Below are 144,179 nucleotides of genomic sequence, written 5' to 3'. Positions count from 1 at the left end.
CTCCTTGCTATCTGGGCTTATTAGGGTCCTAGCATGAAGACTATATAACATGGATTTTTGTTTGTGGTTGCTTTATTATGGGCTGGGCTTTGTTTAGGGCTATTTAGTCCTCATGAGCCTGGGAATAGGGAGGTATACTGTTATAGTGTCGCTGGATTATATGCTCACATTATATGTACTTATACGTATGACATTTTTGTATTGATATGCAATTTAGGTACCATGGATGCCATAGTTTTGTGATTTTTATCATGTTTTTATTGTGTATAACTCTTTTGTATCAATAAAAATTACTTATTTCAGTCGTCACTTTAAATGGTGCAGTGTGCGCTTTTTTTGCAGTGGTGCTTTTTCTTTTCCTTTTCTATTGTCATTATTCCTCTGCAGTGGCACCTGGCCATATCACTGATGTTGCTATCATGCACAGCTGAGTGCGCCCACAATTGTGTCTTGTATTTCTCACAGACCCCTGTGACAGACTGACTCAATCCTAATGATCTCCCGCTCACTTGTGCAGACTAAGCTCCACCCACCTCCCAGCACTCTTCGTGTTCCAAGCAGGGAGCCACCAAAGGCTGCTTTCCTACACTACTATATTGTGTGGGATGCAGGTGTTGGAGTGTGGTCAGGTGTCTCCACCTTACCTGGATAGTGGGGTACCACACATCAGGAGGAGGTTCAGTACCTCTGTGGCGACTGAACCCTCAGGTGCACCAGAGAAATTAAATGGAAAATCAGACTTTTTTATTTTTTGAGGCCCCATTATACCGTTAATAACGGCGATCGCAACAACGTTAACGGCGATCGCAACACCGGAGTCAGCAGAAACCGACCCAAATCATGTTCTCTGGGGACTCAGCTTCCCTCGGTAGCCGAGACCCCGGAGAGATTTCGCTGACAGCGTTTGATCTGTGGGGGTGCTGAGCAGTGAGAATGTATTTTGCTTATTATTTTAAAATGATTCAAGCCTAGGAAGCCGTTTTTCAAATGTATGGGGCTGGGAAATTTTTTTATAAATATACTTTCATCTCTGGTCATTACCATATGTAGACAATGCAAGTTTGCAATCTTTGCATGTATAGTATTGAAATGCTGAATAAAACATAAACTGTTGAAGTGAATTATCCTCAGAATATTTGGTAAAGGTTTTTTACATCATACTTTATATTCCAAATTTAGTATTCTATATTCTGCTTTCCAAAATTGAAAGTAATAAAATGTTCTTTTCTTTTTATATTTAATTTAGAAACTACCACTGGTAAGTAATAAGAAATTTACACAGTGTAAAGGTATTTTTAACCCATTGAGGACTTTTGCCCCATCACGACATATCACATGCTATTGTGTGATATATCAGTTTCCCGTTTTTCAATGAGAGGTAGGGGTTATAGGTGAGGTTTTTTTTTATGTTAGGACCATCAAGAGCCAGTTTTTACACCTGAGGTTTACAACCGCTTTTAGGGGGCAGTTTCTCAAATAATTTTGATTCCAAATCCTCCTAAAAAAAATTTGGTGCATCTTGAGTTGTCCATGTGCTAGAAATGTGCACCATTTATTAGCTACCTGTCAATGTCAGCTTTGCTTTACACCAATTTATGTTGTATGATATCTGTGGTTAGCTATTCATACTTCAACTATGTCTCAACATCTTTTCTGAAAAATTGGTTTCGTTGGCATGAAAAACAAAATATCACAACAGGTTTGTGCAGAAGCAGGTGGCGCAAACATTTGTAACTTTTTGAAGTCCTAAAGAAAATTGAGAAATTCCCCTCCAAGGTTAAAAATTAATTTGGGATCTTCATGCTAAAAGAGAGAATTCACAGTGGTCATTGTGTTTCCTTCATGTAACTGATAGATACAAGGACATCTAAACAGCAAAAATGCTTTATATTGTCGTATTCCTTAGCCTACTTGGAAGGAAGAATATTGTGACTAGCACATTTGAACACGCAAGTTTTTCATTCAATAGACATTTTCCATGGTGATTTGAACACTGATTAAATCATTGCCTCTACCCCAAAATAGTATCAATACAAACGTCAGCTCGCCACACAAAAAAACAAGCTCTCACACAGCTTCATCAATTGAAAAATAAATATTTTTTATGAATGTCTGAATTTTTTTTCACTGCTAAAATTAAAAAAAAAAAATCTATACAGGTTTGGTATGGGACCAAATTTTACTGACTTGCAGAATCATGTTAACAAGTTAATTTTTACCAAACATTGAGCACAGTGTAAAAGTAACAAATACAATGACAGCAGTTCCTCTCAATAACACCTACTAAGAGTGTGTGCATGTACAGTTACGCCAGTGTTCCTCAACTCTGGTCCTCAAGAGCCACCAACAGGTCATGCTTTCAGGATTTCCTTAGTATTGTCCAGATGATCCTCGCATTACCTGGACAGGCAATAATTCCATCACCTGGGCAATACTAAGGAAATCTTGAAAACATGACCTGTTGACGCTGGAGGACCGGAGTTGGGGAGCATTGATGTATGCCATCTTGAAGCTCTTAGGGAGTGCTGATCTCTCCAATGCAGGGCTTCCTTAAGTCCTTAACCCCTTCACGACATGTGTCATACTATTACAGCATATGCCTTGTCTCCCCCTTTGATGTGGGCTCTGACGGTGAGGTCACATCTTTTCTGGCATATGTCAGCTGTTATGAACAGAAACAAAAAGAAACACTATTGTAATTTAATGTGCTGTGAAATTTACAGCTGTTCCTATCAGTTCATTTATTTTCTTCTTTTGCTGGACATTGTTTAGATTGCCGGTGGTCTACGACCAGTGGCCATAAATATGCAGCACTGACAATCCCATCTCTTTTATATAGAGCTTGCTGGGATTATTGCAGTGCACTGTAAGCTCCCCACTCTGGCTTTATTAAGTGTCACTTGTAGTGCAGCGGTAGCACACTTATGCAGTGAAGAGGCAGTGACCCACAAAGTTCCAACACAAAATCTCGTTAATGCATTACTTCACAGCATTAAATGTCCAATTCACACAAGTGTATATAATATTAGTGTCTATTTCAAAGCACTACATACTACATGGCATCCTTTAGCTTACAGTCACTAAACATGCTGGACTTCCCTTTGACTAGTAGCCATGGGCGACTGCACCGCCATGTTAATGTCTCTCTGCTCACAGCCGTACACAGTCCATGATATCCTCCGGATTGCAGCTGCGAACCTTATCCTCCTGTTTTCAGTCGTTAAACAAGCCAGTCCACCTCTGACTAGTTACCATGAACGACAGCAGCGCTGTGTTAATGTCTCTCTACTCACAGCCGTACACAATCCATGATATCTTCCAAATAGCAGCCAGGAACCATATCCTCCTGATTTCTGTCGTTAAACAAGCCAGTCCACCTCTGACTAGTTACCATGGACGACAGCAGCGCTGTGTACACTGTGGGTGCCAGGCTTTCCACCTGCCTCCTGCTCTATACTCCCGCCAAACACCAGACTCACACTGATACTAAATCTGTCACACCCAAACCCCTTCCTGCAGGGCTTTTAACAAAGGAACCTGTGGCCATCAGCCACATGGAAAACCCAGGCCTGGAATAAAGCGGACTGCACGACCACCATCCTGCAGTCTGTTTCACAACACAACATCCCAGTGCAGATTTTCCCTACATCTGTCTTGGACACTAGCATGTCCAAGGCTAACACTTATTTTATTTTTAGTCTGCATTGATATCACTGCTACACCTGTGACTGCCATGCACTCCTATGGCCTTCATATGCCTCCGTGCACATCCTGGAGAGAACAAACAGTGACCTCTACCTGTGACACCGGTCACTGCTTCACTATTGCAATCACAGCTATGCCCGCGACTGCAATGGTCCCCCATTTTCTCAACAAGCCTCCGTGCGCATTCTGGTGAGATCAAACAGTGACCCCTAACTATGACACCGGTCACTGCCTCACATACCCCCGTTCAAACCTGTGGGGTCGAACACTTGTCACCTCACATGGGCATGTGACAGGGCATCCACTTGACCTGTGACATCCCCGCCCGACACGGTATTGAGAAACCAAAGTAGGGGCTGGAACCTTCGGTCGACGCATGCATCTCTCCCCTTTGCATTTCTCTTCCATACTTCGTTATGGAACCACTCACCACCCTGTTCTGTTAACTGTAGATTTGGGTCAATTTTGGGTGGTCTCAACCTTGTTTACTTGGGTTTCCCTACCCCCGCAGCTCATCCTGTCACCTAAGGACCTGCCTTCGGGCCCTTGGTACCATTTGATCTGTACCCTTACCTGAGCCTCGGTGACTATGTCATGCTGAAACACCGTGGTCCTTTTCCGGCAACTTCGGACATACATCCTTATTACATTGCACTCGACCCGAGCTTCCCGACACTGCTGTCTAGCAAGAGCTCTATTTTATCATGACCAGAGCCATATCCTTTGCCGATGCCAAGGGGTTCCCCATGCGTACATCCCCAGTTGCCTCTGTGACCACACACTCCCGGTTCTTCCCGGCGTTCTTTTTATATTTGCGGTTTTTATTCCTGTGTCTCTGCGTGGGACCCTGGAACTGAGCTGTCCTGAACCTACCAGGGGACATTTCCAGCTTGGGGTTCAGTGGGGTCTCCATGACCTCTCCTGCCATAACCTCTAGGAGGAACCTATCGGGGTTACACTCTGTCCCTAGGTTGGCAACCCCTATGGCAGGCATCCCTGACTAGGGATCCTCAGGTTCTGCGTCCAGAACATTTACCTTGAGAGGGTTAACCTTGGTCTCCCACAGGGACCAGAACAGGGGCAAATCTCTTCCCAACACAGCCCCAGCCCCATAAGGAAAGGGTCTTCACCACTATCACCACATGTTTAATGTCCCCACATGATGTAAAAAAATTAACCTCCGCGGTTGGGTACTCCCGGATTTCCCCATGGATACCCATCACCTCCACTTTCCGTCCTTTGGGGTTGTCCCCGGCAAAAAAGTAACTATGGACCGAAGTCATTACGCTCCCCGAGTCCAGGAGAGCCTCTGTTTGGCATCCATTCATGAGTACCTGGTACAGCTAGGGTTCACTGTCAGCAGAACAGACTGGCTGTTCATACATAGACACATGGCATACTTGCAGTCCGTGGGTTCAGATATCAGAGGGCAGTTAATAGGCACATGTCTGTTCCCTTGACACCACCAACACTTAATAAACACCCGCTGATAGCCCCTCACACCCAGACCCCTTCCTGCAGGGCTTTTAACAAAGGAACCTGTGGCCATCAGCCACATGGAAAACCCAGGCCTGGAATGAAACGGACTGCACAACTACCATCCTGCAGTCTTTCACAACACAGCATCTCAGAGCATGTATTCCCTACATCTGCCTTGGACACTAGCATGTCCAGGGCTAACACTTATTTTATTGTTAGTCTGCATTGCAGTCACAGCTACACCCATGACTTCCATGCACTCCTATGGAATTCATATGCCTCCGTGCACATCCTGGGAAGAAAAAACAGCGACCCCTACCTGTGCCACCGGTCACTGCTTCACCATTGCAATCACAGCTACGCCCACAGCTGGAATGACCCCCCCCATGGCCTCACACCTCTGTGCACATCTTGGGGAGAGCAAACAGCAACTCCTACCTGTGATACCGGTCACTGCCTCACACACTGTGTAGCTATGACGCTACAGATACAAAGCTGCCTCATAGTGCAGCACTGGAGAGCATATCGTTTGGGCCAGTGGTGCAACTATGTCACTGTTCCATGCTGTTAATCGAGCAGGAGAGCACTACTGCCCTAGCAAGCAGGAAGCTGGATGGAACAGTGCACTCTTATTTTGCAACATTATCTAACCCCTTGAAATATTTCTGCTGACTGCATTTCTCTCTTTTTATTCTAGAATTTGATTGTGTGTTTACACTGACTGAACCATTAGATTATATATTCAGTAGTTGGCTTTCAAGTTTTTGTATCTGGACAATTGAGGTCCCATATGGTTATATTGGATTATACTTCTATTATATCAAGTAAGTAATGTTTATGCGTACACTAACTTTTACCTCTACAAACCCCACTCAAGTCTTTCTCTTAGGCCGGGGTCACACTTGCAAGAAACTAGCACAAGTCTAACACCTTATTACCCGGCACTGCCGTCGGCACTCAGGACCAGAGTGTGTGGCTGCATGTATTTCTATGCAGCTGAACGCTCTGGTCCGAGTGTTCAAGTCTTTGGGATTCCAGAAATTAATTTAAAGTTATCCATACATTAATGGAATTTCTCTTCTCTTACTAAACAGCATGGAAACTAATGGTGAAGGTTGTAATTCTCACTATCTGAAAATATATGATGGATATCCCTCAGATTCAATTGTACTTGGAATCATTTGTCAGTATCCAAGTGATTGGTTTTATTCATCATCCAATGTCATGACCGTGGAAATTTTTAATCCGAACCACACTGGAGAGTTTTCAGCTTGGTATCAATCATTCATTTGGACCTCTGTAGGTAATATGCTATATAATATATTACAAGGATTGTTTAAAGTTATTTTATCAGGCATGGATTGTTATAAATTATATCTATCAGAGAAATATCCAGCCACACAATGCTCCAGTCACCTGATAGCTGCAGCCAATCACAGGTTTCAGCAGTCCTGTGACATTTGGATGGCATATACATTGCATCCAAAGCCAGTGCCAATAACAGGAGATGCTTGTAGAGGGTCCATAAGGGTGTCAGTAGTTGGGTATGCCTTCACTGCTTACTTTTTATACAACCCATACCATAGGGAAAAAATACTAGAAAAATCATGATGACAGACACAGATTCTTTACTGTAAGAGCAGTGAGACTATGGAACTCTCTGATACATGATGTTGTAATAGTTGATTCACTGCTAAAATTCAAGATAGGTCTGAAAGCCTTTCTTGATAAATATGGACACTAAATTCTATAATGGGACGTTGATCCAGGGAACTAGTCTGATTGCTGTATGGAGTTAGAAAGGAATTTTACCTTTAATATAGAGCTAATAATTAGAGATGAGAGAATACTTCAAAGTTTGGTTAAGTTCCGATCAGTGAATGTCCCAATGTTCGCGGAATGGTTCAACACGCATACTGAAACCCATTGACTTCAATGGGAGGTAGAACCAAACACATAGACTACACCTTTGGAGGGGCAAAAAAACTGCCAAAAAACTAAAATTAGGGGCTGACACCAGGAAGTGGCATCAATTGACCCATCATTTGTGCTATAAATAAATAATTTAAAATTTTTTGACATGGGTTCCCCTGCATTTTTGATAACCAGCCAGGCAAAACTGACGGCTGTGGACTGTAAATCTCAGCTGTTCGCGTTAGCAAGGCTGGTTTTCAAGAATAGAGGGGTCCCCACGCTGTTTTTTTCAATTATTTAAATAAATAATTAAACGTTGTGGGTTCCCCACCATTTTTGACAAACAGCCAAGCTAAAGCTGACAACTGAGGCTTGTATTTTCAGGGTGGTAGGGTCACCTGAGCTCATAGCAGAAGTTTCTCTCTCTCAGTAAACTGATGAATGGCCATAAGTCCGGCACTCAGCACTCTGACACTCAACAGTCCGCCACTGGAGCTACCGTGAGACCCGATGGCTTGAATTCAGGTAACCTTTCATGTTAAGAAAGATGATCCTGCTTCCAAGCTTGCAAAAATTTACTGGATTAAAAAATATTAATAGATTCTATCAATAGTGTAAACACAGCTGTGTCTACACTCTTGATGTAATCTATTAATCTGTTTTAATCCAATAAATTTTTGCAAGCTTGGAAGCAGGATCATCTTCTTTTTTCATTTCCACAAGTGGTTTCTTGCAGATCTGTGCCTCCTGAGACTCCTAGCTGGGGTTAGCTAGTTAATCTTTTTCTATTTGTACTGAGCCTTTCATGTTACCAGAGTTCACAGCCACCAGGTTACCGCAGCAGCAAAGCCCTGAAACCTCATATAAAACATTTTAATGGATATTTTAAGGTTACTGAAGTCTCCAGCTGCTGGAACACCTGAAGGTTGTACATTAAGATTACCTTTGCTGTGTATTTTACTGTACTAGTAAATAAATAAAACAATAAATGAAAAAAGATTATGGGATCCCCATAATTTTCATAAACTGCTGAGGGAAAGCCAATGGCTGGGGACTGATATTAATATTCTGAGAAAGAGACAATATTCACAAAGGTTCGCAAGCTATTAATATCAGTTCACAGCTGTATACTTATCTGTTTATTAAAATGGCAGACCCCCCAAAAAAATGACATGGTGTTCCTTTGTATTTTTGATAACCAGCCAGGCAAAACTGACATTTACGGGCTGCAACCTTCAGCGAGGTTGGTTATCAAGAATAGAAGGGTCTTAATGTTGTTTTTTTAATTATTTAAATGAATGGTCCTCCCCATTTTGACAACCAGCCAAGCTAAAGCAGACACCTTGAGGCTGCTGTTCTCAGGCTGATAAGGGGCCATGGATATTGCCCCCCAGCTTAAAATTAGCAACCCCAGCTTCCCCAGAAAAGGCACATCTATTAGATGCACCAATTCAGGTACTTTGCCCAGCTCTTCCCACTTGCCCTGTGATGGTATCAAGTGGGGTTCATGTTTATGGGGTTGGTGTCACCTTTGTATTGTCTGATGACATCAAGCGCATGGCTTTGTGATTTAGAGGCATCTATGCCACTTATCTATTACTAATCCTTTAGTTACATTGTAAATAATCACACAGCCAGAATAAAGTCCTTTATTTGAAATATAAACAAAACACACTTTTCCTTTTTTATTTCAAAACTAGCTGAAGAGCACAGCATTGCCGGAACATAGTAACTAAAGGCCCCGTCACACACAGCGAGATCGCCAGTGAGATCGCTGATTTTGTGACGCCACAGCGATCTTGCCAGCGATATCGCTGTGTGTTATGTATCAGCGACCGGCCCCCCCCGCTGGGTATCGCTGATCGTGCTCGACCGTCCTAGGCCATTTTTTTATCATTGGTCTCCCACTGGCCAGCGTGCATCGCTGCGTGTGACAGCGAGAGACCAATGATCAGCGACGCTGTGAGCTGGTTTCCAATGTATACAGTGGGTATCCAAGACCCGCGCGGCTCTTAGTTACCCGCTGTTTACCTTAGAAACCAGCATGCTCGCTGGTCCTGATCGGTGGTGAGTCTGTCTATGTGACAGGTTAAGTATGTCCCAGCGATCCCATAAATGGCAGATCGTTGGTGGGATCGCTGGGACATTGATATGTGTAATGGGGCCTTAACTGTGGTTAGTTATAACAAATTATAATGATTATCCTCTATCCCATAGTCCAGTGCCCATATACCCATCATACATAGCCTCCATCCCATAGTCCCATGCCCATATACCCATCACACATATCTACTATCCCATAGGCCCATGCCCATATCCATCCCATAGTCCAGTGCCCATATACCCATCATACATATCCACCATCCCATAGTCCTGTTCCTATATCCATCCCATAGTCCAGTGCCCATATATCCATCATTCATATCTGCCATTCCATAGTCCCATGCCCATATACACATCATACATATCCACCAACCCATAGTCCCATGCCCATATACACATCATACATATCCACCAACCCATAGTCCCGTGCCCATATATCCATCATACATATCCTCCATCCCATAGTCCCATGCCTATATACCCATCATACACATCCTCCATCCCATAGTCCCGTGCCCATATACCTATCATACATATCCTCCATCACATAGTCCTGTGCCCATATACCCATCATACATATCCTCCATCCCACAGTCCAGTACCCATATACCCATCACACATCCTCCATCCCATAGTCCAGTGCCCATATACCCATTATACATATCCTCATCCCATATTCCCGTGCCCATATATCTATCATATATCCGCCATCTCATAGTCCCGTGCCTATATATCCATCATGCATATTCTTCATCCCATATTCCCATACCATGGTGACTATGAAGTCATAATAGGTTGCAACCATTCTGACATCATCATTTTCATGGCAACCTTTATGACATCATCTTTGCCATGGCATCCTTTATGACATCATAGTCACCACCATCACCATGGCAACCTATTTTGACATCATCGTCACCATGACAACCATTATGACATCATCATCAATACACACACACATACACTACATAGAAGATAACAAACACAGATATACCTACCTAATGCCTATTCCATGGAAGCCTTCATCTCCTGTAATAAAGCAAAAATATAAAACAACCATATTCATCACCTGTCCATCGTTCTGTCCGATGCCATTATCCATGTCTGGGGATAAAAAGATTTCAATCTGGATGGTGCCAAGATACAGCCATCCATGCTGGAAACCACTGAGGAATGAGCAGCCTCAGTGACTAATGGTAATGCCATTGAGGTTACCGCAGGCACTGAAGCTGCATTTCCAGCCGGGCCCCTGAACTGCAATGACCTCGGTAAGTTCACCGCTAGCAAAGTGAGAAAAAGTGGTGCAGACTTGAGCTCACTATGGTCACAGCAGTTCAGGAGCCCAGATGGGCATGCAGCCTGAGTGCCTGCAGTAACCACAATGAAGTCACTGCTAGTCACTTAGGCTGCATTCCTAACAGCTGCATTCCTAACAGCTTATTCCTCTCCACCTGGACAGTCGCATTTTGGCACCATCCAGGTTGAAAGCTCTTTATCCCCAGACATGGATTATGGCATGGGACAGAACGAAGAACAGGTGAGAGATATGGTTGATTTTTATTTTTGTTTTATTACAGGTAACAATGGCTTCAGTGGACTGGACGATGCCGTGAGTATGGGTTAATTTAGATTCATTAAAGTTGTCTGTCATTCTTTCAATTAAAGTACTTTATTCTGGCAGTGTGCTTATTTACAATATTCCTATAGGATTAAAAATGCCTAGTTGTATTATAGACGCCTCTCCACTACTAAGCCATGGGCTTGATGTCATCAGACAATACAAATGTGACATTAAATCTACAAATATGAGCCCCACTTGCGACCGCCACATTGCAAGTGGAAAGAACCGGGCAAAGTGCCAGAATTGGTGCATTTAATAGAGGCGACTTTTCTGGGCTGGCTGTGGGCTGCTATTTGTGGGCTGGAGGGGGCAAAAATCCATGTCCTCTTATCAGCCTGGGAATACTAGCACCCAGCTGTCTGCTTTAGCTTGGGGCCCCTCTATTCTTGATAACCAGCCTTGCTGAATCTGACATATGAGGGTTGCTGCCCACAACTGTCAGTTTTGCCTGGCTGGTTATCAAAATACAGGGGAACCCCACATCATTTTTTTGTTATTTATTTATCTATAGCGCAGCCGGTGGCTGATGAATACTCTTGGTGTTAACAGTTGACTGCAACTCTCAACATTGTCCATTGCTAATGCTGATTGCAGTGCGAGCAGAGAACCGTGATGTGAGTTGACTTTATTGCAGCATCTGGCGCCGGGGAATAGCATTAACAATACTGCTGATTCCCAAGCACCAGTATATGTCACATTGATGACACAGGGATGCATCCCTGTGTCATCAGTATGCACGTGTACAGGACATTTTGCGGCCCGTGCTGCCACCGGAAACACTGACATCTGAAAGAGCTTTTAGTGAACTCAGTCAAATTTTTATAGAACAACTTTGAAAGATGAATCTAAATCCAATGTCCAGAAATACCCATCATTCATATATCTTTCCTCTCTGTTATCACAAATCTGTATTATCTTATCCCAAGCGCAATTCTTTTTTTCACTCTCTTTTTCAGATATTTAAGTTCTATTTTACATTCTGTTCACAAGTTCATTTTTACAATTTCTTTCAAAGCTCTGGGTATTTTTCATGGCAAGAAGAACACAGTCTAACTTTTCAGGAACACCATAAGCCTGATAGAGTCTATTACAAGTTAGTGGGATTCATAGTGAACAATTCAGAAAAAAGATAGGGCCTAGCAATCATGAGGCCTATATAAAAGAAACCAATTATGCCAATGTGAACAGGGCCTTTTATAAAAGCACTAATATTTCAGAAAAAAGCTGCTCACACATCTGTCAATGCTGTCTATCTAATTTAAAACTAAAGATCACAGGGTGTTGAGTTAAGAAGAGGCTGCTCACACCGATGTCCACCGTGTCTATCTGATGTAAAAATGGAAATCCCAGCAGTGGTGAGGTCAAAAGAGGTTGCTCACAACACTGCTGCCCACGCTGTTTATCCCATCTAATATTGTTGATATACCAGGAATGATGATAAAAGAACAGGATGCCCACATTGAGCTCCACTCTTTTTTCTGATCTAAAACTGGAGACACCAGGGTGCTGAGATAAGAAGAGCTTACTCACACTGCTGTCCTCCCTGTCTATCTGATCTAATACTGGAGATAACAGGGGTGATGAGGTAAGAAGAGGTGGTTCACATTGATATCCAACCTTTCCATCTGATGTCATATTAGAGATACCAGGGGCGCTGAGGTAATAAGAGGTTGCTCACAACACTGCTAAACACTCTGTGTATCTGATCTAATACTGTTGAGATACCAGCAGTGTTGAGATTGGAAGAATCTGCTCACACTACTGTATACCATCTGTACAGTATATGATCTAATACTGGAGATATCAGGGATGCTGAGGTAAAAGGCTGCTCATACTGCTATGCATACTGTTTATCTGATCTAATACTGGAATTGCTGAGGTAAGGAGAGGCTGCTCACACTGCTGCCCACTCTGTCTATCTGACTTAATACTGAAGATACCAAAGGTGCTGAGGTAAGAACAGGATGCTCACACTGATGTCTACCCTGCTTTTTTAATATAAAACTGCAAATACCAAGGTTGCTGAGGTAAGAGGCTGTTCACACTGTTATTCACCTTAGCGGATCTAATACTGAAGATACCTGGAGTGCTCAGCTAATAAGAAGAAACTGTACACATTGCTGTCCACCCTTATCTTTCTAAATGCATTGTCATGCAAGTGCCATCTTTATGGCACAATAATATATCTTGCTACTGGAATTATTATGGGCACCTTACTAACATTGTACGATAGGTTTCTGTTACTGTAAAAAGCCATTTTTATGTACTTTAGTGACTGATTTCCTAGATGAAATGGGAATCTTTTACTAATTAAAGTTATTTAAAATGTTACTTATATATTTTTGTCACGTTCTTCTTTATTTTTTCTGTTCTCGGAGGACTCCTTTAAACTATGAAATTATAGACTCTATAGTGTGGGTAATGAGAGCTAGCAACTACTGAGCACAATTTGTCACAATTTTTTCTCATATATCTCATTGTATCATGATTGGTTAATAGTGATGAGCGAGCACTAAAATGCTCGGTTGCTCATTGCTTCAGTCGACCAAATTGGAATGCTGGGGTGCTGGACCCAAGCAACGAGCCCAATGTAAGTCTATGGGAAAACCGAGCATTTTTGCAGCTATCCCCAACCTTTTAGGATCTAAAACCATCTGAAATTGATGGAAACAGTGCTCAAATGACATGGGAACATCATGGGGAATACCCCTGGAATCATTTCTGACTCCCAGGTCACAGCTGTGAACAATGTTGTCTTACGCCACTTTTACAGGCGCACAATAAAACGTACAAAAATGAAACCAAAATGGATTTTCCTGGAAAATATGTTAAGGCGCATCCTTTCCAGGGTAGTGATTTGTATGTAAGGCAAAATAAATATCACAAATCAAAAATGTTCCTCCACCACTTGGGCTTTGTCCACACATAGCGGTTTTGATGCGTTTTTCAACTTTAGTATTGCTTTCAACCAAGACAAATGCATTCACTGGGAAATGTCATTTTAACATATTACAACCTTATTTGGCCATGTGGTGTGTGACACATCATCAGACACTTCCTGTTTCATTTATGAAGGAGGAACTCTGAAAGTCACAGAGTCTATTTCTATAGGCCAGCAGTCGGCCCTCACTTTTCTCAGAGAGCCATCAACTGGCTATGCTTTGTTGTTCCCATTATTAAACAGTGGGTCGCTTATACTGTTATTGCGTATGCAATGAGTGACAGGGCTGCCCAAAATTTGGATGCACCACAACAACCCATTGAACAGACGTCATGGATGACCACATGCAACCAAAGTTACAAGTATTCATTTGGCACTCTGATACTGTTTGCTTATGCATTGAATGCAAGGCCTGCCCTGTCCCCAAATTACATGCACCCCACTAAGCCTTTGAACCCACGTAATGGATGGCAACAGGAAAACTAAGTTCACATTTTTTATTTGGTACTCCTATACTGTTTGCTTATGCATTGAATGCAAGGCCTGCCCTGCACCAAAGTTACAAGCACCCTAATATGCCTTTGAACTCACTTACTGGAAGGCCATAGGCAACTAACGTTCCCATTATTATGATTTTTTTTTAAGTCACCTAAAGTTTGCCCATGAAGTGAGTAAAAGGCATGCCCAAAATTTGCACGCCCTCCAATCCCCCAAGGAAGAAATGTGGAGGATTGCCTCAGATAAATGTTTAAAGGAGCGGATCTCCAATACTTGTAAGGCTCATTCACCAGCTGTATGGCCTGACAAACATTTCACCCTGGGAGTTACGCATCAACCTACTGTGTCAACTTTTTTTATAGGCATCATAAACACCCTTGCAAAAAACTATAGTGGCTATTGCATCACGGAACATGTTCACCCTCGTATTCTAGTGGTTGTGTTTGAAGAGACGTGGAGGATGGCCTCAGAAAAATGTCTTCCCAGTTTAAAGGACGGGGTTTCCTATACTTGTAATGCCCATACACTAAATATGTGGGCTGACAAACATTTCATGCTGGGGGTCAACATTTGTCAACATTTTGGTTAGGGGAATCATAAACACCCTTGAAAAGAATAGTGGAGCTGTTGCATCAAGGAACACGTTCGTCCTAGTGATCTAGTGGTGGTGGATGATGAGGAGAAGGAGGGGGATAACAGCAAATAGCCAAAATCAGGAAGCATATACTCATGTGTGGGTGTGAAGAGGTGTATGGAAGTATACCTCTCAAAAAAAGACTCTGGATTTGAGGTTAGGTTTCACTGTTATCATGCGGTGGTGTACTGAAGTCTGCCCAAATCCAGCCCTTCTTCATTTTTATAAGAGTCAGCCTGTCAGCATTTTCAGTTGACAGGTGGATGCGCTCATCAGTTATAATTCCACCAGCGGCACTAAGAACGCGCTCTGACAAAGCGCTAGCAGCAGGACAGGCCAGGACCTCCAAGGCATAGATAGACAGTTCATGCCACATATCCAGCTTAGAGACCCAAGAACTACCCGTACCCCGCGCCTCAGGGCCACTGCGATGAGAGGGTCTGAGAAAACTCTCCCAGAAATTTTCCAGTGTTCCCCTGCCTCTGCTGGATTGGAGTTGTATCTCTCTAGCCCGTACTCTTTGGTTGTCCAATGAACTGTGACCTCTGCCACCAGCATTTTCAGATCAGAGTTTTTTTTAATAATTCCACAACAAGGGTCTTCTGGTAGTGCACCATTTTATTTCACCTGTCTGCCTCTGGAAGAAGAGATTGAAAGCTATCCTGGTAGCATGGGTCTAGAAGTGTCACCAACCAGTAATGACTGTCACCCAAAATTTGACAATACTAGGGTCACAGGAAAAACAGTGCAACATAAAGTTAGCCATGCATGGCAGACTGCTAACAGGCAAGACTTCCGGGTCCTCATCAAGAGGATGACTGACTCTGCTCTCCTCCTCCTCACTGTCCTCAGGCCATCCACGCTGAACAGATGATATGACAGTTGTGCTTGTAGTACCATCTATAGCGCATGAAATTAGCTCCTGTTCTTCCTCCTCTTCCTCTTCCTCATTGTCAACCAATCCACGTTGGGATGAGATGAGGCTGGGCTGTGTGTAATCACCCTGTATGCTTCCTTGCTCCATCTCATTGTGCTCAGCCTGTAATGCATCCTCATTTTTTGTGAGCAGAGAGAGTTTCAGAAGACAGAGAAGCGGGATAGTGATGCTAGTTATGGCGTCATCGTCAATCACATCTCAGTGGACTCCTCAAAGTTTTGTAGGATGGTACATATGTCTGACATCCATGTCCACTCCTGAGGTCTTATGTGTGGAGTCTGAACTGAATACAGGTGGCCTTGTTGATGCTGGTAGTCAACAACTGCCTTCTGCGCACAAATCCTTTCCAACATGTGCAAGGTTGAGTTCCAACGCGTGAGGACATCACACACCAGTCGGTGAGCTGGAAACTGCAAACACTGTTGAAGCTGGGCAAGGGCAGCTGAAGCTATAGCTGACTTTCTAAAATGGGCACACAGGCGGCGTACTTTGACAAGCAGATCTAGCAGCTCTGGGTAGCTTTTGAAAAACGATTGAACAACGAGGTTAAGCACATGGAAAAGGCATGGTACGTGTGTGAACCCACCTCGCCTCATAGCTACCACCTGGTTCTGGCCATTGTCACACACGACCATGCCTGGCTGTAGGTTAAGCAGTTTCAGCCACACATCTGCCTGCTCTTTCACAGCTGTCCAAATCTCTTCTGCATTGTGCGGTTTGTCACCTAAGCATATTAGCTTCAGTACAGACTGTTGACTTGGCTGAGGCAGTGTTACAGTGCTTCCAGCTTGTGACTGATGTGGTCATTTTGGAGAAGGAGGCTGAAGAGGAGAAGGTGCAGGAGCTGTACACTGTGGGGCAACCCTGATTGACGTAGGGTCCACATTCCTCAGCCAAGGTATGTCTGGGTCACGGCTTCCACTTTGTTTAAACCAGTGTGCCATCAGCGAGATGTAGCATCCATCCCTGCTGCCCAAAAGTACTTGTCCATGTGTCCATGGATAGGTGGATTTTCCCAGTAAGAGCATTGTTCAGGGCACAGGTAATGTTGTGGGACATGTGATTGTGTAATGCTGGGACTGCACACTGGGAGGAATAGTGGCAGCTGGGGACAGAGTACCTTGGGATGGCCGCCACCATCAGGTTGTGGAAAGCATCCATCTCCACGAGCCTAAAAGACAACATTTTTAGCGCAAGCAGATGAGAACTGTGTGAATTTAGTAATGTGGCATGTGGGGCGTTGGCTGTGTATTTACGCTTGCGTTCCATTGACTGGGGTATGGACAATTGAAGGCTGTGCTGGGACAAGGACATGGACGTGCTTGATGATGGTGGTAGTTGAGTGTGGGCAATGACAGGTGCAGGGCAGGAGGCATCTTCGCATGCACTGTGGACAGGGGATTGGCTTGCACACACAACAGTGGAAGAAGCAGTGTTTTCACCCACAGACATTGTTCCTGGAGCCTGGGGGTCAGCCCACCAAGTCAGGTGCTTTGCTGCCATGTGCCTGATCATGCTGGTGGTGGTCAGTCTGTTATTTTTGCTACCCCTGCTGGTGCGGGCATGGCAGGTGATGCAAATGGCCTGTTTAAGGTTATCGGCAGAGTCTTTAAAAAACAACCAGACTCGGGTAGACCTAACAGTTGTACTGCCAACTTCAGTCGTATTGGTGTTACGAGGAGCGGTTGCCCGCCTTCTGTCTGCGGCCAACACACTGCTTCTTCCTGCCTGTTGGGGTGCTATGCCTCCCTCCCCCTGTGTGCTGCTGTCCTCGCTCTGCATGTCCTCCTGCCAGGTTGGGTCAGTTACTGTTTCATCCACCACCTCATCTTCCACTTCGTCACCCTGGTCCTCCTCCTGACTTTCTGGCAATTGTGTCTCATCATCATCCACCTCTTGTGACACTTTCCCACCATCGCATTTGTGTGACCATGGCTTCTCAAATATTTGGGCATCGCCACATGCCATCTCCTCTTGCCCTGCTTCAAGTGGACCAGTCGAGGGCCCTAATCTATAAATGGAATAGTGAGCACCTCTTTGGAGTGTCCAAGTGTGGGATTAGTTGTCTCCAGGCACTTGGCATGGTGGGAAGAAGGAGGATCAGGGTGAGGAATATGCGGTCCAGACTCATGGCTACTGAGACTTGACCATGGTGGTGGTGGCTAAGTGACTGGAGGCATTATCCGCTATCAAGCCAGCAACCTTTTGACACTGCTCTGGGTTCAATAGTGGTGTGATGCTGCGGTCCCTTAGTAATTGGGACAGCAAGGTTAGGCGACAAGATGTAGGTGTTTGTTGTGGCACAATTTCAGCTTGCCCACAGCCTCATCCTCGGCCTTTGCATGCACCATCACATCACTTCCCTGTCCCTTGCCACGCGCCTTGCCCATTTTAAATGGACTACAATATTCTCCACATTCACTACTAAAGGCTTAATTTGGAGCAAACTTATATGTGATCCGTAAGTGGGAGACCACAGTTTAAAATTTCTTGCCTGTGCAATTTTTTTCAGCAAAATGGTGTCAATAAATAGGCTAAGCCACAAGAAAAACAGTTGAATGGAGGCCTCAAATGCCCCAGTTTGTAGCCCACAGACAGAGGAGGCATGTGACAGAGTTAATAGACTGTAAAATAAGTGGCCTGAATTTTTATTTTTTTGCAGCAAAATTGTGTAAATAATTGGAATAACACACAACAAAAACAGTTGAATGGAGGCCTCAATTGGCACAATTTGTAGCCCAAAGATAGATGAAGCATCTGACAGAGATACCACACTATTCAATATGTGGCCTGTATTTTTTGATTTTTTAAGGCAAAATAGTATGTAGAACTAGGGGAACAAACAGCCAAAACAGTGGAATGGAGGTCTCAAATGCCACAATTGTAGCCAACAGATAGATGAGGTGTCTTACAGAGATACTACACTGTTCAATATGTGGCCTTTAGTTTTTGTTTTTTAATGCAAAATATTGTATGAAACTAGGGGAACAGACAGCCAAAAGAGTTGAATGGAGGTCTCAAATGCCACAATTGTAGCCCACAGATAGATGAGGCGTCTGACGGAGATATCACACTGTTCAATATGTGGCCTGTATTTTTTTTGCTTTTACCACAAAATATTGTATAGAACTAGGGTAACAGACAGCAAAAACAGTTGAATGGAGTCCTGTAATGCCACAATTTGTAGCCCACAGATAGATGAGGCATCTGACGGAGATACCACACTGTTCAATATGTGGCCTGTATTTTTGGCTTTTTAACGCAAAATATTGTATAGAACTAGGGTAACAGACAGCCAAAACAGTTGAATGGAGGCAATTTGTAGCCTACAGATCAAGATCTCCTTCTCTACTCTCCCATTATCTCTTTTTCCCACAACCGCATACAAGACTTCTCCCGTGCTTCCCCCATACTCTGGAACTCTCTGCCGCAACACATCAGACTCTCACCATCAACGGAAAGCTTCAAGAAGAACCTGAAGACCCACCTGTTCCGACAAGCCTACAGCCTGCAATGATCCTCGGTCTACTGAACCACCGTCCGACCTGCACTACCCTCTCCAACTGTATCCTCACCCATCCCTGTAGACTGTGCGCCCTTGCGGGCAGGGTCCCCTCTCCTTATGTACTTGTGTGTCCCCTTTCTTCTGGTGACTCAACGATGTAGCCCATTTTTCTTCAAGTGCCTCCTTATTGTGCATCTTGAAACAAACACATCACAAGTTTTCAGAGAGTCCAGTATTTCAGCTGTTACTTGTGGATTTTTCTTTGCATCTCAAACAATTTTCCTGGCATTTGTCACAGGTCACAGGCGAGGATTTTACCTTTGGTAACCATTCAAACCCATTTATTTCCACTTCTGTGCATGTTATCAGGTCAAAATCACCAAGGTATGTTAACTTGTGATCAGGGTCATTTGGTTGTTTTGGGTTGTCATTATGATTTTAATCACTAACCATGAGTGGAGAAGAAGTTTTGGTACTATCATTCATATTCTCTGAAAAGGCCAAGAAAGCAAAAATTCTGCTGGGATATGCAAATGTTTGAGCACAACTGTATATATACACTCACTGGCCACTTTATTAGGTACACCTGTCCAACTGTGTGTTAAGACTTAATTTCTAATCAGCCAATCACATGGCGGCAACTCAGTGCATTTAGGCATGTAGACATGGTCAAGACAATCTCCTGCAGTTCAAACCGAGCATCAGTATGGGGAAGAAAGGTGATTTGAGTGCCTTTGAACGTGGCATGATTGTTGGTGCCAGAAGGGCTGGTCTGAGTATTTCAGAAACTGCTGATCTACTGGGATTTTCACGCACAACCATCTCTAGGGTTTACAGAGAATGGTCCGAAAAAGAAAAAAAATCCAGTGAGCGGCAGTTATGTGGCCGGAAATGCCTTGTTGATGCCAGAGGTCAGAGGTGAATGGGCAGACTGGTTCGAGCTGATAGAAAGGCAACAGTGACTCAAATTGCCCCCCGTTACAACCAAGGTAGGCAGAAGAGCATCTCTGAACGCACAGTGCGTCGAACTTTGAGGCAGATGGGCTACAGCAGCAGAAGACCACACTGGGTACCACTCCTCTCAGCTAAGAACAGGAAACTGAGGCTACAATTTGCACAAGCTCATCGAAATTGGCCAGTAGAAGATTGGAAAAACGTTGCCTGGTCTGATGAGTCTCGATTTCTGCTGCGACATTCGGATGGTAGGGTCAGAATTTGGCGTAAACAACATGAAAGCATGGATCCATCCTGCCTTGTATCAACGGTTCAGGCTGGTGGTGGTGTCATGGTGTGGGGAATTTTTTCTTGGCACTCTTTGGGCCCCTTGGTACCAATTGAGCATCGTTGCAACGCCACAGCCTACCTGAGTATTGTTGCTGACCATGTCCATCCCTTTATGACCACAATGTACCCAACATCTGATGGCTACTTTCAGCAGGATAATGCGCCATGTCATAAAGCTCGAATCATCTCAGATTGGTTTCTTGAACATGACAATGAGTTCACTGTACTCAAATGGCCTCCTCAGTCACCAGATCTCAATCCAATAGAGCATCTTTGGGATGTGGTGGAACGGGAGATTCGCATCAGGGATGTGCAGCCGACAAATCTGCGCCAACTGTGTGATGCCATCATGTCAATATGGTCCAAAATCTCTGAGGAATGCTTCCAGCACCTTGTTGAATCTCTGCCACGAAGAATTGAGGCAGTTCTGAAGGCAAAAGGTGGTCCAACCCGTTACTAGCATGGTGTACCTAATAAAGTGGCCAGTGAGTGTATATATATGTAATAAACTGCAGGTACTGAGGATGTCGCCACGGATCCGAGACAGACCAAGAGTTAAAGGATTATTTACAGGGATTTTCTCTCCATGCAGGGAGGAGCAGAAGGGGGTTAAATGTGACAGTGTAAAACAGTAAAGCAGCGCAATGGAACTGAAGAAAGCAATAAGACAGTAATGCAGCGTTGAATCGGTTAAACTAAGATAATTATAACTTATCAGTCTGGGGAAAGTTTGATTGAAGAGTCTACTTCTCCCACGTTGGCACCAACAACAGCGGCGCTTGCAGTCTCTAAAGTCTCTATTATGAATGAAGTTGGGGCATCCAGGAGTTAAAGCAAGAAGCAGGGAGATGATGCGAACCTGAGTCTCCCCTGCTCTGAGTCTCTGTATGATACCATGCCTGTCTCTCTGCAGGAACGATGCTATGCACACTGTGAAGTCTCTTTACCACACTCAGGGGCTCTGGCTTGTCACTGTGGTCCTTGGGACTGCGCGCTCGTGTCACTGTCTCTGCACTGTCAGTGAGAAGTATCCTCTAGTCATGGAGGCTACTGAGTCCAGGTACTCACATACGGTGCTCTCAATGCCTTGTCCTTCAGTCTCAGTCCCTTGATGGGGGGTTCTCACTCTTTGGGAGTGCAGTGCTGTGACCTGCTCTCTGTCTGGTGTGCCCTGCTTTCACGCCCTCACACTGCACAGCTTCCTGTCCACCACCCTTTTCCTTTGGTCACTGCCCCCCAAGGTCACATGGTTCAGTCGGTCCGGCCAGAAAGCCTTCCTCCTGGCAACCCTGCTGTCTGGTTAGGTGGTTCCAGACACAGAGTAGGAGAGGTAACCCCTTTTAGGCTCTTCCTCTTCACCGCCTTACATTCCCCCTCTCTTTTTGCTCACCATTCCATGGGCGAGATTTTCTGTAGTTCCTGTTGACAGTCTTCCAATCCCTGAACAATTTGTTGCCAGACGAATTCGTCTTGGTTATAACGAATGGGGAGTACACCGGCAGTTGAACTCTCATAGTGTCGCAAATCAGAAGGAGCAGCCGTATCAGCTGTAACAGGAGGAACGGTAGCCTGAGTTGCAGTTTCAGGCACCAGCCTCCCTTCTATGCCCCTTGGGGGATATTGGGAGTCTAACTTGTCCTCAAAATCAATGTCGGTCAATGGAACTGCCTGTGGGGCAGTAGGTACTTCTCGTTCTCGGTTAGGATCCCGAGACAAACATGGCTGTAACATATTTTGGTGCAACATATGAGTGGGGGCTCCCTCTTCTGTTTCTGGCTGGACCTCATAGATGGGGCCTTTGGCATTGACTCGACGTTTCGCCCTGTATGGGCCCTTGTCTCAACGGTACTCTAATTTGTTATGAGGGTGCTTTTCTCTCACTAAAACTCAGTCTCCGGCCTATAGAGTTGTCCTCAGTAGAGGAGTAACTTGAGAATGCTCCAGCTCCTGTAGCCTGTTCCATACTAGTAGATGGAGAGTCTGTAGCCGATGACGGTGTTCTCGAACCCAGGAGAACACCCCGTCTATGGGTAGTCCCCCTCAGGCTCTAAATTCAATTCATTCATCTCTTTTCCAGGCCGCCTGAAGAGCAGAGAGTAGGGTGTGTAGCCGGTGGTGCTGTGCTTATGATTGTTATACACCCATACCAATTCAGGGACACATTCGGACCATCGTGCCTTCTTCTCCTCCAGCGTTCTTAGCATTTGGATCAGGGTACGGTTAACTCTCTCACAAGCTCCGTTCCCCTGTGGACGATAAGGTGATGTCCCAGATTTACAGATCTTATACAACTGGTGTAACTCCTCCATCACCCTTCTAAGAAAACAGGCTTTCTGATCGGAGTGGATATGCTTAAGACACCCATACACCAGGATGAAATACTTGCAGATGGCATGAGCAGCCGATTCGGCAGTCTGATCCCGTCTTGACGTCACGACGGCAAACTTCATGAAGTGGTGCACCATTACCAAGCAGTGCTCATATTCTTGATGCACTGGCCCGATCATCAGATAGTCTATCGTCAGCAGATCCAGAGGGCTGGATGACATCATCGTTTGCGTGGGAGCCCGCTGTTTGGGTGGTTTGACTAGTTCACAGCTCCGGCACTGCTGACAGACTTTCAGATTGGGATGATAAAACAGGCGCTGCAGCCATTGGAAGGTCTTTTCGGGGCCAATGTGGGCTCCTTTCTCATGAGCCTCCATAGCCACCCAGAACATCATGGATGAGGGAATCACTGTCTGCCAGATGACACTGAGTTCTGACCGCAGAAACATCTTATGATAAAGGATGCCGTCCCTCAGTTGGAGCCTTTCCCATTGCTGTAACCTTCGCAGCATTTCAGATGATGCAGTCCTCCTCTCATGAAGGCTGGGCATCTTTTAGATGTGACCCATCGTCTCATTCGGGCTATCTCCTGATCCTCCTGCTGCACTCTGACCCACTCATCGTGGTGTTGTTCCATTAGACTTGCAGGAGTCTCCTCCTGTTCTATCTCCCGTGTAGCTGCCACCGCCCTGGCAGTTCCTCCAAACTCCGGGACTTCCACAGCCTCCAGCTCTTCATCACGATTAGGCGATGGCCTATGATAATTTACTCGGGAAAGGGCATCAGCATTGTTATTCTCTGCTCCTCTTTTATAGGTGATCTTGTACCGGAATATCGCCATCCGAACTAGCCAGCGTTGTTCTAGCGCCCTGAGCTTCGCTTTCTCAAGATTAGCTAACAGATTGTTATCCATGTGCATGTGAACTTCAGAGCCAGCCAGGTACTCTGCAAATTTCTATGTCATTGCCCATACTAACGCTAACAACTCCAGCTGGAGGGAACTGTAGTTATCTGGGTTCTGAGTCATGCAAAGGCCAACTCGCGTATGCTATGACGCATTCTTTCCCATCCTGTATCTGTGACAGTACTGCTGCAAGCCCCTGCAGACTCCCATCAGTATGCAAAATGAACGGTTGGTTGAAGTCAGCATAGGCTAGTACGGGGGCTTCTGTCAAAGCTGTCTTCAAGGCTAGGAACGCTTCTTACTGGTGCTCTCCCCACTTTACATTCCTGTTTTTAGCACAGGAGGGCACCCCTTTCAGTAGCTCGAGAAGAGGATTTGCGATGCAGTTAAAGTCATTTACGAAGCGTCGGAAGTATCCTGTGAGCCCCAAGAATGCGCGCATATCCTTCATGATTTTTGGGGTAGGCCACTTCTGTACCGCAACAATCTTCTCTTGGGAAGGCCTCACTCCTTCGGCTGAGACAGTGTGTCCCAAATTCTCAATCTGTGTATGGAAGAGATGACACTTTTGAGGCTTCACTTTCAGCCCATGCTTTTGAACCCGACTCAGAACCTGCTCCAATCTCTGTAGATGTTCGTCGAAGGTGGGGGCAAAGATAATGATGTCATCCAGATAGATCAGGGTAGCTTCAAAGTTCAGATCCCCTAAACATCTTTCCATGAGACATTGAAACGTTCCTTGGGCAATGGCCAGACCGAATGGCATGCGGTCGAACTCATACAATCCCATCGGAAGAATGAAAGCCATCTTGGCTCGGTCTTGCTCAGACATTGGTACCTGCCAATAACCGCTGGACAGGTCTAGCGTAGAAAAGTATCTGGCATTTCCTAACACAGACAGGGACTTCTCTATTCTCAGCAACGGATATGAAACCCGCACTCTACAGGCATTGAGCCGACGATAGTCCACACAAGGACAATGGGGGTGGCCCACGGACTCTGGTTCTCACGTATTACCCCCTTCTTCAACATTTGTGACAGCATCCCTTCACCTCCTGGTACATTTGTGGGGGTATCTGACGGCATCATTCCCTGATAGGCGTCGCCCCTTTTCGGTGGGTATCTCGTGTGTTATTGCAGTGGTGCGCCCAAAATCGTCTTCATATTTTGTAAACACGTCCTGGTATTTTCCTAGCAGGCACTCCACCCGGGGAACCTGTTGGGGGACAGTTCCGAGAGTTCTACCAACATGTGTTGCAGTATCCGTCGCCCTCCCTCAGCAATCGGGGGTCCGGGGTCACTTCAGCATCTACAGTCCGGCTTCACAGTCAGCTGTACTGCTTCAGATGGTACCAATTCATCAGGAATGCCTAGGATGTGGGTCACTTCACTCCTGGGGGGCAAGGTCAGGTCATCTTCTCCCAAATTTACACAGCGCACAAGGACAGTTCCATTCTGCACTGTAGCCAGTGTCCGTGAGACTAATATTCCTGACGGTAGCTGGTCAGCCTTGCTGGGTTCAACTTGTACTTCAACCCCCTCCAGAGGGATACCAGCCCGGATGGGCAAGGGAAGCACGGTCTGTCCAGGGGGCAACACTCGATTGACAGAAGCGGGCATGATTACTTTGCGAGCACCTTCCCATCAATGTAGGTTTCCTGGGCCTGAGCTGTCTGTATCAGTTGCTGGAAGACCCTTCTTTGAGGGATATGGATGCTCCATTATTGCAGGAACTGGTCTGGGGACTCGTTGATAAGAAGGTTCCCGAGATCTTTAAGCACATTCATGCCCAAGGTTATGGTATGGTCTTTGGCCGCTTCTCCATCCACCAGCACTACTCCTCTTCTCCCAACATCCTTACCGCAGACCACTATGTTCATCCATACCACCCCTGCGACCTCTTCTCCCTACATCCTTACCGCAGACCACTATGTTCATCCATACCACCCCATTCTGGCTGCAGCACCTCAGTGAAGCGTCGGCGGAAATATCCTTCAGGCATGGTGGTAACCTGAGAGCCAGTGTCTACTAGGCAATGTACTGCTCGTCCATTCATCTCAGCCCAGACCAGGGGACACATGGAAACGAGGCTGGTGGGACGTTTGGTACTCCTTCTCAAATTTTCAGGCTCAAGGCAGCGTCCCCATGCTCGGAGCCCTCTAGTTTAATGGATGATGCTGGCAAGGTCAGCTCCGCCGAGTGCACCACCTAGCAATATGACCAGGTTCTCCGCATTTGTAACATTTGGGTGGTCCTCTTTGCCAGGTGACACTAGTCTCACATTGGGGGGCGGTCTCTCTGTCTCGCACCGGTGGACTGGACTCTACAGCAGGGATTCTCTTGGATTCATCCATTTCTTCATGCATTTGCTTAATCTCCTTCAAGTCTTCCACCCATTGGGGAGCAACGGCCGTGGTGGCAGCTACCTCCCCGCTCCGTACCTTCCCCACCGGCATTATCACTCCGTGCTCCTGCTCGATTGTGCCTGCCTCAATCCCAGCCTCAGAGAAAGTCATGCCTGGCTTTATCCGCATGCGGTCTCACAGGGCATGCTTCATCATCACATCACTCAAGACCATCACCAGCTGGTCTCGTAGCATGACGTCAATCGGCCCTACGCCTATGCCATCCTTCCGGGCAATGGCAGTGTGGAGTTCCTGCAGGGCATTCATAAACTGCATCACGGTCTCTCCCTCTATTTGAACCCAGTGAAAGTCGCATGCACAGCTCCCCTAAGTAAGTTGGGTCCCCATGCGTCTCCTCAAGTATAAGTTGAACTTTGTCCAGGCTATCTCTCACCTGGGGGGGTCTAAGTATAACAGAGTCCTCTGCCTCCCCCTCCAGGGCCATTACTGCTATCTCTACTGCCAGGGCTGGCATCATGGGATGCATCTGCATCATCCCTCGGATGCCCTCTGTCCAACTCCACATCATAACATTGTTCCCAGAGAATTTTGGCAAATTATTTAACATGGCTCCCAGGGAGATGGTAGTCCTGGGGCCTACCCCAACTGCTTGGTCTGCCCGCTCCGCGCCATTGTGTGACAACCTGCCGACAACGCTACTTGTAATAAACTGCAGGTACTGAGGATGTCGCCACGGATACGAGACAGACCAAGAGTTAAAGGATTATTTACAGAGATTTTCACTCCACGCAGGGAGGAGCAGAAGGCGGTTAAATGTGACAGTGTAAAACAGTAAAGTAGCACAATGGAACTGAAGAAAGCAATAAAACAGTAAAGCAGAGTTGAATCAGTTAAACTAAGATAATTATAACTTATAAGTCTGGGGAAAGCTTGATTGAAGAGTCTACTTCTCCCACGTTGACACCGACAACAGTGGCACTTGCAGTCGCTAAAGTCTCTACTCTGAATGAAGTTGGGGGCCTCCAGGGGTTAACGCAAGGCAGGGAGATGATGTGAACCTGATTCTCCCCTGCTCTGAGTCTCTTTATGATACCACACCTGTCTCTCCACAGGAACGATGCTACGCACACTGTGAAGTCTCTTTACCACACTCAGGGGCTCCGGCTTGTCACTGCGGTCCTTGGGACTGTGCGCTCGTGTCACTGTCTCTACACTGTCAGGGGGGAAGTCTCCTCTATTCACGGAGGCTCCCAAGTCCATGTCCTCACATATGGTGCTCTCAATGCCTCGTCCTTCAGTCTCAGTCCCTTGAAGAGGGATTCTCTCTCTTTGGGAGTGCAGTGCTGCAGCCTGCTCTATGTCCCGAGCACTGCTCTCTGTATGGCTCTCTTTGCTTTTGCGCCCTCACCCTGTACAACTTCCTGTCCACCATCCCTTTCCTTTGGTCACTGCCCCCCACGGTCACAAGTCTTCCCCCCTGGCAACCCTGCTGTCTAGCTAGGTGATTCTGGACACGGAGCAGGAGAGGTAGCCCCTTTTTATCCTATTCTTCCTCTTCACCTCCTTACATATATACCCACAGACACTCCCTGCCTACCTAGCACTGCAATCTATATACCCCATAATTAGTCCTTAGAAGGACTGTTGATTAAGCTGGATTTGTGTGTTCTATTATGGTATACCCACACTAACTTATAAACCCCCAAATCGGACCCTATCTCGGCAGCAACTCTCCCTACACTGTATGTTTCCGGAAGTGACTGTGACGGGCAGGACAGCGCATGTCTCATATAGACCTGATGACGCTGTGCGGCCAGCCAATCACTGTAATGCCACAACCAACATACCTGTGGCATTACAGTGCATGGCAGACAATCCCTACATGTTGATTGGAGCTCTAAAGAGCACCAAACATGCAGGGCGGGGACCCGAGCTCCCGTCGAATATTCCCGGAAATGCTCGGCGCTTGCCGAGTACAGCGATGATCGGGCGAGTAACAAGCGTTACTAAGTATGCTCGCTCATCACTATTGGTTAAACCCAAGACAAAAAAAATAGAAAAAAAAATCAGCAAGTAAATAGTAATAGTTCACATAAATAGCATAAGGTACTTAGTTAACACTAATTTGACTGAAAAAAAAGCATAAAAACCATCCCACCATGTCAAGGTGTACCCTTCATTGTATTATGATTAGTTATCTATCCATAGAGCAAATCCATGTTTCTTTTCTCTTTACCCTGTGAAATCACTCGCAGTACAACCCTCACAGTGTATAACAAAGGTTTAATTTGTTATGGTGCAGTTTCTATCATTGTTAATTTTTTGTGTTTTCCAAAATTAAATGTTATTTAAATTTTCCTTTTTTTCTGCTCTATTTTGCTCCTGTTTTGTCCAGAACCTCCTCCCACTGGTAAGTTTTAATGAACCAAGACCCTCTAACTGTATTTGTTTTAAGTCATCTATACAATTTATAGGAGTGAGTGGACCTGTGGAAGTTTGGGATCTGGTACCCAAATTTTAGTCCAAAGTCAGTTTGGGTACCAGAACTGTACCTGAACCCAAACCCCATTAAAAACAATGGAGACTCAAACTTTGGATCTGGAAAAAAAATATTCTTCCAGGAGAAAACTGTCATGATCACGTGTGTCTGGACGCAGATGTTTCCGCAAGGCGAACCCATGTGACACACGTGACCCTGGATACACCGCCTCCAGTGGGGCGCATTTAAATAATAAAACGTGCAGGTGGATACGCCGCCTCCACCTGGCGAATTTGGGAATTACACGTTATACATAAAATCTGGAAACCCCGCCTCCAGTACGGCGAATTTAAATAATAAGGGGGGAACCTGGGAAACTTTAACAATGGTGGGACCTGCGATAGGGAATGGGGGATGTGGAGACCTCCTAAGCTCCCCTGAGCCAGTGTCCCTGCACTCCTTACATTCCCTATACAGGCTCCGCACCTGTCGCCGCATGCGTACCTTAACGCCCTTGCTCACCCTGACCCTAAACCCTCACTAGGGAATGGGTCGGTGCGGAGACTAATCCCACCACTGCACTAACAACACACATGAGGAAAGAGACAATACAGGGGAAACACCACTTAGCTTTTCTCTGTTGCGTGCGCTCCTAGCAACAGAGCCCACCACCTGCGTGCGTCTTCTCCTCCACCCGGATCCATCACCATAACAGGATCCTTCACCTTAGTGCAGCCTTGGAGCAGAGTCCACCACCATTTGCAGCTGCTTAGTAAACAGAGTCCCAAGGATGAGTTCAGCTTCTGACACGAAGTCGAGCATGCTTGAGTCCAGCTCAGCAGCCAAGTCCCACATGGTGAGTGCCACTCTCCATAGTCGCCACTCCACCAGCCCATGCAGACACTTCCCGCTGACACCATCACTGCGACCCCACCACGCCATGCCAGCCCTTCGTCCAGACACCATAGCTGAAACACGTCCCCCCTGGCTAAGCTGCGCAGGACTCCTCACCAGCTCCATCCTTCCTCCAGGCTCTCCAACTCAGAGTGAACACAAACTCACAATATCACAGGCAGTGATTGCACACCCCTAGCACACCTTTATAGGGTGTCACACCTGATACATAATTAAGTGCACAAAAACCTAAAGTGCAATACCACTAACCACCACCGGGGACAGTCAAGACACCTTGGAACTTTCCAAAGTAAAAAAAGTTCACCCAGTGCAATTTAAAACTGTCAGATCATGACAAAAACCATGTTCGGAATTCAGCACTGGACTCTAAGTGTCCGTTACAAACCCCAAACTTTTAAGTTCAGGTTTGCTTATCTCTAATAATGTACTGTATTTTATTAAAGTAAAAGTTATACTTTCCAAATTCAATGTAACAAAGTTTATTATTTTCTTCCTGTTTTTCTCTAGATCCAGCTACAACTAATAAGTTTTATGCATACTATTATACAATTGAGTGATTTAATTTTTTTTTAACCTAAAGGGTTATTTTCTAAATGGCAAGTTATCTTCTATCCTTTGCTAGGACTCACCAGCAATCCCAAGTATTGGGCTCTTGATCTCAGAGAGTGTATTCAATGTAGCAGAGGTGTGCATACTTGACCTTCACGCTATTCAGTGTCGAGAAATAGCCCAGCACTGAGCTTGTTTTTCCTTACAACCCTATAGACAATGAATGAATGAAGCAAAGTTTGAACATGAGCACCTTTACTCGATTCTTAACAAGGCTGCAAAGTACACTACTTTGGATCACTGGAAGGTTAATTGGTCAGAATCCAGAAATTAGCAAGATATTCCTTATTTTATGGATACAGGATAGCTTACTTTTTGGTATTAACTAGTGATGAGCGAGCACTAAAATGCTTGAGTCAAGCAAATCTTAATGCTCGGGTGCTCGACTCGAATAACGAGTATAATGGAAGTCAATGGGAAACTCGAGCATTTTTCTGGCAGTGTCCTACCCACCGGACATCTGCAATGGGTCTAAAAATTGCTGAAAACTAGGGAAACAGCACTGACATGGCATGGGAACAGCATGGGGAAGACCCCTGGAAGCACCTCCGGATCCTGGGAACAATTTTGTCAGAGTATTATGCCACTTTTATGGACTTGGAATAAAACATAGAAAACCAAAGATAAAATGGATTTTACTGGAAAAAATGTTAAAAAACATTGTTTCCAGGATAATTACTTGTATTTAGGGCTGTACAATACAAAATAATATTGTGGTACAGTGTTAGCCAGAAAAATCTATGTAAATACTTAGGTCTAGAGTTGAGCGACTTTTGGTTTTTTAGGGTCGCGTTTCGTTTCGTGAAACTCGACTTTTCCAAAAGTCGGGTCGAGCAAGATCGTCCGATTATAGGGAAAAGTCGGGGTCGTCCCGAAACACGAAACCCAATGTAAGTCAATGGGGAATAAAAGTCGGCAGTGAGAGGAGGACAGGAAACACACCAACAGTGCCCATTTGAATGCCAAAAGCATCAATTCTTCTTACTTAAGCTTGTCAACCTTAATTAACTTCATAATACAAGTTACGCACTGAAAAATGGGGGTTATTTGGCTACAGACTGTGGGGGGGGAGGGCTGGCTCCAGGTTTTCATGTGCCCTGGGCGAAAGAGCGCCCCTTTAACACATACCACAACTCATCATGCTCCGATACGGCAGAGAAATAGCGGTATAGTACAATGAAAAATACCTCACTTTTTACATCTCATGACGAGGCCCATCTATTTCTCCATACAGAATCATTGGTCCCATATAATGTTTGAAACAGTATATGATGAGCTCCACATAATGCTACAGTATATGTTGGTCCCCATGGATGAAGCTCCACTGTCTTATGGGCCCAAATAATGCTCCAAACATAATGGGCCCCATTTCTAATGCTCTAGTGTATAATGGTTCCTGTAAATGCTGCTCCAGTGTCTGATGTCCACCTTTGGAATGTTCCAGTGTATGGTGGGCCCCATCTATCATTCTCCAGAGTAGAGTGCTCCCCAAAAATTGCTGTCCCAACATTGAAAATAAGTCTCCTCGCTAGGGAATCCCTGTACTTGTCTGGACTCCTCGTCGTCCCCATCTTCCATCTCACTGCACAGTATTTCAACTTTGCAAGTGCTGTGATCCTGGGCAAGCAGGGGGGGCCCACTCATTGGCGACAGCACTGGCACAGGGCCCCTGATAGTACGGTGGTGTGTCTGATGGCGGGTGGGCCGAACCTGCACTTTCATCTGCAGCTTCCTCTTTGTCACCGTGTAAGATGGAACTGTATATGGGAAGGGTAACCTGAGTTTCATCAGGGTCAGATTCAGGTCGTGTAGCGTGCGAGGGGAATGTAGTGGTCTGGGTCAATGTACCAGCAGATTCATCGAGCAGTGGCTGGGCATCAGTGCACTTGTGTCGCCCCCAGGAGTACGGTCGCCACAGTGGCATTACCTTCTTCCTAGGGAGTGTGATGTCATGCTTGGGAGCAACGAAGGATCTCTCTAGCAGGTTAACTGATTGGGCGGCGTTATTCCCACGAGTCATGACCCTCCAAACAGCGTTCATGAAGGCAAAGTGTTTGTTTTACGTGGGCAGTATGGTTGCAAAGCTGAACCTTAAAGGAATGTCCAGAAGGGCACCACCAGGAGTGGAGCCTACGGTTAAATTCGACTCCACCTGGGAAACCTCAACCATGCCAGCTACAGAACAGATGCACACATTGCAAGCTTAATTCCGTTAACGAACGAGACTCCGTCATGCCCCGCGGTCCGAGTCTGGCTTACTAGAGGGACACGTGAGGCTCAGGCACATGAGATTGACCAATAACTGGTGTGTCATGCCCGTACATGTCCGTGGCTGCATGTGCGCTACACTGAAAAGGCCAGCGTTTGTCGCTTACAGGTGCAGATAACCCGCTGAACAACGTTAGTGATGGGGATCACTGATTACAATTATTACCCGCGAACAATGATTTCCCAGTAAGTGCAGGTCAACCGCAGTTCCGGAATTAGGCCTAACCGTCATTCCTGAAAAAATGAAAAACTTACGTGTGCAAACCACAGGTGCTGTAGCTTGCTTAACAGCTCGCCAGCCGTTCTCACGCCCACTATGGATTACACGTGATTGCACAAAGGTTAGAAAGGGTACCGTATCCCAGGATAACATGTATGGATAGCGTACACATTCAAAATATATGTCTCAGGAGGCAGGCTCAGACGGTGTCAGGCACAGTATGGATTTGACGGCCCAGATTACACAGCGGAGGAGTAGGGAGAGGTAAAGATTGCAAATGCTGGGGCCCTGCCCAAGCAAGGGGGCCCACTCGTGGGCGTCGGTACTGGCACTGGGCCCCTCATAGTACAGGGGTGAGTCTGACGGCGGGTGTGCACCACCACCGTCAGAGACACTTGATTGCACTATGAGGGACCCTGTGCCAGTGCCCGCGCCCAAGAGTCGGCCTACCCACCTGTCCAGGGCAACGGCACTCGCACGGTGTCGTGCGCTAGGTGGTGACCCCGGCCATGGGGGGGGAGGCAGCACAGTTAGGGAGTTTTAGAAAGTGGCATATGTTGATGTTGGACATTCAGCTGATGCAAAAGGCGAAATAGGTGAAGTACCAGGAAGAGGTGGACCAAAGCAAGCCATTTTTCTGTCACCCTATGTGTCATCAGGGGAAGGTGGGACAAAATCCTTGGAAACCCATGCGTGGTTCATTTTAATGAAGGTTAGATCATCCACATTTTGGGTTGACAGACGGGTCCTTTTTTCTGTCAGGATTGATCCAGCTGCACTGAAGACTCTTTCCGATAGCACACTTGCAGCTGGGCAAGCGAGCTCCTGTAAGGCATATTGGGCCAATTCAGGCCAGGTGTCCAGTTTAGCGGCCCAATAGTCAAAGGGGAATGACCTGTGTGGGAGAACATCGATATGGGAGGAAAAGTAGTTTGTAATCATAGTTGACAACTGCTGTCTCCTGTCACTTTCCATCGATGCAGTATTACCAGTTGTGTGAGCGGTATTTGAAAAATCAGTCCACAACATTGTCATGAAACCCCTGTCTCCAACGCCACTTCTGCTGTGTGCACCACGAACACCTCTGCCAAGCTGCCCCCGGCCCGTACGGCTCGTGTGAGAACCATCACCGCTGCTGTGTGCTGGGAATGCCTCAAGCAACCGATTTACCAGAGTTGCTTGTTTATTAGCCAATATTAGGTCAAGGTTCTCCTGTGGCATGATGTTTTGTAATTTGCCTTTATAGCGTGGATCCAGGATGCTGGCCAACCAGTAGTCGTCATCGTTCATCATTTTGGCAATGCGGGGGTCCCTTTTTAGGATCCGCAAGGCATAATCTGACATGTGGGCCAATGTTCCCGGTGTCAATGATGCACTGCGAGTGCTGGGTGGAGGAGCACTTTCTGGCAAATCCACATCCCTCCAGTCACGCACAAACCCTGTACCAGACCTTGCCACGCCAACATTTTCACTTGCCCCACGAGATGCATCCTCCTCCCCTAAGTAATCATCCCCATCATCATCCTCCTCCTCCTCTTCTTCCTCAACCTCGTCCAGGAGAGGTCCCTGAGCAGACAATGGCTGAATGTCATCAAGAATTCCCTCCTCCTCTTCCTCCTCATCAACATTGGCTGCAGACGCCTGCTCCTTAAGGTGCGTCAAAGTTTGCATGAGCAGACGCATAAGTGGGATGCTCATGCTTAGGATGGCGTCGTCTGCGCTTACCAGCCGTGTGCATTCCTCAAAACACTGAAGGACTTTACAAAGGTCTTTCAGCTTCGACCACTGCACACCTGTCAACTCCATGTCTGCTCTCAAAGTGCCTGGCCGTGTATCCTCCCACAAATGCATTATGGCCTGCCTCTGCTCGCACAGCCGCTCCACCATGTGCAGGGTGGAGTTCCACCTTGTTGCAATGTCGATAATGAGGCGGTGGTTGGGAAGGTGTAGCAATGGCTGCAGCTTCTGCATACGAACGGAGTGTACAGGCGACCGGCGGATGTGCGCGCACAGTCTTCGCACCTTCTGGAGCAGGGCTGTTAACTCCGGATAATTTTTGAGGAAGCACTGCACCACCAGGTTCAAGGTGTGAGCCAAGCAAGGTATGTGGCTGAGTTTTGAAAGGGCTATGGCTGCCACAAAATTACGGCCGTTATCACTAACTACCTTGCCTGCCTCAAGATGTACACTGCCCAGCCATGACTCAGTTTGTCTGTCTCCCAAACACATCATCTGCAACACAGCCTGCTGACGCTTTCCACTAGCTGCTCGATAGGGGGACACATCGTGTGCAACAGTGGCAGCTGCAGATGGAGTGCTCGTACGACTGCGCTCTGTGGACGAGCTTTCGCTTCTGGAGGAGGAGGAGGGTCGAACGCCTACAGCCAACTGTTTCCTATACCGTGGGCTAGGCAGCACTGTCCCACCACCGCTGTCCCCTGTGGACCCTGCATCCACCACATTAACCCAGTGCGCAGTGATGGACACGTAACGGCCCTGGCCATGCCGACTGGACCATGCATCAGTTGTGAGGTGCACCTTTCCGCTCACTGACTGCTTGAGTGCATGGACAATGCGGTCTTTCACATGATGGTGGAGGGCTGGGATGGCTTTACGAGAGAAGAAGTGGCGACTGGGTAGGTCATAGCGTGGTACTGCATAGGCCATGAGTTCGCGGAAAGTTGTGCTTTCCACCAACCGAAAGGGCATCATCTCAAACAAGATTAGTTTGGCAATGTGGGCGTTCAAACCCAGTGTACGCAGATGAGAGACTGAGTACTTTCTTGACCTACTCATAGTGTCTGGGAGGGTGAGCTGGACTTGAGAGCTGCATATGGTGGAAGTAGCGGTGGACAGGGCGGACTGAGAGAGGGTTGATGATGGTGATGGAGTTGGTGTTCTTTCTGATGGCCTAGAATCAGTCTTTCGTTGATATAACCGTGGGATTCCCTGACTGCTGTGGTCTTGCAACGACACCTCAGCATTTGCTGCTGTGCTAACCGGTGGGCTTACAGTGGGGGAAACAATGTAGCGTTGCTGACTACCTTCGTTGTGATCAGTTGCACATGTGGCACTTGAGGTTTGGTGTTGTGTCCACGCTTGCAAGTGCATGCTGGTTAAATGTCTAAGCATGCAACTGGTATTCAAATTTTTCAGATTTTTCCCTCGGCTAAAGGTCTTTGCGTACTTCTTACAGATAACCTTGGCCTGATCATGAGGATTTTGGTCAAAAAATGCCACACTGCACTCTTCCTACTTTGGCAGACATTTTGTGGCCTAGCACGCTGTGATCTTTTGACCCTCTGGACAAGCTGTCCAGCAACTCTTTTGATGTTTGGAACCTGTCTTTGGAGTGCTCCGGGCCTGCCAGATAACAGCTGTTGCGATGTCGATGTCTGCTGTGGATGCTCCTCATCTGAGCTATTGGAAGCAGCACCCTCTTCCCCCAATGGATGCCAATCTGGGTCAACAACTGGGTCATCCATCACCTCCTCTTCTATGTCATGTGCACCTTCCTCTGTGTCACCGTGTATGGTGGTATAGTGTGCGGGAAGGGGCACCTGAGTCTCATCAGGGTCAGAATCTGGCTCTGTACACTGCGAGGACAATGTAGTGCTCTGAGTGAATGTACCAGCAGAATCATCCATCAGCGGCTGTGCATCAGTGCACTCCATGTCAGATTCATCTTGGCCTGGGTAATTCACCATTTCACTTGATAATCCAGGCATGGTATGTGAAAACAGCTCCATGGAGTAATCAGTAGTATGGCCTGCGTCATCCTTCAATCTTGGTTGGGGTGAAGGACACAAGGAAAGGTGTGGTTCATGAACATGAGCCTCCAATGACGACTCAGTGCTTTTACTTTTTACAACTGAAGAAGAGGAGGCGATAGAGCTGGAGGCTGAGTCAGCAATGTAAGACAAAACTTTTTCCTGATGCTCTGGCTTTAAAAGCAGTTTGCCAACTCCTAGAAAACTAAGCGTTCGAGGCCTTATGTAGCCAGACGATGACGCAGGGTCAGCACCTCCTGCATTCGGTCCTATTTTGCTCTTGCCACTACCATCAGATCCACCACCAACACCATCATTACCAGCTGCCAACCCCCGCCCAATTCCACGGCCTCTTCCACCAGCCTTCCTCATTTTTGGTAGAAATGTAGACAAAATCCAACAAACTATATAGTAATGTAAAACAAGGTACAAGGTGTCTATAGGACAGGGGAGATTTTGAATTTCTGCAGACACTTGTGGACACTGGACACTTTTGGATTGTGTGAGGCCCACTGATATCTGAGCGCTATGTGACATGCTCGATGGCACAGCTGTGACCAAAGTGACTAGAGGATAAGGGAGATTTTGAATCTCTGAACACACTTTTGGACACTGGACACTTTTGGATTGTGTGAGGCCCAATGAATATCTGAGCGCTATGTGACAGGCTCGATGGCACAGCTGTGACCGAAGTGACTAGAGGATAAGGGAGATTTTGAATCTCTGCACACACTTTTGGACACTGGACACTTTTGGATTGTGTGAGGCCCACTGATATCTGAGCGCTATGTGACAGGCTCGATGGCACAGCTGTGACCAAAGTGACTAGAGGATAAGGGAGATTTTGAATCTCTGCACACACTTTTGGACACTGGACACTTTTGGATTGTGTGAGGCCCAATGAATATCTGAGCGCTATGTGACAGGCTCGATGGCACAGCTGTGACCAAAGTGACTAGAGGATAAGGGAGATTTTGAATCTCTGCACACACTTTTGGACACTGGACACTTTTGGATTGTGTGAGGCCCACTGATATCTGAGCGCTATGTGACAGGCTCGATGGCACAGCTGTGACCAAAGTGACTAGAGGATAAGGGAGATTTTGAATCTCTGCACACACTTTTGGACACTGGACACTTTTGGATTGTGTGAGGCCCAATGAATATCTGAGCGCTATGTGACAGGCTCGATGGCACAGCTGTGACCAAAGTGACTAGAGGATAAGGGAGATTTTGAATCTCTGCACATACTTTTGGACACTGGACACTTTTGGATTGTGTGAGGCCCACTGATATCTGAGTGCTATGTGACAGGCTCGATGGCACAGCTGTGACCAAAGTGACTAGAGGATAAGGGAGATTTTGAATCTCTGCACACACTTTTGGACACTGGATGGACACTTTTGGATTGTGTGAGGCCCACTGATATCTGAGCGCTATGTGACAGGCTCGATGGCACAGCTGTGACCAAAGTGACTAGAGGATAAGGGAGATTTTGAATCTCTGCACACACTTTTGGACACTGGACACTTTTGGATTGTGTGAGGCCCAATGAATATCTGAGCGCTATGTGACAGGCTCGATGGCACAGCTGTGACAAAAGTGACTAGAGGATAAGGGAGATTGGATTGCTTTTAAAAAAGCAGTTTGCGGAGCAGTGGGTAAACAGCAATGCAGGAATGTCAGGAAGCCTTAGAAGGCAGCCCAACAACCAACACCACTGATACACCACTATATAGCCTCCCCTTGCACTGCACACACAGTGACTGGTGTGTTGTGCAGGCCAAATTGCTAGCAGCAGAAGCAGTTTTTTTTTCTTCTCAGCAGGACAAAAAAAAAAATTGGGATTGCTTTTAAAAAAGCAGTTTGCGGAGCAGTGGGTAAACAGCAATGCAGGAATGTCAGGAAGCCTTAGAAGGCAGCCCAACAACCAACACCACTGATACACCACTATATAGCCTCCCCTTGCACTGCACACACAGTGACTGGTGTGTTGTGCAGGCCAAATCGCTAGCAGCAGAAGCAGTTTTTTTGTCTTCTTCCCTGCCTAACTCTCTCCCTACAGAATCAGCAGCAACCTCTCCCTATACTAAGATCGGCAGAAGTAAGATGGCGGTCGGCGTGCACGCCCTTTTATACCCCCTGTGACGCCCACCAAAGCAAGCCAATCACTTGCATGCCCTTCTGAAAGATGGTGGTGACCCGTGCCTATGTCATCACGTTGCCCACAGTGTCCGTGGATCCTGATTGGCTGAAAAAGAGCGCAAAACAAACTTTTGAAACGCGACTTTGGCGCGTAAGTCGCCGACCTCGTGGCCGACCTCATCCTAGGGTCGGGTTTCGTTTCATGAAACCCGACTTTGCCAAAAGTCGGCGACTTTTGAATTTTTTCGACCCGTTTCGCTCAACTCTACTTAGGTCCCAAAAAAATGAGAAAGGTATTCAAGGAGTGATACCTTTATTGGCTAACCAGAGAAATTATATTTGCAATCTTTCAGGTCTCAGAAGGCCCCTTCATCAGGCTTCATTACAAGTGAATTACTGAGAAGAGACGGCAACATTTAAAAAGGAAGTACAATAGGACATGAGTAGGGATGAGTGAGTACTGAAGTATTCGGACTCGCTATACTCATACCGAGTATACCCTAATACTCGGTTTTTCGGTACGAATAGCAAGTCCAATGATAGTCAATGGAAAATGTGAGTAATTGTCTGCTGGACCCTACAAAGCAGTCTGGGGACTGAGGAAAAGGCTAAAAAATGTGCAAATGTTAAAAAATGGATACTGTAAACAAAAGTATATAACATGGGGGCACCTGGTCAGGGGCTGCACTATTGTTTTTACACCACTGCTTCACTAGAATGTACAAACACTATTTGAAATCCTAAGGTTTTTTGCCAGAAGAGCGGGACTCATACGCCACTTACGCAGTGGCAGTGATATATCAGAAGTGCCGTAAGAGCGAGTTATGATGGAGGCAATCTTCTGACAGCTAAGTGTGTAAGTGGTGTAAGGACAGCAATCTGCCCTAGGGGCTATGTTATGGTTAACACAGGAAGAAGCCACCCATCATCATCATCACAAGGGATTCACAATTATAAAGCTTGGACTACTGTCCTTGTTGTGCCACTACCCAATGTGTAGGCATAGATATAGTGTCTCCAAAAATTAGCCCAAGGGGCTGTATCATAGTTGATGAAAGAAGCAAGACAGGTCTGAAGGGCCAAACAATTATGATGAAGCTAGGACTACTAGCATAGAGGTGGCAGTGCCCAGTGTCCAGGCATAGCCATAGTGTCTCCAAAAATTAGCCCAAGGGGCTGTATCATAGTTGATGAAGGAAGCAAGACAGGTCTGAAGGGCCAAACAGTTATGATGAAGCTAGGACTACTGGCATAGAGGTGGCAGTTCCCAGTGTTCAGGCATAGCCATAGTGCCTCCAAAAATTAGCCCAAGGGGCTGTATCATAATTGATGAAGAAAGAAGGGTCTCATTCTCATTACAAGTGCCTCTGATGGGAAATATTAATTAACGTAACATTGTTTTTAGCTTATTGTCCATGAGGTACATGTGTCAGAAGTAGATTTTGAAAACATGTGTAAGAAGAAGAAAAGGGGCTTGTATGGGAAGGGATGGATGTGATCACTAGAGTTGAGTGAAATGGGTCGGTCAATTTCAAAAGTCGCCGACTTTCGCAAAAGTCTGGTTTCATGAAACGAAACCCGACCATAGCGTGAGGTCGGCCACGAGGTCGGCAACCAGAGCGCCAAAGTCGAGTTTCAAAAGATTCTTCCAGCACCCTTTTTCAGCCAATGATGGAGGACGCACACTGTGGGCAACGCGATGACATAGGCAGCGGCCACCACCATCTTTGAGAAGGGCATGCAAGTGATTGGCTTGCTTTGTGTGGCGTCACAGGAGCTATAAAAGGGCATGCACGCCGACCGCCATCTTACTTCTGCTGATCTCAGAATAGGGAGAGCTGCTGATGATGATGATTCTGTAGGGAGAGCGTTAGGCAGGGAAGAAGATACAAAAAACTGCTTCTGCTGCTAGTGATTTTGCCTGTACAACACACCAGTTAGTGTGAAGTGCAAGGGGAGGCTATATTTTGGTGCATCAGCTCTGTTGGTTATTAGGCTGCCTTATAAGGCTCCCTGATAGCTGCATTGCTGTTTTCACACTGCTGTGCAAACTGCTTTTTTAAAAGCAAAAATACTTTTCATCCTCTTTTTTGCCCAGTTACCAAGCGTTCATTTTTCCACACTTTTGTGTGCAGCAGTCCTGCTTATTAGGCTGCCTGCTGCCATACTTGGGACTGAGAGCATCATTGTCAGCTTGCTAAAATCTCTAGGGAGATTCAAATTCTCCCCGGTCCTATATAGACATTTTGTACACCTTCCAATTTCAGCCTGTTATATTGAGGTGTAATCTACACTGGGCCTGACATAATAGTTCAGTGTCCTCAAGTCTGTAGGGAGATTCAAATTCTCCCCAGTCCTATATAGATATTTTATACACCATCCAATTTCAGCCTGTTATATTGAGGTGCAATCTACACTGGGCCTGAGATAATAGTTCAGTGTCCTCAAGTCTGTAGGGAGATTCAAATTGTCCCCAGTCCTATATAGACATTTTATACACCATCCAATTTCAGCCTGTTATATTGAGGTGCAATCTACACTGGGCCTGAGATAATAGTTCAGTGTCCTCAAGTCTGTAGGGAGATTCAAATTATCCCCAGTCCTATATAGACATTTTATACACCATTCAATTTCAGCCTGTTATATTGAGGTGTAATCCACACTGGGCCTGAGATAATAGTTCAGTGTCAGGTGCCCCTTCCCGCATACTATACCACCTTACATGGTGACACAGAGGAAGGTGCACATGACATTGAAGAGGAGGTGATGGATGACCCAGTTGTTGACCCAGATTGGCATCCATTGGGGGAAGATGGTGCCGCTGCCAATAGCTCAGAAGAGGAGGAGGAGCATCCGCAGCAGGCACCGACATTGCAACAGCTGTTATCTGGCAGGCCCGGAGCAGTCCAAAAACGGGTTACAAAAACCAAAAGAGTTGCAGGACAGCTAGGCCAGACGGTCAAATTAGCACAGCGTGCAAGTCCTCAAAATGTCTTCCATAGTAGGAAGAGTGCAGTGTGGCACTTTTTTGAACAAAATCCTAATGATCAGGCAAAGGTTATCTGTAAGAGTGCGCAAAGACCTTTAGCCGAGTGAAATATCTGAGAAATTTGAATACCAGTTGCATGCTTAGACATTTAACCACCATGCACTTGCAAGCGTGGACAGACTACCAAACCATACGTACGACGTGCAACTGCTCCCAATGAAGGTAGTCAGCAACGCTACATCGTTCTCCCCACTGTAAGCCCACCGGTTAGCACACCACCAGCAGCAAATGTTGAGGTGTCATCGCAAGGCCAAAGCAGTCAGGGAAACACAATGTTATTGCTACGAAAGACTGAATCTAGGCCATCAGAAAGAACACCAACTCCATCACCATTATCAACCCTCTCTCAGTCCGCCATGTCCACCGCTAGTTACACCATAAGCAACTCTCAAGTCCAGCTCACCCTACCAGAGACTATGAGTATGACAAGAAAGTACTCATCTTCTCATCCGCGCACACTGGGTTTGAACGCCCACATTGCCAAACTAATCTCGTTAGAGATGATGCCCTACCGGTTGGTTGAAAGTGAAGCTTTCCGCGAACTCATGGTCCTCGCAGTACCACGCTATGACCTACCCAGCCGGCACTTCTTTTCTCGCAAAGCCATCCCAGCCCTCCACATTCATGTGAAAGACCGCATTGTCCATGCACTCAAGCAATCAGTGAGTGGAAAGGTGCACCTCACAACAGATGCATGGTCCAGTAGGCTTGGCCAGGGCCGTTACATGTCCATCACTGCGCACTGTGGTGGATGCAGGGTCCACAGGGGACAGCAGTGGTGGGACAGTGCTGCCTAGCCCACGGTATAGGAAACAGTTGGCTGTAGGTGTTCAACCCTCCTCCTCCTCCAGAAGTGAAAGCTCATCCACAGAGCGCAGTCGCACGAGCACTCCATCCGCATCTGCCAGTGTTGCACACAAGGTGTCCCACTATCGAACAGCTAGTGGTAAGCGTCAGCAGGCTGTGTTGAAGATGATGTGTTTGAGTGACAGACACACCGCGGAGGTACTGGCCGACAACTTGCATCGACAAAATGAGTCATGGCTGGGCAGTCTACATCTTGAGGCAAGCAAGGTAGTTAGTGATAACGGCTGGGATTTTGTGGCAGCCATAGCCCTTCCAAAACTCAGACACATACCTTGCCTGGCTCACACCTTGAACCTGGTGGTGCAGTGCTTCCTCAATAATTATCCGGAGTTAATAGGCCCGCTCCATAAGGTCCGAAGACTGTGCTTGCACATCTGCCCGTCGCCCGTACACTCCAGTCGTATGTAGAAGCTGCAGCGATTGCTCCACCTTCCTAAGCACCGCCTAATTATCAATGTTGCAAGAAGGTGGAACTCCACCCTGCACATGGTTGAGAGGCTGTGCGAACAGAGGCAGGCTGTAATGCATTTGTGGGAGGATACACGGGCAGGCACTTTTAGGGCAGACATGGAGTTGTCAGGCGTGCAGTGGTCGAAGCTGAAAGACCTCTGCAAAGTCCTTCAGTGTTTTGGGGAAAGCACACGACTGGTAAGCATTGTCGACGCCATCATAAGCTTGTGCATCCCACTAATGCGTCTGCTCATGCAAACTTTGACGCACATTAAGGAGCAGGAGTCTGCAGCCGAGGTTGATGAGGAGGAAGAGGAGGAGGGAAGCCTTGATGACAGTCAGCCATTGTCTGATCCGGGACCTCTCCTGGACGAGGTGGAGGAAGAAGAGGAAGAGGAGGAGGAGGATGATAATGGGGATGATTATTTAGGGGAGAAGGATGCTTCTCGTGGGGCAAGAGAAAATGTTCGCCTGGCAAGGTCTGGTACAGGGATTGTGCGTGATTGGAGGGATGTGGATTTGCCAGAAAGTGCTCCTCCACCCAGCACTCGCAGTGCATCATTGACACTTGGAACATTGGCCCACATGTCAGATTATGCCTTGCAGATCCTAGAAAGGGACCCCCGCATTGCCAAAATGATGAACGATGATGACAACTGGTTGGCCAGCATCCTGGATCCACGCTATAAAGGCAAATTCCAAAACATCATGCCACAGGAGAACCTTGACCTAATATTGGCTAACAAACAAGCAACTCTGGTAAACTGTTTGAGGCATTCCCAGCTCACAGCAGCGGTGATGGTTCTGCAGCGAGCCGTAGGGGGCAACATGGAAGAGGTGTTCGTGGTGCACACAGCCGAAGTGGCGTTGGACACAGGGGTTTCATGACCATGTTGTGGACTGATTTTTCAAGTCCCACTTACACGACTGGTAATACTGCATCAACTGAAAGTGACAGGAGACAGCAGTTCTCAACTATGGTTGCAAACTACTTCTCACCCCATATCGATGTTCTCCCTCACAGGTCATTCCCCTTTGACTATTGGGCCTCTAAACTGGACGCCTGGCCTGAATTGGCACAATATGCCATACAGGAGCTCGCTTGCCCTGCTACTAGTGTGCTATCCGAAAGAGTCTTCAGTGCTGCTGGATCAATCCTGACAGAGAAAAGGACCCGTCTGTCGACCCAAAATGTTGATGATCTAACCTTCATTAAAATGAACCATGCATGGGTTTCAAAGGATTTTGTCCCACCTTCCCCTGATGATACATAGCTTGCCAGAAAAATGGCTTGCTTTTGTCCTCCTCTTCCTCGGACTTCTCCAATTCCTCCATTTGCAGCTGCTGAATGTCCAACATCAACATATGCCATTTTTTAAACCTCCCTAAGTGGGCTGCCTCCCCCCCATTGCCGAGGTCACCACCTAGCGCACGCAACCGTGCAAGTGGCGTTGCCCTGGACAGGTGGGTGGCCCGACTCTTGGGTGCCGGCACTGACACATGGTCCCTCATAGTGCAATCAATTGTCTCTAACTGTGGGGGTGCAGACCCGCCATCACACACACCAGCGTACTATGAGGGGCCCAGTGCCAGTACCGACACCCACGAGTGGGCCCCCCTTGCTTGGGCAGGATCCCAGCATTTGCAATATTTACCTCTCCCTGCTCCTCCGCTGTGTAGTCTGGGCTGTCAAATCCTTCCCTGGGACTGCCACTACAAATTTGGTGAACTGATAGATGATGGTTAAAACGTAGCTATGCCCTGTCCTTCTGGCCGCGCTCTAGCTTCAGATGATCAATGGCTTCCATTTCTTATGGACGTCGACTCACAATGAGATGCAGTGGTGGTTTATCATCAGCTTTCACAGTTTTCCTACTCACAGACGTGTGACATTCCTGCCCACATTTTTAAATGTGCCCTCTCATGCCAATCCAATAGAATCACCTACAGCCTGTGGCTTCTGTCTTTTGCACTCCAAAGTTACCTGACAGATCATGATAGGCAGTGATGTCTACATCTCTCCCTGTGATCAAAATTTGATGGAGATGAGTAACGGTGATGGGATCAACGGTACTGCGATACAGCAACCCTTTCTTCACAAAGAACTGTTTTCGCTGTCTCCACACAAAAAGTAATTGAGGGTCAGCATCGCCTCTGAGAATTCTCCCGGGAGTTATTCCCCTGATTAGTAATTCCTAAATTTCTGCAATCACTCGACTTTATGTCTGTACTTTTATCCATCTCGTTTCCTCTTGCGGAGAGTCTGGACTGTCTTACTGAGACAGAAATATGAAGATTTTAAAATAACCCAACAGTGTATACTGGTGTACGCTTCAAAAAGAATTCCTTTTTTCTACTTTTTAGATTGTTGTCTAATCCATACTGAGGCTGTGAGTGTCTTTGTCGGACTACGAAAATAAACACGGAGATTTTAAATGTTTAAACTATGCTATATATACCTGTTATCTGATGATACTTCTTGTCGAATACATACTGTGCCTGAGGCCATCTGAGTCTGCCTCCTGATTACAGATGAGTGGTGTTTGAGTGGAACTGTTGGCCAAGTTCAAATTCTAGCTGTTTTGGGCGGTGTTAGATCCGTTCGTCGAACTACACTTTGATTAAAATTCGGCTGTTCGAGTTTCCGTTCGAGAATGTTTCGTTAAACAAAAGCGTATCTTTTTTTTCACATTAATAATGGTTTTCAATGATAATAGACAGTTTTAGAGCATAGTAGCAGTGTCTGGTAGCCAGCGGTGTAGTACACCTGTGAAGGAGCTACACCGTGTGTGTTTCGAATAATTTTTTACCGCATATTGTCCTGAAAATCCTTTTGGGCCTAGTAACTGTGTCTGCTACTCAGAAAAGGAGTCCACCCGTGAACCGAGCTATGCCGCCTGTTTATGAAAGAACCAGTTTTTGACTGCATTTACACCACTTAATACTTTGGGCCTAGTAACTGTGCATGCTACTCAGCATAGTTGGCCACCCGTGAACCAAGCTATGCCGCCTGTTTATGTAAGAACTGTGTGCTACTCAGCAGAGGAGCCCAACTGTTAAGCAAGCTACCGCACCTGTAGTTTGGACACTTAATTTTTTCACATTCTTTCTGGAATGCCATTTAGGCCTAATTCCGGAATTACGGTTGACCTGCACTTACTGGGAAATGCTTGTTCGCAGGGAAGAATTGTAATCCCAGATCCCCATCACTAACGGGGTTCAGCGTGTTATCCGCACCTGTAAGCGATACACACTGGTCCTTTCATTGTAGCACGCATGCAGCCCCGGACATTTAAGGGCATGACAGACCTGTTATTGGCCGATCTCGCGTGCCAGAGCCTCGCGTGTCCCTCTAGTAAGCTGGACGCGGACCGCGGGTGCATGCCTGGGTCTCTTTTGGTAAGCTTGCAATCTGTGCAGCTTTTTTGTGGATGGCATGGTTGAGGTTGCCCGTGTTGAGTCCAATTAAGCCGCAGGCTCCACTCCCGGTGGTGCCCTTCTGGACATTCCTTTAAGGTTCAGCTTTGCAACCATACTGCCCCCAGAACCAAACACTTTTCCTGACAGTAACATTCTGGTCAAAAAGCGCGATGTCATCACATCTGTACGCCCTCTGCCTAAACAGTCCAAGTGCAGAGAGATGGAAGATGGGGACGACGAAGAGTCCAGACTAGTTCAGGGATTCCCTAGCGAGGAGACTTATTTAATTGTTTTAAAGGTTGGGAGCAATTTTTGGGGAGCACGATACTCTGGAGAATGATATCTGGGGCCCACCATACACTGGAGCATTCCAAAGGTGGACATCAGTCACTGGAGCAGCATTTACAGGGCTCATTATACACTGGCGCATTAGAAATGGGGCCCATTATATATGGAGCATTATTTGGGCCCATAAGACACTGGAGCTTCATCCATGGTGAACAACATATACTGTAGCATTATGTGGAGCTCATCATATACTGTATCGAACATTACATGGGACCAATGATTCTGTATGGAGAAATATATGGGTCTCATTACTCTGTATAGCTCACTATAATACTGTATGGAGGAATATACTGTCTGTTTTTGGAGCTATTGGAGAATTTAAAATGGATATCAGTCATGTGATGTAAGAATTGAAGTATTTTTCATTGTACTGTACCGCTATTTCTCTGCCGTATCAAAGGATCATGAGTTGTGACATGTGTTAAAGGAGCCCAGTGACACTCTTTGGCCCTGGGCCCATGAAAATCTGGAGACAGCCCTACCCCCCACAACTTTAGCCAAATAACCCCCAGTTTTCAATGCCTAACTATTATTATAAAGTAAATTAAGGTTGACAAGCTTAAGGAATAAGAATTGATGTTTTTGGCATTAAAATGGGCACTGTAGGTGTGTTTCCTGTCCTCCACTCACTGCCGACTTTTCTTCCCCATTGACTTGTATTGGGTTTCGTGTTTCAGTCGGCCTTCGACTTTTCACCATAATTGGCCGATTTCGTTTGACCCGACTTTTGAGAAAGTCGGGTTTCATGACACCCGACTCGACCCGAAAATATGCAAAGTCGCTCATCTCTAGTGTTCACTACTACTGGCAGACACCAGAAAATTTCACCACAGTGTAGATTGTTTTTGCCATTAAAATGGGCACTCTAGGTGTGTTTCCTGTCCTCCACTCACTGCCGACTTTTCTTCCCCATTGACTTACATTGGGTTTCGTGTTTCAGTCGGCCTTCGACTTTTCACGATAATCGGCCGATTTCGTTCGACCCGACTTTTGTGAAAGTCGGGTTTCGTGAAACCCGAATCGACATGAAAAAAGGCAAAGTCGCTCATCTGTAGTGATCACCAATTTAAAAAAAAAACGTGTTGGGTGACTTTAGGTTGGGATACTGCCATCTGGAGGGCTTAAACACTGTTGCAAAATCCAGTCCTTGTTAAATTTTCTCAGATTCAGCCTGTCTACATTCTCTGTTGTCAACCGTGTGCGTGTATCTGTGATGATTGCTCCAGCGGCACATAAAACACGCTCTGACATCACAATAGCAGTAGGGCAGGCCAGCACCTCTAAGGCATAGAAGGAGAGGTTGGGCTAACTATGCAGCTTGGATACCCAGAAATTAAACGGTACAGAAGCATCAGGAAAGACGCAGGTATAGTCACTTAGATAGTCGTTGACCATCTTGTTCACCTTCACCCTCCTTGACATTGCTACTGTTCCAGCTAGTCCTTGGTGATGAGCCAGTTTATTGAAGATGGCCCAGTTTGTGGACATTTTACCACCACCTCATTTGGACCTGCTTGGCGTAGCTCTCCCCATTAATGCATGCTGTTGCACAGAGCTGGCATCTCTGCTAGCAGTGGTGTCTGAGGGTGCTGTTGCCATCAAATGATCGACAACGGCCTTCTTGAAGGATTCCATTGTGAAACCCCTTGGTGACTGCAACAGTAGCAAAGGAAATTTGTCCATGTACCGTAAGTCTAGAAAGGTGGCCAACCAGTATAGGTTGCTATTGAAAATGTGGATTACGCGAGGGTCTTGGCACAGACAGTCAGATATGAAGTGTGCCATGTGTGCCAAGCTGCAAAGAGGCAAATGTTCTGTGACCCCTGATGGAAGAACAATACCCACCCTCTCCTCACACTGACTCTCCTCCTCCACCTCCCCCTCTTCAGCCCAGCCATGCTGGACAGACATGAAGCTGGGGTTGGGATTCCCCTCTGTAGCATGAGGTGTCCCCTTCGTACCACTGAAAAAGAAGTCCTCTCCCTCCTCATTTTCCTCATCTTCATCCCCCAATGTTACCTGATGATATTGGATGGGCTGGGTAGGATTTCACATTGTGACATCTTGCTCCATACCCAGCTGCTGGGCACGCAAAGATTCAATTTTTTGATTCAGCAGCGATTTTTTTCAGCAGACATAGCATAGGGATGGTTACGCTGATAATAGCCTGATCACCGCTCACAAGCTTGGTGCAGTACTCAAAGTTATCAAGCACCTCACAAATATCAGCGATCCACACCCACTCGACAGTTGTTATGTGGCTTGGCTTAGTCTCAGTGTGACGGGCATGTTTAAGCTGGTATTCAGAAAGTGCCCTCTGCTGCTCACTTACCATTGCCAACATATAATATGTTGAGTTCCACCGTGTTGGCAGGTCGCAAATGAGTCTGTGGTTTGGCAAATTAAATTGCTTTTGAAGCGCTGCAAGACCGGCAACAGCGGTTGAGGAGTAGCGGAAATGGGCGCAAATATGGTGAACCTTCTCAAGTAGGTACGGCAAGTCAGGGTATGTTTTTATAAATTTCTGCACCACCAGGTTCAGCACGTGAGACATGCATGGCACGTCTCCCAACTTGGGAGTGATGTGGAGGGTAGTTCAGTGTAGTGCTGAGAAAAACTATGTCAGAGAGTGGACCCTCTGGATCGCGGATCCGGAGCCCCTGGGTCGAGCACGCCAGGTGAAGACCGACCCCTATACAGGGACCGTTTGGGGCAGGACCACAGAGGACGGAGGCGCGACAGCCGGAACCAAGAGGGATGGCTCCACGGACAAAAGGGGCTGGGGAGGCAGCGGACAGATATACTAGCAGGGACAGGTGGCTCAGGGAAGGACTCAATACGAAATGGCAAGAGGAGGAATCAAGGCGAACTGGAGACAGGGGACGGCACATGGAATGGAAGAAAAGGAGAGCCAGGACAGACTGAGGAGAGCGGGGAGAACGACACTGAGGAAGGCAGGAAGGATAAGGCAGAGATAGGACTAAGTACAGGCGAACTGTAGGGGCCAGATTGCTACACAATCATCAGGCGTCCTCCTAACAGCGAGGACGCCTGAAATATACCAGCCCCCGGAAGTGCGTGTGCCAGGCCAGCCCCTCAGCGCCGCCCACAGCTGGAGAGAGAGGACGGGAGGGGGCGAGCGCGTGACAGAGAGCGGAAGCCAGGAGCCGCAGTGAGGGAGTGTGGACGACGGGCGCGAGGCCGGACGGGAGCGCGCAGGTAGGGAATCGCTGCGGTGCGCGCCGCTCTAGAAGGGACATCGGCGGGCATAGCCGCCGATGTCACAGTACCCCTCTCCTTACGTCCTCCCTTACTGAGATTGGCAAAAAACTTTTTCAGAATCCGGGGAGCATTGACATTCTCCCGGGGTTCCCAGGACCGTTCCTCGGGACCAAAACCCACCCAATCGATAAGAAAAAGGGTCTTACCCCGGACTCTTTTCATTGCCAAGATGTCTTTGACCTCGAAGACGTTGTCCGAGATAACAGGTGAAGGAGGGACGATGGAAACTGGTTGGAACCGATTCAGGACTACGGGTTTCAAGAGCGAGACATGGAAAGTGTTGGGAACCCGGAGCGAAGCAGGCAACCTCAGTTTGTAAGCCACTTCATTAATGCGTCCAATTACTTCAAACGGCCCAATGTACCGAGGGCTCAGCTTATAAGAGGGAACTCTCAGACGGATATGTCGAGTTGAAAGCCAGACTTTGTCACCTGGATGGTACGGAGGCACGTCCTTCCGTCTTTTGTCTGCATGCTTCTTGATTCGGTTGTTGGCACCCTTGAGCGCGTCCCTGGTCTCTCTCCAAATCTGCGAGAATTCTTTAGCAAGAGAATCGGCTGCGGGTACTCCTGTAGACGTGGAGAAGGGTAACGGAATACCTGGGTTTTGACCGGTTACCACAAAAAAAGGTGACCTGGTGGTAGATTCGCTGGGATGATTGTTGTGCGAGAATTCAGCCCAAGGTAAGAGCGCGACCCAATTGTCCTGATGGGCGTTGGCGAAATGACGTAGATAGGTGGTTAACACCTGATTAATTCGCTCCACTTGCCCGTTGGTCTGAGGATGGTATGCGGAGGAGAAGTCGAGAGATGTACCCATAAGCCGGCAGAGAGCCCTCCAGAAGCGGGAGGTGAACTGGACCCCCCGATCAGACAGAATCCGCTGAGGAAGACCATGCAGCCTGAAGACCTGGTGGATGAAGATCTCGGCCAACTTCGGGGCGGATGGTAGTCCCGGTAAAGGAATGAAGTGGGCCATTTTGGAAAAACGATCTGCTACGACTAAGATGGTGGTACATCCGGCTGAGCGGGGTAAATCAGTTACAAAATCCATGGCGATCTGCTGCCAGGGGGCCACAGGAACTGGCAATGGGTGAAGAAGACCGGCAGGCAAGGTCCTAGCCACCTTGTTCTGGGCACAGATTGTGCATGAGGCAACATAGTCCATCACATCCTGGCGAAGCGTGGGCCACCAGTAATACCGAGACAGCAGTAGGAGAGTCTTTTTAGTCCCAACATGTCCTGCAATTTTGGAGGAATGCCCCCAGCCCAACACCTCTGTACGTCTGTTTTGAGGGACGAAAGTCTTACCGGGCGGAGGAATAGCAAAATTCACAGGGGCCACGGTGATCATTTTGGTAGGCTCGATAATATGGGATGGGACTTCATCCTTCTCCGATGACTGTAATGACCTGGAAAGGGCATCGGCCTTGATGTTCCTATTACCAGGACAGAAATGAAGTTGGAAGTCAAAGCGGGAGAAGTACAGGGCCCACCTGGCCTGCCGGGCATTGAGTCTTTGGGCAGACTGCAGGTAAGCCAGGTTCTTGTGGTCAGTGAGGATGGTAAAGGGATGTACAGCCCCCTCGAGTAAATACCGCCATTCAGCCAAGGCCATCTTAATGGCCAGTAATTCTCGGTCTCCAATGGAGTAGTTGCACTCCGCAGGTGAGAAGACTTTAGAAAAGAAGCCGCAAGGAACCAACCGTCCGGATGAAGCCTGCTGGGACAGGACCGCTCCAGCTCCAGTGGAGGAGGCATCCACTTCCAGGACGAAGGGCCTGCTGGTCACAGGCCGATGCAAAATGGGTGCTGACGCAAAGGAGCGTTTCAGGGCTTGGAAAGCGTTTTCAGCTTCAGGGGACCAGCTGTTGGGCTTCATTCCCTTGCGGGTCAAGGCCGTGATGGGTTTGGTAACCGTAGAAAAATGAGGCACAAACTGACGGTAATAATTTGCGAACCCAAGAAACCGCTGGATGGCCTTAATTCCCACTGGACGGGGCCACTTGAGTACCGCACTGAGTTTTTCGGGATCCATCTTTAGGCCGGAATCGGTGACTACATATCCCAAGAAGGGCAGTGACGACTGCTCAAAAAGGCATTTCTCAATCTTGGCGTAGAGTTGGTTCTCTCGAAGGCGGTGCAAGACCAAGCGTACGCTTTTGCGATGGGAGGACAAGTCGGGCGAGAAAACGAGAATGTCGTCAAGATAGATGACCACACAGGAATAGAGTAGGTCCCGGAATACCTCGTTGATAAATTCTTGAAATACAGCGGGAGCATTGCAGAGGCCGAAGGGCATAACCAGGTATTCATAATGCCCGTCACGGGTATTGAAGGCCGTTTTCCACTCATCCCCTGCACGGATCCGGACCAAATTGTAAGCTCCCCGCAGATCCAACTTCGTGAAGATCCGGGCTCCTCTCAGACGGTCAAAGAGCTCCGGAATCAACGGAAGGGGGTAACGATTTTTAACGGTGATATTGTTTAGACCCCGGTAATCAATGCAAGGCCGCAGTGATCCGTCTTTCTTCCGGACGAAGAAGAAACCTGCGCCCGCAGGAGAGGAGGATTTCCGGATAAACCCCTTGGACAGGTTTTCTTGGATATATTCCGTCATGGCAGAGGTTTCGGCAGGAGAAAGAGGGTAAGTTCTACCTCTGGGAGGAACCGCTCCAGGAATCAGGTCGATGGGGCAGTCATAGGACCGGTGCGGAGGCAGGGAATCCGCCTCCTTTTTGCAGAAAACATCAGCGTAGGCGTGGTATGGAGCAGGAAGGCCGGGGAGGTCCGTTGGCCTAAGCTGAGGATGGGAACGAACCAGGGTACGTAAACAGCTAGCATGGCAGGTGTGCCCCCAGCGTAGGATCTCTCCGGAGCGCCAGTCGATGACTGGCTCATGCCGCCTAAGCCAAGGAAGTCCTAAGAGAATGGCATGGGATAATTGAGGCAGGACATAGAAGGCAATCTTCTCAGAATGAAGTGCGCCAATTTGTAGCTTTACTTCAATGGTAACCGTGGTGATGAGCCCAGGAAGAGGTTTGCCATTGACGGAGGTGATTGCTCGAGGGTTACTTAAGACGACCACGGGAATCTGGAGTTTGTCGACCTCCTCCTGGCGAATGAAGTTGCCTGCTGCGCCCGAGTCCAAATACGCCTCCACAGAGCCACGCCCCTGACCTGTAATAAGTAGAGCTAAAAGAGTAAGTGGGAGAGAGGGGGTAAGATCACCTAGGGGGCCCTCTCCTACCTGGCCTAGGCGGATGCGTTTCCCGGTCTCTCAGGACAAGTGCGCAAGAAGTGATTGGCCCCTCCACAATATAGGCAGAGTCCCTTAGTCATCCTCTCCTTACGCCGTTGTTCGGACAGCTTGATGCGATCCACCTGCATAGGCTCGGGGACAGTGTTACTAGGAAGGGCAACGGTGCGCGGAATGGGAGCTTGGTATAACCTAAAGGACCTCCTCTCCCTGGCTGACTCTCTAGCGCGTTCCTGAAAACGCAGGTCAATACGGGTAGCCAGGGAGATGAGATCCTCCAGAGTGGTAGGAAGGTCACGCCCGGCCAACTCGTCTTTGATTTTACAAGAAAGGCCTCTCCAAAAAGCACCAACCAGGGCTTCGTTATTCCACCCCAGCTCCGAGGACAAGGTCCGGAAACGGATGGCGTATTGCCCTACAGTAAGGGACCCCTGGCAGAGGTTAAAAAGGGCCTCTGTAGAGGAAGCAAGGCGTCCGGGTTCATCGAAAACCTTACGGAATGTTTCCAAAAAACTCTGGATGTTAGTCACCACCGGGTCATCCCTCTCCCACAACGGATTCACCCAAGCCAGCGCCTCCCCCTCCAGATGGGAGATTATAAAGGCCACCTTAGCACGGTCCGTGGGGTATTGTTGGGGCAGAAGATCAAAGTGCAATCTGCACTGATTTAAAAATCCCCTACACAACTTTGGGTCCCCACAGTACCTAGGCGGCTTACCAAGACGGGGAGGAGGGAAAGAGACAGCGTCCCGGGCTTGGTTAGAAGCGGCCGCAGAGGACTGCAAAGAAAGCAGCCGATCATCCACGGACGCCATATACCTCAAAATGTGAGATTGCGCATCGCGCTGCTGTGCGAGCTCCTGCTGGAGACTGACTAAGAGAGGTGCATGCGCTGGGTCAGCGGTTTGCAAGGCAGAGAGCCGGGTGTCCATGGACTTCATGAATGACATGATACGGGTCTGATTTTCCCTTAGGAAAAGCAGTTCCTTTTGAGTGGCCGCCGCGGCACCGGCGGGGTCCATGGCCTGATGATACTGTAGTGCTGAGAAAAACTATGTCAGAGAGTGGACCCTCTGGATCGCGGATCCGGAGCCCCTGGGTCGAGCACGCCAGGTGAAGACCGACCCCTATACAGGGACCGTTTGGGGCAGGACCACAGAGGACGGAGGCGCGACAGCCGGAACCAAGAGGGACGGCTCCACGGACAAAAGGGGCTGGGGAGGCAGCGGACAGATATACTAGCAGGGACAGGTGGCTCAGGGAAGGACTCAATACGAAATGGCAAGAGGAGGAATCAAGGCGAACTGGAGACAGGGGACGGCACATGGAATGGAAGAAAAGGAGAGCCAGGACAGACTGAGGAGAGCGGGGAGAACGACACTGAGGAAGGCAGGAAGGATAAGGCAGAGATAGGACTAAGTACAGGCGAACTGTAGGGGCCAGATTGCTACACAATCATCAGGCGTCCTCCTAACAGCGAGGACGCCTGAAATATACCAGCCCCCGGAAGTGCGTGCGCCAGGCCAGCCCCTCAGCGCCGCCCACAGCTGGAGAGAGAGGACGGGAGGGGGCGAGCGCGTGACAGAGAGCGGAAGCCAGGAGCCGCCGTGAGGGAGTGTGGACGACGGGCGCGAGGCCGGACGGGAGCGCGCAGGTAGGGAATCGCTGCGGTGCGCGCCGCTCTAGAAGGGACATCGGCGGGCATAGCCGCCGATGTCACATTCAGCATAGGATGACGAGGCGGAGGAGGAGGAAGAGGGGAGACTGGACGTATATGATGAGGCATAAACCCTGATTGAGGTTGGGCCCACTATTCGTGACGTGGGTAGGATATGTGTTGATGGTCCAGTTTGAGACTTTGTCCCACCCTCCACCAGGTTGAGCCAGTGTGCCGTGACAGAGATGTATCGTCCCTGGTCACAAGTACTTGTCCACTTGTCTGTTGTAGGATGGACCTTCCCGGTTACGGCGTTGGTGAGAGCACACTTTAGATTGTTTAAGACATGCTGGTGTAATGCGGGGATGGCACAACGAGAAAAATACTGCCGGCTGGGAACCGAGTATCATGGGGCAGCCATAGCCAAAAGATCATGGAAAGACTGTGTCCCCACAAGCCTAAATGGCAACATCTCCATGGCTAGCAACTTGGCAATGTGCGCGTTCAGTATTTGTGCTAGTGGGTGTGTGGCTTGGTATTTCCGCATCCTTTCATACATCTGGGGCACGGACGATTGGATGCTTTCCTGGGACAAGTGGATGAGCTTGTTGTGGCCTGTGTCTGTGCAACCGCAGTTTGTGAGCAAGAGGTATGATGATCGCCTGCTTCCTGCCCAGCAGATTGGAAAGGACGTATCACAGGCAACATGGCAGTGGTTTGAACCGCAGTCGCAGACATTGATTTGGTACCCTGTTGTTCAGCCCACCGACTAGGGTGCTTGGCTGCCATGTGTTTCCACATACTGGTGGTGCTTTGGTTGCCTTTGCCCTGGCCTCTGCTCAGCTTCCTATGGCAGATGCTACAGATGACAACATTTGGTTCAGAAGGACTATCGGAAAAAAATTTCCAGACAGCGGCTGAACGCACCCTTGCCTTGAATTGGGGCACAGAGGGATTGCTCTTGGCAACAGTTGACACAGTTCTCACTCTGCTCAAACCAGTAGCCCTTGGTGCCTTTGTTGGTGCTACATATCCACCTTCATCCTCTGTGCTGCTGTGCTGGCTATGCGTGCCAACGTTCCAGGTCGGATCAGTGGTCTCATCATCGACCACCTCGTCGTCCATGTCATCCTCCTTCCGTGTTGATATTGGCGACTGGCCTGATGGCAACTGTGTGTCATCACCATCAGCTTCCACCTCTTCACCCGGTATATCACGTGGATGAAAGTGGCTTTCTTCTGGACATGGGGTTTCAAATATTTGGCCATCTTCAACAGACGATACCCCCTCACATTCCTCTTCAATGTCATGCGGTGAGAGGCCAGAGGCAATGCAAGGAAATGGATCAAACAGATCCTCGGAGTGACCAAGGTTGGGGTCAAATGTTTCCTGTGACTCCTGACCGGGTGATGAACTAGGAACAGGTTGAGAATAGGATGACCCAGCATTATCTGTATGGACAGTAGACTGTTTTGTCATGGACGATTGGGTGCTGCTAGAACATTTCATTGAGGCCTTATCAGCTATCCAAGACAGTATCTGCTCTTGTTCTTCTGGCTTCCAGGCCCGTTTATGTTCCAGACCGGGAAATTTCGCCAGGAACCTAGATGCATCAACCTTCTTCGATCTCCCAGACTCTGTGCCTTGTTGGGCACCAACGACCCCACGTTCACGTCTCTGTCCCTTCACAACAGCCTTTTTAGGAATTTTGGATTTTTCTGCCATAGTTGCAGATGTTCAGATGCAGATATTGGGGAACAAGGAGCAGTTAGTGCTTTGTGAAAGGTAGCACTACAGCCTAGTACAGCTTTGTGTTTTACAAACAGCACCGCAGCAGCAGAAAAAAATTTCCCTGAGGTTTAAGGTGAGATTATGCACCCCAGTAACCACACAAGACAGCGGTGCTGCCACTAAAAAATTGCCCTGAGGTTTAAGACAAGAATACGCAGCCCAGACACCACACAAGACAGCGGTGCTGGCTGCGTGTCAGTTGTGCAGTACCGTGCGTGCGTGCTATTCGCTGTGAACACAGCACCGCAACTGCACAAAAAACTGCCCTGAGGTTTAAGGCAAGAATACGCAGCCCAGACACCACACAAGACAGCAGTGCTGGCTGCGTGTCAGTTGTGCAGTACCATGCATGCGTACTATTTGCTGTGAACACAGCACTGCAACTGCACAAAAAAATGCCCTGAGGTTTAAGGCAAGAATACACAACCCAGACACCACACAAGACAGCGGTGCTGGCTGCTTGTCAGTTGTGCAGTACCGTGTGTGCATACTATTCGCTATGAACACAGCACTGCAACAGCACAAAAAAAACTGCCCTGCAGGGGTAAATGTGACCTCAAAAAAAGCTGGGAAAACAGTCACTATTAATTCCGTGACCTTATACTTTCAGCTCGGAAAAGAGCTTTTGGGTTTCACAGAGGATTTCTTGAATATTTGCACCAAAAAACACAACTCTCCCTAACAGCTGCTCACACTCTCCCTACACTAGCTGTGTTCTGCATGCAATGTGCAGAAAATGGTGGCAGCAGGGCTTATTGCCAAGCTATGATGACTCATAGGATGCTGGGCGGCCAGCCAATCATAGTAATGCCGCCCACAACCAAGAAGGGTGCGACATTACTGTGATTGGCAACTGCTGGGCGAGAGAACCGAATAGTGCAAAGTGAGTAGTGAAATACTCGCAATGTATCGAGTACCGCGAGTACCGAATTACTCACCGAGTACTGAATACCCACGAGTATGCTCGCTCATCCCTAGACATGAGGTGATGCTAGCTATAGACAGGCCAAGGAAATCAAATTAAGGTTTTGGTTACACATGCAGATGAGGTCCAAGTGTTCTACTAGAGATCTAAAGACCTTCTTGAGGTATGAACTGTGTCCACGTAATGAGTCATGAATCCAGGTGTCAAATTGAGTTCTATTGTTAGAGATTGAAACATATTTATAAATTTGAACTCCCAGATTTTTCTTTCTCTGTCAGTACTAAAATGACCTTTAAATATTAGGACTTGTGTCCAGGTCAACAGTAGAGAAGTGTATTCCTACAGGCGTGTCCAGCTCATTTTTAATAGTGTGTCTATGCAGATTCATCCTTGTTTGTAGTTTTTTCTTAGTTTCCCCAATGTACAGTATGTCCCTGCATTGCACCTTGTACACTGTATCATGTACACTACATTGGAGGATGTACATGAAAAAGAGTCCATGATCTTATAGTCCTAATTTGTGTTGGGTATGGGGACTTTATCTGTTGGTGATATGTGGGTGCAGGTTTTGTATTTCTTACTGTTACAGAGGACTGTGCCTGTCTCCGATGGTGATGCAAGGGCACTTCTGACAAGGATATTCCTTAGGTTGGGAGGCTGTTTCTAGGAGAGCAGTATATATCAAATACTGGGCACACTCATGCGATTCTGATGCAAAAAAGTGATTTAATACATACAGTAGCCACTAGTTACAAACGTTTCGGTCGTGATAGACCTTCATCAGTGTACTAGGGTAAGAATTGAGCAGACATGTGAGAATCTCACATGTGGTGGCGTTGAGGAGACGATAGTCTTAATGAGGAATTTGATAGGAGTGCTGACGGTCAGTGACCGCAGTAATAAACAGAAGCAAAGCAGCTGCGCTGCTAGGTGTCCTATGACGTGGTTTGGGAACCTACTGACTGGCACCTCCTTCACTGGCTGTGCTAACATTCACCCACATATGTAGGAGAGCAGTGGCAGCTCTGGGAATATTGCTTTCAGTCTGTGGTCTTTGTGGAATATGGGTTAGAGGTCAGTGCCAATTTTCTTTAAAATGCTCATGTGAGGGTTGTAAGTGACCACAAGAGGCACCCAGATGTTGTCCTCCTTCTGTTTGTAATCCATGAGGCTGCTTCTTGCTCGCCTTGTAGCTCTGTGGATCTGTTCATCAATTACAAGTGGAAGATACCCTTGTTGTAGGAATGTTTTCCTAAGTGATAGTAGGTGTAATCTTCTATCCTCATTGTCTGAACAGATCCGAATGTACCTTAGAGCTTGACTGTAGATCATTGATTTTTTTGTGTGTCTTGGATGAAAGCTGTTCCATCTCAGGTATGCCGGACGTCCTGTGGGTTTATGGTAAATAGTCGTTTGTACGGTATTGTCTTTGATATGTATGGTCGTGTCTAGAAAATGGATTTGGGACTTTGAAAAGCTGAGGGTGAGCTTGATGATTGCATGGAATTTGTTGAAGTTTTTGTGGAAACTAAGCAAGTCCTCCTCTGAGCCTTTCCAGATTATTAGTAGATCATCAATGTAGCAGAAGTATGCTAGAGGTTTGATAGTGCAGGATGCCAAAAAGTCTTGTTTTAGTTTAGCCATAAACAGGTTAGCATATTGTGATGACCTTTTGCTTCCCATGGTGCTGCCCATACACTATTGGTATATATTGTTTCCAAAGGAAAAATAGTTATGTTGCAGCACAAACCTGATGAGTTGCAAGGCTGGTTTCGTGGCCAGATTGCTTTTTTGAAGGAAATATTTGTATGCAGCAATCCCATCTTTGTGAGGAATGTTAGAGTATAGGGACACTACATCCATGGTGGCCAATATTGTATCCTCTGGAAGTGGGCCCAGTGCTGACAATTTGCAGAGAATGTCTGTGGTGTCCTGGATGTAGCTGGGTGTTTGCTTCACCAAGGGTTTTAAAATGTTCTCCATCCAGCCAGAGATATTCTCAGTTAATGTCCCAATACCAGAGAAGATGGATCTGCCTGTGTGGGGAGGAGGACTCCCAGGCAGTGACCGGGCAGGTACCCAGGGGACCGCCATCAGGGTTCCTGAGGGAACGATACTGGGAGGACAGTAAAGGGAGAGACTTGACTGAAGTTGTCAGGGAAACAGGGGGCGGGGCAAGGATAAAAGAAGCAGGGGGTGCGTTGAAGTGGCAGTTGGGAGAGAGTGTGACAGGAGGCAGGAAACCGGGTGACTTGGAGGGACACCGACAGGAACCTGTGAGGAGAATACTGCGCACTCACCGAAAAGGGAGACGTGAGAGACTTTTACCGGAGGCCACTTCCACCCCCGTTCGCATAGAGACATGCTCACCGCCCCCCACCTTTGTGAGACAGATCCCTTACCTCAGGTCGCGACTGTGACTAGACGTAAAATGGCCACAGAGGCCTGGATACTGCCCCCCGGCCTTCTCACACCGCGGCGACCCTGTCATCACCGGCCTCAGGGGACACCGCCTCATCCTAGGCGACATTAGAGGCCCATTTCCCAGCTGTGGAGGGACCCTTATCAGAGGACAGCTACTGGTCATTTGGGGAACTGCGTCATTACCGTGCCCCACCGACATCATTTCTTCAGGGCCTGTTGCGCCCCGCCGACATCGTTTCTTCAGGACCTGCTGTGCCCCTCCGGCATCGTTTCTTCAGGGCCTGTTGCGCCCCACTGCCATCGTTTATTCAGGGCCTGTCAAGCCCAAATCTTCCCGGGATATCGAGGCGTCAAGACAGCCGCATCAACGATCTCTAAGCGGCCGCATCTGCGATCCCGAGTGACGCAAGGAAGGATAAGTGCACTATAGCCATAAGTACTATAGTTTGGCCACGTTTCGGCTTTCTACACCCAGACTAGCCGGGGTACTCCCAGTTTCCTTAGCAAAGTATTGTTTATTTTATTGAGTCCCTGCGAGGACAGATTTGTGTTTACCCCTTTCTGCCTGTTCTGCATAGCCTTAGGGGCTCCAATTTATAAAAGTTGATTATACAAGTTATACCCTGTCTCGTGTCTCGTCACTGCATCCTCAAAATCTGCTGGTCACTACACCTGTATTACCTTCTTTGTGTATTTTAGGTAACATGTAGAAGGTACCGATTTGGGGGTTGTCTGGTATTAGGTCCATTATGGAGGATGACATAGAGTCAAACCCATAGATAATCTTTGTTAATTCCTCTTTGTATTTTTTGGTGGGATCTTCAAGAAGGGGGGTGTAGTATTTATTGTCCAGGAGTTGTCTGTGTGCTTCCTGGATGTATTCTGACATATTCATAAATACTACAGCTCCTCCTTTATCTGCTGGTTTAATGATGATATTGTCATTGGTTTTTAAGGATTTCATGGCCTGTCTTTCCTCCGTGCTGATATTGTGTGGTACTGAGGTGTTTGTCGTCCAAAATGTCAGATTTTACTTTTTTGCGGAAACAGTCTACGTAGTGGTCCAGAGTTTGGTTGTGCCCAGGTTGTGGGGTCCAGTTTGTCCTCTTTTTCTTCTTTGATATGTCTTTCTCACTGATTTATGATGTATTATCTGTGTGGTCAAGGGAAGAATTCTTTTAGCCTTAATCTGCGGAAGAATTCCTCGATATCACTACAGAATTGAGCTGTGTCAAGCTGTTTAGTGAGACTGAATGTTAAACCCTTTGATAGAACCTTCATCTCTGCCAAGTTTGGCTCATACTGTGAGAGGTTCACAACAGATGATGATGTATTAAAATTGTGTATATTTAGCTTACCTTCCGCTACATTGAGACCTGCTTTCCTCCTGAGTCTGTTGAGTATCTTTTTCTTGTTGATGATTAGGTGGTATTGTAATTTGTTGTAAAAATCCAGTAATGTCTCCTTGATTAGAAATGAACAAGATCCTTGTATTCTGTCCTGTAGAGAATTTATTTCTTTTTGGATATTTCCCTTTTTGTAGTCCAAAAATCCAATGAGGTGATTCCGCAGTCTCTCAGATGATCTGTTGTCGTCTCTTCTCAGTAATTCACTTGTAATTTAGCCTGATGAAGGGGCCTTCTGGGCCCTGAAAGCTTGCAAATATAATTTCTCTGGTTAGCCAATAAAGGTATCACTCCTTGAATACCTTTCTCATTTTTTTGGGACCTAAGTATTTAGATTGTATATAAGGCAAAATAAATAAGAGAAAAAAAAATGCTCCTCCACACATTGAGCTATGTTCACATGCATTGAATTTGTTTTTGCATGTTTGCAATGCTTTAAATGACGAGAAAAAAAACACTCACCAGGAAATGTAATCTTAACATTTTAATACAGTGTCTGGCCATGTGGTGTGTGAGACATGATTAGACACATCCTGTTTAATTTATGAAGGAGGGACTCTGAAAGTTGTTTTTTATGGCCATCAAGCAACCCTTACTATTACTAGAGAGCCATTAGTCAGCTCTCACTATTGTTACAGGTTCAGCAGCTGACCCTCAATATTGTTAAAGGGCTATCAGACAGATCAGACAAACCTCAGTGTAATTTTAGAGGGCCACAGCCAGCCCTCACTAAGCATTTTTGGAGGGCCAGTATTTTAATTTATCAATCTGAGGTGGGCAGTTTTTCTTTTTTGCATTAATACTGTAAAGTATGAAGCTTTTAAAGCCAGCAAATGGCCCTCACAAATTATAGAGGGCCAGCAGAAGGCCCCCTGTTATGATTAGGTAACCGAGGAGGATAGCAGGTAAATTGGCTAGGTAACCAGATAACCAGAGAGGTTGGTAATTTAGCGGATTGCAGATCCCTAAACTGACAACACAACTAAAATTAGCCTTGGGACATACCTACGATGCCCTAGACGCCTCAGCACAGCCAAAGAATTAACTAAGCCTAAGGCTGAGTTCACACGTGGCGTTTTTTTCGCGTTTCCGCGGCGGTTTTAACCGAGCGATTTTGCCGCGAAAACACGAAAAATAAGCATCCCATGCATTCCTATGGGATTCCGCAATGCTGTACTAATGCTACGGTTTTTACCGCGGCGGAATCGCTTCGTGGTAAAAACCGCAGCATGCTCATTAATTTGCGGAATCGCGGCAATCCCGCACCCATAGGAATGCATTGTTCCGCTTACTTCCCGCATGTGGCTGTGCACACCATGCGGAAAGTAAGCAGAACATTTGCGGATGGTACCCACGGTCCGGAGGAGAGGAGACTGTCCTCCGGGCTTTGGGTACCATATCCCTGTAAAAAATAGAATTTAAAAATAAAAAATATTGTTATTCTCACCCTCCGACGTCCCGCGCAGCCTTCCTGCTTCTCTTCACGCTCTCGTTCCCAGTAGTCCTTTGCGAAAATGCCCGCGATGGCGTCTGTTCTCGCGGGATCACGAAGTCTCGCGGTCATTTGCGCGACGTCATCGCGAATTACCGCGAGACGTCGCGATCCCGCGAGAACTGACGTCATCGCGGGCATTTTCGCAAAGGATTACTGGGAACGAATGCGCGGGACGTCGGAGGGTAAGAATAACACCATTTTTTATTTTTTTTTTACATTCTATCTTTTACTATTGATGCCGCATAGGCAGCCTCAATAGTAAAAAGTTGGGCACACTTGTCAAACACTATGTTTGACGAGTGTGACCAACCTGTCAATCAGTTCTCCAAGCGATGCTACAGATCGCTTGGAGAACACTAGCATTTTGCAAGCTAAATACGCTTGCAAAATGCTAGTTTTTCCGCGGGAAAATCGCAGGAATTTAAAATGCGATTTTCCCACGGACTGGAATTCCGGAATTCTCGCGGTAATTTCCGCGAGAGTTCCGGTACGTGTGCACTTAGCCTAAAGAGAGAAATGAGAAAGCTAAACTGCCCTGGAGTAGAACCCCAAAGGAATAGATAGCCCCCAAACATATATTGTCGGTGAGACAAGATGAGGCTCAAACACAGGAAGAAAATTGAGTAAGCAAATGATGGGGCCCAAACTGTCTAGATAGAACAGGACAAGAAAGGATACTGTCTGCAATCACGCAAAAAACCCTAAAACAAATCCAACACGTCTGATGTGCAAAAATACTGAGACCACATGACCTCTCCCCCACTAAATCAGAACTCTGGTGTGAACTGGACATAAGCTGTGGCATATGAAACAGAGTCCTGCACAGGTCCCCGCAGGGAACCAGGCTGACTCACAGCAGCAAAGCAAAAATCAGAGAAAAGCACAAATGAATCACAATGCAAAAAGATTCAAGAAGACAAATAACTTATCTGAAAGATGCAGGACAGAGCAGGAGGCTACTAGTCTTCTAAAATGCTCAGGAAGCAAACTAAATCACTGGCAACAACTGAGGGAAGGTTGCTCATTTTAATCTCTCCAGTCTGTAACACCTGACCTCCAATCATCAACCTCAGGTGATTGACTTCTGTCAGCCCAACCAGCTCCATCACCAGCAGCAACCACCAGAGGGAGCCCAAACTCAGAAGCCAGGTCAAAAGTGTTAACAACAGCCTCCACTGTTTTTAGAGGGCCAGCAGGCTTTTTGTGGACAGATGAGACCAAGATAGTTTTTTGTAAAGAAAATATCATTCTACTGTTTACTGTTAATGGAATGAGACCTACAAATAAAAGAACACAGCAATTACAGTCAAAAATGGTGAAGGATCAAAAGTATTTTGGGGTTATTTTGTGCAAGGCATAACGAAATGTGTAGTTGCAATGTAGTGCCCAGTGTCAGACAGCTGAATTTGCATCCTAGATCATGGGTAGAGTTGAGCGAAACAGGTCGGTCAGATTCAAAAGTCACCGACTTTCGCCAAAGTTGGGTTTCATGAAACGAAACCCAACTAAAAGGATGAAGTCGGCCATGTGGTCGGTGACCCAAGCGCCAAAGTCAGCCAATGAGAGAAGCGGAGCGTAGCGTAGCGGGAGCATAGCTGGAGTGGGAGTGGGAGTGGGAGAGGGAGAGGGAGAGGGAAGAGAGAGAAGAGAGAGAGATTTCACCGCCTCTAGGGTTAAAATTTATGCCAGGTGTGTTTACAGTCCTCCACTCACTGCCGACTTTTCTCCCCATTGACTTGCATTCGGTTTCGTGTTTCACGACTTTTCCCTATACTCGGCCGATTTCATTTGTCTCGACTTTTGAATTCAACCTTGCGGGCCCAGGTTAAATTCAACCCTAATTTAACCTGGGCCCGCAATCCTCTGTGTTTTTAGCCCTTATTCTGTCCCAGGGTCCAACTGGGTTCCGGCTTCCACAATGTTCACCCAGTATGCCATCAAAGAAATGTAGCATCCTTTGCCACAAGCACTTGTCCACATGTCCGTGATTAAGTGGACCTTCCCAGTAACAGCGTTGGTCAGGGCATGGCTGATGTTATGGGACATATGTTTGTGTAAGGAAGGGGTGGCATGCCCTGAGAAAAAGTGTTGGCTGAGGATCAAGTAGCAAGGGACGGCTGCCACCATGAGGTTGCAGAAAGTTTCCGTCTCCACAATTCTAAATGGCAACATTTCCAGGGCAAGCAGTCTGGAAATGTGGCCATTTAGTATTGTAGCCTGTGGATGGGTGGCTGCGAATTTACCCTTGCGTTCCAAGCACTGAGATAGGGACAACTGAACACTGCATTTTGACTAGAGATGAACAAACCTTTTAAGATTTGGTTCGGTTTGATTCGCTGAACATTTAGATGTTTGCAGAACATGTTTGCTGAACAGTTCGACGAGCATATGCGAGCCCCATTAAATTCAACGGGAGGCCACATCAATCATATACTCAACACCTTAAGTGGTAACAAAAAGCATCCCAAATAGCTAAAATTAGGGGAAGACACTGTGAAAAGTGCATCAATTGACCCACATTAAAAATATGCAAATGGCACAGGAGCAGTCAGCAATGGGCCATGCATGCAGTATCAGGGTTTGGGCCAGCATTTACAGCTTTGAATCCTCGCCTATACGCAACTAAAATTCTCTCCCTAATCCACCAGCAGCACCTCTCACTGCTCTGCCTGTCTCCGAGGTACAGTGTACCAAGCATGGCGTCAAGTGTCTTATATAGACCCAATGACACTATCCCCGCGTGTTTATTGGCTGTCTGAAAAGCATCAAACATGCGGAGTGGGGACTCAATCTTGCGCTTGAGCGTTCAAAAAATACTCACCGGCTAACGAGTATCTCAAGCACACACATGCTCAAGCGAGCAACGAATAGTGACACTTATCACTAGTATTTACCCTTTCAGCCAGTTTCCTTCTGTAAATGCATTGATATACCTGGAGTTTGTGTGACAACTTATTTATGAATGTCTCATCTCTCCTTTTTTCATACCTGTCAGAAATCGTGGGTGGGGTTTTAAATTTTTCTCATTATTTAGACTGAGAACAACACATACTACAAACAGTTCACAAACTGAAAACATTACTGTTGCTTGGGATCCTCTTCTGCTTGTTCCAATGGTGCATCTTTCTGCAGTGACAAGTGGAGGTTTATGATGAAGGTCTCAGTCACATGCTAGCTGTGTTTTTCACGGCTATCACTCATATCTATAATAGTGAATTAAACCGTTCACATATTCGGTTTTTTTTTTGCAAAGCGGGCTGTGCACAATCATAGATACATGACTGATGTTGATACGGAAGTGGGATAAAAATCAGAAATGCATGTCTATGGTTCTGAAAAAAGGAAGAACAGCACTTGGATGTCATTCGTTTGCGATTTAATTTTCACAAATTGTTAGATAGGAGAAAAACTGATGAAAATAATACCAACATTATGAAACTTGGATGTCATTCTCATGAAAATAACTGAATAAACTGATTAAAAGTTTTCTTATACTTAGTAGCTGTCATATAAAAGCTTGAATTTTCATTTTGGAGAGTGGTTAAAAATGCTGTCAGATGTGTCTCCATTATTATCCAACGATCGTGCATTAAATTCCCAATACTTGATCCTTCACTCTTCTGATATCATCAGCCAAGGAGACTAAGGAAATCCCAATACACATGAGAAGCTAGTATTAATTGGTTTGGCCAGATTTCAAGAGATTTCCCACTACTTTAATATTGATAGCCTTTCTTTAGGATATGTCATCTAGGTGCTGGATATTGTCGGAACTGCTCAGTTGTGGAGCTTCTTCGTCTAATAATAGTGGCTGCAGCCGGGTACTGCACATCCACCCCATGTTCAAATCAACAGGATAGGTCATCAATGTTAAAGTAGGGGACAACCTCATTAATCTACTGCATATGGGTGAGCTTTATCTCTGCATACCCTTTTGCATCTTTGTTCATTAATGTATGAATACACAAAGCAAGTTTATAATTTAACATAAATAAAATGTTAAATAAGACGTAAAATATATGAATGTAGTATCATCATAAAATACACTGCTCAAAAAAATAAAGGGAACACTTAAGCAACAGAATATAATTCCAAGTAAATCAAACTTCTGTGAAATCAAACTGTCCACTTAGGAATCAACACTGATTGACAAACAATTTCACATGCTGTTGTGCAAATGGAATAGACAACAAATGGAAATTATTGGCAATTATCAGGACACAATCAATAAAGGAGTGGTTCTGCAGGTGGGGACCACAAACCACATCTCAGTACCAATGCTTTCTGACTGATGTTTTGGTCACTTTTGAATGCTCGTTGTGCTTTCACACTTGTGGTAGCATGAGACATACTCTACAGCCCACACAAGTGGCTCAGGTAGTGCAGCTCATCCAGGATGGCACATCAATGCAAGCTGTGGCAAAAAGGTTTGCTGTGTCTGTCAGCGTAGTGTCCAGAGGCTGGAGGCACTACTAGGAGACAGGCAAGTACACCAGGAGACGTGGAGGGGGCCGTAGGAGGGCAACAACCCAGCAGCAGGACCGCTACCTCCTCCTTTGTGCAAGGAAGAACGGGGGAGGAGCACTGCCAGAGCCCTGCAAAATGACCTCCAGCAGGCCACAAATGTGCATGTTTCTGCACAAATGGTTAGAAACCGACTCCATGAGAATGGTCTGAGTGCCCGACGTCCACAGATGGGGGTTGTGCTCACAGCCCAACATCATGCAGGACGTTTGGCATCTGCCACAGAACACCAGGATTGGCAAATTCGCCACTGGTGCCCTGTGCTCTTCACAGATGAAAGCAGGTTCACACTGAGCATATGTGACAGACGTGACAGAGTCTGGAGACGCTGTGGAAAGTGATTTGCTACCTGCAACATCCTTCAGCATGACCGGTTTGGCAGTGGGTTAATAATGTTGTGGGGTGGTATTTCTTTGGAGGGCCGCACAGCCCTCCATGTGCTGACCAGAGGTAGCCTGACTGCCATTAGGCACCGAGATGAGATCCTCAGACCCCTTGTGAGACTATATGCTGGTGCAGTTGGTCCTGGTTTCCTCCTTATGCAAGACAATGCAAGACCTCATGTGACTGGGGTGTGCCAGCAGTTCTTGCAAGATGAAAACATTGAAGCTATGGACTGGCCCACGCATTCCCCAGACCTGAATACATTTGAGCATATCTGGGACATCATGTCTCACTCCGTCCACTAACGTCACGTTGCACCACAGACTGTCCAGGAGTTGGCGGATTCTTTAGTCCAGGTCTGGAAGGAGATCCCTCAGGAGACCATCCAACGCCTCATCAGGAGCATAAAACAGGGGGAAATTACCAAGTGATGTACATGAACCACAATTAATGAATATGTGTGTATGGAAAATAGAAAATAAACAATAAAAACCAAAGAAAATGTAACAAAATGATGTTTATTGTAAATTCTGACACAATATACAACTACAGTAGATAAAAAACATATAAAAATGTTATAATATGACACAAGGAACCCGTAGATGTATTTAATACTCTAGTTACATATAATGTTTAGTCTCACCACTGTACAAAAGGGTTTATTATAGGATATAAATCCAGCATATATAGTATAGTCCCCAGATAGAGCAGCAAAAAAATGTGTATATGAGTGTAAAAGAATAATAATAAAATGCAGTAATAAAATTATATAACTACACCAAGATTTGTAATGTGATTCACAAAAAGGAAAAATGTCAATAAAGTATGTAAAAAAATGAAAAAATGTGAGTGAACACAAAATTGTGAACAAAATTAAGCTGCTAAGATAATAAAGTGAAAGATACTAAACTCACAAAGAAAGTGTTGAAATATGCAATATATGGGGAAACACTTATATACAGTGGGGCAAAAAAGTATTTAGTCAGTCAGCAATAGTGCAAGTTCCACCACTTAAAAAGATGAGAGGCTTCTGTAATTTACATCATAGGTAGACCTCAACTATGGGAGGCAAACTGAGAAAAAAAAAATCCAGAAAATCACATTGTCTGTTTTTTTTTCATTTTATTTGCATATTATGGTGGAAAATAAGTATTTGGTCAGAAACAAGCAATCAAGATTTCTGGCTCTCACAGACCTGTAACTTCTTCTTTAAGAGTCTCCTCTTTCCTCCACTCATTACCTGTAGTAATAGCACCTGTTTAAACTTGTTATCAGTATAAAAAGACACCTGTGCACACCCTCAAACAGTCTGACTCCAAACTCCACTATGGTGAAGACCAAAGAGCTGTCAAAGGACACCAGAAACAAAATTGTAGCCCTGCACCAGGCTGGGAAGACTGAATCTGCAATAGCCAACCAGCTTGGAGTGAAGAAATCAACTGTGGGAGCAATAATTAGAAAATGGAAGACATACAAGACCACTGATAATCTCCCTTGATCTGGTGCTCCACGCAAAATCCCACCCTGTGGGGTCAGAATGATCACAAGAACGGTGAGCAAAAATCCCAGAACCACGCGGGGGGACCTAGTGAATGAACTGCAGAGAGCTGGGACCAATGTAACAAGGCCTACCATAAGTAACACACTACGCCACCATGGACTCAGATCCTGCAGTGCCAGACGTGTCCCACTGCTTAAGCCTGTACATGTCCGGGCCCGTCTGAAGTTTGCTAGAGAGCATTTGGATGATCCAGAGGAGTTTTGGGAGAATGTCCTATGGTCTGATTAAACCAAACTGGAACTGTTTGGTAGAAACACAACTTGTCGTGTTTGGAGGAAAAAGAATACTGAGTTGCATCCATCAAACACCATACCTACTGTAAAGCAGGGTGGTGGAAACATCATGCTTTGGGGCTGTTTCTCTGCAAAGGGGCCAAGACGACTGATCCGGGTACATGAAAGAATGAATGGGGCCATGTATCATGAGATTTTGAGTGCAAACCTCCTTCCATCAGCAAGGGCATTGAAGATGAAACGTGGCTGGGTCTTTCAACATGACAATGATCCAAAGCACACCGCCAGGGCAATGAAGGAGTGGCTTCGTAAGAAGCATTTCAAGGTCCTGGAGTGGCCTAGCCAGTCTCCAGATCTCAACCCTATAGAAAACCTTTGGAGGGAGTTGAAAGTCCGTGTTGCAAAGCGAAAAGCCAAAAACATCACTGCTCTAGAGGAGATCTGCATGGAGGAATGGGCCAACATACCAACAACAGTGTGTGGCAACCTTGTGAAGACTTACAGAAAATGTTTGACCTCTGTCATTGCCAACAAAGGATATATCACAAATAGAGTTGAGCGACTTTTGGTTTTTTAGGGTCGCGTTTCGTTTCGTGAAACCCGACTTTTCCAAAAGTCGGGTCGAGCAAGATCGTCCGATTATAGGGAAAAGTCGGGGTCGTCCCGAAACACGAAACCCAATGTAAGTCAATGGGGAATAAAAGTCGGCAGTGAGAGGAGGACAGGAAACACACCTACAGTGCCCATTTGAATGCCAAAAGCATCAATTCTTCTTACTTAAGCTTGTCAACCTTAATTAACTTCATAATATAAGTTACGCACTGAAAAATGGGGGTTATTTGGCTAAAGTTGTGGGGGGGGGGAGGGCTGGCTGCAGGTTTTCATGTGCCCTGGGCGAAAGAGCGCCCCTTTAACACATACCACAACTCATCATGCTCCGATACGGCAGATAAATAGCGGTATAGTACAATGAAAAATACCTCACTTTTTACATCTCATGACGAGGCCCATCTATTTCTCCATACAGAATCATTGGTCCCATATAATGTTTGAAACAGTATATGATGAGCTCCACATAATGCTACAGTATATGTTGGTCCCCATGGATGAAGCTCCACTGTCTTATGGGCTCAAATAATGCTTAAAACATAATGGACCCCATTTCTAATGCTCTAGTGTATAATGGGCCCTGTAAATGCTGCTCCAGTGTCTGATGTCCACCTTTGGAATGTTCCAGTGTATGGTGGGCCCCATCTATCATTCTCCAGAGTATAGTGCTCCCCAAAAATTGCTGTCCCAACATTGAAAACAATCAAATAAGTCTCCTCGCTAGGGAATCCCTGTACTTGTCTGGACAGGTGCTGTAGCTTGCTTAACAGCTCGCCAGCCGTTCTCACGCCCAGTATGGATTGCACGTGATTGCACAAAGGTTAGAAAGGGTACCGTATCCATGGATAACATGTATGGATAGCGTACACATTCAAAATATATGTCTCAGGAGGCAGGCTCAGACGGTGTCAGGCCCAGTATGGATTGCATGTGATTGCACAAAGGTTAGAAAGGGTACCGTATCCCTGGATAACATGTATGGATAGCGTACACATTCAAAATATATGTCTCAGGAGGCAGGCTCAGACGGTGTCAGGCCCAGTATGGATTTCACGTGATTGCACAAAGGTTAGAAAGGGTACCGTATCCCTGGATAACATGTATGGATAGCGTACACATTCAAAATATATGTCTCAGGAGGCAGGCTCAGACGGTGTCAGGCCCAGTATGGATTGCACGTGATTGCACAAAGGTTAGAAAGGGTACCGTATCCCCGGATAACATGTATGGATAGCGTACACATTCAAAATATATGTCTCAGGAGGCAGGCTCAGACAGTGTTAGGCCCAGTATGGATTGCACGTGATTGCACAAAGGTTAGAAAGGGTACCGTATCCCCGGATAACATGTATGGATAGCGTACACATTCAAAATATATGTCTCTGGAGGCAGGCTCTGACGGTGTCAGGCCCAGTATGGATTGCACGTGATTGCACAAAGGTTAGAAAGGGTACCGTATCCCCGGATAACATGTATGGATAGCGTACACATTCAAAATATATGTCTCAGGAGGCAGGCTCAGACGGTGTCAGGCCCAGTATGGATTGCACGTGATTGCACAAAGGTTAGAAAGGGTACCGTATCCCCGGATAACATGTATGGATAGCGTACACATTCAAAATATATGTCTCAGGAGGCAGGCTCAGACGGTGTTAGGCCCAGTATGGATTGCACGTGATTGCACAAAGGTTAGAAAGGGTACCGTATCCCCGGATAACATGTATGGATAGCGTACACATTCAAAATATATGTCTCAGGAGGCAGGCTCAGATGGTGTTAGGCCCAGTATGGGTTGCACGTGATTGCACAAAGGTTAGAAAGGGTACCGTATCCCTGGATAACATGTATGGATAGCGTACACATTCAAAATATATGTCTCAGGAGGCAGGCTCAGATGGTGTCAGGCCCAGTATGGATTGCACGTGATTGCACAAAGGTTAGAAAGGGTACCGTATCCCCGGATAACATGTATGGATAGCGTACACATTCAAAATATATGTCTCAGGAGGCAGGCTCAGACGGTGTCAGGCCCAGTATGGATTGCACGTGATTGCACAAAGGTTAGAAAGGGTACCGTATCCCTGGATAACATGTATGGATAGCGTACACATTCAAAATATATGTCTCAGGAGGCAGGCTCAGATGGTGTCAGGCACAGTATGGATTGCACGTGATTGCACAAAGGTTAGAAAGGGTACCGTATCCCCGGATAACATGTATGGATAGCGTACACATTCAAAATATATGTCTCAGGAGGCAGGCTCAGACGGTGTTAGGCCCAGTATGGATTGCACGTGATTGCACAAAGGTTAGAAAGGGTACCGTATCCCCGGATAACATGTATGGATAGCGTACACATTCAAAATATATGTCTCAGGAGGCAGGCTCAGATGGTGTTAGGCCCAGTATGGATTGCACGTGATTGCACAAAGGTTAGAAAGGGTACCGTATCCCCGGATAACATGTATGGATAGCGTACACATTCAAAATATATGTCTCAGGAGGCAGGCTCAGACGGTGTCAGGCACAGTATGGATTTGACGGCCCAGATTACACAGCGGAGGAGCAGGGAGAGGTAAAGATTGCAAATGCTGGGGCCCTGCCCAAGCAAGGGGGGCCCACTCGTGGGCGTCGGTACTGGCACTGGGCCCCTCATAGTACAGCGGTGTGTCTGACGGCGGGTGTGCACCACCGCCGTCAGAGACACTTGATTGCACTATGAGGGACCCTGTGCCAGTGCCCGCGCCCAAGAGTCGGCCTACCCACCTGTCCAGGGCAACGGCACTCGCACGGTGTCGTGCGCTAGGTGGTGACCCCGGCCATGGGGGGGGAGGCAGCACAGTTAGGGAGTTTTAGAAAGTGGCATATGTTGATGTTGGACATTCAGCTGATGCAAAAGGCGAAATAGGTGAAGTACCAGGAAGAGGTGGACCAAAGCAAGCCATTTTTCTGTCACCCTATGTGTCATCAGGGGAAGGTGGGACAAAATCCTTGGAAACCCATGCGTGGTTCATTTTAATGAAGGTTAGATCATCCACATTTTGGGTTGACAGACGGGTCCTTTTTTCTGTCAGGATTGATCCAGCTGCACTGAAGACTCTTTCCAATAGCACACTTGCAGCTGGGCAAGCGAGCTCCTGTAAGGCATATTGGGCCAATTCAGGCCAGGTGTCCAGTTTAGCGGCCCAATAGTCAAAGGGGAATGACCTGTGTGGGAGAACATCGATATGGGAGGAAAAGTAGTTTGTAACCATAGTTGACAACTGCTGTCTCCTGTCACTTTCCATCGATGCAGTATTACCAGTTGTGTGAGCGGTATTTGAAAAATCAGTCCACAACATTGTCATGAAACCCCTGTCTCCAATGCCACTTCTGCTGTGTGCACCACGAACACCTCTGCCAAGCTGCCCCCGGCCCGTACGGCTCGTGTGAGAACCATCACTGCTGCTGTGTGCTGGGAATGCCTCAAGCAACCGATTTACCAGAGTTGCTTGTTTATTAGCCAATATTAGGTCAAGGTTCTCCTGTGGTATGATGTTTTGTAATTTGCCTTTATAGCGTGGATCCAGGATGCTGGCCAACCAGTAGTCGTCATCGTTCATCATTTTGGCAATGCGGGGGTCCCTTTTTAGGATCCGCAAGGCATAATCTGACATGTGGGCCAATGTTCCCGGTGTCAATGATGCACTGCGAGTGCTGGGTGGAGGAGCACTTTCTGGCAAATCCACATCCCTCCAGTCACGCACAAACCCTGTACCAGACCTTGCCACGCCAACATTTTCACTTGCCCCACGAGATGCATCCTCCTCCCCTAAGTAATCATCCCCATCATCCTCCTCCTCCTCCTCTTCTTCCTCCACCTCGTCCAGGAGAGGTCCCTGAGCAGACAATGGCTGAATGTCATCAAGGATTCCCTCCTCCTCTTCCTCCTCATCAACATTGGCTGCAGACGCCTGCTCCTTAAGGTGCGTCAAAGTTTGCATGAGCAGACGCATAAGTGGGATGCTCATGCTTAGGATGGCGTCGTCTGCGCTTACCAGCCGTGTGCATTCCTCAAAACACTGAAGGACTTTACAAAGGTCTTTCAGCTTCGACCACTGCACGCCTGTCAACTCCATGTCTGCTCTCAAAGTGCCTGGCCGTGTATCCTCCCACAAATGCATTATGGCCTGCCTCTGCTCGCACAGCCGCTCCACCATGTGCAGGGTGGAGTTCCACCTTGTTGCAATGTCGATAATGAGGCGGTGGTTGGGAAGGTGGAGCAATCGCTGACGAAGGAGTTCTTCCGAAACGCGCGTTGTGGCGCTTTATTTTGGTAACCCGTTTCCACCACTGTCTTCAATTCAGCTGACTGGGTAAGATGCCATGCTTTATTAGGTTACATGCACTCCTTATTTTTGGGCGTTAGACATTCTGTGCATTGTGTTATGTTGGAGATTGTCATCCTGTGCTGGCCCATTTTTACTACATAGCTCTACATGGCAATTTATTGTATTATCTCAAGCCATATGTTTTGCCACTAAGCGCTAGGTATCTTGCTCACTGTTTAGTGACTTACACAAGTTCCTTCTTGTGCTGGCTCAATCTCTATATATAGTGCCGCGTGGCAATTTTCCATATATTGGGTCATATGCTCTTTGTGCTATAAGAGCGCTGCATCTTTCTCCTCTTGTGTATATAGTGCGCTAGATTTTTGTCTACATAAGCGCTTCTTTAACTGTATTTCTGTGTTGACCACTTTTCTGCTATATAGCGCTGTATGGTAATTTTTATATTATTGCTATACACTATTTTTCTGTGCTGGTCCATTACTGCCATATATCGCTGCATGGCAGTTTACTTTACTACACTGAGTTATATGCTTTTTACATTCTAGAAACGCTGGACATCCTGCCCTTTCTATTGAGTGTCTAAATTGTATATATATAAGTGTTTCCCCATATATTGCATATATCAACACTTTCTTTGTGAGTTTAGTATCTTTCACTTTATTATCTTAGCAGCTTAATTTTGTTCACAATTTTGTGTTCACTCACATTTTTTCATTTTTTTACATACTTTATTGACATTTTTCCTTTTTGTGAATCACATTACAAACCTTGGTGTAGTTATATAATTTTATTACTGCATTTTATTATTATTCTTTTACACTCATATACACATTTTTTTGCTGCTCTATCTGGGGACTATACTATATATGCTGGATTTATATCCTATAATAAACCCTTTTGTACAGTGGTGAGACTAAACATTATATGTAACTAGAGTATTAAATACATCTACGGGTTCCTTGTGTCATATTATAACATTCTTATATGTTTTTTATCTACTGTAGTTGTATATTGTGTCAGAATTTACAATAAACATCATTTTGTTACATTTTCTTTGGTTTTTATTGTTTATTTTCTATTTTCCATACACACATATTCATTAATTGTGGTTCATGTACATCACTTGGTAATTTCCCCATTTTATTGATACCGGATGGTCTGCCATCCAACTTCAAAGGAACACCTTGCAAATTTATTAAACTGTATTTAATATATAATATATTGATTTATTATATATTGCTGGTGTGTTCTTTTCCCCTTTTTTTCTCATCAGGAGCATGCCTAGTCGTTGAGGTCATACAGGCACGTGGAGGCCACACACACTACTGAGCATCTTTTCCTTGTCATGAGGCATTTCGACTGAAGTTGGATCAGCCTGTAATTTGATTTTCCACTTTGATTTTGAATATCATTCCAAATCCAGACCTCCATGGGATATTCATTTTGATTTAAATTGATAATTGTTTTGTTTTATTGTTATGAACACATTCCACTATGCAATGAATAAAAATTTGCAAATGGAATATTTCATTCAGAGATATCTAGGATGTGGTATTTTAGTGTTCCCTTTATTTTTTTGAGCAGTGTATAATAAATATTTTATTTATATCTTTCCATATATGATCACAATCAATATTCTGCTTTCCAAATTGCAAAACAATAACATTTTCCTTTTCTTTCTTTTCTACTTTCATTTGCATTTAATTTAGCATCTACTACCACTGGTAAGTTAAAACTAAGTATCTATACAATATGCTTGAACTTCAGTTGTTTTTATTGAAAGTTTTAAAATTTGACAAATCCAAATTATTATATTAAACAGTTAAGATACAATTAGCTGATAATTTGATTTTCACACTTACTGTATGTAGCGATATCAGATCAGGAGGTTCAGTTACTATATGCAGTTAAACATCTGTAAGACTGAACTTCATGTAAACTATACCCTAACAGAATAAAAAAAGAAATAAGAATAACAGTATGAACAACTGTAAATGAAGGAGGTTAAGGAAAAGTTAGGGGAGCAGTCTGGTGTTACAGAAAAAAATATTAATACATATTGGAAGGATGTTAATAGGATTTTTAGTATTCCCAGTTTGAAGCAAATTTATCCCATTTGTGAAGTGCACAAGTGATCAAACTCACAAATATATAGCTGACATTATCGTTACTTATTTGTAGAGAGAGCACGGCACTCAGGAATAGCTCGGTTATCGGTGCTCAAATCGGGTGTCCAACCCATCAAATCAAAATGACAAAAATCTTGGCACTCAATGTGTGAAATATTCAGATACTTTTTATTTCGTGCATCCAGACAGAAAGGCTTAAACGTTTTCGGTCCAATATAGGACCTTCATCCGAACAATCTTGTTTATTGAAACAGATAAATCCTTTAAATGCTAGCCAAAGAGGACAAAGTAGAGAGTCTGGATAGCCTGTGAATGTGTTAAGAAGCTGGCGTCTGGGAAGCGTATATGGACAGAACCGTCCAAATTTAGAGCAGGCAGCTGAGCACCTTATGGCTTCAGAGAAGAGACCTCCAGGGTCTTCCACATGGGCAGCCACACCACAGACCAGGACATCACTTGCGCTATACTACTCCAGAGGTTATATACCCACTGCTATCAGCGCTGTTTCCACTCACTATACCAGTGACCCTGGAGGTATCTTCTCTGAAGCCATACGGTGCTCTGCTGCCTGCTCTAAATTTGGACAGTTCTGTCCATATACGCTTCCCAGACGCCAGCTTCTTAACACATTCACAGGCTATCCAGACTCTCTACTTTGTCCTCTTTGGCTAGCATTTAAAGGATTTATCTGTTTCAGTAAACAAGATTTTCTGATGAAGGTCCTATAGTGGACCAAAAACGTTTAACCGTTTCTGTCTGGATGCACGAAATAAAAATTATCTGAATATTTCACACATTGAGTGCCAAGATTTTTGTCATTTTGATTATCCTTACTTATAACATCAATGAGAAGTGGTGAGACCTTAAATGTTCAATTCTTCGCTAAAAAGGAAATATGTTTTATAAGTTTTTAAATACGTTTTGTAAGCTTTATTGGAATATGCTTATAGGCAGTCTCAATATGCCTAGCACTGGTATGATAATCAGACATGACTAAAACAATGACTTGTTTAACCCCTTTATGACCTTGGACATATCCATAAGTCCAGGTTGGTTGGTATTTACCGACCTTGAATTTATGTATGACCCAACCCCTATGTCCAGTTATCGCCCAATATCATTGCTCCCATTCGCTTCCAAACTCCTGGAACAGCACGTCCATGCTGAACTTTCCTCCCACCTATCATCTAACTTGCTTTTTGACAATCTACAATCTGGTTTCCGCCCCCATCACTCCACTGACAAAGCCCTGACCAAAATTACTAACGACCTACTTACAGCCAAATCAAATGGACAATACTCTATTCTCCTTCTTCTAGACCTGTCCTCTGCATTCGACACAGTTGACCACTGCCTCCTACTACAGATCCTCTCCTCCTTCGGCATCAAAGGCCTTGCCCTATCCTGGATCTCCTCATACCTTTCCAACCGCACATTCAGCGTCTCCCACTCCCACACTACCTCCTCATCCCACCCTCTCTCTCTTGGAGTCCCCCAAAGCTCTGTTTTAGGACCCCTACTCTTCTCAATCTATACACTTGGTCTGGGGAAACTCATAAAGTCCCACGGATTCCAGTACCACCTTTATGCTGATGACACTCAGATCTACCTCTCTGGCCCAGACGTCACCTCTCTGCTGTCCAGAATCACAGAGTGTCTATCAGCCATATCCTCCTTCTTGTCCTCTCGCTTCCTCAAGCTCAATGTGGACAAATCTGAACTCATCATCTTTCCTCCATCTCACAGATCTTCCTTACCCGACCTAGCTATAACAATTAATGACATCACACTTTCCCCAGTACCGGAAGTCCACTGCCTCAGAGTAACCTTTGACTCTGCCCTGTCCTTCAAACCGCACATCCAAGCTCTTTCTACCTCCTGTCGCCACCAGCTCAAAAATATTTCCAGAATCTGTCCTTTCCTCAACCCTCAATCTACTAAAATGCTTGTGCATGCTCTCATCTCCCGCCTCGACTACTGCAACATCCTTTTCTGTGGTCTCCCTGCTAACACCCTCGCAACTCTCCAGTCCATCCTTAACTTTGCTGCCCGACTAATTCATCTCTCTCCTCGCTACGCCTCCGCTTCTCCCCTCTGCAAATCTCTTCACTGGCTCCCATTCCCTCAGCGTATCCAGTTCAAATTACTAATACTGACCTACAAGGCCATCTATAACCTGTCTCCCCCATATGTCTCTGAACTAATCTCCTGATACCTTCCCTCACGTAATCTCCAGTCCTCCCAAGACCTCCTTCTCTCCTCCACACTTATTCGCTCCTCACCCAACCGTGTTGCGAGTTCATTTTCCCCTTCACTACTGAGGCCCGAGGAACTCCCTCTTCTGGTGAAGAAAGGTAGTGAGCCTGATTGTCAAACACCTGGGGCTGATGATGTAACTGGCTGAGTGGAGTTAATGACTGGATATAAGGCTGCCGACGCCCTTCTGGCCTGCGGGTGATTTCTCTGTGGACTTCTAGGAAACCAGTCTGATTCCTCCTCATCTAAAGCTAAGATTTCTGCTTTGCCTTTTTGCATTAGTGTTTTGTTTTCCTTGCTTTTCTGGATTCTGCCATTCCCTGCTGGGGTGAGCTGAATCTCCTTTTGCCTGTTGCTCTGTCTTCAGAATATTCCTGAGTACTGACATAGCTTTTTTGAAGCCTAGCGTCTTCAGGGCCTTTTTTACTGTCAGTTTGTTGGCTCTTATTTTCATAGGGTTTTTCACGGATTGCAGACAGCAGCCTTCCTGTCCTTTCCTATCTAAGCTAGCGTGGGCCCCATCTTTGCTCAGTCTATCTTTCTGTCTGTGTTTTGTTCTTTCTTCTTGCTTCACCGTCATTATATGTGGGGGGATGCCTTTTGCTTTGGGGTCTGCTCTGGGGCAGTTTAGATTTCCCTTTCTGTCTTTAGGCTATGTAGTCCTCCGGCTGTGATCGAGGGGCCTAGGGCATCGTAGGAGCCCCCCACGGCTACTGCTAGTTGTGTTGATAGGTTCAGGGGTCTGCAATCCGATAGCTGCCAACTTCTCTGGTTTTCTGGACTTAGCTAGCATTTCTATTTTTGCCTCCTACGGTGACGCAATCATAACACAACCGCCTCCAAGACTTCTCTCGAACTGCCCCTATTCTCTGGAATTCTTTGCCCCAACAAGTCCGACTATCAACCACATTTGGATCCTTCAGACGGAACCTGAAAACCCACCTCTTCAAGAAAGGCTACAGCCTGCAATGACCTCGCTACCTCCTTCTCTCTCACCACTACCGGTGATAACACCTCAACCAACACCGGAACTGCTGCAACCCCCCAACCTACTGTCTCCTTCCCCACTGTCCTGTAGCATGTAAGCCCGAAAGGGCAGGGTCCTCTCTCCCCTCTGTATCAGTCTGTCATTGTTAGCTTGTTTACTGTAAGTGAGATCTGTAATTTGTATGTAATCCCTTCTCATGTACAGCACCATGGAACCAATGGTGCGATATAAATAAATAAATAATAATAATAATAATAATAATGTATACGTCATATCTTTAATGCGGCACTGCGACCACAGTTGCAGTGGTCGCATTAAAATGCCGATGCCATCTTGCAGCAGACCACATACAGTCGTAGTCCCGGACGGTGGTGACACCCGCCCACAATTGCAATCGCTATAAACCCCTTCTGCCACCAGGCACTGATCAGTACTTGATCGCATGATTTTTCAGCCATTTTTTTATTTTTCGTGCATCCTGCAGCCGCCGAGCGTTGATCAGTGATGCAAATTACTGAGCAATGTCCATGTTTGCTCCTGTTCATTTTTATCCCTCCTTTGCACCACTTTTGTGCATTCATCATGCAGCTGCTGAGCATTAATCATAGACGCAAATTGCTGTTTTCCACGACTATTTTTGTTCACCCGTGCTCGTTTGTGGCAAGGGCTTTTTTTCCTGTCTATTTTTTTTATCTCCTTTTTGCACCACATCCATGCATGTGTCCTTTCAGCCTGTTGGGGGGAGAGTTTAGATGCAGCTCTTTCTTCCAAAGAGATGGTTACTTCCATTTAGGACAGGGTTTGAATAATCATAATGCCTGTTTTATTCGAGTATGTCACCCAGAGCAGAGTTAACAAAGGGTCCTCTCTTTGTGTGTCATGTAGTCAATGTATGCTTAAGGAGATTAAGATCACCACCTATTCTAAAGGGGAGAAAGGTGTATCTGGTAAAACTGTAAAGTCTGTAACAGACCAGTGTGAATATATTTTTTTGTAAAACCAACAAGGGCAGACACAGAGAGTAGAGGGCTTTCTATGCAAGAACAGTATATGGGCCCTTTGCAGCCCAATAATGTGTCTGTGACAGAGACTGTTTGTGGCTTTGGGGGCAGAAGTGGTCTCTCTTACCTTTTCGGCACCTCTGCATCAGTGCAGGTTGCACCCATGGACAACACCTCAATAACACAAATAATGAGAGACAGATACAAAGGAGAAAGTACAAGGTAAATAATAAAGTATTCCATAGAAAAATAGCATAAAAAGAAAATAGATTTGTTTGCTAAGGGGATGTAACAAATATATAAACAGGATTATTAGAATTATAGAAGGATAAGATAATATTGTAAGAAATATATACAGAAATACGTTACAAAAGCTCAACATTGTAAACAGGCCTAAAAGAGAAAACAAAAAAGCAAGATTATGAGCAAAGAATTAAACATTTTATTTCCATTGTCACTTTCCAGGAACCATTTTTTTTCTCTCTAGTTGGTGCGGGTGTGTGTGGAGGGGAGGGGTGTTGGTTATCCGTATAATATATTTCTTTTAGGATGTTAATTGTAGTTCTGAGTGGCACTCTTTTGGGGTGCATAAGTTATAAGCAGAAATTAAAGGATGGCATGAAATTCAAATTGGCCAACTTCACCAAATTTTCCTCAAAAATCAATTTGCCTTGAATCCCAATAGTACAAGGCCTCTAATTGTCTGTAAAACATAGCTAACACTCCAATGTTTCGTAGGTGTGCATTGAACCCGTTTTGAGCTCAGTAATGCAAAAATAGCTGTATTTATATGCAAAGTATATCAATTTACTCAGGGGAAGACGGATGGTAACCAGAGGTAACCAGCAACAGTATTTGGGTGGTGTGTATGGGTCTAAAATTGGACTATCACAACAACAAAATGTGCAAAATTAAACCTAACCTTTTTTTACAATGTGCACACTTTGTGAAGTAGAAAGTTGTGCTTAAATTTCTTGAATATGTAGATTTTTCTTTTGGATGTTAAAAAAATAAAAAAAATGATATGGCTGTTCTGTCTTATACTACAGGTTGCACACTTTCTGAGACTCAGTCATTAGCCTTGAATTTAGGATTTTGCTTTAGTAGTTAAACTAACACTGGGTTTGTGAGGACTCTGGATTCCCTGTTCATCTTTGGTGCTTTATAGCCCTTTTTCAAGATGGCGTCTGCTGCCTAGCTCCTTCTCATGTGATCCGCCTTCCCTGTCTTTATAAGCCTAGTTTGCATTTCAGTCCATGCTTGTGTATTCTTCTTGAATCCCTAGCTCTGTGTTGCAAGAGACTGCTCCTCTCCAAAGGATCCCTAGCTCTGTGTTGCTCAGAGCTGCACCTATGTTTATGTGTGTAATACAGACTTGTTAATTGTACTCTTGTTCAGTAGACTAATTTGTCTCAAACCAAGAGGTTCCTGAGTGTTCCTGTTAGGACTGGGACTGCATACCTGTTTTATCTGCTCTTGCCCTTACTTCTGATGGATTCTGCCCTTATCCAAAATGGAGTTGCTGGCTTCACGGGGGCCATCTTGTTTCCTGTCTGAGACTCCTTTTTTCCTGATTGTTGTATATATAAACAAATTCTGCGCATTATGCATTGCTTGTGTATCTTGTACCTTACTTGCTGCCAAGCTGGGGCGACCTGCAACCTGCTTGCTTCTTCTAATCTTCGGGATACCCCGCCTGCTTTTGGATCTACATACCATGGAAGGATTATGTTGCTTTATACCCGCTCTGCACCCACCTCCGCTACGGTCAGCTTTCCTTTAGGAGCCGGCCCGGGCTCTGGGCCCTGGACCCTGCATTGCTGGACTGGTCTGTACTACTACATCGGCACACTTTGAGACTGTCTTATTTGCCTGCTTATCTGTAGAGTCACAGTTTGCATCTCATCTGAAATTCATATATCTGCAATATATATATATATACATCTGGAACTGTGATACACCGTGTCTGTCTTCATTTCTGACCCACATCATCAGCTCCATAGAACTTTAACATAAACTCATAAGAGTTCCACTATAATTGCTACAGGGATTAATAATGCCCTCCTTGTATGCAGCGTGTGATGAAATAAAAAAGGTGGTCATTAAGGTACTGTTACTGCAGTATATCTCTGATCAATCAATTCATAGTCACACTGAGTGACTATATAAGTTCAGCTCTTCCCTACATATTGCTTGAACCTTTGGATTATTATTCACAAACTGAAACTACCACTCGCATTTTCAACCTGCTTGAGCATTGAAAGTAGAACACCAAAATCAGATTGTTAGGGACGGCGGAATGCACTAAATATAAAATAATAGAAAGTGCGTTCGCCGCCCGGGGTCCACCGTGCAGAAGGTGATATCACTGCTGCTGAGTAATGGCAGATGCGCTATATGGTGGTATAACGCGCACGGGTTAAATGCCACCCGATGTGCGCTGAGTGGACTCTGTTAGCTCACAGAGGCGCTGTAACAAACTTGAAGATAAACACTGAGCCTGTTAGCCTCACAGGTCTCAGCTAAATTGCACGTGCGATATACGGTCACAGGACACGGACCCAAGACTGAGGTCAGTGTCTGCCTACACCTTCTGTGCGTGCGGCGTCGCTACTGCAGACGCCGGTAAGTGCTGCTAACTGCAGTGCAGCGGTAACCATAGCCGCTATACAATAGTGCCGTGAGACGTGACACAATCGGACGCTAGTGTAGAGGTGCGGTGTGCGCAGTGGCCTATGGCTTGCCACTGACTGGCGCTGACTATCTCTCTAGTTCCCTATCCACATGCGTAATATCAGAGGGAGAGAAATCAAAATGAGTCATTCACCAGAATCATACATCCATCCTCATACACACAGCAGCAAGTAAGTCTATACTAGCGCATGGCGGAACAGCCATGCGCGCCTTTTATAGCAACCGGGACCTTCCGCAAGCTTCCAGATCTCTGAGATGGACCAATGAGATTTGGAGCGGGACCTGAGCACATGACTCCCGATCTCAAATGGGAGATCGTCCCATGAGCATGCTCAGTAGGAGGACAGAAGGACTTAGCCTCAGGAGAGATTTGCTGCAAGGCAATCTCCTCTGCAATCTCCTCTGCAGTAGATAAACAGCAGGAGACTGCAGAATGTGAGAGTCTGGATCCCTGCGGAGTAAACGCAGAAATCCGACGCATAACATTACCCCCCCTCCTAGGGCCCCCTCCTCCCTGAGCCTTCTGATCCACCAACTTGTGCCCATCAGAGATATAGGCCTCAGACTCATCCGAGGGCAAGTCTGATGTCCCGGTAGGTGACAGGAAGACCCGGGACAAGTGGAAGGCATCAGGGGTGGCAAGATCACCAGGTTTGAGAAGGGACCAGTGGGAGACAACGGGAGCAGAAGTTAAAGTGGAACGCATCCGTGTGTCGGCAGGCGTCTCCACCCTTTGTTTAAGGAGGCTATTCCGAGCACAAAAGGTGCAGGCCCGAATATATTTTTTAACATCCCAAGCCCTGTGCGGCCACCAGTAAGACCCTGCCAGGAGTTTTGTGGTCTGCATATAGCCACAGTGACCACCCCTCCTGGACGCGTGTGCCCACGCGAGAACCTTCGGCCGAAGGTGGGGAGGAACAAGGGTCTTGCCCAGCAGTACAGAATTTGGCCACTGCATGGCACTGTTGTTCTGAGACACAGCGTGTTGACAAGCATAACCGCAACTGGAGTCTTGTGCCAGACGCGCCTGGAGAACGGCGCAAAACACCTCCATGGGCTCTGGGGGTGGAACCTCTGGCTCGGGTAGTTCCAGAGGCTCAAAAAAATTGGGAGCCGAGGTAACCTTCCGTTTGGATTGAGCACGCTCCATACCGCGCTCCGAAAAATGGAGGTCAATGCGGGTGGAAATGGCAATCAGCTCTTCCAAACTTGCAGGAACCTCTCTGGTAGAGAGAGCATCTTTAACATGCTCCGCCAAACCTCTCCAAAACACAGGGATGAGGGCTTTATCGGACCTCTCCAGCTCGGAAGCCAGTGTCTGAAAATGGATGGCATACTGACTAACCGAGAGAGAACCCTGAGTCAAAGCAAGAAGCTGAAGAGAGGTGTCGTGCATGACCTGTGGACTGAGGAAGACCTGCTTAATAGCTGTTGGAAAGTGAGCAGCAGTCTGAACCTCTGCGTCACCACGCGCCCATAATGGCGTAGCCCACTCCAACGCCTTGCCCGACAGAAGGGAAACAAACCCCACCTTGGCGCGTTCCATAGGGAATCACGCAGCCAGTAGCTCCAGCTGAATAGAGCACTGGCTGATGAAACCCCTACATGAGGCGCCATCAGCAGAAAATTTATCGGGCAACGGGAGGTGGGTAACTGTCGGCGCGAGGGAGGACGTGGACATATGGGAAACTGCATCTGTGATTGCTTTTACAGCAGCTTCGGTGGATTGTGCAGCTGAGAGAGCCCTCTCAAGAGTGGCCAACCGGCCCTCAAGCTGCCGAGTACACTATAACAGTTGCTGCTGTTCTGCCTTTACTAGCCAGACCCTGGCGCAAGTATAATGTTGGGGAAGGCGGAACGCACTAAATATAAAATAATAGAAAGTGCATTCGCCGCCCGGGGTCCACCATGCAGAAGGTGATATCACTGCTGCTGAGTAATGGCAGATGCGCTATATGGTGGTATAATGCGCACGTGTTAAACGCCACCCGTTGTGCGCTGAGCGGACTCTGTTAGGCCTCTTTCACACATCAGGTTTTCGCCGTCAGGCGCGATCCGGCGCTTTTGACAAAAACCGGATCCGGCGAAATGCAATGCCGGATCCGGTTTCCCCCCCATTGACTTGCATTTGCGCCGGATCGCGCCGGATGGCCATGCGTTTCATCCGGTTTTGAAGCCTATGAGTGCCGCAATGCGCCGGATCCGGTTTTTTTGGTCTGAGCATGCTCAGTAGCTCTGCCCACAAGACACATATATAAAAGCAAGACAGTGGGACCCTCAGCCACACCCAACATGCCACCCAAGACAGGAACCAGGCACAGGAGAAGGCAGGAGACCACTGCAGCACCATCAGTACCACCACCACCCCAAATGGAGCAGCAAATGGAACATGCTGAGGAGGGGAGTCCAGCAGCAGATGAGAGACGGTAATTATCAAATCCCCCATTCCTCCAAACTAGGGCCATGGAATATCAAGATATTCATTGGCCCTTTGTTTCTCTTTATTCAACAGCCGCCCAAGAGATGCAGCAGCAGCAGCAGCAGCACTGGCAGCACTGGCAGCAGCTGTAACACCACCCACAGGCATGGAGTCTGGCGAGCAGGAAGACAGCACATCTTCTTCTGGGAGCCCTCCCTCTCATCGTCAGCATTTGACGGTAAGTTTTTATTTCCAAAATCCATCATCTCTGTAATATATGTATATTCATTGCCTTTTATTTCAAAACAGGAATCACAAGATGAAGAGGAGCTCCCAGAAGAAGAAGGAAGGGGTGGACAGACACCTGGAGTGGGCTCACAATTGGTAAGTTTTTGGCATCAAACGCAGAAACACATCACACTACATACAACACATAGAAAACAATGTTCTGCAGACCACACACAGCAAACAAATGCCTACATCCAAAGACATAACATTTTTTGTTTTCTTCTCTAGTCTTCCCAATCTGGTGCTCGGCCAAGAGGTCCTCGCAGTGCCTCCCAGGGTCGGCGGCGACAGCAACGCGGCGGTCACCAGCGTGTAAGTATAAATATTTTTGCTTTGTTTTTTTGCACTTTTTATTTCATTTCTTTTGTGGAGGCTAATTATGTTATTTTTGTCTTTTTCTTTAACAGCCTTCACAGCGTGCTCCCGACTCTGGCGGTGATCATGGAGGAATCGATGTGGACCACCTCATCGTTCTCGTCAGAGAAAGGGAGCCGCTCTGGAATATGGCTGACCGCCGCCACGCTGACCTGATCGTTACCCGACGACTCTGGGAGGAAATCTGTTCGCTCCTTGTGGACCGCTGGGAGGACCTTGATGCTCGGGCCCAGATTAAAGAGCGTAAGTATATACAGTACCGGTTGCTTGATGTAAACCAGTGTTTCCCGAACAACAGTCCTCGTGGTCCCCACGGATCATGTGTTCAGGATTTCTATTTACTATGGAAATCCTGAAAACATGACCCCTGGGGACCATGAGGACTGGAGTTTGGGAAACACTGATGTTGTATACTAACCACTCCTTTCTCGTTTCAGGGGACAGAATTGTGAAGTGGTGGCGGTCTGTGAGGGATCGTTTCAAGAAGGAGTTCAATAAAGAGATGCGGGCCCCGAGTGGATCTGGAGGACGCAGGAGCAAGTACAAGTACGCACAAGCCCTGTCGTTCCTCCGGGATACAATGGTCACCAGAAGGTAAATATTACACACCACATGTGAAAAAAAAATGTTTAGATGTAACAATTTTTTTTCAGCCAGGGCCATGCCATGTCACTTTTTTAATTGTTTTTTTTTCTCTTTATTCCACAGCACGGTGAGCAGCACTCGGGAGCCTGCATGGTTGGACCCTTCTGTGGCGATCCCTGAGGAGACCGGCACCGAGGGACACTTCGACCGCCCCGGTACATCTGCACCTTCACAGCCTTCCCACACATTCGACCCCTCTGTCCCATCCACCAGCACAGGAGCATCGTGGCTGCCTACATTACATGAAGCTGCTGGTGAGGAGATCGCTTTCCCTTTACCCCACCCTTCTGCCCCTGCCACCTCTAGTACACCTGCGGGTACTGGGCGGCAGTGGCAGAGGGGTCAGGAAAAGACTTATGCGCCAGAGTTCTTGCATCTGAATGCATCTTTCCAGAACTGTCTAAAAGTCTTGTCAGAGCAAATCTCCGCAGGCTTTCAGCAGATCAACTCCAGCATTCTGGAGGTGAAGACACTTCTGCAAACCATGCATTCAGAAGCAAGATCTTCGCCAAACCACACCTTTTTCAGGTCTGTTGTGGAGCGCATGGAAACGCTCTCTCCTACCCAGCAGATGCATGTAATGCATTCATGCCACGGTGCTCTCCAGCACGTTACCTCCCAACCTCCTCTTCCCACCCCAGTAGTTCCTCCACCTGCACCCCCTCCAGCCACTTTCCATCCTCCCCTCCTATTACATACCATCCACCTCCCCAGTACCAGCAACCTCCCCAGTACCAGCAACCTTCCCAGTACCAGACATCTCCCCACTTCCAGCAACCTGCCCCATACCAAACTCCTTCCCCATACAACTTGCCATCAACATCATCTGCTCCTACAGTCCCTGCCCAACCCTCCACTCCACCGCCCACCACCTCTTCTGCCTCCCACATGTCCACCCATTCTGTAGCTTTTTCCACACCTTCACCTCTAACTGTTCCTTCCCCACCACGATCCCAGTCCTCTCTCCACACTCCCAGTGTCGAAGTGTCCCGCAGCCCCTCCAGCAGTATTTCCACCCCACACTACACAGATTTATAATATGTGTGTATTTTAATAAAAATGACCAGTTTATTAAAAAAGTTTATTAAAATTTAAAAACAGTTTACTAAAAAAAACATTTTTCAATAAAAGTTAAATTATTTTACACTGGTTGTCTGTCATTTCTTTCTGCGGCCAAAAAGGTTAAATACAGGGTATTTAAAAGGTAAAATGGTATTCAAAACTAGGTATATAACTGTGGGTAAATTTTAGCTTTTTGCCACAGTTGTGTTCCTGGTTGTGTTTGAAGCAAAGTATTTCACCTAAAAAGTTGTGTTTATTGTTGGTGATTTCCTAACAATGTACACAACTTTTGTTAAAAGGTGAAATACTTTGCATAAAACACAACCAGGTACACACCTGTGGCCTAAAGCTAAAAATAGTAAGACCATGACAAGATAGCCAACTTTGGTTGGCAAAGGTATATACTGTTGGTACAGAAGGTACACAATTTTGGTTAAGGGCACAAATCTTTCACACTCTGTCATCCTGCCAGTGTACTCTGCCTTGAGGTGACATAAAGTATAGTGCAAAATTGTCCCTCATTACTGAAACCGTCACAGAACTTCTAGTGGTAATGTCATGGTAATCTTGCAAGGTGGTTTCTTCAGAGGTGTCCTCAATGGAAATGGGTTCCTTGCAGGTAACAAAATTGTGGAGTACCACGCAAGCTTTGATCACCTCATCCACAGTTTCTGTCTTGAGGTTGATCGCAGTCAATAGGACCCGCCATTTGGCTGTCAGAATACCAAAGGTACATTCAATCATTCTTCTTGCTCTTGTGAGGCGGTAATTAAAAATGCGTTTTGTTCTTGACAATCCTCTGCTACCATACGGTTTCAAAAGGTGTTCTGACAGCTGGAAGGCTTCATCCCTTACACAGACAAATGGCATAGGTGGACCAGATGTTTGCGGCAGCGGTCTAGGGGGTGGGAACTGGAAGGTGTTTCCATACAGTTTACACCCCATGGCAGACAGTTTGAAAACTTGAGAGTCATTGGAGCGGCCATAGGCCCCAATATCAACAGCAATAAATTTGTATTCCGCGTCAGCGATGGCCATGAGGACAATTGAAAAATATTTCTTGTAATTTAAATATTCCGATCCCGATCCGGCTGGCTTTACAATGCGGATATGTTTCCCGTCCACAGCGCCCAAGTAGTTGGGAAACTGACATATCTGTTGAAACTTTTCTGAAATTTCAATCCACCTCTCTGTTGTGGGCTCTGGTAAAAACTCTTCAGCTAAGGAGTCCCACAGTGCACGGCATGTGTACTTCACTATTCCAGATATGGTGGAAATCCCGAGTCTGTACTGGAAATGCAGTGACGAAAGGGATTCTCCAGTTGCAAGAAATCTGTGGGGAATTAAAAAACAATCAATTAGTTTTAAATCACAGCATTACATACCAAAACTCAGCTATAACACTTGGAGATACAAACTACCACCAACAAGATTGCAGTGAAAGTGTGCTCTGATGCGAGCATATCCAATAAATGTGGCTTACCTTAAAGTCACCATCAGACGCTCTGCGGGTGAAACAGAGAAGCGGCAATAGGTGTCTGCTTTTCTTATGAGGTGTGCAATGCGCTCCACCAAGTAATCAAAATTCTCCATTTTCATCCGAACATATCCAAAAAATTTATCCGGGTTTCGTCGAAGGTCCATGGAGAGTGTAGAATAGACCCCACGCGTCATTCTCTTGGCTGTGATGGGGTGGATCCACAAACGTCGTCTACGATGCCTGATGCGCTGCTGTCTCGCTCTCTCCTTCTCCAGAACAATCACCCTCAAACGATTCGCCTCCGCTGTAAAATCCGCCAAATTCTTCAAAATATTTCCAATGACAACATCCATCTTCGCCAGTAACTTGCTCTTCTCTCCAACCTGCACTTTCTCCTCTACAACCTGTCAAAGAAGGGCTGTAGGAACATGCTATATATAGTTTTCCAGTAGCCAATCCCGTTCGGAAGGCCACAAGGGGTGTTTTTAAAAACCGGATCCGGCGTAATCCGTCGAAAAACGGATCGAAAAACGGATGAACCGGATGAGACGGATCCGGTTTTGTCTGTCAAGAACAAGACGGATCCGGCAGAAAAACGGATCCGTCACATCCGGTTTTATGAAATATTTGCCGGATCCGGCGCTCCGGCACGACGCCGGATCGCGCCTGACGCCGAAAACCTGATGTGTGAAAGAAGCCTTAGCTCACAGAGGCGCTGTAACATAAACTTGAACATAAACGCTGAGCCTGTTAGCCTCACAGGTCTCAGCTAAATTGCACGCTCGGTATACGGTCACAGGACACAGACCCAAGACTGAGGTCGGTGTCCGTCTACACCTACCGTGCGTGCAGCGCTGCTACCGCAGATACTGGTAAGTGCTGCTAACTGCAGCGCAGCGGTAACCACAGCCGCTATACGATAATGCCATGAGACGTGACACAATCGGACGCTAGTGTAGAGGTGCGGTGTGCACAGTGGCCTATGGCTTGCCACTGACTGGTGCTTACTATCTCTCCAGTTCCCTATCCACATGCATAATACCAGAGGGAGGGGAATCATAATGAGTCATTCACCAGAATCAAACATCCAACCTCATACACACAGCAGCAAGTAAGTCTATACTAGCGCATGGCGGAACAGCTTTGCGTGCCTTTTATAGCAGTCGGGACCTTCCGCAAGCTTCCAGATCTCTGAGATGGACCAATGAGATCTGGAGTGGGACCTGATCACATGACTCCTGATCTCCAATGGGAGATCGCCCCATGAGCATGCTCAGTAGGAAGACAGAAGGACTTAGCCTCAGGAGAGATTTGCTGCAAGGCAATCTCCTCTGCAATCTCCTCTGCAGTAGATAAACAGCCGGAGACTGCAGAATGTGAGGGTCTGGATCCCTGCAGAGTAAACGCAGAAATCCGATGCCTAACACAGATTAGGTCTTTTTTTCTCCCTACATAGAATGAGTCGTGCGCTCTGACCTCATATCTCTACACCATAATTATGGCTCAACTCCAGGGTTCAATATGGTGACCTCTGGCTGTGGGTCGGTTTTCCTCTCTGTTGGACCACAGCCTGTGTTGTCTCTGACCAACTGCTGATAATGATCTTGTCTTTGTTTTGCTCTTTTGTTTCTGTGCTGGTGTTTTCACTTCCTCGTTTTGATTGTCCTATCACATCTTGGAAGGGGCTATTAATAATCTCCTAGCATATGCATTGTTTTCTGGCTATCTTCCAAGTTAGTTGGATATTTGGATTCCAGCTTCCCAGTCAAGGATTGTCTTGCTGATGTTTTTCTATTTCTTCTTCTGCAGTTTGCTTGCGTATTCCCCTTCTTAGCACTACTCCCATTTTGTTATTTTTATTGACTGGGGATTTCCATGTATACCAAAGGTATTTTTGGGTTCCTTTCCTTTTCTTCTGTGCTTCATGTGTGATTGTGTGAACAGGTGAACACGTCATTAGCTCTGTGTCTCACCCTCTGTCTTTGTGCACTACATTGAGATTTTTTTGGATTATACTATGTGTATAGCTGAGGGTGCACTTAGGGTCATCTGATGTTGAGCGAAGGCACCATTGCGTAATTTTAACTTGCCATCTTCCGTGGTCAGGCAGGGGCAAATCAGGTCCAGGTTAGTGATTTGCCTTGTCTATAAAGGAATCTGTGGTGTTATTATTTATTTTTATTATTAATATTATTATTACTATTCAAGCGCGCTTTGAAAACCCATCTCTTCAAAGAAGCCTATCACATCAACTACTCAGCAAGCTAACTTTGCCCTGTTCCCTCCTTCCAAATATTATTCTGAATCTGCACCCTACTATTCATCTGTCTCCACACCCTTCATGCACATGATAACTGCACTTGATACTTGTCTATTGCACTTAAACACACGGGCTGATGACCGGATCATGCAGCTTTATATGAAAATCCCTATTATAATTGCCAGACCTGAATTAACAAGCATTTCTCACCTACTGTGTCCCCCCATTTCCTTGTAGATTGTAAGCTTGCGAGCAGGGACCTCACTCCTAATGTCATTGTTTGAATTGTCTTAACTTGTATTGAATTTATTGTCTGTACATGTCCCCGCTTAATTGTAAAGTGCTGCGGAATATGTTGGCGCTATATAAATAAAAATTATTATTATTATTATTATTATTATTATAGCACAATTTATTCCATGGCACTTTACATGTGAAAAGGGGTAAACATATTAAAAAAAAGTACAATAATCTTAATCAATTCAAGTCACGACTGGTACAGGAGGAGAGAGGACCCTACCCATGAGTGCTCACAATCTACAAGGTCTGGGTGAGGATATAATAGGTGAGTGCAGAGCTGGTCATGCAGCGGTTTCGTGGATCAGTGGTTACTGCAGGTTGTAGGCTTGTCGGAAAAGGTAGGTCATCAGGTTCCTTTTGAAGGTTTCCACGGTGAGAGTCTGATATATTGGGGTAGAGCGTTCCAGAGGAGGGAGGATACACGGGAGAAAGCTTGTATGCAATTATGGGAAGAGGAGATAAGAGGAGAGTAGAGAAGGAGATCTTGTGAGGATCGAAGGGCACCTGCTGGTAGGTACTGGGAGATGAGGTCACAGATGTATGGAGGAAACAGGTGGTGGATGGCGTTGTATGCCAAGGTTAAGGTTTTGAACTGGAGTCTCTTGGTAATGGGGAACCAATGAAGGGACTGGCAGAGGGGAGAGGCGGGGGAATAGCAGGGGGATAGGTGTTCAGGTTTAATATCTCACCTGGTTTGTTTATCCCCTTGTGAGTGTTAGGGCTCATTCATAACATACAAGCATAAAATGGTGTTCTTTAGCTGGCTTCCATCTTCTATATTGGCTTTGATATCTCCAGTGAGTGACTACACTAAACCCTGTGATATTATAGCTACAGGACATTAAGGAGAAGCTCGCACAGCTGTGTTTGATGTGATTAGTCTACACTCTGTGTCTCCAGTAGTGTGTGAAATGGAGCCAGGCATCTTCAAATGCATTGGGACTTGCTTATTTAAGGACATTCGACTCTAGTAAACCCTCTGTGAATGGATCCTCTCACTGCTAATTATAAGAGATACAGTTATGGTTAGGGCTCCTAATTCTCATCAACTATTTATGGGAAGAAAAGAAACAGCAGCAATTCTGCTGTTATTTTTTGATGTTTAAATTTTACACTCTTCATTTGGTGTTTACCAAAAGTATGAACTTTATTCTATGGGTCATAATGAATATTGTAATACAATTTTTTTAAATTAAAAAAACATACCTTTTTTATTTTTTGTTTCACAAATCTTCATTACATGATACCTAATCTCTATTCTTTTCTTTTACTTTCTTTTTAATACATTTAAAATCAACTTTAGTCTCTTTTCACATCTTGTTTTTTTTTCCCGCTTCTGTCAAAGGTTCATTTTTTTAACCCAAGAATAGCACAGTGCCAGGAATACCATAAGCCTTGCAGCATTTACTGCACTTTTTAGGCATATGGGGCAGAAATTTCTGAACCATTTCTGAATCTCTTGGCATGAAACACGCAGCCGCAAAATCACGTGGTTTAATTGTATTTTTTAATTGCATTTTTATGCATATTTTTCCCTACTCATTAATATGGGTAAAATCTTCAGCAAAAACCCTGAAGGATTTATCACTCTGCAGATTTCAACCTGCAACAAATCAACAAGTCACAAATAAGCAACGTGGGCATGAGACTTCAGGACTCTGATTCACTTTGCTGGAATCAAGAAACAATTCACATTTCGTGATAAATCTGCACTGAAAATCGCAGCAAAATCTGAAAGTGTGCACAGAGCCTTTTAGAGAACAATTCAAATATTATATAGGGTCTAGCGATATCATATAGAATCTAGCAATCATGACACAATTATAAAACAAATCCACAATTCTATTGTGATCAGAGTATTATATTCAAACAATAAATTAAATCAATGCTTTCAACATTAGCTCAAAAATCTACCAAAACAGTAAGAAAACTGTATAGGTTTTTAAATTAATTATTAAAAATTATTTAGTTTGCTTTTTTTAGTGTGTAGCAGAGAAAAAAAAGTATTTTGTAGACATCTGGGACCTCTTGGGCTGCAGATGAAACTTTGAAACTTTTCTTGCTATTTGCCAATATTTAGTACTTCCAATAGTTCACTGTTCGCATTGGTTATTCATCAAAACTTTACGATATGATCACACATATTCAGTATTTGATCAGTATTTCACACCAGTATTTTAAGCCAAGACCAAGAGTAGAACACTGAGAGGAAAAGCAGAATAGAAACATGAGCATCACTTTTGCATTTTTCACCCTTTCCTTATTTTGGCTTACAAATATTGATGTGCAATACTAACTAAAACATTGCTTTGTTAACGTAGCCTTAGATACCTGCTGGACAAAAGCTCATGTTTTTAATGCTGCTGTCATAAGTGATAGAACGTGATTGGTCCTTTAAATTCACAATAAGGCGTATAATATGGCTCCCCGATGTTAAATCAGATAGCACTCGGCCCTTTGTTATACTATGGGGTAGTGCAGATCTGCGAGTGCATCTGATAATCAGATCATGAGGACCCATACAAGTCTATTGTGCAGTCTGATTTCTCAGACTAAAGTCCCCGTTACACACAATGATGTCTCAGCGATCCCACCAACGATCCGACATGGATGGGATCGCTGGGACATAGTTAGGCTGATCGCTGGTGACCTGTCACATAGATAGCCCCTCCAGCGATCAGGACCAGCGAGCATGCTGGTTTCCAAGGTAAACAGTGGGTATCTAAGAGCCGCGCTGATCGTTGGTCTCTCACTGTCACAAGCAGCGATACGCGCTGGCCAGCGGGAGACCAACGATCAAAAGACGGCCCAGGACGTTCGAGCTCGATCAGCGATACCCGGCAGGGGGGCCGGTCACTGATACATGTCACACACAGCGATATCACTGGCGAGATCACTGTAACATCACAAAATCAGCGTTCTCGCTGTGTGACGGGGCATTAAGACAATGCAGCAGATGGAGATATTAAGTTCTCCATCTTCTCCATACCTGTACTGACTACCCATTCCTGCTACTACATGTGGGGACAAATGACACTGCAAGAAACGACCTGGAAATCATCTGCAGAGACTTTGAAGACTTAGGCAAGAAAGTGAAAGAACTGGGAGCGCAGGTGGTCTTCTCTTCCATCCTCCCAGTGGATGGCCATGGAACAAGGAGGTGGAATAAGATTCTGCAGGTGAACAACTGGCTACGTCGATGGTGCCGTCAGCAACGATTTGGATTTCTGGATCACCTAAAAAGTTGTGTTTATTGTTGGTGATTTCCTAACAATGTACACAACTTTTGTTAAAAGGTGAAATACTTTGCATAAAACACAACCAGGTACACACCTGTGGCCTAAAGCTAAAAATAGTAAGACCATGACAAGATAGCCAACTTTGGTTGGCAAAGGTATATACTGTTGGTACAGAAGGTACACAATTTTGGTTAAGGGCACAAATCTTTCACACTCTGTCATCCTGCCAGTGTACTCTGCCTTGAGGTGACATAAAGTATAGTGCAAAATTGTCCCTCATTACTGAAACCGTCACAGAACTTCTAGTGGTAATGTCATGGTAATCTTGCAAGGTGGTTTCTTCAGAGGTGTCCTCAATGGAAATGGGTTCCTTGCAGGTAACAAAATTGTGGAGTACCACGTAAGCTTTGATCACCTCGTCCACAGTTTCTGTCTTGAGGTTGATCGCAGTCAATAGGACCCGCCATTTGGCTGTCAGAATACCAAAGGTACATTCAATCATTCTTCTTGCTCTTGTGAGGCGGTAATTAAAAATGCGTTTTGTTCTTGACAATCCTCTGCTACCATACGGTTTCAAAAGGTGTTCTGACAGCTGGAAGGCTTCATCCCCTACACAGACAAATGGCATAGGTGGACCAGATGTTTGCGGCAGCGGTCTAGGGGGTGGGAACTGGAAGGTGTTTCCATACAGTTTACGCCCCATGGCAGACAGTTTGAAAACTTGAGAGTCATTGGAGCGGCCATAGGCCCCAATATCAACAGCAATAAATTTGTATTCCGCGTCAGCGATGGCCATGAGGACAATTGAAAAATATTTCTTGTAATTGAAATATTCCGATCCCGATCCGGCTGGCTTTACAATGCGGATATGTTTCCCGTCCACAGCGCCCAAGTAGTTGGGAAACTGACATATCTGTTGAAACTTTTCTGAAATTTCAATCCACCTCTCTGTTGTGGGCTCTGGTAAAAACTCTTCAGCTAAGGAGTCCCACAGTGCACGGCATGTGTACTTCACTATTCCAGATATGGTGGAAATCCTGAGTCTGTACTGGAAATGCAGTGACGAAAGGGATTCTCCAGTTGCAAGAAATCTGTGGGGAATTAAAAAACAATCAATTAGTTTTAAATCACAGCATTACATACCAAAACTCAGCTATAACACTTGGAGATACAAACTACCACCAACAAGATTGCAGTGAAAGTGTGCTCTGATGCGAGCATATCCAATAAATGTGGCTTACCTTAAAGTCACCATCAGACGCTCTGCGGGTGAAACAGAGAAGCGGCAATAGGTGTCTGCTTTTCTTATGAGGTGTGCAATGCGCTCCACCAAGTAATCAAAATTCTCCATTTTCATCCGAACATATCCAAAAAATTTATCCGGGTTTCGTCGAAGGTCCATGCAGAGTGTAGAATAGACCCCACGCGTCATTCTCTTGGCTGTGATGGGGTGGATCCACAAACGTCGTCTACGATGCCTGATGCGCTGCTGTCTCGCTCTCTCCTTCTCCAGAACAATCACCCTCAAACGATTCGCCTCCGCTGTAAAATCCGCCAAATTCTTCAAAATATTTCCAATGACAACATCCATCTTCGCCAGTAACTTGCTCTTCTCTCCAACCTGCACTTTCTCCTCTACAACCTGTCAAAGAAGGGCTGTAGGAACATGCTATATATAGTTTTCCAGTAGCCAATCCCGTTCGGAAGGCCACAAGGGGTGTTTTTAAAAACCGGATCCGGCGTAATCCGTCGAAAAACGGATCGAAAAACGGATGAACCGGATGAGACGGATCCGGTTTTGTCTGTCAAGAACAAGACGGATCCGGCAGAAAAACGGATCCGTCACATCTGGTTTTATGAAATATTTGCCGGATCCGGCGCTCCGGCACGACGCCGGATCGCGCCTGACGCCGAAAACCTGATGTGTGAAAGAAGCCTTAGCTCACAGAGGCGCTGTAACATAAACTTGAACATAAACGCTGAGCCTGTTAGCCTCACAGGTCTCAGCTAAATTGCACGCTCGGTATACGGTCACAGGACACAGACCCAAGACTGAGGTCGGTGTCCGTCTACACCTACCGTGCGTGCAGCGCTGCTACCGCAGATGCTGGTAAGTGCTGCTAACTGCAGCGCAGCGGTAACCACAGCCGCTATACGATAATGCCATGAGACGTGACACAATCGGACGCTAGTGTAGAGGTGCGGTGTGCACAGTGGCCTATGGCTTGCCACTGACTGGTGCTTACTATCTCTCCAGTTCCCTATCCACATGCATAATACCAGAGGGAGGGGAATCATAATGAGTCATTCACCAGAATCAAACATCCAACCTCATACACACAGCAGCAAGTAAGTCTATACTAGCGCATGGCGGAACAGCTTTGCGTGCCTTTTATAGCAGTCGGGACCTTCCGCAAGCTTCCAGATCTCTGAGATGGACCAATGAGATCTGGAGTGGGACCTGATCACATGACTCCTGATCTCCAATGGGAGATCGCCCCATGAGCATGCTCAGTAGGAAGACAGAAGGACTTAGCCTCAGGAGAGATTTGCTGCAAGGCAATCTCCTCTGCAATCTCCTCTGCAGTAGATAAACAGCCGGAGACTGCAGAATGTGAGGGTCTGGATCCCTGCAGAGTAAACGCAGAAATCCGATGCCTAACACAGATTAGGTCTTTTTTTCTCCCTACATAGAATGAGTCGTGCGCTCTGACCTCATATCTCTACACCATAATTATGGCTCAACTCCAGGGTTCAATATGGTGACCTCTGGCTGTGGGTCGGTTTTCCTCTCTGTTGGACCACAGCCTGTGTTGTCTCTGTCCAACTGCTGATAATGATCTTGTCTTTGTTTTGCTCTTTTGTTTCTGTGCTGGTGTTTTCACTTCCTTGTTTTGATTGTCCTATCACATCTTGGAAGGGGCTATTAATAATCTCCTAGCATATGCATTGTTTTCTGGCTATCTTCCAAGTTAGTTGGATATTTGGATTCCAGCTTCCCAGTCAAGGATTGTCTTGCTGATGTTTTTCTATTTCTTCTTCTGCAGTTTGCTTGCGTATTCCCCTTCTTAGCACTACTCCCATTTTGTTATTTTTATTGACTGGGGATTTCCATGTATACCAAAGGTATTTTTGGGTTCCTTTCCTTTTCTTCTGTGCTTCATGTGTGATTGTGTGAACAGGTGAACACGTCATTAGCTCTGTGTCTCACCCTCTGTCTTTGTGCACTACATTGAGATTTTTTTGGATTATACTATGTGTATAGCTGAGGGTGCACTTAGGGTCATCTGATGTTGAGCGAAGGCACCATTGCCTAATTTTAGCTTGCCATCTTCCGTAGTCAGGCAGGGGCAAATCAGGTCCAGGTTAGTGATTTGCCTTGTCTATAAAGGAATCTGTGGTGTTATTATTTATTTTTATTATTATAGCACAATTTATTCCATGGCACTTTACATGTGAAAAGGGGTAAACATATTAAAAAAAAGTACAATAATCTTAATCAATTCAAGTCACGACTGGTACAGGAGGAGAGAGGACCCTACCCATGAGTGCTCACAATCTACAAGGTCTGGGTGAGGATATAATAGGTGAGTGCAGAGCTGGTCATGCAGCGGTTTCGTGGATCAGTGGTTACTGCAGGTTGTAGGCTTGTCGGAAAAGGTAGGTCATCAGGTTCCTTTTGAAGGTTTCCACGGTGAGAGTCTGATATATTGGGGTAGAGCGTTCCAGAGGAGGGAGGATACACGGGAGAAAGCTTGTATGCAATTATGGGAAGAGGAGATAAGAGGAGAGTAGAGAAGGAGATCTTGTGAGGATCGAAGGGCACCTGCTGGTAGGTACTGGGAGATGAGGTCACAGATGTATGGAGGAAACAGGTGGTGGATGGCGTTGTATGCCAAGGTTAAGGTTTTGAACTGGAGTCTCTTGGTAATGGGGAACCAATGAAGGGACTGGCAGAGGGGAGAGGCGGGGGAATAGCAGGGGGATAGGTGTTCAGGTTTAATATCTCACCTGGTTTGTTTATCCCCTTGTGAGTGTTAGGGCTCATTCATAACATACAAGCATAAAATGGTGTTCTTTAGCTGGCTTCCATCTTCTATATTGGCTTTGATATCTCCAGTGAGTGACTACACTAAACCCTGTGATATTATAGCTACAGGACATTAAGGAGAAGCTCGCACAGCTGTGTTTGATGTGATTAGTCTACACTCTGTGTCTCCAGTAGTGTGTGAAATGGAGCCAGGCATCTTCAAATGCATTGGGACTTGCTTATTTAAGGACATTCGACTCTAGTAAACCCTCTGTGAATGGATCCTCTCACTGCTAATTATAAGAGATACAGTTATGGTTAGGGCTCCTAATTCTCATCAACTATTTATGGGAAGAAAAGAAACAGCAGCAATTCTGCTGTTATTTTTTGATGTTTAAATTTTACACTCTTCATTTGGTGTTTACCAAAAGTATGAACTTTATTCTATGGGTCATAATGAATATTGTAATACAATTTTTTTAAATTAAAAAAACATACCTTTTTTATTTTTTGTTTCACAAATCTTCATTACATGATACCTAATCTCTATTCTTTTCTTTTACTTTCTTTTTAATACATTTAAAATCAACTTTAGTCTCTTTTCACATCTTGTTTTTTTTTCCCGCTTCTGTCAAAGGTTCATTTTTTTAACCCAAGAATAGCACAGTGCCAGGAATACCATAAGCCTTGCAGCATTTACTGCACTTTTTAGGCATATGGGGCAGAAATTTCTGAACCATTTCTGAATCTCTTGGCATGAAACACGCAGCCGCAAAATCACGTGGTTTAATTGTATTTTTTAATTGCATTTTTATGCATATTTTTCCCTACTCATTAATATGGGTAAAATCTTCAGCAAAAACCCTGAAGGATTTATCACTCTGCAGATTTCAACCTGCAACAAATCAACAAGTCACAAATAAGCAACGTGGGCATGAGACTTCAGGACTCTGATTCACTTTGCTGGAATCAAGAAACAATTCACATTTCGTGATAAATCTGCACTGAAAATCGCAGCAAAATCTGAAAGTGTGCACAGAGCCTTTTAGAGAACAATTCAAATATTATATAGGGTCTAGCGATATCATATAGAATCTAGCAATCATGACACAATTATAAAACAAATCCACAATTCTATTGTGATCAGAGTATTATATTCAAACAATAAATTAAATCAATGCTTTCAACATTAGCTCAAAAATCTACCAAAACAGTAAGAAAACTGTATAGGTTTTTAAATTAATTATTAAAAATTATTTAGTTTGCTTTTTTTAGTGTGTAGCAGAGAAAAAAAAGTATTTTGTAGACATCTGGGACCTCTTGGGCTGCAGATGAAACTTTGAAACTTTTCTTGCTATTTGCCAATATTTAGTACTTCCAATAGTTCACTGTTCGCATTGGTTATTCATCAAAACTTTACGATATGATCACACATATTCAGTATTTGATCAGTATTTCACACCAGTATTTTAAGCCAAGACCAAGAGTAGAACACTGAGAGGAAAAGCAGAATAGAAACATGAGCATCACTTTTGCATTTTTCACCCTTTCCTTATTTTGGCTTACAAATATTGATGTGCAATACTAACTAAAACATTGCTTTGTTAACGTAGCCTTAGATACCTGCTGGACAAAAGCTCATGTTTTTAATGCTGCTGTCATAAGTGATAGAACGTGATTGGTCCTTTAAATTCACAATAAGGCGTATAATATGGCTCCCCGATGTTAAATCAGATAGCACTCGGCCCTTTGTTATACTATGGGGTAGTGCAGATCTGCGAGTGCATCTGATAATCAGATCATGAGGACCCATACAAGTCTATTGTGCAGTCTGATTTCTCAGACTAAAGTCCCCGTTACACACAATGATGTCTCAGCGATCCCACCAACGATCCGACATGGATGGGATCGCTGGGACATAGTTAGGCTGATCGCTGGTGACCTGTCACATAGATAGCCCCTCCAGCGATCAGGACCAGCGAGCATGCTGGTTTCCAAGGTAAACAGTGGGTATCTAAGAGCCGCGCTGATCGTTGGTCTCTCACTGTCACAAGCAGCGATACGCGCTGGCCAGCGGGAGACCAACGATCAAAAGACGGCCCAGGACGTTCGAGCTCGATCAGCGATACCCGGCAGGGGGGCCGGTCACTGATACATGTCACACACAGCGATATCACTGGCGAGATCACTGTAACATCACAAAATCAGCGTTCTCGCTGTGTGACGGGGCATTAAGACAATGCAGCAGATGGAGATATTAAGTTCTCCATCTTCTCCATACCTGTACTGACTACCCATTCCTGCTACTACATGTGGGGACAAATGACACTGCAAGAAACGACCTGGAAATCATCTGCAGAGACTTTGAAGACTTAGGCAAGAAAGTGAAAGAACTGGGAGCGCAGGTGGTCTTCTCTTCCATCCTCCCAGTGGATGGCCATGGAACAAGGAGGTGGAATAAGATTCTGCAGGTGAACAACTGGCTACGTCGATGGTGCCGTCAGCAACGATTTGGATTTCTGGATCACCTAAAAAGTTGTGTTTATTGTTGGTGATTTCCTAACAATGTACACAACTTTTGTTAAAAGGTGAAATACTTTGCATAAAACACAACCAGGTACACACCTGTGGCCTAAAGCTAAAAATAGTAAGACCATGACAAGATAGCCAACTTTGGTTGGCAAAGGTATATACTGTTGGTACAGAAGGTACACAATTTTGGTTAAGGGCACAAATCTTTCACACTCTGTCATCCTGCCAGTGTACTCTGCCTTGAGGTGACATAAAGTATAGTGCAAAATTGTCCCTCATTACTGAAACCGTCACAGAACTTCTAGTGGTAATGTCATGGTAATCTTGCAAGGTGGTTTCTTCAGAGGTGTCCTCAATGGAAATGGGTTCCTTGCAGGTAACAAAATTGTGGAGTACCACGTAAGCTTTGATCACCTCGTCCACAGTTTCTGTCTTGAGGTTGATCGCAGTCAATAGGACCCGCCATTTGGCTGTCAGAATACCAAAGGTACATTCAATCATTCTTCTTGCTCTTGTGAGGCGGTAATTAAAAATGCGTTTTGTTCTTGACAATCCTCTGCTACCATACGGTTTCAAAAGGTGTTCTGACAGCTGGAAGGCTTCATCCCCTACACAGACAAATGGCATAGGTGGACCAGATGTTTGCGGCAGCGGTCTAGGGGGTGGGAACTGGAAGGTGTTTCCATACAGTTTACGCCCCATGGCAGACAGTTTGAAAACTTGAGAGTCATTGGAGCGGCCATAGGCCCCAATATCAACAGCAATAAATTTGTATTCCGCGTCAGCGATGGCCATGAGGACAATTGAAAAATATTTCTTGTAATTGAAATATTCCGATCCCGATCCGGCTGGCTTTACAATGCGGATATGTTTCCCGTCCACAGCGCCCAAGTAGTTGGGAAACTGACATATCTGTTGAAACTTTTCTGAAATTTCAATCCACCTCTCTGTTGTGGGCTCTGGTAAAAACTCTTCAGCTAAGGAGTCCCACAGTGCACGGCATGTGTACTTCACTATTCCAGATATGGTGGAAATCCTGAGTCTGTACTGGAAATGCAGTGACGAAAGGGATTCTCCAGTTGCAAGAAATCTGTGGGGAATTAAAAAACAATCAATTAGTTTTAAATCACAGCATTACATACCAAAACTCAGCTATAACACTTGGAGATACAAACTACCACCAACAAGATTGCAGTGAAAGTGTGCTCTGATGCGAGCATATCCAATAAATGTGGCTTACCTTAAAGTCACCATCAGACGCTCTGCGGGTGAAACAGAGAAGCGGCAATAGGTGTCTGCTTTTCTTATGAGGTGTGCAATGCGCTCCACCAAGTAATCAAAATTCTCCATTTTCATCCGAACATATCCAAAAAATTTATCCGGGTTTCGTCGAAGGTCCATGCAGAGTGTAGAATAGACCCCACGCGTCATTCTCTTGGCTGTGATGGGGTGGATCCACAAACGTCGTCTACGATGCCTGATGCGCTGCTGTCTCGCTCTCTCCTTCTCCAGAACAATCACCCTCAAACGATTCGCCTCCGCTGTAAAATCCGCCAAATTCTTCAAAATATTTCCAATGACAACATCCATCTTCGCCAGTAACTTGCTCTTCTCTCCAACCTGCACTTTCTCCTCTACAACCTGTCAAAGAAGGGCTGTAGGAACATGCTATATATAGTTTTCCAGTAGCCAATCCCGTTCGGAAGGCCACAAGGGGTGTTTTTAAAAACCGGATCCGGCGTAATCCGTCGAAAAACGGATCGAAAAACGGATGAACCGGATGAGACGGATCCGGTTTTGTCTGTCAAGAACAAGACGGATCCGGCAGAAAAACGGATCCGTCACATCTGGTTTTATGAAATATTTGCCGGATCCGGCGCTCCGGCACGACGCCGGATCGCGCCTGACGCCGAAAACCTGATGTGTGAAAGAAGCCTTAGCTCACAGAGGCGCTGTAACATAAACTTGAACATAAACGCTGAGCCTGTTAGCCTCACAGGTCTCAGCTAAATTGCACGCTCGGTATACGGTCACAGGACACAGACCCAAGACTGAGGTCGGTGTCCGTCTACACCTACCGTGCGTGCAGCGCTGCTACCGCAGATGCTGGTAAGTGCTGCTAACTGCAGCGCAGCGGTAACCACAGCCGCTATACGATAATGCCATGAGACGTGACACAATCGGACGCTAGTGTAGAGGTGCGGTGTGCACAGTGGCCTATGGCTTGCCACTGACTGGTGCTTACTATCTCTCCAGTTCCCTATCCACATGCATAATACCAGAGGGAGGGGAATCATAATGAGTCATTCACCAGAATCAAACATCCAACCTCATACACACAGCAGCAAGTAAGTCTATACTAGCGCATGGCGGAACAGCTTTGCGTGCCTTTTATAGCAGTCGGGACCTTCCGCAAGCTTCCAGATCTCTGAGATGGACCAATGAGATCTGGAGTGGGACCTGATCACATGACTCCTGATCTCCAATGGGAGATCGCCCCATGAGCATGCTCAGTAGGAAGACAGAAGGACTTAGCCTCAGGAGAGATTTGCTGCAAGGCAATCTCCTCTGCAATCTCCTCTGCAGTAGATAAACAGCCGGAGACTGCAGAATGTGAGGGTCTGGATCCCTGCAGAGTAAACGCAGAAATCCGATGCCTAACACAGATTAGGTCTTTTTTTCTCCCTACATAGAATGAGTCGTGCGCTCTGACCTCATATCTCTACACCATAATTATGGCTCAACTCCAGGGTTCAATATGGTGACCTCTGGCTGTGGGTCGGTTTTCCTCTCTGTTGGACCACAGCCTGTGTTGTCTCTGTCCAACTGCTGATAATGATCTTGTCTTTGTTTTGCTCTTTTGTTTCTGTGCTGGTGTTTTCACTTCCTTGTTTTGATTGTCCTATCACATCTTGGAAGGGGCTATTAATAATCTCCTAGCATATGCATTGTTTTCTGGCTATCTTCCAAGTTAGTTGGATATTTGGATTCCAGCTTCCCAGTCAAGGATTGTCTTGCTGATGTTTTTCTATTTCTTCTTCTGCAGTTTGCTTGCGTATTCCCCTTCTTAGCACTACTCCCATTTTGTTATTTTTATTGACTGGGGATTTCCATGTATACCAAAGGTATTTTTGGGTTCCTTTCCTTTTCTTCTGTGCTTCATGTGTGATTGTGTGAACAGGTGAACACGTCATTAGCTCTGTGTCTCACCCTCTGTCTTTGTGCACTACATTGAGATTTTTTTGGATTATACTATGTGTATAGCTGAGGGTGCACTTAGGGTCATCTGATGTTGAGCGAAGGCACCATTGCCTAATTTTAGCTTGCCATCTTCCGTAGTCAGGCAGGGGCAAATCAGGTCCAGGTTAGTGATTTGCCTTGTCTATAAAGGAATCTGTGGTGTTATTATTTATTTTTATTATTATAGCACAATTTATTCCATGGCACTTTACATGTGAAAAGGGGTAAACATATTAAAAAAAAGTACAATAATCTTAATCAATTCAAGTCACGACTGGTACAGGAGGAGAGAGGACCCTACCCATGAGTGCTCACAATCTACAAGGTCTGGGTGAGGATATAATAGGTGAGTGCAGAGCTGGTCATGCAGCGGTTTCGTGGATCAGTGGTTACTGCAGGTTGTAGGCTTGTCGGAAAAGGTAGGTCATCAGGTTCCTTTTGAAGGTTTCCACGGTGAGAGTCTGATATATTGGGGTAGAGCGTTCCAGAGGAGGGAGGATACACGGGAGAAAGCTTGTATGCAATTATGGGAAGAGGAGATAAGAGGAGAGTAGAGAAGGAGATCTTGTGAGGATCGAAGGGCACCTGCTGGTAGGTACTGGGAGATGAGGTCACAGATGTATGGAGGAAACAGGTGGTGGATGGCGTTGTATGCCAAGGTTAAGGTTTTGAACTGGAGTCTCTTGGTAATGGGGAACCAATGAAGGGACTGGCAGAGGGGAGAGGCGGGGGAATAGCAGGGGGATAGGTGTTCAGGTTTAATATCTCACCTGGTTTGTTTATCCCCTTGTGAGTGTTAGGGCTCATTCATAACATACAAGCATAAAATGGTGTTCTTTAGCTGGCTTCCATCTTCTATATTGGCTTTGATATCTCCAGTGAGTGACTACACTAAACCCTGTGATATTATAGCTACAGGACATTAAGGAGAAGCTCGCACAGCTGTGTTTGATGTGATTAGTCTACACTCTGTGTCTCCAGTAGTGTGTGAAATGGAGCCAGGCATCTTCAAATGCATTGGGACTTGCTTATTTAAGGACATTCGACTCTAGTAAACCCTCTGTGAATGGATCCTCTCACTGCTAATTATAAGAGATACAGTTATGGTTAGGGCTCCTAATTCTCATCAACTATTTATGGGAAGAAAAGAAACAGCAGCAATTCTGCTGTTATTTTTTGATGTTTAAATTTTACACTCTTCATTTGGTGTTTACCAAAAGTATGAACTTTATTCTATGGGTCATAATGAATATTGTAATACAATTTTTTTAAATTAAAAAAACATACCTTTTTTATTTTTTGTTTCACAAATCTTCATTACATGATACCTAATCTCTATTCTTTTCTTTTACTTTCTTTTTAATACATTTAAAATCAACTTTAGTCTCTTTTCACATCTTGTTTTTTTCCCGTTTCTGTCAAAGGTTCATTTTTTTAACCCAAGAATAGCACAGTGCCAGGAATACCATAAGCCTTGCAGCATTTACTGCACTTTTTAGGCATATGGGGCAGAAATTTCTGAACCATTTCTGAATCTCTTGGCATGAAACGCGCAGCCGCAAAATCACGCGGTTTAATTGTATTTTTTAATTGCATTTTTATGCATATTTTTCCCTACTCATTAATATGGGTAAAATCTTCAGCAAAAACCCTGAAGGAATTAACACTGCAGATTTCAACCTGCAACAAATCAACAAGTCACAAATAAGCAACGTGGGCATGAGACTTCAGGACTCTGATTCACTTTGCTGGAATCAAGAAACAATTCACGTTTCGTGATAAATCTGCACTGAAAATCGCAGCAAAATCTGAAAGTGTGCACAGAGCCTTTTAGAGAACAATTCAAATATTATATAGGGTCTAGCGATATCATATAGAATCTAGCAATCATGACACAATTATAAAACAAATCCACAATTCTATTGTGATCAGAGTATTATATTCAAACAATAAATTAAATCAATGCTTTCAACATTAGCTCAAAAATCTACCAAAACAGTAAGAAAACTGTATAGGTTTTTAAATTAATTATTAAAAATTATTTAGTTTGCTTTTTTTAGTGTGTAGCAGAGAAAAAAAAGTATTTTGTAGACATCTGGGACCTCTTGGGCTGCAGATGAAACTTTGAAACTTTTCTTGCTATTTGCCAATATTTAGTACTTCCAATAGTTCACTGTTCGCATTGGTTATTCATCAAAACTTTACGATATGATCACACATATTCAGTATTTGATCAGTATTTCACACCAGTATTTTAAGCCAAGACCAAGAGTAGAACACTGAGAGGAAAAGCAGAATAGAAACATGAGCATCACTTTTGCATTTTTCACCCTTTCCTTATTTTGGCTTACAAATATTGATGTGCAATACTAACTAAAACATTGCTTTGTTAACGTAGCCTTAGATACCTGCTGGACAAAAGCTCATGTTTTTAATGCTGCTGTCATAAGTGATAGAACGTGATTGGTCCTTTAAATTCACAATAAGGCGTATAATATGGCTCCCCGATGTTAAATCAGATAGCACTCGGCCCTTTGTTATACTATGGGGTAGTGCAGATCTGCGAGTGCATCTGATAATCAGATCATGAGGACCCATACAAGTCTATTGTGCAGTCTGATTTCTCAGACTAAAGTCCCCGTTACACACAATGATGTCTCAGCGATCCCACCAACGATCCGACATGGATGGGATCGCTGGGACATAGTTAGGCTGATCGCTGGTGACCTGTCACATAGATAGCCCCTCCAGCGATCAGGACCAGCGAGCATGCTGGTTTCCAAGGTAAACAGTGGGTATCTAAGAGCCGCGCTGATCGTTGGTCTCTCACTGTCACAAGCAGCGATACGCGCTGGCCAGCGGGAGACCAACGATCAAAAAACGGCCCAGGACGTTCGAGCTCGATCAGCGATACCCGGCAGGGGGGCCGGTCACTGATACATGTCACACACAGCGATATCACTGGCGAGATCACTGTAACATCACAAAATCAGCGATCTCGCTGTGTGACGGGGCATTAAGACAATGCAGCAGATGGAGAAATTAAGTTCTCCATCTTCTCCATACCTGTACTGTGATTCTGTCATGTGAGAGAGTTGGATCACACTAACATGACACTCAGCTCTAGCTCTGAGAGAGTTTGAGCCTAGTGTCATATTAGTGTGATCCGAGTGTCATTAGCATAATCGGCCCGATTCTTTTGCATCTGACAGCAGCCTAACAGTTCCTTCTCCTCTCTGGTATCATCTGTCAGGGAGAGTCAGGACACTCCCATACACATTGAATGGTTGGCGATTGACACAAAATTGGCTGGTTTTCTTGACTTTATCGTGCTTGATGGAAACATGAATACATTTTTTCTAGGCATGAATAGTTTCAAAATAAAAAAGAAAGATTATTCCCTTTCACTACCCCTGAGGAACCAATGCAGACTTGTTGGAAGGTGTGCTCCAGATCTGTCTGCTCTCAGGGGAAGTCACCAGGATCTCTACAGCTTGTGATTGGCTGCAGCAATTAGGTGACTAGAAGAGAGCATCAGTGGATGATGATCTGATGATTCTCTTTTATAGTGATCATACCGCTGCAGCCAGTCCCAGCACTCTTGGAGATTTCCAAATGGAGCAGACGTTATTTCTGGATTTAGCACAGACATCCTGTGCTAACAGCGCTTGATCTGTGGGGGCGCTAAAGGGTGAGAATGTCTTTTGTTTTTATTTTAAAACGATTAAAGCCTAAAAAGCTTTTTTTCACACGTTTGACAACCCCTTTAATATGTATGGGGCCGGGGGAAGCTTTATTTAAAAATATACTTTCATCTCTGGTCAATAACATATGTAGACACAATGCAAGTTTGCAATATTTGCATATATAGTATAGAAATGTTGAATAACACACAAACTGTTGAAGTGAATTATCCTCAGAATATTTGATGAAGTTTTTTTATATCATACTTTATTTCCCAAATGCAATATTCTACTTTCCAAAATTGAAAGTAATAAAATGTTCTTTTCTTTTTATATTTAACTTAGAAACAACCACTGGTAAGTAATAAGAAATTTACTGTTTACAGTTATTTTTAACCCATTGAAGATTTGGTCAAATTTGGCTTTAACCCCTTCGTGACATGTCGTATGATTGCAATTGTTACATTTTATGTTGGTTCCCAGTCTTTGATGCTAGCTCAAGATCTGAGCTTGCCTCTTCCTGGCTAATAATGGCTGTGATATAGAGCTACCATCTTCCTATAACAATATTGGTGAATGCCGTAATAAGAAGTGAACTGAAACAACGTAAATAAATGGAATAAAATCATCAAAAAAAGTCAGCTCGCAACACAAGAAAAAGCTGTCACACACCTCTATCAACTGAAAAATATATATAATTTTTATAAATATCTGAATCTTTTTTTCACTGCTAAAATAAATAAAAAACAAGTTTGGTATGGAATCAAATGAAACTGGCCTGGTAAATCATGTTAATAAGTTATTTTTAGCAAAAAATGAACATTAGAGATGAGCGGATTTTTTGAAAATCAAATTTGCTGACTTTGCTAAATTTTCCTTCTAAAATTTGATTTGGGGATAAAAAATTTGTACGAATTTCAAAACTGTAAAGCTTCTAATTGCTCTTAAAATACACATGCGTGAGAAGAGAGAGATGACCCCGCTGACCATAAAAGCTTACACTCTACTGGAGAGAAAGGCCCCCACTGTCCTTAAAAAGTTACACTCTACAGGAGTGAGAGAGAGAGAACCCCGCTGACCATAAGAGCTTAGATTCTACAGAAGAGAGGGCACTCCGTTAACCATAAGAGCTTACTACTGATGAGCGAGTATGCTTGTTGCTCGTGTTTTCCCGAGCATGCTCTGGTGGTCTCCGAGTATTTGGAAGTGTTCGGAAATTTAGCTTCTGTAGCCACAGCTGCATGATTTGTGGCTACTCGTCAGCCGGAATACATATGGGGATTAAATCAATATACGATCCAAAAATTATTTTTAGTGCCAAAATGCAATCTCAAACCCATCTGTTCCACCTAAGGTGTGAATTACCAGAGAACAGAAACAGCACTAATAGAAAATTACATTAAAACATGTATTTTATTATTCAATTAAAAATCAAACTAAAAACAAACTGATGAAACCTCCATTGCAGGACACGAAAAAAGGCTATATATACCTATAAACAATGAGTAGTTGTGCAAAAATGGAGATCCAAAAAATGTGTTTCCAATTAGGAAACCACTGACCGCTGATGGTATAGTTAACGAGTTGTAATTAGCCTAACATGGAAAAAATAGCACATAGCCTGACAATATGTCATAGCTAAAGGGCTGTGTCCAGCAAGGCATCACATTAAATTAACATAAATCTGAGCATTCATAAATATTAATAAAATGTCTCGCCAAATCTCTGAGACCGCTGTGTAATTATCCTTGCATTACAAAGAAAGCAAGTGGCCCGACTAGAAGTCATAGCCTAAGAATACCACTTACAACAAGTGTGTGACAGCAAAATAGCAACATTACCTGCGATGGGAGAGATGCACAAATGATCTGTCAATGACTTACATGAATATGGTATATGCCGCATGTCCTTCACCCCATTTTAATAATATTTATGAATGCTCAGATTTTTCAAGCATAAGGCACTTCAAGAAGTGTTTTTTATAGTGTAGTTTTTTGGTCAATTCCAGAGTAGTAGCCTGAACATATGAACAGAAAATTGTTTCTATGTATAAATGTATATGTTTCGTCCTTTGAGCAGTGTATTTAATTCTTTTTTGGATGCGATGCAGAATGGACCTGTTTGAAAAATACATTATGCACATACCCTTAGGCGACGTTCCCGCAATGAGTTTTTTGTGAGTTTTTTACCCTGCAATTATTTTTTTTAAAACCAAGTAACCTATCTGCAAAATCAAAAATTCACCAAAAACTCATCATGGAAAGGTAGCTTTAAAATGCCTGTACACATTGAAGACATGTGCCCACTTGCAAAAATCCATTTTTTTTTCAGGTGTCCAAAATACACAATAAAAATTTGTTCTGATAATTGGATTTTTTATGCAGTTTTGCTGCCGATTTGACAGCATTTTTTAATGCAGTTTTTAACATAGAAACATACGGCTTCTGCATTGTTTTTTTAACATGCATCTTTTTTATGCTCCCTGTAGAAACAAAGACCTCACAATTCAACATTGTCTTTAAATGTGCAATGGTTATCAGATTTACAAACTCACATCCATGTTCCCTAAACTGTTGAATGCAGCAGATTCTCTGCACCAAAAATAGCAGAAAAATTGCCGCATTTACACTACATTGGAACATGAGCTAAATTCCTTACATTTTTAATTATAAAGTGCTGCAAAACGTATTGGCGCTGTAGAAATGAAATTATTACTAAAGTCAATACCAGACATGTCTCCCTTGGAAATAATTGGACCTTTAAGGTCACAATTCTTGATCCTCCTCTCTTTAAATTTCATCTGTAAGGCCGGGATCACACATTCGAGAAACTCGGACGAGTCTCGCATCTTAATACCCAACACTGCCGCCGGCACTCGGGAGACGAGCGTGCGGCTGCATGGAAATACATGCAGCCACACAGAAGCTCCCGAGTGCCGGCAGGGTATTGTTGTGTGAGACTCGTCCGAGTTTCTCGCAAGTCTGACCCCGGCCTTAATAAAAAAAAGGGATGCATCGATGCACATTAGATGGTTGGCTGTTCAAATTGGTTGCTTTTTCAGACCTAAATCTAAGGTGTATAGGGGTCATTCATTGCCAAAAACCTTTGCCTCTTTGCTCAATACCATATGAATACATAAGCAAATCTGTGTATTTACTCATTTCACATAAATCATACTGAAATATTAAATTCCCAACACAAAATGTACCAATAGATTTTTCTCATAACATATAGTGAAGATTTATTTGTATTGTATTTTATTCTTGTTAGTATTATAAACTCAAAATAATATTTTCCTTTTTTTCTTTTCTTTTCTTTTTTTGTATTTATATTTAATTTAGCAACTTCTTCCACTCGTAAGTTATATAAGATTTCGATGTAATTTATTGGATTTTTAAATCTTAGAAGGATGAAGAGAAATTTAATCCAAGTGACCAAACATCTTATTTTTGTTTATTGCTTTTGCATTCCAATATTTTTTATTTTTGTCATGTCGGCTTGTTTTTTTTTTTAAGGATCAGCTCTATTTGTCTGTGAAATCATCTAAGGTTAGGAGACGGGTTTTGAAAGCTGCCAATGGTGGAGCTCAAAAATCACGAGCCGTGATTAGAGATGAGGGAATCCAAACTTAAAAGTTTGGTGTTCGTACTGGACAGTTAAGGCCCCGTCACACACAGCGATCTCGCCAATGAGATCACTGATTTTGTGATGTCACAGCGATCTCGCCAGCGAGATCGCTGTGTGTGATGTGGATCAGCGACCGGCCCCCCTGCCGGGTATCGCTGATCGTCCAGGATCGTCCTGGGACATTTTTTGATCGCTGGTCTCCCGCTGGCCAGCGTGCATCGCTGCGTTTGGCAGCGAAAGACCAACGATCAGCGACGCTGCATGCTGGTTACCAATGTAAACAGCAGGTTTCTAAGAGCCGCGCGGCTCTTAGAAACCCACTGTTTACGTTGGATACCAGCATGCAGGCTGGTAACCAACATAAACAGAGGGTTTCTAAGAGCTGCGCGGCTCTTAGATACCCGCTGTTTACCTTGGAAACCAGCTTGCTCACTGGTCCTGATCGCTGGTGAGCCTGTCTATGTGACAGGTCACCAGCAATCAGCTAACAATGTCCCAGCGATCTCATCCATGTCAGATTGTTGGTGGGATCGCTGGGACATTGTTACATGTAGCGGGCCCTTAAGTGTCCGATGTTGAACGGCGAACAAAGATTTCTAGAAGTCTGTTGCAATGTTTGGCATTCCGGGGGAAGTCAGGGAGGAGGAAGAGAGAGAATTTTCCTGCTCACAAGTTCAGGTCTCAATTGATTTCAATGGAGTTTGGGTTCTTGTTCGAGTACAGTTCTGGTACCCGTATCAAACTTTGGAATAAAGTTTAGGTCACGTGCCAAAACTCGAACTTCCACAGATCTGCTCATCCCTAGTTTTCATTTTTACAATTTTTAACAGCAGCTTGTCAGGATCTTTGAGATAGGGGGAAAGACATGAGCTGATAACTGATATTTAGAGATAAATAGATTTCCTGGAATGTAATTAGTGTGCACACTTGGTCAGGGTCTGAGCAGACACTTATGGTCGAACTCCATGGAAACCAACCAAGCACAATGTATGATAAACATTCTCACAGCAGGAGAATAGCAGAAAATAGAAAAATCAAGTTAATTGAAAACATGTTTATTTTCATGCCATCTAACTAGCTAAAGTAAAATAATTGCATAGGAATACTCCTATAAGAAGAAGCAAACAAGAGACTGAACTACAGGACAAAAATAGGAAAATAGGAATGTTGTATTTATGTATTTACTGTATATAAATTGAGATAAAGTGACAGAAGAATCATTGAAGAAATATTTTTTTATCCTAGAATTTCTTTTTGATATATGGAATAATTGGGATTCCAGTGTTTGTTCAGACCTTCCAAAGTGTCTTTTTGGAAAAAATAAAGAGCCTGATACCAGAATATGGAAGAGTAGGGCTGATTACAACATTGCTAGCCCATTGGTGTTACTGAGACTAGGGTTGTCATTAAAGGGAATCTGTCACCCCTTTTTTCGAATATGAGCTGCCGACATCAGGGGCTTATATACAGCATTCTGTAATGATGTAGATAAGCCCCCAATGTAACCTGAAAGAGAAGAAAAAAGCCTTAGATTATACTAACCGGGAGGGGCGGTCCGGTCCGATGGGTGTCCCGGTCCAGTCCGGCACCTCCCATCTTCATACAATGCTGTCCTCTTCTTTGCTGGTTCGGCGCCTGCACACTGCAGGACTCTGCTCTGCCCTCAACAGGGAAGAGCAGTGCACCAGCACTGGAGCCAAGACAATAAGGACAGAAGAGGATAGCATTGTACGAAGATGGGAGGCGCTGGACCGGACCGCGACACCCATTGGACCGGACCGCCCCCCCGGTGAGAATAATATAACTCTTTTTTCTTCTCTTTCAGGTTACATCGGGCTGCATAATGCTGTAGATAAGCCCCTGATGTCGGTGCCAGCAGCTCATATTCGAAAAAAGGGGTGACAGATTCCCTATAAGTAGCATCCACTTATTGTACTTATTTAAAACTAATATCCTATAACAACTCTATGGTCCTTTTAACAATGGATAAAAATGGAAGGTGAGACAAACCACTATGCTTTATGCCTTGGGCCCCAATTCCTTTAATCCTGACTGTTAGACTTAGAAGGGACATTTTGAGCAGGGTTACAGTATCTGATGCAGATGTATCATAGATGTGATTGATCTGTTTTAGTCTTTGTTGTAGACAAACAATATAAAAGACTTAAAACTTTCTGCTGACTGCATTTATCTCCATTTATTATAGCATTTAATTGTGAGTTTAGACTGACTCATCCATCAGGAGATATATACAGTTATTGGTATTCCAATTACTGTATCTGGACAATTGAGATCCAATATGGTCGTGTTGGAATATTCTTCAATTACATTTTGTAAGTAATGTTTATGTGTTTACTAACTTTAATCTTACAAACTCAATCTATGGCATCATCTTGTCCCTCTACCCAGGACGACCCTTTAGGATTCCATTAATTGTCTATAGCTAGCCATTTATCATATCATTTATTAGGAATATCTTCTCTTACCAACAGTATGCATACCAATGGTGGAGTTTGCCAATTTGAATTTGTGAAAATTTATGATGGATATCTTTGGCAATCAGTGGAGATAGCAACAATTTGCCAACCTACAAGCCAATGGTTTTTCTCATCATCCAATGTCATGACTTTGGTATTTGTTCACATGAGCTTTGGTGGAGCCTTTTCAGCATCTTATCAGTCATACAGTCTATCCACGAGAGGTAATATGAGTAATAATAAATAAAATGTTTTGTCCAAAGCTATTTATATTTATTTTTTCAGGGGTTGCTATAAAATGAACATAACAGAGAATGATCAGACCAAATATTTTTCCAGTCAATTTACCTCTGCTGCCAAGATTTCAGAAGTCCGATGACATATGGGTGCCACAGTCATTGGAGTCATACCTGGACCCGTTGAAGCGTCTGATCGGTGTGAAACGGCAATTGTCCTTCGCTGCACCTGCTCCCCTGCATGTACTACTTGCATTGAAGAAAGAAAAGATTGTTTTAGTGCATCACTTAGTGCCACCAATTTTTTCCTCTTTGGCCGTGAAATAACAGCTACCCTAGGCACATTTCGTCACATTGTTTTTCTAACATGGTACATTATATACATAAAATACAATGCAATATAATGTATTATGTAATACAGTATTTGTAATGTAAACCTCCGAAGAGCTAACTAATCAATGATTTTTTTTTTCCTCATTGAAGACACAAATCCAATCTACACTTATTGGCTTTCATGCATATGATCTGAATGCATTTTCCTCATAGTGTGCAGTGAAGGATTTATTTATTATATTCTGGTCTTACCATGGTTAATGTGTGTTTTCCAGAAGCAATAAAGATTTTCCTCTCTCTCATTCTCTTTTTATCTGTTTTATGCAGCGACTACAACCTCTACTAGTGAGTAATAATAACTAGATGTGTATTTCCTGAAGGAAGTACAGACAGTGCTTTGAAATGGTGCCCGGGCTGCCCCTTTAAGAGAGACTTGCCTGCTGCCCCTGCAAGACTTTCAACTCAGGATCTGTCTTAACTGTGGGTGCCTCTCAGGGGCCACTTTGGCCTCAGGGTCTGATTTGGTGGGTGGGGCCCCTCATGATCCGATTCGGTGGCCTGGGCTTCTCAGGGCTTGAATTGGTGGCTGGGATCCCTCAGGGTCTGATTATGTGGGTGTGGCCCCTCAGGGTCCGATTTTTTTGGGTGTGGCCCCTCAGGGTACGATTTTGTGGGTGGGACCCCTCAGGGTCCGATTTTGTGGGTGGGGCCCCTCAGGGTCTGATTTTGTGGCCGGGGCCCCTCTGGGTCTGACTTTGTGGGTGGGGCCCCTCAGGGTCCGATTTTGTGGTTGGGGCCCCTCAGGATCTGATTTTGTAGGTGGGGCCCCTCAGGGTCTGATTTTGTGGGTGGGGCCCCTCAGGGTCCGATTTTGTGGTTGGGGCCCCTTAGGGTCCGATTTTGTGGCCGGGGCCCCTCAGGGTCTGATTTTGTGGGTGGGGCCCCTCAGGGTCTGATTTTGTGGGTGGAGCCCACCTGGGTCCAATTTGGTGGGCGGGGTCACACTGGGTCCGATTTGGTGGACAGGGCCCCTCAAAGTCCGATTTGGTGAGTGGGGCCCCTCAGGGTCCAATTTGGTGGGCGGGGCCCCTCAGGGTCCAGTTTAGTGGGTGGGGCCATGCTGGGTCTGATTTGTTGTGCGGGGGCCCCTCAGGGTCCAATTTGATGGGCGGGGCCCCTCAGGGTCCGATTTGGTGGGCGTGGCCACTCTGGGTCCAATTTGGTGGGCGTGGCCACTCTGGGTCCAATTTGGGTCTGATTTGGTGGGCGGGGCCACTCAGGGTCCGATTTGGTGGGCGGGGCCACTCGGTCCGATTTGGTGAGCGGGGCCACTCTGGGTCCGATTTGGAGGCCAGGGTGGCTCAGCCTCCGATTTGTAGGCCAGGGTCGATCAGCCTCCAATTTGGAGGCCGGTGTGGCTCAGCCGCCGATTTGGAGCCTGGGGTCACTCAGCTTTCGATTTGGCGCGCTGGCCCTTTAAGACTCATTTTGGTGCGCCGGCCCTTTAACCCCTTCACTACCAAGGGTGGTTTGCACGTTAACTATCGGGCCAATTTTTACAATTCTGACCACTGTCCCTTTATGAGGTAATAACTCTGAAATGCTTCAATGGATCCCAGTGATTCTGACATTGTTTTCTCGTGACATATTGTACTTCATGTTAGTGGTAAAATTTTTCATATAACTTGCGTTTATTTGTGAGAAAAACGGAAATTTGGCGAAAATTTTGAAAATTCCGCAATTTTCCAACTTTGAATTTTTATGCCCTTAAATCACAGAGATATGGCACACAAAAAGTTAATAAGTAACATTTGCCACATGTTTACTTTACATCAGCACAATTTTGGAACCAAAATTTTTATTTGGTTGTAAGATATAAGGGTTAAAAGTTGACCAGCGATCTCTCATTTTTGCAACACCATTTTATTTTTACGGACCACATCACATTTGAAGCCACTTTGAGGGGTCTATATGATAGAAAATACCCAAAAGTGACACCTTTCTAAAAACTGCACCCCTTAAGGTGCTTAAAACCACATTCAAGGAGTTTATTAACCCTTCAGGTGCGTCACAGGAATTTTTTGAATATTTAAAAAAAATTAACATTTGACTTTTTTTCACAAAAAAAATTACTTCAGGTTCAATTTTTTTTATTTTACCAAGTGTAACAGGAGAAATTGGACTGCAAAAATTATTGTGCAATTTGTTCTGAGCACGCTGATACCTGATATGTGGGGGGAACCACTGTTTCGGCGCATGGCAGAGCTCAGAAGGGAAGGAGCGCCGTTTGACTTTTTCAATGCAAAATTGGCTGGAATTCTGATCGGACGCCATGTCGCGTTTGGAGAGCCCCTGATGTACCTAAACAGTGGAAACCCCCCACAAGTGACCCCATTTTTGAAACTAGACCCCCTAAGGAACTTATCTAGATATGTGGTGAGAGCTTTGAACCCACAAGGGCTTCACAGAAGTTTATAATGTACAGCGGTACAATTAAAAAATCATATTTTTTCCACAAAATGATCTTTTCACCCCCAATTTTTATTTTCCCAAGGGTAACAGGACCCTAAAAGTTATTGTGCAATTTGTCCTGAGTACGCTGATACCCCATATGTGGGTGTAAATGACTATTTGGGCACATGGCAGAGCTCGGAAGGCAAGCAGCGCCATTTGACTTTTTTGGCTGGAATTGAGATCGGACACCATGTCGCGTTTGGAAAGCCCCTGATGTACCAAAACAGTGGAAACCCCCCACAAATGACCCCATTTTGGAAACTAGACCCCCCAAGGAACTTATCTAGATGTGTGGTGAGAACTTTGAACCCCCAAGTGCTTCACAGAAGTTTATAACGCCCAGGCGTGAAAATAACAAAAACATTTTTTTCCACAAAAATGATATTTTTGCCCCAAAATTTTTATTTTCCTAAGGGCAACAGGAGAAATAGGACCCCAAAAGTTGTTTTGCAAATTGTCCTGAGTAGGCTGATACCCCATATGAGGGGGTAAAACACTGTTTGGGTGCATGGCAGAGCTTGGAAGGGAAGGAGCACCATTTGACTTTTTCAACGCAGAATTGACTGGAATTGAGATCAGACGCCATGTTGCGTTTGGAGAGCACCTGATGTGCGCAAATAGTGGAAGCCCCCAATTCTAACCCTAACCCTAACCCTAACCCTAGCCCTAGCCCTAACCCTAACCCTAGCCCTAACCCAACCCTAACCCTAACCCTAAACCTAGCCCTAACCCTAGCCCTAGCCCTAACCCTAATGGGAAAATGGAAATAAATACATTTTTTTAATTTTATTATTTTCCCTAACTAAGGGGGTGATAATGGGGGGTTTGATTTACTATTTATGGCGGTTTTTATGTTTGGCAGCTGTCGCACGCTAAAAGACGCTTTTTATTGTAAAAATAGTTTTTGCATCACGACATATTGAGAGCTATAATTTTTCCATATTTTGACCCACCGAGTCATGTGAGGTCTTATTTTTTGCGGGACGAGTTGACGCTTTTATTGGTATCATGTTCGGGCATGTGACCTTTTTTGATCGCTTTTTATTTCGTTTTTTGGGACGCAGAATGAACAAAAACCAGCGTTTCATGAATTTCTTTTGGGTGGTGCGTTTACGCTGTTCCGGGTGCGCTAAAATTTATAAGGCGGTTTTATTCTTCGGGTCAGTACGGTTACAGCGATACCTCATTTAGGTCGTTTTTTTATGTTTTGGCGCTTTTATGCAATGAAAACAATTTTATATAAAAAATAATCATTTTTGCATCACTTTATTCTGCGAGCTATAACTTTTTTATTTTTTCGCTGATGATGCTGTTTGGCAGCTCGTTTTTTGCGGGACAAGATGACGTTTTCAGTGGTACCATGGATATTTATATGCGTCTTTTTGATCGCGCGTTATTGCACTTTTTGTTCGGCGGTATGATAATAAATCATTATTTTTTGCTTCATTTTTTATTTTTATTTTTTAAGGGGTTCGCTTAAGGGGTTAACTATTGGGACAGTTTTATAGGGCGGACGCGGCGATACCAAATATGTGTACTTTTATTGTTTTTTGTTTTTTTTTTATTTCCAAAAAATGAATTTATTGGGGAATATTTTTTTTTTTTTTTAATTTATTTAGCGATTTTTTTTTTTTATCACTGTGACAGATCAGCGATCTGTCACAGGCACTGCACAGGCTTCCTCATGCCTGCGCTTTGCAGGCTCTGAGGAAGCCAGCTTCCTGCAGGCCCCCGGAGGTCCCTGTCGCCATATTGGATCCGGGGACCTGCAGGAAAGGAGCCCCCCGCAGCAGCGCTGCACATTGCGCTGCCGTGGGGGGCTCAGGGAAGCACGGAGGGAGCCCCCTCCCTGCTGATGCTTCCCTTTAACCCCCGGTACACCGCAATCGTGTTTGATCGCGTGTGCAAGGGGTTAACATGTCGGGGGCGGTCCGTGACCGCCCCTGACACATTGTGCCGGGTGTCAGCTATGGTAATTAGCTGACACTCGGCCGCGATCAGCGGCGCTCACCACGTGGGCGCCGCTGATCGCGATGACGTAATATTCCATCCATGCTAACTAGGTCCATGGTCACATGGACGGAATATTACGTCAATTGTAGGCAAGGGGTTAAGAATCACTTTGGCGCGTCGGCCCTTTAAGAGCCAGTTTGGCTCACTGGGCTTCTAAATCCACTTTGGCGCACATTCTCTCTCAGGGGCATGCGTCATGTGATGAAGCTAGATTTGCATTTGTGCTGTGGGTTTCGCTTTAAGAGCAGAAATTATTTGGCAGAAACTTTGTCCTGGAGAGGTCATGTGAAGTTTGTAGGCGTTGGCATAGTAACTGGGTCTGCCTGCGCATATCAATGAGCTTAACTGCCATTTGAATCGCCTCAGGGCATGTTTTGACTGTGGCAACATTTTCCCATTGTAATGCATTGAGGAAAACGTTTTTTCAAACGCAAATTGCGCAAAAACTCTAAATCCGATCGACACAAAAAATACTTAGCACACCTCTCAAGGACGCTGGCTTCGAAAAGACACCTCAACGGAGTCTGTGCGTGTAGCGGTTCGGACCGCATTAATTGTGGAAAATCAACTGAATAATAATAAGAAGAAGCAGAAGAAGAAGTTAGCAGCGTTTGGATTACATGATAGTGCTTTCTTCAAAGCACTATAATGATATAGCTTTTATAGACTATACTGGGGAAGATTTGTTAAGCAAAATGTTCGAGAAATGTGGCGAACCAAAAATTGACTTTTTTGCAGCATCTTAAATTTTCTTTTTTTGTATTGTCCATGTTTTATGATAAGTTTTAGTGAAAAGTAGCAGAGAGCAGGTTTATGTTTAATAGGCGACACTGCTTAACAAGTTATGCCAAATTTATCACATTGTGTACACACTGTGTAGACAGTTTTGAGATAATTTTGTAATACCAAAATGACATTTTTCAGTAAAATATTGAGAATTTTCTACCACTTTATATTCAACTTGGTTAGCACAATGTTTTTTATTATTCAAAGTAATGAAGTGTGACTTTTTCATTCGTTTTCAAGTATCTACTAGCTTTTTATTGTAGAAATGCACCACAAAATAAATACCTATGGTAATCAATGACAAAGATGGATACTCATGAAAAATACAATGACTATGCGAAAAGGGGGAGTGAATAACTACAGGTAGGTAAATATATCATAAAAATAGATCATTTTATTGAAGAATGACAAACAATAAAAATAAATACACTAAAAGGGTGGGGGCAAAACACTAAGAAATAAGAAAATTATATCAGAAAGAGGATACTCGTAATAGATAGTGTTGAATTCTCAAAGTAGCGGTCTGTACAGGAAGACTATAGCAAAAAGCAAGTGATATAAAGGAATATAAATGTATAGATAAATATATCAGGTAAATGAATATATAATTACTACCAACTCAACAAAGTTATTATATGAAAATCATGCCATAAAAGAGATCGACACAAAATTTAAAAGCACAAGATTTCAATATATACTGTATATACACAGTTGTGCTCAAAAGTTTACATACCCTGGCAGAATTTTTGCTTTCTTGGTCTTTTTTCAGAGAATATGATTGATAACACCAAAACTTTTTCTCCACTCATGGTTAGTGGTTGGGTGAAACCATTTATTGTCAAACTACTGTGTTTTCTCTTTTAAAATCATAATGACAACTCAAAACATCCAAATGACCCTGATCAAAAGTTCCCATACCCTGGTGATTTTAGCCTGATAACTTGCACAGAATTTGACACAAATGGGTTTGAATGGCTACTAAAGGTAACATCCTCACCTGTGACCAGTTTGCTTGTAATCAGTGTGTGTGCACAAAAGCTGAGTGAGTTTCTGGGATCCAGACAGACTCTTGCTTCTTTTATCCAACCACTGATATTTCTGGATTGTGAGTCATGGGGAAAGCAAAAGAATTGTCAACGGATCTACGGGAAAATGTAGTTGAACTGTATAAAAGAGGAAAGGGATACAAAAAGATATCCAAGGAATTGATAATGCCAGTCAGCAGTGTTCCAACTGTGATTAACAAATGGAAAGTCAGTGGCTCTGTAAAAACAAAACCACAGTCAGGTAGACCAACAAAAATTTTGTCCACAACTGCCAGGAAAATTGTTCGGGATGCAAAGAAAAACCCACAAATAACATCAGCTGAAAAACTGGACTCTCTGAAAACTAGCAGTGTGGCTGTTTCAAGATGCACAATAAGGAGGCACTTGATGAAAAATAGGCTGCATGGTCGAGTCGCCAGAAGAAAGCCATTACTGCACAAATGCCACAAAGTATCTCACCTACAAGCCTCAAAACTTCTGGAACAAGGTAATTTGGTTGCAATTGAAGGAAACATGAATGTGGCCAAGTACAGAGATATTCTGGATGAAAACCTCTGCCAGAGTGCTCTGGACCTGAGACTTGGCCGAAGGTTCACCTTCCAACAAAATAATGACCCTAAGGACACAGCTAAAATAACAAAGGAGTGACTTCAGAACAACTCTATGACCAGAGGATCCTGAAATTCAGGTGTGAAAAACTTGTTGCATCATTCCCAAGAAGACTCATGGCTGTACTAGCTCAAAAGGGTGCTTCTACTCAATACTGAGCAAAGGGTCTGAATACTTATGACCATGTGATATTTCAGTTTTTCTTTTTTAATAAATTTGCAAAAATTTCTACATTCCTGTTGTTTTCAGTCAAAATGGGGGCAGAGTGTACATTAATGAGAGAAAACAATGAACTTTTTTGAATTTACCAAATGGCTGCAATGAAACAGAGAGTGAAAAATGTAAAAGGGTCTGAATACTTTATATATTAGACTAGCTGAAGAGCCCGGCGGTGCCCGGGCATAGTAACTAACTGTGGTTAGTTATAGCAAATTATAATTATCCTCCATCCCATAGTCGTATAAAACCTGAGGCACAAATAATTTTTATCTTTGCAGGACAATATTTATTGGCATGGAACACAGAAAATACAGAATCACCAACGTTACGGCTCTATCAAGCCTTTATCAAGGGTTTATCTATAAAAAATTAACATAGCCATAGCATATAGTCAAGAAAATATGTTTGGGAAAAAAAACTTTTCATTTTCATACTAAATTGATTTTTATTCACAGGATGAAAAAATATGTAAACAAAATTAATAATTCAAATAGAAAGATTCCATCAGGTGAGTGTATCCTAATTTTCTGTTCAAAGGGAAAAACATCATACATATGAATATATGTGCACATAGATAATATATATGTGGCAATATGGTATCATAAGAAAAGTGCAAAAATAAGAATAGTACCTGTGTAATCATATGTTCCATTCTTTAACATTTCTAAAATAAAGAAAAACCACGCCACTGACTTGGTGAAGAGGAATGTGTACCAAGCGGAGGAGAGGTAAGTTTATTTATGCCCCGAAAAATCAAAAGAAAATGTCCCACAGCTGTAGATCTAAATGACCGCGCGTTCTAGCGCGACTCGCGCATGGGCGGTATGACTTATAGGACGGAAGTGAGCAAGAGAAAACAGGAAGTCTGGCAAGACACTATCCTACAGCTACAAATCTAAATAACTCGCGCGGTACGCGCATGTGCGGTGTGTAAATAGAAAAAAAGGGGGTGATAAAATGTCACAATAGCACAAACATGTTAGCGCTCTTGTATTTAATTATTTTTAATACAATAAAAGCGCATTCATAGCGCTCATGTCACATGTGCAATATATTTCTATGGGGAAAGAAAAAAAGATAACATTTCCGCAATGGTGTCCAAATTATGATAAAAAGGGGGACACAATGGGCCGGATCTGTTAAAAATATGAATCTCATGTTTTACTAATGTATTTTTATATAAAAAAGGGAAGAAGGGGTATTAAAAGAAAAAATTAAAAGAAAAAAGGGAGGGGAAAATCAAACTACCAAAAGAAAAAATAGAAAAAATAGAAAAAATGAAAAAAAATTTTAAAGAAAAGGAAAAAAAATTTTTTTGTAAAAAATATATTTAATACCTTATTGCCGCATACCATTAAGTCTGGAAAGACCAAAAAAATAATGAATATTTATACATATATGTACCACATATATACACATATATACGACCATGTGAACATAGATATATTTCTAACTATGAATAAAAAAAAGGGGAAAGGACAATATTATATATACCCATGTATAAACCCAAGTATATATGGTATGTATACACATATGCACACATATACATACATATATATATATATATAAATATATATATATACACACACACATATACACACACACACAAGCATGAAAAACACGTATGGAAACATGTACACATACATATATCCATATTTCTCTAATAAAAGAATACAATATTATTCTTTTATTAGAGAAATATGGATATATGTATGTGTATATGTTTGCATACGTGTTTTTCATGCTTGTGTGTGTATATGTGTATATATATATATATGTATAAATAATCATTATTTTATTTTGTCTTTCCAGACTTAATGGTATGCGGAAATAAGGTATTAAATATATTTTTTACAAAAAAAATTTTTTTTCTTTTCTTTAATTTTTTTTTTCATTTTTTCTATTTTTTCTTTTGGTAGTTTGATTTTCCCCTCCCTTTTTTCTTTTAATTTTCTCTTTTAATACCCCTTCTTCCCTTTTTTATATAAAAATACATTAGTAAAACATGAGATTCATATTTTTAACAGTTGCGGCCCATTGTGTCCCCCTTTTTATCATAATTTGGACACCATTGCGGAAATGTTATCTTTTTTCTTTCCCCATAGAAATATATTGCACATGTGACATGAGCGCTATGAATGCACTTTTATTGTATTAAAAATAATTAAACACAACAACGCTAACTTGTTTGCGCTATTGTGACATTTTATCACCCCCTTTTTTCTATTTACGTACCGCGCAAGTTATTTAGATTTGTAGCTGTAGGATAGTGTCTTGCCACACTTCCTGTTTTCTCTTCCTCACTTCCATCCATAAGTCATACTGCGCATGCGCGAGTCGCGCTAGAACGCGCGGTCATTTAGATCTACAGCTGTGGGACATTTTCTTTTGATTTTTCGGAGCATAAATAAACTTACCTCTACTCCGCTTGGTACACATTCCTCTTCACCAAGTCGGCGGCGTGGTCCCTTGTGCTCTGTGTCTTTATTTTGTACAGGTTTGTTTATATGGTCCTTTTTTTCTTTTTTCCCCTATTTTGTTCTTTTTGCTTTCCTGGGCTATATCTGTATTGGATATTTAGAAACCGTTTCCACCTTTTTCTTTATTTTAGAAACATTTAAGAATGGAACATATGATTACACAGGTACTATTCTTATTTTTGCACTTCTCTTATGATACCATATTGCCACATATATATTATCTATGTGCACATATATTCATATGTATGATGTTTTTCCCTTTGAACAGAAAATTAGGATACACTCACCTGATGGAATCTTTCTATTTGTATTATTTATTTTGTTTACATATTTTTTCATTCTGTGAATAAAAATCAATTTAGTATGCAAATGAAAAGATTTTTTTCCCAAACATATTTTGTTGACTATATGCTATGGCTATGTTAATTTTTTATAGATAAACCCTTGATAAAGGCTTGATAGAGCCGAAACGTTGGGGATTCTGTATTTTCTGTGTTCCATGCCAATAAATATTTTCCTGCAAAGATAAAAATTGTTTGTGCCTCAGGTTTTATACGATTATATTATTCTCTTTCCTGGTGGCTTGGTTAGCTTTCCCCATATTGAATAATTATTCCATCCCATAGTCCCGTGCCCATATACCCATCATACATATCCACAATCGCATAGGCCCGAGCCCATATACCCATCATACATATCCTCCATCCCATAGGCCCGTGCCCATAAACCCATCATACATATCCTCCATCCTAGAGTCGAGTGCCCATATACCCATCACTAGAGTTGAGCGACTTTTGTTTTTTTAGGGTCACGTTTCGTTTCGTGAAACCCGACTTTTCCAAAAGTCGGGTCGAGCAAGATCGTCCGATTATAGGGAAAAGTCGGGGTCGTCCCGAAACACGAAACCCAATGTAAGTCAATGGGGAATAAAAGTCGGCAGTGAGAGGAGGACAGGAAACACACCTACAGTGCCCATTTGAATGCCAAAAGCATCAATTCTTCTTACTTAAGCTTGTCAACCTTAATTAACTTCATAATACAAGTTACGCACTGAAAAATGGGGGTTATTTGGCTAAAGTTGTGGGGGGGTAGGGCTGGCTCCAGGTTTTCATGTGCCCTGGGCGAAAGAGCGCCCCTTTAACACATACCACAACTCATCATGCTCCGATACGGCAGAGAAATAGCGGTATAGTACAATGAAAAATACTTCACTTTTTACATCTCATGACGAGGCCCATCTATTTCTCCATACAGAATCATTGGTCCCATATAATGTTTGAAACAGTATATGATGAGCTCCACATAATGCTACAGTATATGTTGGTCCCCATGGATGAAGCTCCACTGTCTTATGGGCCCAAATAATGCTCCAAAAATAATGGGCCCCATTTCTAATGCTCTAGTGTATAATGGGCCCTGTAAATGCTGCTCCAGTGTCTGATGTCCACCTTTGGAATGTTCCAGTGTATGGTGGGCACCATCTATCATTCTACAGAGTATAGTGCTCCCCAAAAATTGCTGTCCCAACATTGAAAACAATCAAATAAGTCTCCTCGCTAGGGAATCCCTGTACTTGTCTGGACTCCTCGTCGTCCCCATCTTCCATCTCACTGCACAGTATTTCAACTTTGCAAGTGCTGTGATCCTGAGCAAGCAGGGGGGGCCCACTCGTTGGCGACGGCACTGGCACAGGGCCCCTGATAGTACGGTGGTGTGTCTGATGGCGGGTGGGCCGAACCTGCACTTTCATCTGCAGCTTCCTCTTTGTCACCGTGTAAGATGGAACTGTATATGGGAAGGGTAACCTGAGTTTCATCAGGGTCAGATTCAGGCCGTGTAGCGTGCGAGGGGAATGTAGTGGTCTGGGTCAATGTACCAGCAGATTCATCGAGCAGTGGCTGGGCATCAGTGCACTTGTGTCGCCCCCAGGAGTACGGTCGCCACAGTGGCATTACCTTCTTCCTAAGGAGTGTGATGTCATGCTTGGGAGCAACGAACGATCTCTCTAGCAGGTTAACTGATTGGGCGGCGTTATTCCCACGAGTCATGACCCTCCAAACAGCGTTCATGAAGGCAAAGTGTTTGTTTTACGTGGGCAGTATGGTTGCAAAGCTGAACCTTAAAGGAATGTCCAGAAGGGCACCACCAGGAGTGGAGCCTACGGTTAAATTCGACTCCACCTGGGAAACCTCAACCATGCCAGCTACAGAACAGATGCACACATTACAAGCTTAATTCCGTTAACTAACGAGACTCCGTCATGCCCCGCGGTCCGAGTCCGGCTTACTAGAGGGACACGTGAGGCTCTGGCACATGAGATTGGCCAATAACTGGTGTGTCATGCCATTATATGTCCGTGGCTGCATGTGCGCTACACTGAAAAGGCCAGCGTTTGTCGCTTACAGGTGCATATAACCCGCTGAACAACGTTAGTGATGGGGATCACTGATGACAATTATTACCCGCGAACAATGATTTCCCAGTAAGTGCAAGTCAACCGCAGTTCCGGAATTAGGCCTAACCGTCATTCCTGAAAAAATGAAAAACTTACGTGTGCAAACCACAGGTGCTGTAGCTTGCTTAACAGCTCGCCAGCCGTTCTCACGCCCAGTATGGATTGCACGTGATTGCACAAAGGTTAGAAAGGGTACCGTATCCCCGGATAACATGTATGGATAGCGTACACATTCAAAATATATGTCTGTACATCAGGAGGCAGGCACAGACGGTGTTAGGCCCAGTATGGATTGCACGTGATTGCACAAAGGTTAGAAAGGGTACCGTATCCTCGGATAACATGTATGGATAGCGTACACATTCAAAATATATGTCTGTACATCAGGAGGCAGGCTCAGACGGTGTTAGGCCCAGTATGGATTGCACGTGATTGCACAAAGGTTAGAAAGGGTACCGTATCCCCGGATAACATGTATGGATAGCGTACACATTCAAAATATATGTCTGTACATCAGGAGGCAGGCTCAGACGGTGTTAGGCCCAGTATGGATTGCACGTGATTGCACAAAGGTTAGAAAGGGTACCGTATCCCCGGATAACATGTATGGATAGCGTACACATTCAAAATATATGTCTATACATCAGGAGGCAGGCTCAGACGGTGTTAGGCCCAGTATGGATTGCACGTGATTGCACAAAGGTTAGAAAGGGTACCGTATCCCCGGATAACATGTATGGATAGCGTACACATTCAAAATATATGTCTATACATCAGGAGGCAGGCTCAGACGGTGTTAGGCCCAGTATGGATTGCACGTGATTGCACAAAGGTTAGAAAGGGTACCGTATCCCCGGATAACATGTATGGATAGCGTACACATTCAAAATATATGTCTATACATCAGGAGGCAGGCTCAGACGGTGTTAGGCCCAGTATGGATTGCACGTGATTGCACAAAGGTTAGAAAGGGTACCGTATCCCTGGATAACATGTATGGATAGCGTACACATTCAAAATATATGTCTGTACATCAGGAGGCAGGCTCAGACGGTGTTAGGCCCAGTATGTGTCACGGTCACGTGTGTCAGGACGCAGATGATGCCGCAAGGCGAACCCATAACACACGTGACCCTGGATACACCGCCTCCAGTGGGGCGAGTTTAAATAATAAAGCGTGCAGGTGGATACGCCGCCTCCACCTGGCGGATTTAGGTATTACACGCTATGCATACATATACAGTATCTGGAAACGCCGCCTCCAGTAAGGCGCATTTAAATAATAAGGGGGGAACCTGGGTAACTTTAAAAATGGTGGGCCCTGCGATAGGGAATGGGGAAATGGAGACCTCCTACACTCCCCTGAGCCAGTGTCCCTACACTCCTCACATTCCCTAAACAGGCTCCGCACCTGTCGCCGCACGCGTACCTTAACGCCCTTGCTCGCCCTGAGCCTAAACCCTCACTAGGGAATAGGTCGGTGCGGAGACTAATCCCACCACTGCACTAACAACACACATGAGGAAAGAGACAATACAGGGGAAACACCACTTATCTTTTCCTCCACCCGGATCCATGACCATAACAGGATCCTGCACCATAGTGCTGCCTAAGAGCAGAGTCCACCACCAGTTGCAGCTGCTTAATACCAGAGTCCCAAGGAAGTGTTCAGCTTCTGCCACGAAGTCAAGCATGCTTGAGTCCAGCTCAGCAACCAAGTCCCACATGGTGAGTGCCACTCTCCATAGTCGCCACTCCACCAGCCCATGCAGACACTTCCCGCTGACACCATTACTGCGACCCCACCACGCCATGCCAGCCCTTCGTCCAGACACCATAGCTGAAACACGTCCCCCCTGGCTAAGCTGCGCAGGACTCCTCACCAGCTCCATCCTTCCTCCAGGCTCTCCAACTCAGAGTGAAACACAAACTCACAATATCACAGGCAGTGATTGCACACCCTGAGCACACCTTTATAGGGTGTCACACCTGATCCATAATTAAGTGAACATTAACCTAAACCTAAGGTGCGATACCATTCCCCACCACCGGGCAACTTAGAATGAACGACATCACGTGTGATAATTCTAATGGCCACCGGGGGCTATCACGACACACTTTAGAACCAAATGAAAAAAAGTTCACTGAATGCATTTAATACCGCCAGATCCAACACTGGATCATGACAGTATGGATTGCACGTGATTGCACAAAGGTTAGAAAGGGTACCGTATCCCCGGATAACATGTATGGATAGCGTACACATTCAAAATATATGTCTATACATCAGGAGGCAGGCTCAGACGGTGTTAGGCCCAGTATGGATTGCACGTGATTGCACAAAGGTTAGAAAGGGTACCGTATCCCCGGATAACATGTATGGATAGCGTACACATTCAAAATATATGTCTATACATCAGGAGGCAGGCTCAGACGGTGTTAGGCCCAGTATGGATTGCACGTGATTGCACAAAGGTTAGAAAGGGTACCGTATCCCCGGATAACATGTAAGGATAGCATACACATTCAAAATATATGTCTTGACATCAGGAGGCAGGCTCAGACGGTGTTAGGTCCAGTATGGATTGCATGTGATTGCACAAAGGTTAGAAAGGGTACCGTATCCCCGGAAAACATGTATGGATAGCGTACACATTCAAAATATATGTCTATACATCAGGAGGCAGGCTCAGACGGTGTTAGGCCCAGTATGGATTGCACGTGATTGCACAAAGGTTAGAAAGGGTACCGTATCCCCAGATAACATGTATGGATAGCGTACACATTCAAAATATATGTCTATACATCAGGAGGCAGGCTCAGACGGTGTTAGGCCCAGTATGGATTGCACGTGATTGCACAAAGGTTAGAAAGGGTACCGTATCCCCGGATAACATGTATGGATAGCGTACACATTCAAAATATATTTCTACACATCAGGAGGCAGGCTCAGACGGTGTTAGGCCCAGTATGGATTGCACGTGATTGCACAAAGGTTAGAAAGGGTACCGTATCCCCGGATAACATGTATGGATAGCGTACACATTCAAAATATATGTCTATACATCAGGAGGCAGGCTTAGATGGTGTTAGGCCCAGTATGGATTGCACGTGATTGCACAAAGGTTAGAAAGGGTACCGTATCCCCGGATAACATGTATGGATAGCGTACACATTCAAAATATATGTCTATACATCAGGAGGCAGGCTCAGACGGTGTTAGGCCCAGTATGGATTGCACGTGATTGCACAAAGGTTAGAAAGGGTACCGTATCCCCGGATAACATGTATGGATAGCGTACACATTCAAAATATATGTCTATACATCAGGAGGCAGGCTCAGACGGTGTTAGACCCAGTATGGATTGCACGTGATTGCACAAAGGTTAGAAAGGGTACCGTATCCCTGGATAACATGTATGGATAGCGTACACATTCAAAATATATGTCTGTACATCAGGAGGCAGGCTCAGACGGTGTTAGGCCCAGTATGGATTGCACGTGATTGCACAAAGGTTAGAAAGGGTACAGTATCCCCGGATAACATGTATGGATAGCGTACACATTCAAAATATATGTCTGTACATCAGGAGGCAGGCTCAGACGGTGTCAGGCACAGTATGGATTTGACGGCCCAGATTACACAGCGGAGGAGCAGGGAGAGGTAAAGATTTCAAATGCTGGGGCCCTGCCTAAGCAAGGGGGCCCACTCGTGGGCGTCGGTACTGGCACTGGGCCCCTCATAGTACGGCGGTGTGTCTGACGGCGGGTGTGCACCACCACCATCAGAGACACTTGATTGCACTATGAGGGACCCTGTGCCAGTGCCCGCACCCAAGAGTCGGCCGGCCCACCTGTCCAGGGCAACGGCACTCGCACGGTGTCGTGCGCTAGGTGGTGACCCCGGCCATGGGGGGGGGAGGCAGCACAGTTAGGGAGTTTTAGAAAGTGGCATATGTTGATGTTGGACATGCAACTGATGCAAAAGGCGAAATAGGTGAAGTCCCAGGAAGAGGTGGACCAAAGCAAGCCATTTTTCTGTCACCCTATGTGTCATCAGGGGAAGGTGGGACAAAATCCTTGGAAACCCATGCATGTTTCATTTTAATGAAGGTTAGATAATCCACATTTTGGGTTGACAGACGGGTCCTTTTTTCTGTCAGGATTGATCCAGCTGCACTGAAGACTCTTTCCGATAGCACATTTGCAGCTGGGCAAGCGAGCTCCTGTAAGGCATATTGGGCCAATTCAGGCCAGGTGTCCAGTTTAGCGGCCCAATAGTCAAAGGGGAATGACCTGTGTGGGAGAACATCGATATGGGAGGAAAAGTAGTTTGTAACCATAGTTGACAACTGCTGTCTCCTGTCACTTTCCATCGATGCAGTATTACCAGTTGTGTGAGCGGTATTTGAAAAATCAGTCCACAACATTGTCATGATACCCCTGTCTCCAACGCCACTTCTGCTGTGTGCACCACGAACACCTCTGCCAAGCTGCCCCCGGCCCGTACGGCTCGTGTGAGAACCATCACCGCTGCTGTGTGCTGGGAATGCCTCAAGCAACCGATTTACCAGAGTTGCTTGTTTATTAGCCAATATTAGGTCAAGGTTCTCCTGTGGCATGACATTTTGTAATTTGCCTTTATAGCGTGGATCCAGGATGCTGGCCAACCAGTAGTCATCATCGTTCATCATTTTGGCAATGCGTGGGTCCCTTTTTAGGATCTGCAAGGCATAATCTGACATGTGGGCCAATGTTCCCGGTGTCAATGATGCACTGCGAGTGCTGGTTGGAGGAGCACTTTCTGGCAAATCCACATCCCTTCAGTCACGCACAAACCCTGTACCAGACCTTGCCATGCCAACATTTTCACTTGCCCCACGAGATGCATCCTCCTCCCCTAAGTAATCATCCCCATCATCCTCCTCCTCCTCCTCTTCTTCCTCCACCTCGTCCAGGAGAGGTCCCTGAGCAGACAATGGCTGAATGTCATCAAGGATTCCCTCCTCCTCATCAACATTGGCTGCAGACGCCTGCTCCTTAAGGTGCGTCAAAGTTTGCATGAGCAGACGCATAAGTGGGATGCTCATGCTTAGGATGGCGTCGTCTGCGCTTACCAGCCGTGTGCATTCCTCAAAACACTGAAGGACTTTACAGAGGTCTTTCAGCTTCGACCACTGCACACCTGTCAACTCCATGTCTGCTCTCAAAGTGCCTGGCCGTGTATCCTCCCACAAATGCATTATGGCCTGCCTCTGCTCGCACAGCCGCTCCACCATGTGCAGGGTGGAGTTCCACCTTGTTGCAATGTCGATAATGAGGCGGTGGTTGGGAAGGTGGAGCAATCGCTGCAGCTTCTGCATACGAACGGAGTGTACAGGCGACCGGCGGATGTGCGCGCACAGTCTTCGCACCTTCTGGAGCAGGGCTGTTAACTCCGGATAAATTTTGAGGAAGCACTGCACCACCAGGTTCAAGGTGTGAGCCAAGCAAGGTATATGGCTGAGTTTTGAAAGGGCTATGGCTGCCACAAAATTACGGCCGTTATCACTAACTACCTTGCCTGCCTCAAGATGTACACTGCCCAGCCATGACTCAGTTTGTCGCTTCAAGTACCCTGCCAGCACCTCGGCGGTGTGTCTGTTGCCCAAACACATCATCTGCAACACAGCCTGCTGACGCTTTCCACTAGCTGCTCGATAGGGGGACACATCGTGTGCAACAGTGGCAGCTGCAGATGGAGTGCTCGTACGACTGCGCTCTGTGGACGAGCTTTCGCTTCTGGAGGAGGAGGAAGAGGAGGGTCGAACGCCTACAGCCAACTGTTTCCTATACCGTGGGCCAGGCAGCACTGTCCCACCACCGCTGTCCCCTGTGGACCCTGCATCCACCACATTAACCCAGTGCGCAGTGATGGACACGTAACGGCCCTGGCCATGCCGACTGGACCATGCATCAGTTGTGAGGTGCACCTTTCCGCTCACTGACTGCTTGAGTGCATGGACAATGCGGTCTTTCACATGATGGTGGAGGGCTGGGATGGCTTTGCGAGAGAAGAAGTGGCGACTGGGTAGGTCATAGCATGGTACTGCATAGGCCATGAGTTCGCGGAAAGCTATGCTTTCCACCAACCGAAAGGGCATCATCTCAAATGAGATTAGTTTGGCAATGTGGGCGTTCAAACCCAGTGTAGGTGGATGAGAGACTGAGTACTTTCTTGACCTACTCATAGTGTCTGGGAGGGTGAGCTGGACTTGAGAGCTGCATATGGTGGAAGTAGCGGTGGACAGGGGCGGACTGAGAGAGGGTTGATGATGGTGATGGAGTTGGTGTTCTTTCTGATGGCCTAGAATCAGTCTTTCGTTGATATAACAGTGGGATTCCCTGACTGCTGTGGCCTTGCAACTACACCTCAACATTTGCTGCTGTGCTAACCGGTGGGCTTACAGTGGGGGAAACAATGTAGCGTTGCTGACTACCTTCGTTGTGATCAGTTGCACATGTGGCACTTGAGGTTTGGTGTTGTGTCCACGCTTGCAAGTGCATGCTGGTTAAATGTCTAAGCATGCAACTGGTATTCAAATTTTTCAGATTTTTCCCTCGGCTAAAGGTCTTTGCCCACTTCTTACAGATAACCTTGGCCTGATCATGAGGATTTTGGTCAAAAAAGTGCCACACTGCACTCTTCCTACTTTGGCAGACATTTTGCGGCCTAGCACGCTGTGATCTTTTGACCCTCTGGACAAGCTGTCCAGCAACTCTTTTGATGTTTGGAACCTGTCTTTGGAGTGCTCCGGGCCTGCCAGATAACAGCTGTTGCGATGTCGATGTCTGCTGTGGATGCTCCTCATCTGAGCTATTGGAAGCAGCACCCTCTTCCCCCAATGGATGCCAATCTGGGTCAACAACTGGGTCATCCATCACCTCCTCTTCTATGTCATGTGCACCTTCCTCTGTGTCACCGTGTATGGTGGTATAGTGTGCGGGAAGGGGCACCTTAGTCTCATCAGGGTCAGAATCTGGCTCTGTACACTGCGAGGACAATGTAGTGCTCTGAGTGAATGTACCAGCAGAATCATCCATCAGCGGCTGTGCATCAGTGCACTCCATGTCAGATTCATCTTGGCCTGGGTAATTCACCATTTGACTTGATAATCCAGGCATGGTATGTGAAAAAGCTCCATGGAGTAATCAGTAGTATGGCCTGCGTCATCCTTCAATCTTGGTTGGGGTGAAGGACACAAGGAAAGGTGTGGTTCATGAACATGAGCCTCCAATGACGACTCAGTGCTTTTACTTTTTACAACTGAAGAAGAGGAGGCGATAGAGCTGGAGGCTGAGTCAGCAATGTAAGACAAAACTTTTTCCTGATTCTCTGGCTTTAAAAGCGGTTTGCCAACTCCTAGAAAACTAAGCGTTCGAGGCCTTATGTAGCCAGACGATGACGCAGGCTCAACACCTCCTGCATTCGGTCCTATTTTGCTCTTGCCACTACCATCAGATCCACCACCAACACCATCATTACCAGCTGCCAACCCCCGCCCAATTCCACGGCCTCTTCCACCAGCCTTCCTCATTTTTGGTAGAAATGTAGACAAAATCCAACAAACTATATAGTAATGTAAAACAAGGTACAAGGTGTCTATAGTGCAGGGGAGATTTTGAATTTCTGAAGACACTTGTGGACACTGGACACTTTTGGATTGTGTGAGGCCCACTGATATCTGAGCGCTATTTCACAGGCTTGATGGCACAGCTGTGACAAAAGTGACGAGAGGATAAGGGAGATTTTGAATTTCTGCAGACACTTGTGGACACTGGACACTTTTGGATTGTGTGAGGGCCACTGATATCTGAGCGCTATGTCACAGGCTCGATGGCACAGCTGTGACAAAAGTGACGAGAGGATAAGGGAGATTTTGAATTTCTGCAGACACTTGTGGACACTGGACACTTTTGGATTGTGTGAGGCCCACTGATATCTGAGCGCTATGTGACAGGCTCGATGGCACAGCTGTGACCAAAGTGACTAGAGGATAAGGGAGATTTTGAATTTCTGCAGACACTTGTGGACACTGGACACTTTTGGATTGTGTGAGGCCCACTGATATCTGAGCGCTATGTGACAGGCTCGATGGCACAGCAGTGACAAAAGTGATGAGAGGATAAGGGAGATTTTGAATTTCTGCAGACACTTGTAGACACTGGACACTTTTGGATTGTGTGAGGGCCACTGATATCTGAGCGCTATGTCACAGGCTCGATGGCACAGCTGTGACAAAAGTGACGAGAGGATAACGGAGATTTTGAATTTCTGCAGACACTTGTGGACACTGGACACTTTTGGATTGTGTGAGGCCCACTGATATCTGAGCGCTATGTGACAGGCTCGATGGCACAGCTGTGACAAAAGTGACGAGAGGATAAGGGAGATTTTGAATTTCTGCAGACACTTGTGGACACTGGACACTTTTGGATTGTGTGAGGCCCACTGATATCTGAGCGCTATGTCACAGGCTCGATGGCACAGCTGTGACAAAAGTGACGAGAGGATAAGGGAGATTTTGAATTTCTGCACACACTTGTGGACACTGGACACTTTTGGATTGTGTGAGGCCCAATGAATATCTGAGCGCTATGTGACAGGCTCGATGGCACAGCTGTGACCAAAGTGACTAAATGATAAGGGAGATTTTGAATTTCTGCACACACTTGTGGACACTGGACACTTTTGGATTGTGTGAGGCCACTGATATCTGAGCGCTATGTCACAGGCTCGATGGCACAGCTGTGACAAAAGTGACTAGAGGATAAGGGAGATTGGATTGCTTTTAAAAAAGCAGTTTGCAGAGCAGTGGGTAAACAGCAATGCCAGCCTGTCAGGAAGCCTTAAAAGGCAGCCCAACAACCAACACCACTGATACACCACAATATAGCCTCCCCTTGCACTGCACACACAGTGACTGGTGTGTTGTACAGGCCAAATCGCTAGCAGCAGAAGCAGTTTTTTTTTCTTCTCAGCAGGACAGAAAAAAAAAATTGGGATTGCTTTTAAAAAAGCAGTTTGCGGAGCAGTGGGTAAACAGCAATGCAGGAATGTCAGGAAGCCTTAGAAGGCAGCCCAACAACCAACACCACTGGTACACCACTATATAGCCTCCCCTTGCACTGCACACACAGTGACTGGTGTGTTGTGCAGGCCAAATCGCTAGCAGCAGAAGCAGTTTTTTTGTCTTCTTCCCTGCCTAACGCTCTCCCTACAGAATCAGCAGCAACCTCTCCCTATACTGAGATCGGCAGAAGTAAGATGGCGGTCGGCGTGCACGCCCTTTTATACCCCCTGTGACGCCCACCAAAGCAAGCCAATCACTTGCATGCCCTTCTGAAAGATGGTGGTGACCCCTGCCTATGTCATCACGTTGCCCACAGTGTCCGTGGATCCTGATTGGCTGAAAAAGAGCGCAAAACAAACTTTTGAAACGCGACTTTGGCGCGTAAGTCGCCGACCTCGTGGCCGACCTCATCCTAGGGTTGGGTTTCGTTTCATGAAACCCGACTTTGCCAAAAGTCGGCGACTTTTGAAATTTATCGACCCGTTTCGCTCAACTCTACCCATCACACATCCTCCATCCCATAGTCCCATGCCCATATACCCATCACACATCCTCCATCCCATAGTCCCATGCCCATATACCCATCACACATCCTCCATCCCATAGTCCCATGCCCATATGCCCATCATAAGGTACATATTTGCCATCCCATAGTCGAGTGCCCATATACCCATCATACATATCCTCCATCCCATATACCCATCATACATCTCCACCATCCCATAGGCCCGTGCCCATATACCCATCATACATATCCTCCATCCCATAGTCAAGTGCCCATATACCCATCACACATCCTCCATCCCATAGTCCCATGCCCATATACCCATCATACATATTCTCCATCCCATAGTCCCATGCCCATATACCCATCATACATATTCGCCATCCTATAGTCGAGTGCCCATAAACCCATCACACATCCTTCATCTCATAGTCCCATGCCCATATACCCATCATACATATCCTCCATCCCATAGTCCCGTGCCCATATTCCCATCATACATATCCACCATCCCATAGGCCCGTGCCCATATACCCATCATACATATCCTCCATCCCATAGTCGAGTGCCCATATACCCATTACACATCCTCCATCCTATAGTCCCATGTCCATATACCCATCATACATATTCTCCATCCCATAGTTCCATGCCCATATACCCATCATACATATTCGCCATCCCATAGTCGAGTGCCCATATACCCATCACACATCCTTCATCTCATAGTCCCATGCCCATATACCCATCATACATATCCGCCATCCCATAGTCCCGTGCCCATATACCCATCATGCATATCCTCCATCCCATAGTCCAGTGCCCATATACCCATCATACATATCCTCCATCCCATAGTCGAGTGCCCATATACCCATCACACATCCTCCATCCCATAGTCAACCATTATGACATCATAATGAGCGGTGGGACTTGCAACCTATGATGACATCAGCGTCGCCATGGCAACCATTGTGACATCATAATGAGGGGCGGGGCTTGATACACACACACTTTTTCCCCATTATGTAGATAGGGGCAAAATTGTTTGGTGAATTGGAACGCGCGGGGTTAAAATTTTGCTTCACAACATAGCTTAGGACACTCTCGGGGTCTAGATGTGTGACTGTGCCAAATTTTGTGGCTGTAGATGCGACGGTGTGGATGCCAATCCCAGACATATACACACACACATACACACACATACACACACATACATACATACATACATACGCACATACATACATACATACACACACTTGAGCTTTATATATTAAACTAGATGAAGAGCCCGGCGCTGTCTGGGCATAGTAACTAACTGTGATTAGTTATAGCAAGTTATAATTATCCTCCATCCCATAGTCGACTGCCCATATACCCATCACACATCCTCCATCCCATAGTCCCATGCCCATATACCCATCACACATCCTCCATCCCATAGTCAACCATTATGACATCATAATGAGCGGCGGGGCTTGCAACCTATGATGACATCAGCATCGCCATGGCAACCATTATGACATCATAATGAGGGGCGGGGCTTGATATATACACACACACTTTTTCCCCATTACGTAGATAGGGGTAAAATTGTTTGGTGAATTGGAATGCGCGGGGTTAAAATTTCGCCTCACAACATAGCCTAGGACACTCTCGGGGTCCAGATGTGTGACTCTGCCAAATTTTGTGGCTGTAGCTGCGACGGTGCGGATGCCAATCCCGGACATACACACATACATACATACATACATACATACATACACACATACATACATACATACATACATACATACACACATACATACATACACACATACATACATACATACACACATACATACATACACACACTTGAGCTTTATATATTAGATATATATATAGAGAGAGAGAGAGAGAAAGTATTCAGACCCCTTTAAATTTTTCACTCTCTGCTTCATTGCAGCCATTTGATAAATTCAAAAAAGTTCATTGTTCATGCTTTCTTAGTGCTGTGCCCCTACACTTATAATGTACAGTACTTATTTTTATTGTTTTTGATGTTTCAATAAAGCTATATATTGTTACGACATATTTATTTATTTTGGGTTATTCACTCCCACCTTCCTTTCGTGCAGACAAAGATTTGCATTGTATTAATCATACATTCATGAGTATCAAACGTATCTTCCGCAGTAATAATGTATACACTATGCTGTATTTTATAAAAGTCAATCTCATGTTTTCAATATTCAAAATAAGAGCCTTCTTTTTTCTTTCCTGCTTTTAATAATCTACTATGTTATCCTGATTTTGTATCATTTTACTTTTTCTTTCTTCATTCAGATATCTAACATCTAGGGTCAGTTCATATCTTAATTTTTACAATTTATGTCAAGGGTTCAGGTATCGTTGATGGCAAAAGTTGCATAATCTATAATGTCAGGAATCCCATTAGTCTGACACACCTGTTTGCAAATCATTGACATCCTTTATTCATAGTGAATCATTCAAAAACAGATAAGGCCTAGAAATTGTGACACCATCATAAAAGAAAGCCATGATCCTAATGTGAGCAGATCCTGGCAGACTACCAATTATTCACTCAGTGTTTGAAACAATAGCGCCATACACCATTAAAACGGTAAACCAACTGTCTAGTATTTTTCATTTAACTCAGTTACCTCACTACCACATCTAATTACTTTTTTTCCCATATGTCTATGTTTATTTTCTGTGCAGAAAAATGCCGTGGACATGCCATGTTAATATTTATTATAATTTGTATTTCCAGTGATTCACTGTTCTCAATGTTTCTTGGTCTGCTTAAGCCTCTTTCACACATCCGGCTTTTGTAATCCGGCACAATGCGGCGAAATTTTTAATAACCAGATCCAGCACTGGATCCGGTTTTGTCCCATAAGCTTTCATGGTCGCCGCATCGTGCCGGATGGTTATGCGTCGTGTCCGGTTGTTGCCGGACACGGCAAAAATTAGCCGTCCGGCATCTGCAACGTTTTTTGTCAGCGCCGGACCGGCTTTTTCCACAGCGCATGCCCGGACTCAGTGAATGTTAAACCCACAAGTGCCCGGCGAGAGAGAGAGATCTCTCTCTGTCACCCGGACACTTGTGAGAGATCTCTCTCGCCGGGCACTTGTGGGGTTAACACTCACAGTGTCTGGATGAGAGAGAGAGATCTCTCTGTGGGGTTAACCCCACAAATGCCCGGCAAGAGAGAGAGATTCTCTCGCCTGGACACTGAGTGTTAACCCCACATGTCTCTCTCTCTCTCCAGCCCCCTCTCCCCTCCCCTCCCCTCCCTTTCAGCAGCTGTCTCTCTCAGCGGCTGCCTCTCTCATCCACCGGTGTGTATGTTCCTCCTGCGGCTCCTTTAAATCATGTCCGAGCCGTATCAGACGCCACACACACAAAAGCACTAAATCAAGGCATGCCAAAATGCCCAATGTAAAATAAAAAATAAATCTACACTCACCTACACTTGCCAGTTCAAACAGCATTGTTAGATGTCACCCATCTGAAGAGGAGTCAGCGCTATATGGCAGAGAGCCCCCAAAACACGGACGGCATTCCTTGGCCTCAATCGTACGTGGGAGGCGACTCGTATGATTGAGGCCAAGGAATGCAACCCGTGTTCTGGGGGCTCTCTGCTGTATAGCGCTGATGTAGGAGACTCCTCTTCAGATGGGTGAGCTCTATCAATGCTGTTTGAACTGGCAATTCAATCTGCGTATGTTGAATTTGCAAATGCTTATGCTCTATGATCATCAAAGCTGCTTGGTATTGACAATCTTAGTAGAGAATGCTCATCGGTGGATGGGGTAGCATGATTCCATCCTTTTGATTGTACACTTGATACGGTTTTATGATGATCTCTGTGCCTCTTTCATTGCTGCTATTAAGTTATCATGTATTGTTTTGTGTCTGGTGGCTTCTAATAGACATTAGTGAGTGGTGCAGAGAGTGTGTTTGTTAACCCTGTAGCTCATTCACCACCACATGTCTTGCTGTTTAATGGGAATTTATTTGTTGGTCTGTACTATACAACCCTGATTATTGGCTGCAATATACTGCGACGTTATATCTGTTTCATATGATTTCAGATATACCTGATAATAATGAACTAGCATTTGGCAATAGTGCAGATTAATACGATATATTATAGTGTGTAGGACATTACACCTTCGTATTTTCCAGCCACATTGCGTTAAATTACGTACTATCCCTTTAAGAGGTCGTAGATTCATTATAGCAGGTCTAATGACCTGAGAGTACATTGTTTTTATATATTTGTCCCTCACTTTTGTATGTTGGTTTAGGGTTCCCTTGTACCCAGGTTTTTCTTATATGTATTTCTCACATGTATGTCCTTTTAAATACAGTGGCATTTAAAAGTTTGGACACCCCTGGTCAAAATTACTGTTATTGTGACCAGTTAACCAAGTTGAAGATGGAATGATCTCTAAAAGGCCTAAAGTTAAAGATGACACATTTGAAAACCAAATGTTCACAATTGTAGGCATGATCTTTACATGAACTAATGCAAACCCTAAAAAAAGTGAAATTCCACGTTGTGAGGTAGCAAAACATGAAAAATGCCAAGGGTGGTGAAAACTTTTGCAAGACACTGTATATTATTCTGCACTCAAATGCAACAGGACCTTTCACCAAATTTTTCATGCTGAACTGGAAACAAGATGTAATTGTGATTGTCCAAGCAGGTGTTTTCAGACAGCTTTCACTAGGGGTGTGTACACTGACCAATCCTAAGCAGACAAGAACACTTAAAAGAAAGAAGAATCCACCCCCACCATAACTTAGAGCAGATTCCAGTGTGAGATGTATAACTGAAAATTCTGATCTCCTGGTCTAAGGGTCCCGTCACACGCTAGCGAGATCGCTGATTTTGTGACACATCAGCGATCGGCCCCCTTGCCGGTTGTCGCTGATCGTCGTCGAACGTCCCGGGCCGTTTTTCCATCGCTGGTCACCCGCTGCCCAGCGCGCATCGCTGCGTGTGACAGCGAGAGACCAGCGATCAGCGACGCTGGATGCTGATTTCTAATGTAAACATCGAGTATCCATGAGCAGCGCGACTCCTGGATACCCGATATTTACATTAGTAACCAGCGTCCAGCGTCGCTGATCCTGATCGCTGGGTCTGTCTAGCGATGTCCCAGTGATACCATCATGTTGAATCATTGGTTGGATCGCTGGGACATCATTTAGTGTAACGGGGGCTTAACCTCCTGCATGATTAGAAACCACAGGTGACTAACACGTTTCAGATAAGGTCGCTGTGGTGGCGGGGGAGGGCAACATAGCTAAATTACATTACAAACCCTGCTATCATCTCTCATCCTTTTATAGCACTGTCAGCTACACTGTCTGCCCAGAGATGAGAGTTCAAGTGTCAGCATCACACTTACATTCTGTGCAGAATTATTAGGCAAAGCGAGTATTTTTATGCCGATTTCCTAACTCCAAGATGTAAAAACTTGAATGGTTACTGGTTTGAAGCAGATCAAGTGATGTATATTTGTTTAATGAGAAAGGTGCGGCTCAAGCAAATCAGCTCTCTTTATCAAGGTGTAAAAAAGATATGAATGCACTGGCAATTGGTATTCAAATCTATCCGCAGCTGCTTGTTTGAATAGCAATTTCCATGTTTGGCTGATAAATTAATGCTGCAAATAAAATTTCTTAAACCAAATAGCACTATGGGAAGATCACACATGGGGTAAAACAATGTGTGTTGCGTTTTACTTGTAAGTATTACAATGCACACATAAATAAGGGGAGGTTATAACAATAAATATTTTTTATATATTATAAGTTATAATGGAAGTTCAATAACATTGACTATCCAAAGGTGAATATGAAAGTCAAGTGTAGATATAAATGTTTAACTTCCATTGTAACAAATACGTAAGGGAATTTAATGAAAAAACGCTGACCCAACTGACTTTAAAGTAGAACGTGAGCCTTTATTTCTAAATACTCTTGCCTCTTTTCTCATTACCGTATGAATACACAAAGAATTTTGTGTATTTTTGAACTTCACATACACTATTTTAAAATGTCACAATTCACATAAAATGTCCCAGTGGAGTATCCTCATAATATACAGTATATGGTAAATGTTTGATTTATATCATAGTGTATTTTATCTCAGTCAATATTCTGCTTTCCAAAATTCAAAGTGATCACATTTTCCCTTTCTTTCTGTTTTCATTTATATTTAATTTAGCAACTTCTACCACTGGTTACAATAAGGTCTTTTTTTACAGTGTATTCAGAATTTCATGTTTCATTTGTTTTCATTGAAAGTTTTAAAATTTCACATATCAAAATGGTGTACTAAATAGTTTAAAAGAATAAAACTTACATGTATTCTTTTCTGTGATTTTCTGTGATTTTTCAAAAATCAAGGTAATAAAATATTCCATTTCTTTTTTTTTTCTGTTTTCATTTTACAGTGGTGCATGAAAGTTTGTTAATGCTTCCA

The sequence above is a fragment of the Dendrobates tinctorius genome, unplaced genomic scaffold (genome assembly GCF_039654945.1).
Source record: "Dendrobates tinctorius isolate UK_male_01 unplaced genomic scaffold, ASM3965494v1 ptg000230l, whole genome shotgun sequence".
Classification (NCBI taxonomy): Eukaryota; Metazoa; Chordata; class Amphibia; order Anura; family Dendrobatidae; genus Dendrobates; species Dendrobates tinctorius.
Note: the sequence above shows the minus strand (reverse complement) of the source record.